This window comes from Nuphar pumila, chromosome 11 (assembly GCF_984573655.1).
Source record: "Nuphar pumila chromosome 11, dmNupPumi1.hap1.1, whole genome shotgun sequence".
NCBI classification, from domain to species: Eukaryota; Viridiplantae; Streptophyta; class Magnoliopsida; order Nymphaeales; family Nymphaeaceae; genus Nuphar; species Nuphar pumila.
In genome coordinates, this window is record NC_143259.1 from 48,171,641 (window position 1) to 48,315,819 (window position 144,179).

The following is a 144,179-nucleotide window of genomic DNA, read 5'->3' on the forward strand; positions in this document are numbered from 1 at the left end:
GGGGCAGGCAACAGTAGTAGAGACAGTAAAGAAAGTCTACTGAGAGGTGCCAGTAGAACCATGCAGGACAACCGTGTCCTAGAGAGATAGGCGTGTGCTTACATTGTGGCCAGAAGGGCCACTATATCAGGTTTTGTCCGTGGAGGTTGGCTACTCCCAAGCCTTTGCAACAGTGATCGATGTCGTAACATATTTAACTTTAGTAGACTCCCCTACACTAGCAATCCTAGTTGTCCCATCACTAAAAGAGGGCCGTAGGCCGTGTGTATGCAACTACAACATATGAGGCAGGCATGAGTCATTAAGTTATTGAAGGTACTTTGGACATTGCTGACTTTTCTATTCGTGTTTTATTTGATTCTGGTGTGACACATTCTTTTATGTCAAAGGTGTTCGCTCAGTTGTTGGACACTCCAGCATTCGAGATGGATAGCTGTGTGACACTAACCATACCTTTAGAAGCAAAGACGTAATGTGTGTTGCATCTCTCCAGAATTGCAGTTTCAATAGAAGGTCAAATGTTTCCAGTGAACCTTATCCTTCTTGAGATGAAGGGCTTTGATGTCATTCTTAGGATGGATTGGCTTTGCAAGCACTTTACTAGTTTAAAGTGCCATGGGCACAGAGTTCTATTGGAGAGACGTGATCAGCCTATAGTGGAGTTTTGTGTTGTTTGACCTTCCAGTGACAGGAGGGTCATCTCTTTATTGAAAGGTTTGAGGTTCATGCATTCTGGAGGTTAAATGTTCCTCACTAGTGTGGTTGCTTTGAACCATGAGAAAGAATCAATCTACAATGTGGAGGTTATTCGTGAGTTTACAAACATGTTTCCCAAAGACTTGCTTGGTTTATCGCCACCGAGCAACATAGAGTTTTTTATCGACTTGGTGCCTGGTACAACTCTTGTATCCAAAGCAACAAATCATATGGTACCAGCAGAGCTAGAAGAGCTAAAGAAGCAATTTAAAGAGTTGTTGGAGCAAGGTTTTATTCGATCAAGTGTTTTGTCGTAGGGAGCTCCTATCATGTTCATCAAAAGATGGATAAATCTTTGCGATTATACATCGACTGTAGGATGCTTAATAAAGTAATGATTAAAAACACATACTTGTTGTCGATGATCGAGGATCTATTTGACCAACTCAAGACCGCCAAGGTGTTCTCGAAGATAGACTTGAGGACTCAATATCATCAATTGAGGATCAGAGCGAAGGATATGCTGAAGACAACATCATACTCAATTTGGGCATTACGAGTTCTTAGTGATATCATTCAGGTTAACAAATGATCTGGCAATTTTTATGGATTTGATAAATCATGTTTTTCGTCAATACTTGGATCAGTTCATGATCGTATTTATTGATGATATTTTGATATATTTTGATTATATAGATCAACACCAAGTTTATCTTCATATTGTGTAGGAGACGTTGTTATAGATTAGGCTTTATGCTAAGTTCTCAAAGTGTAAGTTTTGGCTCGATAGAGTGATATTTTGGGCCACGTTATTTTTGACAATAGTATCGAAGTGGATTCAGCAAAGGTGAAAGTAGTGATGGCTTGGGAACCATCAAAAAGTGTCACAAAAGTTCATAGATTCTTGGGTTTAGCAGGCTATTATAAGTGATTCATTCAGAACTTCTCCAAAATAGCAGCCCTAATGATGAAGCTATTGAGGAAGGGAGCCAAGTATGTGTGGATTTTACAGTGTGACGAGAGTTTCAGGATCCTCAAGGAGAAGCTGACTTCAACCCCAATATTAGCCTTACCTAGTGGTTCAGGAGGCTTTATTGTATATAGCGATGCTTCAGGTATTGGTTTGAGATACGTGTTAATGCAACATGGTAGGTTAATCGCTTATGCCTCAAGACAATTGAGGACCTATGAGCGTAATTATCCAACACATGACTTAGAGCTAGTTGTAGTTATTTTTGCATTGAATCTATAGAGACATTATCTGTATGATGAGACTTTTGAGGTTTTCTCTGACTATAAGAGTCTCAAATTCATCTTTTCGCAAAAGAGCTAAATTTGAGGCATAGGAGGTGGCTTGAGTTTTTGAAGTATTACGATTTCTCTATATTGTACCATATAGGAAAAGCCAATGTTGTTATTGATGTATTAAGCAAAAAGTTCAATTTCTTACTTGATTAGCCAAGATTGAGATCTTTTGCAGAGTTTTATGGATTGACAGCTTTGCGCGAGAGTTCAGACCAGATTTTGTGCTTGAATCCGATCGCTAAGCTAGAGATTTTGGACAAGATTGCTCTTGCCCAGAAAGCGAATCCTAATTATGAGAAGTTCATAGTAGAGACCGATAAGGTTGATCCTCGTTATTCATGCAGCAATGAAGGTGTTGTTCTCTTTTTGCAGAGATTGTGGGTTCCTAATGATCCTACCTTAAGATAAGAAATTTTGGCAAAAGTGCATTGATCGAAGTACTCTATTCATCCTGAGTGTACCAAGATGTTTACGAATCTTTAAAGGATTTTTTGGTGAAATGGTATAAGAAGGATGTAGCCAACTTTGTGATGAGATGTCTCACCTGCCAACAGGTGAAAATAGAGCATAAAAGACCTGGAGGTCTTTTGCAGCCTTTGGATATTCTATAGTGGAAGTGAGATGACATCACCATAGATTTTATCATTGGTATGCAGAGAACCCACAGAAATAACGATTCGATATGGGTGATTATGGACAGGTTGACGAAGTTAGCTCATTTCTTGTCGATCAATAAGAGCAAATCTTTGAAGAGTTTGGTTGATTTGTATATTAATGAGATAGTTAATCTTTATGGCATTTCTCGATCTATAGTATTGGCTCATGATCCTCGCTTCACTTTGCAATTTTGAAAACAGTTGCAGAGTGCGCTTGGTACGAAGCTGAAGTTTAGTATAACTTTTCATCCTCAAACAGATGATCAGTTAGGGAAGACTATTCAGACTTGAAGGATATGCTTCATGCATGTGTTTTGAAGTGGTCAAAAAAGTAGGACAAGCATGTTAAGCTAGCATAATTTGCATATAACAATATCTACTATGTCAGTATTCAGATGACTCCGTATGAGGCTTTGTACAAGAGGCATTGTTGATCACCGAATTGTCAGAGTGAAGTTGATGAGTGATCCCTAAATTTGCCAGAGATTATTCAGCATTACTTGGATTAGGTACAAATGATTCATCAAAAGTTGTTGACAGATCAGAGCAAGCAGAAAAGTTATGTTGACAAGAAGCATAGAGATCTGGTTTTTGAGGTGAGAGATCACATCTTTGTGAGGATCTCCCTCACTCGCAATGTTTTTCATTTTGGGAGGAAGGAAAAGTTGAGCCCTAGGTAAGTTGGACCTTTTGAGGTTTTGAAGAGAATTGATGCTTCAGCTTATTGAGTGGTATTACCATCATATTTTTTGTCAGTTCATAATGTATTTCATGTCTCGATGCTAAAGAAATACATTAGTGATTCATCTCGCGTGATTTAGTTTGAGGATATTGAGGTGCGTGTGTAAAACCCAAGATTTTTCTTTGGTGATTAAAATGAATAAATGATGAATTATTGGTGAATTTGTAGTGTAAATTCTTGATTTTCTTGATTTTAATTAATTATGAATTCTCATCTCAAGTTATAAAAAATATTGCAAGAATAATTATAAAAGTTAAAGTATGTGGAGTAAATGAGAAAGTGTAATTTTAGATTTGGATCCAAATCCTAACTTTTGAATCCAATATTGATCTGAGGTGACATTTGGATTGGATCCAGTTTAAAATACTAATTGGATATCATGGTAATGGATAGGACCCCCATTTGGATCCCATAGTCCATATGGATTAAAATCCTATCTAGTTTTAATTTAGATAAATAAATAAATAAATAAAAGAGATAATTAAGATTTTAATAAGAAAATTAAATTAAATAATTAATTAAAAAATAAAGATGGTGGGATGTCCCACACCTCGTGAATAGATGAAATTAGTTGGATTTGTTAGTGGTTAGATGTAGAATAGTCAAACTAAAGAATCCTAACCAAATAGAATTCTGAGAAAAATCAAATAACAATTGAGGAAGACTCTAGAAGATAGAGTTTTTTCTCAGCTAGGACTCCTCCCCTTTCCACACAATTTTGGAGGGAAGAGTCTTTAACCTCTTAGGACTAGGGCTGGGTGAGAGGGTTATTTATACCCCCTCCCACACACTCCTAATTTTTTTATAAAAAAAAAAAGAAGAAAGAAAATTTTCTCTTTCCTTCTCTCTTTCCTTTTTCTTTTTGTTCTTCTTCTTCCTTATTCCCTAAAAACGTCTAGAAGGTATGGAGTTGTGGTGAGCAGCCATTAAACCTAGAAAACCTTTGGTGGTGGTGGTGTAAAGATTGGTCTACTTGATTTTCTTTTAGTTTAGTGGATCTATCAATTTTCGGGTAAGATTTACGTAGTAGATGCTTTGTACATACACCAAGCATGCATATATATATATATATATATATATATATATATATATATATATATATATATATATATATATATATATATATATAATATACTATTTTAGAGGTGTATTCGCATTTTTAGATCGGTTATACACATCTTTTATGAAGAAATTGTTATTTAGATTTACAAAGTATGAATCATGGTTTTTTTATCAAAATGATTTTAAAAAGCATGTCTAAATAAGGTTCTTTATTGATTCGGGTTAGATTAAGTCATAATGTATTTTATTTTTGGTGATATTCATAAGTTAACCCTTATTAAATCTGGTTAAATCTAAAATACTAAGATTTCAAAGGTTTTATGGTCTCAAGAAGATTTTTAGTAAAAATGTTTTCTGAAAAACCTTAGTTTGAGATGATTGATATATTATTCTTGACCAGTTTCTGAAATAATTCAGTATCTCCTAGAATATCAGTTCTAAAAATATAAATATAAATACTAGGTTAATCTACATATCTTGGGATTGATTTTAGTATCTTGTTTTACCTGATTTGGATTGGTATTAAGGAAGAAACATTCATCCTAACAGAGCTCTCATTTCAAGCTCTGGTTACCGGACTGTTTCGACCTATCACTTTTGAAAGGTATGAAAGATCAACAAAAATCACTCTGAATATTTTATAAAACTTTTGGGTGAAGTCTAACATACAGTAAAAGACTGTGTAAAAAGATTTTTGTCAAAAAAAAATTCAATAAATTTCAAGAAAATCATTAATATGATAACAATTCTATAGTTTACAGATTTTGGATTAAAATTCTATCAGAAAAGGATTCAGTAAAAGATTTTTAATTATTATTTTTACTTATTATTTTTAAGATCGGTTTATTGTGTATTCTTGATAAGTAAAGGAAGATACACTAAATATATAATTATTTTATATACAATATGCAATTTTTGATAGATTTTGTAAAAATGGGTTATCAGGGATCCGAATTTTCCTAACGACTTATATTGGTTATTAGATAGTAACATGCTTGGATCTTATTCTTTTACTGTTTTTCTGTTATATTATGTATATTATCAGTGTTAAGACACATTATTGAATCATAAACGAAGAGCCAAACACTGAGAAAGAACTGAATTCGAATTTGTGCAAGTTGTAGTTGAAAGATATTGTCAAAACTTGATTGTTATGCAAATTAACTGTGTTGATTGATTCCAAAGAAAATTATTTTCATTTATATGATTGTGTTCAGCATGTTTAGCTTGTTAAATAACTGAAATCATACTTGATTAAATGAAAATTGAATGGTTTTATTTAAGAGAATCAAAACCCTAATTTCTCAGTAAGTGATTCAGGGTTTTAGGCTCTTTCTTGAAATTTGATTCTTATAAATGCATATGTTATTAAGATGTGATTTTTCTAAGTTATGTACAACATGAACTGAATTAAATTGTGTATTTACCTTGAGTAAGCACGGCTACAACTAAACATAATTAAAAGCATATAAGCCTTTCGATTCAGGCTTATGGGAGCTTGAATTGAGAAAATCGACTTGTGTATTTTTTGTTATGGATTAGTTCTAATAAACTTGTTGATTCAATCTGTTATAATGGATATTTTAATCAAATCTAATATCATTTGAAGTACTAAAAAATTAATACATTAATCAGAGTTATATCAATTTGCTCGATAAGGGTTTATAAGAGCTTTTATCGAGAAAGTCGGGTTTCGTGGCTCTAATTATGTTTTGATATTTTTTTTATTTCACAAATTCAGTTTTGAATTATATTAGATCTGATATAAATATTTATGATAGAGATATAGGTGAGTGATCATAATCGGTAAGTTATGGTTTTGGTATAAGGATACCTTGTTTCGAAGAAATAGGCTCCTACATGAATTTTATTTAATACTCATGATCTAATCCATTCATGATAAGATCTGTATTTATTTTCATGATAAAATCGAGAACGATCATGATCTTATTTGCAAAGCTTGTAAAATATGAATATGGACATGTTAATTATATTGTGATTTGGCAAAACATGTTTTGGTTATGTGGTGCGAGCTACTCTAGTCACGAGACTTAAATAACTTGACAGTGGTTTAGAATTGTGGTTCATTGAATGATTTATATTTGTGATAATGATGCATGCTAATTTATATTTATTGAAATTATATGATACTGTATGAATAAATTGTTGAATACCATGTTGACATGATTCATTGTTTATGAGAATACATGTAATGCTTTGAGATGCAGTATTTGTGAAATGCATGTAGGGTGATAAAAATCCCACAGGGGTGCATGAGCATTTGGGTGCTCAATAAAATACTAATTTAAGGTTCCAAAGATAGAACAATGAGATGACAATACACTAGCGTAAATGGTAGATGCATTTACTTGTAGCTTAATTAATAAGATAACCCTCAAAAGGATTTCAAGTATGTTGTTACCGAAGAATGCTGAACCAGAATGGTCCTTGATCTACCTTAGAGGGGGTAGGCAGTATGAAACTCTCTAGGCCTTTTCTTTCTTGTTATGCTGCGAGGGGCAATGCCTTGATGGCCCCCCAGCCTAGAAAATTTATGGGGCCCAGGTTTGCTTCTTTTGTCCTATGTGGGCACATGCTTGGGCCTTCTGCAGAAGTATGTAGTCATGATCACTGTATAACACGAAGCCATTCTCCCAGACAGATTCTCTCGAAGTACGTCGTTATATCTCACGGTCTGACTCCGCTCCTGATGAGACAACTTAGACAGATACTCAAAAAATTAAAATACATAACATAATAAACTCCTAAGTAGTCTAGTTTGTTTCGTAGAGGGCCTACGCATACTCGATAGGCTTTTTGGTAATCAAGTGAAACTTAAATTACATCCTCACTTTACTTTTTTGTACTTTTATTTATGTCCATATGGTTAAATGTCTTGATTTAAATTATATTACAATTGTGCATGCCTGAAATTGTAATATCATGCTTGTGCATATTTTGAGAATTATGAATGCATGAACTTTACTATTTAAACCCTCCAACATTCTCTCTCTTTAGTTTTTGCCCTAACTTTTCCCAATTCTCTCTCAAGCTCACTTCTCCTTTACCGTTCTTCTCTCTTCCTCTTCTCCATAGAAGCCGGTAGTGGTGCGCAACCACCATCGTGGAAGCCACTCTTTCCCCCATTTTCGATTTAGCTATTTGGATGGCGATCCCTGCTGAAGAGAGCAACGAATGGAGGACCGACCAAGGTAGGTTGACCCCTCCCTTCTTGTTCTTCTTCACCCTCTTCCTTTCTTTTATGTTTTTATGTCTGATTGCTATTTTCTTTCTATTTGGGCATCCTCAAGGAGGAAGACGAACTGCGGAGGACGCATGCTAGGGGCCATAGATTCATTGCATTATGGTTTGTTCTTGTCAATTTTTGTAAACCAAGGTAGGTACCCAACCCCCTTTAGTGTTAGTGGCATGTGATAGACACACATTTGAGTGGGTTTGATTAGAATTTGTTGTTGTTGTGAATCCATGTTGTTTGGCATTTTTTTAGCCATTAATAAATTTTATATATATATATATATATATAATGTGTGATTTTATTTCTTCGGAATTCCTAGGTTCATGTATGCATGTATGGAAAATTATGTCTGGAATTAGGTTGAATTCCTTTGATTTTGGTATGTTTTGGAATGAGATTTCAAAACATATATTCATATTGATTTAAGCATGCAAGACAGAAATTGAAAATCAATATAGCATGTGCATATGTTGCATTTTCTTACGTTTTCCAAAAATTCCATTTTTTGTTTAAAAACAAGTTTTTTCTGTACTTTTAAGTGTTCCACCTCGTTTTCATAATCAGGTGTTGGAAATGAAGTTTCTCCATGTAACTTTATATGTATTATCTACCTTCCTCTCCCTTTACACACATGTGCATGCTTCCATGATTCCATCTCTGTACAATTCTATAGTTCAAGACTGTAGTTCTATGATATCGTTTTTATTTTCAATTATTTGGGTGTTTGTAGAGATTTCGATACATACCTTCTTATGGTTATTGCGGAAGTGGAAATGAGGATCTTTGATGCTTGCTTTGCTCAACGAGTTCGTGCTCTCACTTGGAGAGAACGATTATCCACAGACCAAATGCCCACTGATTCACTATCACCCCTTTCTTCTTCTTTCTTACACTGTGCACATTCAATCACTGTGTACATTCACAGCCAATGTGCACAGCCATTCTCTATCTCCTGTTTTCCTCTCTTTCTTTCTTCTGTGCATTCAAAAATGAGAGAGAGCCCAAAAAAAGAAGGGGGAGTCGGTTTCTAAAACCGTCCCCTCCTTAAGTGGTGGGCCGGGTTCGGATTTCGCCCATCATGGGCGGACCCGGTACCCAACCCAACATTCTCCCACTCGTACATAATGGGAAGAGATATAAGAAGAAAGAACACCAAAGGTGTTCATATGGTGAATAACATCAGGTATTCATACTGGCAAATGGACCGTGCGACCCGTGAGCTTAAAGAGTGGAGACATATTATGTACCGGTTAGTGTAACATAATAGTCTAAACCTGCAAACAATAAGATAACACAAGGTATACCTGCACAAGCCAAGTAAGAAGCTCACTGTGTCCTAGATCAAATACATTTTTCATATTCTAGCATACTGAATCCCTCTGCACATATTATAGTGCTAAGCTATGCTAGACAAGGCCTTTCATTATGCCACATGTTTCATCATAAACTCATAAACATCCCCAGGATGCGGAAAAATAAGCTAGCTTTTAACATGTGCATAATCTGAAAATGTCAAATGATCTTCCTTTCCAACTCTTATTCTTTGAATCAAGATAAGTTGTTTTCCCAGACATGTTCTTTTAGACCGAATCATACATGGCCTTAAGCAACATGCTAAAGTAGCAATACTCATCTTTCTCCTTAAAATAAGGTTAAAAGTCAATAAGGACATCAAAATATATATATATATATATCTATATATATATTAAGGACTCACACAATGAAGAAGTAGGGATCATTCTTCATTTCCTTTTATGGTCGACTTATAGTCATGGTGTGACATACATGGTATGACTCATGTATTACGGCAAGACTTTCTCACTCCAGTGAGTGTATGCATACACCATAAATTCTTTGCCGTACAGATTTTTATTAGTTCAGTTCCTCCCCGAGAAACTAACTTGAGTTCTTCAGGATGCACATTCCCATGCAATGTCTATCCAAGTCCTCAGATCTTGTCAACCACGTTACCCTTGATATTTAGATATTAAGGTCGGTCTCTCCATATAGTTAAATATACACAAGACCTCATCCTAACCCGGTTAGGGCGATGCATCCCATATACGTATATATGGCGGATATCATAACTCATTGTACTCCCACTCTTTTGAGTTATAATCACATGATATCCCCAAAATCCGACATGCTTCTTAATTCAGCAATCCTGGATTTTGTTACATCTCATCTCAGCCCGCCCACAAGCAGCGTCTGAGGCGATAAATCCATGTGAGAAGATTTATCTCAAACCTGGTAGCATACTCATATAGATGTGCAACATGCTATACAATGATCATAGAAAGAAAAATATGAATAACATTAGCATATCAAATCTTACAAATACCCATAGATTTTACATGTTTAACATAAGAATCCCTATTGATTGGCTTAGTAAAGGGATCTGCCAACATATCTTGGGTATTAACATATGCCAAGGCAACCTTGCCTTTAGATACAATATCGCGCATATACTTGCATCTCGTATCAATATGTTTGGTTCTATTGTGAAACTTGGGATCCTTAGCAAACGCAATTGCCGCTTGATTATCACAAAATAAAGTCACTGGCAGTTTTGCTTCAGAAGAGAGTCCCAAATGTTTGATGAATCTCCTTAACCAAACACATTCCTGCACTGCGAACGATCCTGCAACAAATTCAGCTTCCATTGTGGACAAGGCTACACATGTATGCTTCTTGCTACACCAAGATATAGCTCCATTGTTCATCAAGAACACATAGCCAGACGTAGACTTACGCTCATCAGGGTCCCCACCCCAATCTGCGTCAGTATAGCCTACCACACGCATGTTACCACCATGGTAACAAAGAACTGAATCCGATGTGCCTTTAAGATATCTCATAATCCTCTTGACAGCCTTCCAATGGTCTTGTCCTGGATTAACTTGATATCTACTCACCAACCCTACTGCATAGCATATGTCAGGTCGGGTGCACATCATAAGGTACATAAGGCTGCCTACTGCACTGGAGTAAGGGACTTTGGACATAGCTTCTATTTCTTTAGATTCCTTTGGACACATCTTAAGACTTAAATCATTCCCTTTTGCAACAGGAGTATCTATGGGTTTACTATCTTGCATATGAAATTGTTCTAAGACCTTCTTTATATATGACTCTTGTGAAAGAGAAAGAAGTCTTTTTGAACGGTCTCTTTTTATCTCTATGCCCAGCATAAAGCATGCTTCACCCATGTCTTTCATTTCAAAATGAATGGACAACCATTCTTTAATGGTTTTTAGAAACTCCAAATGATTACTAGCCAATAAAATATCATCCACATATAGAGTTAGAATCACAAATTTTGGACCTTGACGCTTAAGATAAACACAGTGGTCCTCATCGATCATAGCAAAGTTATTGCTCATGATAGTTTCATGAAACCTTAAATACCACTGTCTGGATGACTGCTTTAATCCATAAATGGATCGTTTGAGCTTGCACACTTTGCGCTCAAAACCAGCAGTAACAAACCCCTCGGGTTGTTCCATATATATTTCTTCATCCAGTTTTCCATTAAGGAATGCAGTTTTAACGTCCATCTGATGTAATTCTAAATCCATATGTGACACTATGGCTAACAAAAGGCGAATAGAGGTCAATTTGACCACAGGTGAGAATGTTTCATCATAGTCTATCCCTGCCATCTGTGTGTATCCTTTAGCAACCAAACGAGCTTTATATCGCTCGATAGATCCATCAGCATTTCTTTTAGTATTGAGAACCCATTTGCTCCCAATAGGTTGTTTTTCCTTTTGGAAGATTAACAAGATCCCAGACCTCGTTGGATGCCATGGATTTCATTTCCTCTTCCATTGCCTTGTGTCATTCATTCCTTTTAGGACAAGATAGAGCATCTCTAACACTCTTAGGTATATTATCATCTTGGGGCAAAACCACAAAGGCTTCCCCTTTGATTTGGAATCTCCGACGAGGAATTCTCTTCCTCAGACTCTTTCGAGTTGTCAGATCTTCATCAAAATCAATATCCACTTGAGTGTTACTCCCACTATCCAATAGTGGTATAGACACATCCTCTTGTGTCTCTAAAACATGATGATCAATCTCTTTAGATTGATCTTCATCATCCAATTCATAAAACTGGAAGTGACGCTCTATCTCTCCCCTTTTAGGAAATTCACTTTCAATAAATGTGGCATCTCTAGAATCTATTTCAGAAATACTCCCATCAGTATTCTCTCCTAAGAATACATATCCTTTTGAATGTTCACAGTATCTTATAAAGATACACTTCTTTCCCCTAGGACCCAATTTTCCATATTGATGGGAAAGATTATGGACATATGCAGCAGACCCCCAGGGTCTGAGATAAGCCAATTCTGGCTTTCTGCCTTTCCACAATTCATAGGAAGTTGAAGAAATAGATTTAGATGGTACACGATTTAATACATGAGCGGCAGTTAATAAGCAATCACCCCAAAAGGAAATAGGTAAATTTGCCTGCGCCATCATGGACCTGACCATCTCTAAGAGGGTTCTATTCCTCCTTTCTGCAACACCATTTTATTGCGGAGTTCGAGGAGTAGTTAATTGTCTATCTATCCCTTTATCATCACACAATCCCTTGAATTGTTCAGATAAATATTCACGTCCACGATCTGTTCTCAAAGCCTTGATCCTACGATCAAGTTGATTCTCTACCATGTTCATAAAAGATCTAAAGCAATCCAATGCTTCAGATTTATGCGTAATTGAATACACATGGCTGAATCGTGTATAATCATCAATAAAAGTGATGAAATATGAAGCTCCATGCCTCGTTGCCACATTCATTGGCCCGCATATATCTGAATGAATTAATTGAAGAGGATAGGTTGCTCTAATTGCCTTTCCAAAAGGTAATCGAGTTGCTTTTCCAGCAAGACAATGCTCACATATAGGCATTTCAATATTCGCATGGGATCCCAAAAGACCCTCTCGTGCGAGCCTATCCATTCTCTTTTGCCCTATATGTCCAAGCCGAGCATGTCATACAGAAACATCCACATCCATATTATTAGCAGTTGAAACAAGTGAAAAACATTCATCATTAACATTCAAATTAATAAGTTCTGTGTCCAACACATAAAAACCATTCATCAAGAAACCAGAAGCAACTGAAGTTTGTCCACAAATGATGTCAACATTGACATCCCCAAACACAAGTTTATAGTTTAACATAGACAAAGCAGAAACTGAAATTAAATTTCGTCGAATCTCTGGAACATGCAGAACATCATATAATAATAGAGATCGTCTTCCTCGCAAATCCAATTTGCAAGTCCCGATTCCTTTGACTTCTGCTCTAGTGTTATTCCCCAGGAACAACCACTTCGAACCAGATGGCATCTTCCTATATTCGACAAAGTTTGTGCGGTCTTTGGTCACATGGTCAGTGGCTCCTGAGTCTACAATCCACATAGGATTAGATTCAATAATTAGTGCACAACTACAAACATTTGTACAAAAAACAGGAGTCATAAGAGAATGTACCTTCTCCTGCTCATGACATTCACGAGTATAGTGACCCAAATTGCCACACTTAAAGCATTTTGCATTTGCCTTATTTTTTCTTACTTCCACGCTTCCCATAGCGTTGATAAGGCTTCTTTTCTTGCTCTTTGTCTTGTCCCTTCTTATTACCCTTCTTGAACCTTCTTGGTCCATAGAATTTCTTCTTAAAAGATTTTTGCTTTTTCGAACTTTCTGCCACATATGCCCTCATGCCAGATTATTGAGTCGCTTCAAGGCGATCATTTTCCAGTTCTACATGACGGGCGATATCATCGAAAGTCTTAATACTTTCGTTATGAGTCATATTAATTTTTATATGTTTCCAACTGTGTGGCAGAGAACGAATCACAGCCTGGACCTGTTGTTCATCTGTAAGGGTATGCCCTGCACTATTGAGCTCTCTAATCATGTTTGCCATCTCCCTGAGATGTTGGCTCATGGTGTGCTGAGGGAACTTTCTGTATGAATCGAACCTGATGGTCAGCCTCCTTAGTTTTGTGGCTGATGTTCCCCCAAACTTATCTTTAAGGGCCATCCACATCTGTTGAGCAGTCTTATAATGCTCAAATTGGCACATGATGTCATCCTGCATAGAACATAGCATGGTGACACGCGCAACAGTATTCATGCGCTTCCATTTCTCATAGGTTTCCATATCCTTACGAGATTGTGCCCCAGTACCAATTTCAGGTCGTTCCACAGTATGGTTGAGAGCCTCCAAGGCCTCAGCCTCCTCCAGTGTAAACTGAATCTTTCTATGCCATATATCATAATTATCACCATTCAGTTTTTCAATACGTGCCAAGTCCATTATTGATTTACTTGGTGCAGCCATGTCCTTTTAGATAAGAATAAAACAATGTGCAAAAAATGTTATTCAAGCATGTTATGATCTAATCATTAGCACATCTATATCAGTTATAATCACACGATTAGATAACATATAATTTTTTATAGGGTGTGGAATCGAAAGATCACTACGTTCACAATCATCTCCCACTTTCCCTAAGATAATTATATTCATCTAAACTGTATTATGACTGTTTGAATAAGATATTAATTCATAGAATAAGTACTTCCAAAGTACTTAAAAATTCATCGTATAATCAATATGATTATATCATATTCATTCACATACATGAATAAAATATATAATAAATAATAAAAAAATGTATTCATGAATGCCCGACTCATTCGTGGCTCCAACCATTAGCTAAAATGCCTCGACCCACAAGGACCCTGGCCCTACCAGGGTTTAGCCAAAAAATTTCTCAGCCTGTGCCGCAGTTCTATGAACTCGGCCCACGGCCTGTGCTGCAGGGCCAAGAGCTAAGCCTGCAGCCTATGCCACAGGGCTGGGTCAGGCTGAGCTAAGCCTGCAGCCTATGCTGCAGGGCTGGGTCAGGTTGAGCTAAGCCTGCAGCCTATGCTGCAGGAACGGGTCAGGCTGAGCTAAGCCTGCAGCCTATGCTGCAGGAACGGGTTCTGGCCGGGCTTTGCCCGCGGCCTATGTCGTAGGGCTGGGTCTCGGCCTGCGGCCTGTACCGCAGGACCGGTTAGGCCGGGCTAAGCCGGCGGCCTATGCCGCAGGGCCAGGAGCAAACAATCCTGCGGCGGCCTGTGCCACAGGGCCGGGTCAGGCCGGACTGAGCCTGCGGCATATGCCGCAGGCTGGGAGCAAAAAAAAATCCGGCCATTGCTGCCACAGGTCCTGGGTAGGTCTGTGGCTTGTGCTGCAGGGCCAAGGCATGAGTTTTAGCAGCCCTTCTGGCTGCAGGTCAGACCCATCATGTTGGGTTGGCTCATGCCCAGCCCATGCCTCTTTTGTTCCGGCCATGAATCAACAAAAAAAATATTCGCAAGCAAAAAAATGAGCATCTAAAACCCGTTGCTCTGATACCAATGTAGAGATTTCGATACATACCTTCTTATGGTTATTGCGGAAGTGGAAATGAGGATCTTTGATGCTTGCTTTGCTCAACGAGTTCGTGCTCTCACTTGGAGAGAACGATTATCCACAGACCAAATGCCCACTGATTCACTATCACCCCTTTCTTCTTCTTTCTTACACTGTGCACATTCAATCACTGTGTACATTCACAGCCAATGTGCACAGCCATTCTCTATCTTCTGTTTTCCTCTCTTTTTTTCTTCTGTGCATTCAAAAATGAGAGAGAGCCCAAAAAAAGAAGGGGGAGTCGGTTTCTAAAACCGTCCCCTCCTTAAGTGGTGGGCCGGGTTCGGATCTCGCCCATCATGGGCGGACCCGGTACCCAACCCAACAGTGTTCTAATTGTGATTGCAGCTACTTTGCTGTACTCTGTATGTTTTTATGCCTGGCTATTCTACATGGCATTACTGGATTAAAAAAGAAAGAAAATCATTGTAAACAATGACTATCGGCTCGTGATTTTTCAAATGGAAAAGGCAGTTTGTTTGTTCTGTTTGGGCAATTTTATTCATAACCCACTTCTTTTATAAGGGTACAAGAACTGATTTTTTAGCTTGTTATCTAAGAAAGTGTTATCGCTTCATTGTTGAAACGTGGATCAACAATTGTACTAGGGAATTTTGTAGCTTGAATAACAGCAGAGGTTTCTATCTCAAGACATATTTCTTTGTGTTTTTTATATTTGATTTAGCTAAGGGAAAAAGGCAAAAAAAAAAACTGTGCTTCATACCCGTTCGTCTTTGCCGTCATCCTGGGTTCATACCCGTGACTGTTTTTCATTTTTACCTCCATTCTCGGTTCATTCTTCGTTTCATGTCTTTCGTCCCACCCTTACAAGATTTAAATAGTTATTTTTTAGAGTCTTTATCTGGGACTCGTTTTTAAGGTTAGAAATATATATATATATATAAGACTTAAATATTATTTAATAATATAATAAAGATATATTAATAATTTCATTAATGGGTCGGCAACAGGACGGGGACAAGAGTAGGTCCATCTCCGTCCTCATCCTTGCACGAGTTTTGATTTTTACCTCTATCTCTAGTCTATTCTCAGTTTCTTGTCCTCCATTCCTGCCTCAAACGGGACAGTTTCAGACGGATCTCCGTTCCCCCCTGTCCACTGCCATCCTTAGGTGTGAGTTGTGCCCCCTTTCTGGCTCATTCCTCTTTAGCATTTTCGTCTCATTTGGAAGAAGTAAGATTTTTCTTAGAATTTGGGTATTTACGAAATGCGTTGGATATACGGATATAGAAAATTTTTTATCACCGTCTTCCCACCTTCTTGGGTCTAAAAACCTTTCATAGGCACAGCTGGTGAATCTACCAAATTTTCCCACTCTTTCCCCCACTTCCGAATAGTACTTTATGTTTGGAAGTGGTAAAAAATTTCACGGAAAATTTGGATCTTCCTATCACATGGGAGAAAATTTTCTCCACCTATTTAGATGTAGAATACTTTCATGTGCAAGTCATACAAACGAATGTAGATTTTTGTATGAACATTTTACTTGTTTGGAAGAAACAAAGAAGGTTCTGCTTTTCGTATTTTGCATAGAATTTTTTTGCTTTTTTCCCACTTTCAAATGGACTTACCGAGTAATCTCTTGATTAGAAGTCCTCTTTTACGAGATTTACAGCAAGGAAAATAATCTTACATATTTGATTTGTATTAAGGAAAGGAAAATGCTCCCATAAAACTGGGTGAAGTTTTGTAACAAAAGCTGTTTTGTTCTCGAGCAAAGTTGGGGGATGGGTTGTTTTGCACCACCTCTTTTCTCATCCTCTGCTCCTCTTGTTTGAGTGGTGCTCTCAGGTAAACAATGTCTTTTGGAGGTCGTCTCCGAGAGCTCATGAAGAAGTACGGTAAGGTAGCGATAGGCGTCCATCTCTCGGTCTCAGCAGCCTCCATCACAGGCCTTTATGTTGCCATCAAGAACAATGTCGACGTTGAGTCCATGTTTGAAAGGGCTGGGCTCCCTGGCATCGCCCGTCAGGATTCCCATCACCAGGACGACAAGGAAAGGGTCCACAGTGATGAGTTCATCATTGAGGATCCACCCGCCTCCATGTCAAATAAAGAGAAGAATCGAACAGCTGAATTGGCTGCATCGACTGGCGGGGCACTCGCAACAAGGCCCTGTTCCCAGTTCGAGCGCCGATCACCCTTGCTCTTACTCCCCCAATTTCAAGATTTCTAGCTAGGAGGAACTTCCTTAAGAACCATGTATGAGTAAGTCATGCTACCTATGAGGGAGAAACCTTCATTATTGTGTACATAATCTCTTTCTTCATAGTTCCAAATGAATTTAGTTGAAATTATATGCAAAATTTGAATTCTTTAGGACTTTTTTGGGTACATTAGTCTTTGTTGTCTTTTAGTTATAAGATGTCTATGGCTTTCAATCCATGTTTGCATTTTGAGGTAACACTTGGATGTCATGTAACTCTACCCAGTTCAATGTACCTGTTTATCACATTTAAATAAATTGTGGCACTCGAAACACTCTCATGTTTAGAACTTTAGATACATCCACTTATCTAGAAAAGTGGGATAAGTTGAAACGTATCATTGTGGTGACCATCAATCAATTTCATGCTGTAGTGTGGTCATTTGTTGATTTCTCTTAATCCTTTCTTTGAACTGAAGAAGAATTGAAATCCCATCTCAATTAGGACTGCAAACCCTATCTCAGACCAAATAACTGCAAAACGCCCATTTAGATGAAAAGGTTGAATTTAAGAATTCAGCCTTATCAATGTAGTGAAGTTGCTGGAGATGCAGATAATCAATGGAACCAACTCTTGTCTATCTGATAGCTTGATTCATGAAATTCTGATTGCAGACACATCCAATCACGCTTCTTGGACGAAGATAAGTACATTCATGTTAGTAAATTCCAATATTCTTATTAGCACTTGAGCTTCTGCTAACAGTGAGAGGTATAGTCTAGTCTGTAACTAGATCACTTTCTAAAACTCCAAAACCTGCTCCTGACTATTTTCCCTGTAATTTCCAAATTTAACTCTACGATGTTGTTCATATTTTTCTGGCTCTAGGTGTCATCGTGATTCTGGCGTTGATTAGTTGGTTGGGTCTATTCGCAAATACCAATCGACCAGAATGGGAGTTGAATCCGCCTATTGCCAGATCAAGGGCTTTAAAATAGGGACTTATATAATAGAAGTCTGTGCTAGGACTACCTTATTCTATGAAAACTTTGAAAACTCAAGAATCAAAGCCTAATTATACCTCCTCTCTTTAAGAAGCAAAGAAATTAATAGGATATATTAACCTCAATTTCAAATTTTGCCAGAGGGGCTCAATGTTGGTAGTGCTAACCTATTGTAAATTCAAGTGATAAAATAACTTGCACTATTTAGCAGATAGGAGGCCTACTTGGAGAAATTGACCATACAACAAGAACAATTTTCCTTTTTCAACATCTCATGTGATATCACATGGTGGGCAATGTGATGTTGTATCACATGCAAAGTGAGTAAAATCGGCCCCAAAATGTGGTTCAAACTCTCAAATCTCATTGCCCCTTTTCTCACGCATCTAAAAAGTGGGGGCGAATGAGCATGGTTCTCTAAATGGTGAGAATGATTCTCATTAGTGGCTCTAATACCCGCAGGCTGTATTTGGCAATATGTAATATATATTTAAAGACGTGTCATTAGGCCATCCTGTGACGTGCCCTGTGGCAAATACTGCTTTTAAACTTTTTGGCCAAGTTTTAATAATATTTTCAATAAGAAAATATTGTTATATATTAAACTAGAAGATGTTTTGTAATCAATAATAATTGGAAAAATGCAAAGGTTGGATAATCAAGGTCTACTGGCAATCTCAACTCTCCAACTTGTTTTGTGAGTGAGCAAAGGTTGGATAATCTGCAACCAAACAGGTTACTTTTTCTAGATAGGAACACCCATCATAAATCCTTCTATAAGGCCTCAGCCCTAAGCATGGGTGGGCTCTATGTGTTTGACATTATGGGTTAAGGGTCCAACCCACAATGTGACCCGGTTTGACAGCCATTAGTGGGTCACATTAGTGGCCACATAATGGGGTTAGTGGGTGGGAATTACGTGAAGGTGGAGAGACCACATTCACGTAACTGCCTTATTCTCCCACGTAACTGCCTTATTCTCCCATTATATAAAAGGGTTAGGAAGCTACGAAGATGATGAGTTATTCATAATAATTATCCTGCCAAAACAATTCCACATTCTGATATCGTGGAAGGGTCCTGCTCACCGTCGACCTAAGGTCTGGGCTCATTGTGGGCGTCGACCGGCTGAGGAGAACGTCGAATTTTCTACACACAGTTGCAATCCATGACGAATTCAGGTACGCTTCCTGCATTTTGTTTCGCAGGATTCGCCAACATTGGGTCCTTTGTTTATTCTTGGATCTGACCCAGACCCATAATGGTTTTGGGTTTGGGTCTAATCCGGAAAGATCTGGGTCCCTCTTGGATCAGGTTGGGTCCAGGTCCATTTAGGACCGGGTTTGACCCAGGTCCATTATGAGTCAGGTCCGATCCGGGACCGTTTCAGACCGGGTCTAATTCGGGTCTGTTTCGGATCAGGTCTGGCCCGTATCAAGTATGGGTCGGGTCAGACCTGAATCCCATTTGAACCGGGTCTGATCCATGTTAAGCAGGATCTAAACACTATTTGGACTAAACCGGATCAGGAACCTGATCCGGTCCTTTTCGGGACCGGTTCAGAGCCGTTTTGACCAATTTTGTCCAGTTTTTCATCGGTTCTGAGATGCTAAGACCCTGTTATCATGGATCTATGAAGATACAGAGATTTTGGCATACGGTTATAGGGTTTTATGAACTTTTGTTCATATTTATTATCAGTTCATAAGGTTTAAAACTGGTTCGGACCCTCTGATGACCGGTTCGGGGCGGTTTCAGACCGGTTCATGGTGTTTTCAGACCGGTTCCTACTTGAGGACTCTGGGTTTTACCCATATGAGCATGCTTTTGTTATTTTTCATGCTTTATAATGTGTATAATGCATGACTTATGCATGTTAATTCATGTATTTTGTGTTGGTTAAGTTGTGCATGATAGTTTTGAGCATGAATTGTAACTAAATTCATGACAATTAGTTTATGTATATTAGTTAAAGCATGAACTTATATTATGTCATAGTCGTGATAATTAAGGATTCTTTTGGACTATATTAAGATTCGTTATTATGATTGTATGTGAATTTATGAAACATCGATTCTACCCAAAGGTAGGTCGTTGTGTTCCAAATTTACACAGAGTGTGATAGTAGATGTGTATTTCAGCCCATGAAGCATGTTCGTACCCAAAGGTACAATGCTAAATTGCCTCTGGTTACATAATCTGCTAGTCTCACCAACTGAAGTCAATTCCTTGAGATATGAAGAGACTGAGCAACTATGAGTATTGTCATTTTCACCAAAGTGGAACGATAATGGCTCAACTAAGCTTGTCTCAAAAAATGTGAAAATAAAGTGTCTCAATTTTACCTTTTCATCACGAGTCTTGTCTGAGCAATAATAGTATTGTCTTTCCGTTTTTGTTCCTTGTTTTATCAGGTTCTTTCTTTATCGACGGTTCTAGTAATATCCCCATTTTAGACGAGTCATATTTTTTTGATTGGAAAGAAATCGTATTATTTACTTTGGGCTATATGGATTTAGATCTGGCCCTTATAATTGATGAACCTTCTACTCTTATAGAGCAGAGTACAGTCGATCAGAAGACTACCTCTGAGAAGTGGGAGCGCTCGAACAGACTTAGCCTATTGCTTTTGCAATCTCGGGTGACTAAGAATATTCGAGGTGCAATTCCTCACTATGGGACAGTGAAGGAATTTTTGGGAGTCATTGAGGCTTAGTTTGTCACTTCTAATAAGGCAAGGGCCAATACGCTCATGTCCAAATTAATGTCTATGAAATATGTTGGTGACAGTCACATCTGAAATGAGGAATATTGTGACTCAACTGAATGACATGAAGTTTGCCATCTCTGACTCCCTCTTAGTCCATCTGATTCTAACCTCGTTACCTACTGAGTATGGACCATTTAAAATCTTCTACAACACACATAATGATGAGTGATCTTTTAATGACTTCTTGGTCAAGTGTGTTGAGAAAGAGGAGAGATTGAAGGGTGAGAGGGTGTCAAGTGCACATATGGCCTCTCATAAGGATAAATCAGAGGTCTTTCAGGTTTTTAAGGACTTCAAGAAAGAAGTAGAGAAACAAATCGGTGAAGTTATTAAGGTTGTCAGGTCTGATAGAGATGGCGAATATTATGGTCGTTTCATTGATATGAAATAAAAGGAAAGTCCATTAGCATGGTTTCTAAAAGAGGAAGGCATTGTACATCAGTTTACCATGCCTGGTAGTGCTTACCAGAATGGTGTAGCTGAAAGAAGAAATCGTACGCTTAAAGAAATGGTTTGAGCGATGTTGAATCACTCAAACCTTCCTTTGACCTTGTGGGGTGAAACTTTTAAGACAACAATGCATATTCTGAATAAGGTTCCTACGAAGGTTGTTCAAAAGACTCCTTATGAGTTATGGACAGGTAGAAAACTTTTTTTATCATATATACGCATATGGGGATGTCCAATAGACGCTAAATTGTATAACCCACATATAAAAGCTTTTGATCCTAGAACAACTAGTGGTTTTTTCATTGGTTATCTAGAAAGATCGAAAGGCTTTAGGTTTTATTGTACATCTTATACACCACAGATAGTGGAAACAGATAAAGTAAGATTTCTTGAAAATGGTTCTGTTGGGATAGATGCATCTTAAAATATTGATTTTGAGGAAATGCAGGATTCAGGTTTCACACCTGCTAAGGATAAAGACCCAATTTTCTCTATCATTGTTTTTTTGAGTAATGTAAGAGAAAGTCCAGTCCATGAATATCAATATCAACTAGATCTGGTTGTTGATGAGGATATACAACAACAACATGATACAAAGGCTCATTTTGAATCACATGTAGCACCTGTATGGAGGTCCACCAGAATCAGGAAATTTGTTATCCATCCGGACTATGTGGTGTATTTACAAGAGTCAAATGATTTCATAGACATTAATGAAGATTCCTTCACATTTGCAGAAGCCATTGAAAGTGAAAGATTAACACATTGGATTAATGCCATGAAAGAAGAACTTGACTCTATGGCAAAGAACCAAGTGTGGGATCTTGTACCTCGACCTAATGGAGTTAGACCTGTTGGTTGTAAATGGGTTTATAAAACCAAAACAGACTCCAAAGGTCATGTGGAGAGGTATAAGGCTAGGCTTGTTGCAAAAGGTTTCACACAGATAGAGGGCATTGATTAATAAGACTTTTTCTTCTTTCTCAACTAAGGAATCATTGAGGATAATCATGGCCCTCGTAGCTCATTTTGATTTTGAGTTGTATCAGATGGATGTAAAAACTGCCTTCCTGAATGGGGATCTGGATGAAGAGGTATACACGCAACAACCTCTTTGTTTCAGTATAGATGACTCAAATAACTTAGTTTGCAAATTGAATAAGTCAATTTATAGACTTAAACAGGCCTCCCGTCAGTGATATAAGAAGTTCAATCAGGTAATAATGAACCTTAGATCACTGAAAACATTTTTTGTCAGTGTATTTACATTAAGACTAGTGGGAGTAAGTTCATAATTTTGGTTTTATATGTTGACGATATTCTTCTTGCAACTAATTATTTGATTTTATTACATGAAACAAAAGATTTTCTTTCCTCTCATTTCGATATAAAAGACATGGGTGAGGCCACTTATGTCCTTGGAATCGAAATCCGTCGTAATAGAACTAAGGGTGTTCTTGGCCTCTTTCAAAAATCCTATATCCTTAAGGTTCTTAAAAGATATGGGATTGAGAATTATTCTTCTTGTTCGGCACCTATAGTGAAAGAGGATAAATTGAGCTTAAAGGACTGTCCTCAAGATGATATTGTGAAGACTCAGATGGATGTTGTCCCATATGCTTCTGCAGTTAGGAGTTTGCAGTACGTGCAGACCTGCACTCGACCTGATATAGCATTTGCTGTAGAAATGTTTGGTAGATATCAGTCAAATTCAGGCATTGCGCACTGGAAAGCAACGAAGAAGGTTATGTGTTATTTACAAGGAATGAAAGACTATATGTTGACCTACAGGAAAGCTGACCATCTAGAGGTCGTTGGATACTCTGATGCAGACTTAGGAGGGTGTATTGACAGTAGAAAATTCACTACTGGATACATTTTCCTTCTAGCAGGTGGTGATGTCTCATGGAGAAGTGGAAAGCAGTCTACTATTGTTGCTTATACCATGGAGGCAGAATTTATTGCTCTATACGAGACTTCGTCACAGGCCATTTGGATAAGAAACTTCATTATGAGTCTTAGTATAGTGGACTCTATTGAGAGACCACTAAAGATCTTTTGTGATAATGAAGCAACCATGTCCTTTTCAAATAACAACAAGAGCTCAACATCGTGTCGACACATAGAGTTAAAATATTTTGTTGTTAAAGAAAGGACTGAGAATCATCTGGTATGTATTGATATAATTGGGACGAAGGAAATGATTGTGGATCCCCTTACTAAAGGGCTAGCACCGGGATTGTATTCCTAACATATAAAGGGGATGAGTCTTTTTTATTCCTTCTGATGTATGACAATACATTATGTGATCACATTTGTGTTTTGTTTTTTATTTTCTAAGGTTTTGTGTTATTGTTGATTTTGCATAAAGCATCTCTCATATGGGTTAGAGAGAATAGGAGAATAAAAATATTAAAGGACCAATAGAATAGGTGAGAGACCAACCTATTCATAAAGGTAATTTTCTACATGCCTAAGCACTGAAGGTGAATTGTAGTGTAGTACATGTGAATATAATATTTCATAAAGAAGTTCATATCCATGACTCATATGATTCATCCTTGTGATAAAGGATGGCATGTGAACTCACATGAAGAATTAAATCGAGATAACGGTATACACCTCGATTTAGTACACTTTTGGTGTCAATGGGTCAAGTGGGAGAATGTTGGACATTATGGGTTAAGGGTCCAACCCATAGTGTGACCCGGTTTGACAGCCATTAGTGGGTCACATTAGTGGCCACATAATGGGGTTAGTGGGTGGGAGTTACGTGAATGTGGAGAGACCACATTCACGTAACTGCCTTATTCTCTCATTATATAAAGGAGTTAGGAGCCTACAAAGATGATGAATTATTCATAGCAATTATCCTGCCAAAACAATTCCATAATCTGATGTTGTGGAAGGTTCTTGCTCACCGTCGACCTAAGGCCTGGGCTCATTGTGGGCATCGACCAATTGAGGAGAACGCTGAATTCCCTACACGCAGTTGTGATCCATGGTGAATTCTGGTACGCTTCCTGCATTTTGTTTCACAGGATTCGCCAACACTATGCACCAATGAGTTAAAGGTTGCTCCAAGTTTTCAGCGAATCATAGGGCGGACTTGGTCCAAGCCAGGTTGGGCGGCAAAAAGCACATCAACCATGAACTTGACTCGTAGTGTTTGCACCTATCCGTCAATCTTTTTGACACACTTGTGCGCTCCTAACATGGCTTCTACTGACAATGCCTTAAAAGCTCTTTTTTCATAAACGGATCTTCAGTTGATATTCTTGGTAGCCTCCATCATCGACTGCACATTGGTTGGCCTCCAATTGGTAAAACCCTTGAGGTTCTCCCTACCCATCGGGAGTACACTCAACTTTGACCTTTGGTAAAGAACATCACATATGGGTTTGGGTTTTGAACTTGTGACATCCTGCTAACTTGGTGATATTCACAAGTCACCCTTACCCGATTAGCAGAGCCCTTGTGAGGCCTTGTTAGCCCCATATTTGCTAGCAAACCATCATAGTTTCAAGTGCGATCTAGGCTGATTTTTTGTATCTGTATATCTCATTACTATATTTTGACATAGTTAATGTTTGGAACCACCACTACTTAATGCAAATTGTAATGCTTCAAAATTTTAAATCAAAAATACATAATTTTTTTAATTAAATTAAATACAAGATCTCATCTATGGCATTGCTTTAACTACATTAAGCTTTAAGGAGTCAGTTTCCCCAAGCAACAATGTTTAATAACTTCTTAGAATTGAATTGGATGTTCAATTCATAAAACCCTTTATCAGATAATTTTTAAAACACAACAAAAATAATTATTTTGAAATTGATTAAACATTTTAGGTGAGTTACATGTACGGATAACATCTTTACCAAGCCATAAACAAAACTAAATCATTCAATAAATAAATTATTTATGAGTCTAATTTAAATGAAATAAATAAGTATTTAAATAAAAAAGTGTTCAAAGAATCAATAGTTGGTTTTTATAGCACGACAATAGCATATTGCAACTGTTCCAACTCAATTATTTTTTATTTGTATGTTATAAAATATAAGGGTCAAACTTTAACGAGTTTCAATAAGAAAATACATCAACAATGCATGCATACACAACACTAAATGTACATGTACATGAAATCAATAATCATATATTACGCAATTTAACAATCATGATGCATTCAACTGAATAACCACAACAATTACATTTAAAGAAACATGATATCAGAACATGTCTATGAACACCCCAAATTTTCCAAAAAATCCAAAAATTTCCTTTTTGCCCCTAACCTCCATCTTCTTAATAAATTGGGTTAATCTCTGATAAAATTCTATTTATTTCTCGAATTCACTGGAATCCAGATCCAATTTTCATATTTGACCCAATCTCAGATCCAAATCGGATATCCAGATCCAATTCTAATCCCGGATCTCTAATTCTTCAAAAAATAAAAAAAATCAACTCGTTGTATTTTCTCAGATATTTTATCTGAATTCATCCCAATTCGAGGTCCAAACTCAAATATTTACCAAAAACCTCAAATCCAGATCCATTTCTGAAACCCAACTTCCAAAATTAGCCATACTTTTCTCAAAAACCTCATTTCAAAAAATCTTGAATATTTTAAAATAATAATTTTACAAAAACCTTTCAAAATCTTGTTTGGACTCCATTTTTTAAAAAACCTCGCATTTCTCCCATACTTTTAAAGGTTTCCTGTCAAAAACCTAAAAATGAATTCCAGAAAGTAGTTTTACACACCCTTTTGATTTTTTTTTAAAAAGACCACCTTCTTGAAAATTACAAAAAATTAAAGTATTTTTTTTGAAAAATCCTAACGGCTCGCCGTTATAAAAACACAGTCGAGGCTCCCTGATTTTTCATCGCGTTTCACCCCTCCACCCTTCTACGATCCAATTTTCTTCTTCATCTTCCCTTCTATTCTTCTTCTCCCTTTCCTCTCCTTCATTACTTCTTTTTTTTCTTCTTCTTATTTTCATGGCCTTCTTCCTTATCGGCTGAAGAAAGTCCATCCTGCTGCAAGGACTTCAAGCGACCGGTAAGAGCTTTTCCATTTTCCCTCGGTAATTCTAATTTCCTTATTTTCCTTTAGTTTTTCTGGTTAATTGCCCCCCATTAGAGCATCCACATAGCATCGATCTTGCATATAGCAAGTATCGATCTATGTAAATATGCAATATCAAAAGGAACGAATGTGTTCCAACATTTTTTTAAATTTTATTTTTATTTTTCTTGGTTCACATCCGATTGCTTGTTTGCTTTGAATCTTCAGTCTCGGTAATATTGGATTGCATGTTATTTATCTCATTTGGTATCCTCCCCTCTATTATCTCTGATCCTTTTCTTTTAGTTCCTCTTGTTCATCGCCCCCATTAAAAGCACTTCTTGTGGTGCCGCCTTGCTCATAGCAATGTCAGTCCACCTGCGTGCAAAATTGACAAAACGATTGCATTCCAACAATTTTTTTATTTTTTTTCTTCATTTCCTGCTTACCCGTTGATTATTGCATTACGACTTCGATGTGCGGCTAGTTCCTGCATATTTGTTTCCCTGGAAATACTGTTCGGATCGTTATTTAAACATTGTGCATCTATTTTCATGGAACATTGTTTTCATTTCATCATTACATCGATGGTCCTCTTTTTTTCTTTTCCTTTCCCTGTTCATCATTCATGTAGTACATCACTATGCTCTATCCTCTTGGTTGATTTATTGCATCAATTATGTTTTAAATATGATGGCATTTAGAGTTTGCCTTTTTGTTCATACTTGTTTCAATATATATCACATATGTATTACTCCTTTGGCCATTCATTCGTAACAGCACAATGTATCTTCCCTGCAATCGGCTTGTAGTTAGTCATCTACTATACCATACCCTAAATTCAACTCGCTACATCTATCCATCCTCATCCCACAATCCGCCATCCTTAATCCACTATCCATTGCTATCGATCATCCATCTTCTACCCCCTCCATTTGCATATTCTTCCATTTTCCTCTTCTTCATATTTCCTTTGATGGCTTGCCCGATCGATTGAGAGAGTTTCACTTCCAAAGCATCAGCAACGAATAAGATCTATCCTCAACCTCCAGAAGAAGCATCAACATTCGATTGAATAAATTATTATTCTCCAACGGCTGGATCAGTTAAATATGGCAACGTCTTGCCATGAATATGCTTGTCAAAAATCTGCAAACAATCTGGAGTTAATGATGGGCCTTCTCAATTGCCATGTTCGAGAATATTCATACGTGAAGCATCACCAGACGGCAATGAAAATGTATAAACTTGTTAGGGAAGAAAGATTTTTTGCTTTGGGCAATTTGCAGCATCCAGTTACAGGTTTTTTGTGGCGATGGAGGACAAAAACTGTTGCCGCTGGCTGAGGCTTTGCTTAAAAGGCATACTGCTTCACATAATTTGCATGAACCTGAAGCACTTCTTGTATATATATATCAATTTTGGAAGATCAGGGGAAATACAGAGCAACTTTGGAGGTCTTCTCTGGAAGGCTGTTTGCTGGAGGATAATACGGATGGTGATTTCCATTGCCAAGAACATGGAAATAATGAACTGTGCTACTCAATTGATTTGACAAATTGACTCACGCCTTTCAAGTTCCCTATCTTTTGTCCAAAGTTTACAGTCTTTCAATGCAAATGATATAAGATGCCCTTACTTGGCAAACCTTGAAATACCAAGATGAAGGCAGCTATAATAAAAGACTGATGATGGAAAGTTAATGGAGAATATCTTGGAGTACTTTTTACAGGTTTTGTCATCCTCTTTGCATCTGATTTTGTCATGAATCTGAGTTGCATCCCTTTTCTTTTTTTTTATCTGCTTTAAATATGACCCATCCATTTTATCTTGATCAATCAGACTTACAAGAACAACAAAAACTACGCCTTCATCCCAAAACAATTGGGGTCGGCAATATGAACCAAAAAAGAAAATCATTCTAGGTCTTCCACATGAATCCTTCTCCTCCAATCATTTCTATCAAATGCCATGTCCTCGGTGAGGTTCAAAGCATTCATATCCTTTCTTATCATCTCCATCCAAGTCTTCTTAGGCCTACCCCAACCTCTTTTAACTAACATATTTTCTCATTTCTCCATCCTTCTAACTTGAGCATCATTAGGCCTTCGCCGAATATGTCCAAACCACCGTAAATGATTCTCTCTCATCTTCTTTTCAATGGGTGCAACGCCTACCTTCTTACGTATCTCCTCGTTTTGAATCTTATCTTTTATTGTATTTCCACACATCCATCTAAGCATACACATCTCAACTACACTCATTTTTTTAATATGATGTCTCTTGGCAGCCCAACATTCCGTACCATATAGTAAAGTGGGCCTAATAGTCATCATATAAAACTTTCCTTTCAACCGCAACGGCATTCTACGATCGCACAACACTCCAGTTGCACTTTTTCATTTCATCCACCCAACCTTTATCCTATGATTTACATCTCCATCAATTTCTCCATACTTTTGAATGATAGATCCCAAACATTTGAAACAATCATCCACCAATATTGCTTGCTCACCAAGCTTCACTACACTCCCATCACTACTTCGTTGCTTACTAAACTGACATTCCATATATTCTGTCTTACTCTTACTCAACTTAAAATCTTTTGCTTCCAATGTCTGTCTCCATAATTCTAACTTAGCATTAACCCCAGCTCTAGACTCATCAATCAAAACAATATCATCAACAAACAACATACACCACGACACATTTTCTTGAATTGATCTCGTAAGCTCATCCATCACTATAGCAAATAGGAAAGGACTTAAAGCAGATCCTTGATGTAACCCAACCGTTATAGAAAAATTGGTTGTCACCCTCCATAAGTGCGGACATTGGTTACTACTCCTTCATACATATCTTTAATTATACTAATGTACTTGAGAGAAACACCTTTCTTCATCATTGTCCACCAGAGAACGTCCCTAGGTACTCTATTGTATGCCTTCTCCAAATCAATAAAAATCATATGCAAATCTTTGTTCATCTCTCTATATCTCTCAATAAGTTGTCTAAGAAGATATATAGCTTTCATACTTGATCTTCCAGGCATAAAACCAAATTGATTCTCTGATATCATGACAACCTTCCTTAACCTAGACTCAATCACCCTCTTTCAAAGTTTCATAGTATGACTCATGAGTTTTATACCACGATAGTTTGTGCAATCTTGTATATCACCCTTATTCTTATATAGAGGCACCAAAGTACTCTTCCTCTACTCATTAGTCATCTTATTTGTCCACCAAATCTTGTTAAAAAGATTTGTCAAGCATTCTAAATCTTTCTCTCCCAAGCATTTCCAAGCCTCGATAGGTATACCATCTGGGCCAACTGCCCTTTTTTATTTCATTTTCTTCAAAGCCTCTGCAATTTCTTTCTTTTGAATCTTGTGCATGAATTCATGTTTCATCTCATGAAAAGGAATGAAAAAGTCTTCACGATCCTGAGCATGACTTTCATTAAATAGCTTATCAAAATAATCTTTCTATCTCTCCTTAATCTCCTCATCTTTGACTAAAACCCTTTGTGTTTCATCTTTGATACATCTAATCATACTCATATCCCTCGATTTTCTATCTCTCATCTTTGCAAGTCTATAAATATCCTTCTCACCCTCTTTGATATCCAACTTGTCATAAACCTCCTTATATACCTTATCCCTTGCGTTTTGAACTACTTTTTTAGCTTCTTTCTTTGCTATCATATACTTCTCCAAATTCTCATTATCACGACTCTTACTTAGATTTCTATAACACTCTCTTTTAACCTTAATAGCTAATTTGACATCCTCGTTCCACCATGATGTATCCTTACCTAGCGGTGCACCGCCTTTAGACTCACTCAATACCTCCTTAGTCACATTTTTCATGCCACCCGCTATCTTATTCCACATTGATTCTGAATCATCCTCGAGATACCAATCAACTTCCTTAACTACCTGCTCTACAAGCATTCCTTGTTTAGCTCCTTTCAGTTCCCACCACTTAATTCTAGGATCTATCCTATGTCTATCTCTTTTGGGGCATTGTCTAATTCTAAGATCTAAAATCAAGACTTTATGTTGTGTAGATACACTTTCTCCCGGTATAACCTTACAATCGATGCAACAACCCCTATCTCTCTTTCTAAGTAGGAAAAAATCTATCTGACTCGTATTAACCCCACTTTTAAATGTTACTAGGTGAGACTCCCTCTTCCTAAACCAAGTGTTTGCTAAGATCATATCATAGGACAAACAAAAATCTAAAATCCTTTCTCCACTTTCATTTCTTTCTTCTATACCATAGCCTCCATGGATACTCTCAAATCCATCCCTACTAATGCCTACATGTCCATTAAGGTCACCGCCGATGAAAAGCTTTTCTCCATAAGATATCCCTTGTACTACTCCATCTAAATCTTCCCAAAATTGATGCTTAATGGAATCATCTAAACCTACTTGAGGTGCATAAACACTAATAATATTAATAATATCCGTACCTAATACTAATTTAATAAGTAAAATTCTATCACCCTTCCTACGAACCTCAACTACATTATCTATAAACTCATGACTAATAACAATCCTTACTCCATTCATATTCCTATTTATTCCTGTATACCAAATCTTATATCCCTAAGGTTCTATCACTTTTGCTTTCTCACCTACCCATTTGGTCTCTTGTAGACATAAAATATCAATCTTTCTCCTATACATAACATCTACTAACTCTACCAACTTACCAGTTAAAGACCCTATGTTCCAAGTGGATAACCTAATTTTATGGTCTTGGACTAACTTCTTTACCCCCACCCGTCCAACAAAGTGAGGGGACCCTTGCCTATTTGACACCACACTCGGGCGCCGGTGTGACGCGTCACTTTTGGGCGATGACCTAGCAACCCTTGCCCATTTATCACTGCCTCCGGGCCTATAGAGTACAACACGTCGCTTAGTAGGGAACACCCCAATGAAATTCTCATATTGGTTCATATTTATAGGGTATGACTAAGTTTTTATGTTGGCTGTCACTGGCCTACTGCAACCCTCCTCCTTTATCCGGGCTTGGGACCGGCAGTGTATAACTAAACAGTTATACACAGGCGGAGTTAAATCAATCAGACTTAATAATTTTGTTTTAGATGTTTATGACAATGCTTAATCTGATGATTTGAGATGCTTCAGCTAGGTGAAGTTTGGAAGCTTGAATTCTCTGTTGAACCTGATCTAACATAGTGCTACTAGACTTTGCAGAATGGGACTGCAACGGGAAAGTGACAAATGCCCCTATATTCTCATTAAAATGCTTACGGATATCAATGACCCTATATTTGTTGGTTGTTTCCTGTTACAGGCTATTTGAATTCCAAGCTTGAGTGTCTAGAAATGCACAATCTTAACTGTGGTTAATTTTGTTCCATGATTGTCATGACTGCCAAAACAAGGTTTCTGATTAGTTATGTTGTCATTTGGTCTCTCTGGTAATAATGAGGACTTCACTGTTGTAGAGTCCATGTCTTTTTCTTTTGTCCCCTCGGCACCAATGTTATTAATTGGCAGCATCTGTTTATGCCTTTGAATAGGCAAACCTTTAGATTCTCTTAGCCTTTCCTTTAATGCATACTTTTCATCACCCACCTCCACAACATCCCTTCACAACCAATTGCATGTTATACCCACTGATCATACTTCACACCTGTCACCTCTTGCACCCATTCAGTACATGCATTATCCATCCTCCACACATCATTCTCATTCATTGTCACTGCTTCACACCTGCAAAATGCATTGTTCATTCCCCCACACAGCAGTATCCTCGCTGCATCTTTTTTTATATATAAATACGCACAGGAGTGCTACCCACTGTTGTAGCCTGCTTGTTGCCCCCAACTTCATTGCACCATTATATCCCATCCCTGTTCACCACCCGCACATAACCCATGTGCTTCATTACACCTTCACAAATCTATACCCCAGTATTGATATTTACACCATCTCAAATCTTCCTCATCTTATCCCCCATTGCCTATTACCTGTCATCGCTACCAACATTACAAAACCTAGCTACTTTCAGTTCTCCTACTTTCATCTGCCCCTGTAAACACCAACTCCATTAACATTATACCCTCCACTACAACCTTTAGTATCCACCTCCATCTATTGTGACCTCCCAGCTTCCTTAATCCACTTCCAACATAACCCATTGTTGCATCGCAGTACACACTACATTCCACCATACTTAGCACCTTTCGCTCTCCAGCCACTTGTATGCTGTTACATAGCACACTCCACTTGCACTCACAGCTTTCATAGCAATTTCCAGCCACATTTCCTACTTACTTGTCACCTATGTACCAGTATGCCACATTCCATTTGTATGCTCACTATTTGCTGCCTCTAGGCCACACCACCACTCCCCTACACTTACCTACTGTAAGTTACACCATACTTATGCACTTTCACAGTGCATCCCTTTCATGTCTCCACTGCATAGCACTTGCATGTTTGCTATATTTTCACCACTTCATGTTTCATCATAGAATATCTGCACTTTCATGACATCTATTGTAGCTATGTTGCATGATCACCTAGCTTTACCTCTGTATCATCAGCTACATCCAGTTTGTCGCAGCAACCCTCTTAGCCATTCACCTTCACACACCGCACCTACTGTCAACAATGCACACCTTCATTACCCAACACTTCTACCTTACCCCCTCGCATTTCCTATACTTCATGCTACCCTGAGGCATATATCATCTCCCATGGGTTGTAGCATTGTGTGTGCAAAATCCTAGTTTAGTAAAGCATATACATTCATTTTCTATTTAAGCATATAAATTCATTTATCATAGGCATTACATTTGAATCATTCCATAATCATCTCTTCAGGTAGCATGAGCAACATAAAGGGGCACAATCATATGCATCTTCTTCAAAACACAATATTTTCCATTCTTCTTCCATGTGTTATATTTTGCTTTATGCTAATTATGTTTTACAGGAAATATACAGAAATTGTTGAATTCCTTTTTAAATTTAGGATTCTATCATTTTAATTTCAATTTCAATTTCAATTTCAATTTTAATTTCAATGATGTAATAGTTAGATATCAATAAGAATTCTTACTTTCCAGTCTTAGAATAGAATGTACAAGCATGCATTTTGATAAAATTATGTGTTTCATATCATTTTCTCTTTTTCTTTCGAAAATTCATGAATGAAAACACGAATGGCACGTGCACCATTCTAATAAGTGGTAATTAATCATAAGCAAATGACCCACATTGATGGCCATAGTCAAAATGTGGACAATGCTTAGGATTTTCATCTTTTATAGAATAACATTGGATCCACACAGGATCTCTTTCAAAAATCATCATATTTTTTCTAAATATTTTATTCCTTTATCAGAGATTAACTTGAAATTAACTTAAAATATATATTAATGGCCATAGTCAGGATATATTGAAAGTTAATTTCATTTCAAACTGTATAAAGCTACCAAAATATGTTTTATTCTTCATCTGAATTTAAATATAAATTATTATATAATACATTTTATGACCGTAGTCAGAAATGTATTATATTTTCAATCTTATTCCAATTCACTTAAAGAATGAAATATGCTTTTCAATATCCAATTTTCAAAATTCTTTAATTCATTCATCATTTAAGATAAGATTACATCATATTCTTCAAATTATTTTCAAATTTTCTTCAAAAATCAAGTAAATTTGATATAATTCTTCAAATATTTTCTTCATTTCTCAAATCAATCTTCAATTCTTATTCATCTTCCTATTCTCAATTCTATTTTATTTCAAAATTCAATATTCTAAATTTAAAGTTCAATTTAACTTTGAAATTTCAAATTCAACTCTGAATTCAAAATTCAACTTTCCATTTCAAATCAAATTTCAAAGTTCAATTCAACTTTGAAATTCCAAATTCATTTTCAGGACTCGATTTCAAAGTCAATTCAATATTTAGATCAAATTTTAAAGTTCAATTCAACTTTGAAATCCCATATTCATCACCTGATTTCAAAAATTCAAGTTTAAAATCAAGTGTATTCTCTATTCTTCACTTCAAATTCCCAAATCCCCAAGTTCTTTTAAAAACTTCTGAGTTTTAATCTTCAAATCACTTTTGAGATTAAGATTAGTGCTAAATTCAAGTCCATTTTTCAAATTCAATCAAGATTTCTCAAATCCAATTCCAATCCAAATTTAATCTGGATTTCTTAAATCCAATTCCAAGTTCTATCTAGATCCAAAGTTTATTCTCAAATCCCATCTAGATTTCCAAGGCCCAGACCCATCTTCGGATCTCATCTGGATTTTCAAAATCCAGATCCATCTTCGGATCTCATCTTAGATTCCGGATCCAATTCCATCTTGGATTCCAGATTTTAAAATCCAAATTTCATCTAGGATGTTAGATTTCAAATCCAATTCCATCTAGGATTCCAGATTTTCAAATCCAATTCTATTTTGGATTCAGATTTTTCAAATGCAATTCCATTTTTCTAATTGATTTTCAATTCCAAACTTAATTCCATTTTTTCTAATTCATCTAGATCTTAGGATTTCAATTTTAATTCCTATTTTCAACACTATTTTTTTTAAACCTATTTTTTGAGTCTGAAATCAATTCAATTCCTATTTCAAGTTCTGAAATTAAGAATTTCTTTTTCAGAATCGATCTATTCAAATTCAAAGACCATTTTTTGACTTAAAGACTTCGTTTTTTTCAAAAAAATCTATCTCAAGTTCTAAAATCCTCTTTTTCTCTTCATCTCTTCAAATCCAAGAGCTATTTTCAAATCTTTGACTATTCCTAAACTTAGAATTTCAAATCTTTCAGGTCTATTTCAAGTCTTAAGTTAGATTCGAAATCTAACATTTCTAAGTCAATCTTCAACTTTCAAAAATCATTTTTTCACCATATTCTCAAAATTATTTCAAAATCACTTGGAAAACCCCAAAATTTCTAAATTATTCTTCTCAAAAGCATACATTTTTTGCATTTGCATTGCACAAGCATGATTCTTTGTGCATTCTTAGACTTAGAATAAATTCTTAGACAATATTTAGGCAAAGCAAAAGGTATAAGTTCGATTATTGGTTCGATTACCTCTGGTAAAGGCGCTAGAAACAGTCAAACCTCGTACCGACGAGCGAATCTCGTCTCTCCATTTTTCCACAAATTTTCAAAAATGGATGTGAGTAATTTTAAAATACATTTTTCAAAATTAAGGTCAAGTGAGACATTTGCAAAAGAGTTCCCCTCTCTCTTTCTTTTTCGCTTCTCTCTTATTTTCTATCTCTTTATTCTCCTTCAAAAGGGGATAGAGGCTAGAAAGGCAAAGAGAAGGAAACTAGGGGAAAATTTTTGCAATGATCACAATGTCACAATTGAATATCAACATCATCAAATTTAGGCTCACAACACAAATGTAATTACATAATTGTAAAGTAAACATATTCGATTATTTCATTGTTTCTCTTGTTTACACCCATGCGGGTTCGCTTCAACTGAGATCACTCATGTGTTTGTTATACTATGTACTTTAATAACTTAAATGTCTAACTAAAATCGGCAATCTAAAGTGGGATGTTCACAATCTAGAGAAAACCCCTAGAGGTTCAATGCAAACAGAATCGATTCTACAACTCTATAGAAACAGAGACATACCACCTAGGATAAATTGGTAGTCTCGCCCATAACTATATGGATTGGGAACCAAGTGAGACCTTTCGCTCATAAAACAACAGTAATGTCTACAAAAGTGTATTGCATGCCCTCTCTAAAGCAGGCATGGGATCTCCGATCATGCGAGTATGGCAACCAACACTCAGAACTGCTAAGTGTGATTCATAATCCAGCGATTTTGGCAGCCAACACCCATAAATTGCTAAGTGTGGGGTTCTCTTATTAAAGCCATAGATCAATACAACTAGCCAAACAACACACTCAGTATCTCCTCGATTCCTCTTTCAAAACCAATGCTTCGTATGCAATTTACAAGCAGCATGTGCATACACAATATTTTCATAATCTTATGTACAATCACACATGACATACTTTATTGACATTTTATGCACAACCATTTCATGTTGCACTTAATCATTAGCATATGCATATCATCACATTATATGCAAGTGTCACACCTTAAAAGTAACATGGCCACATGTTGTATATCATAATACTATATGCATGTACAACTCCATATGCACTATATGCATACATACTCCATGTCATAGCACTATATGCATTAATTACAACATATGCTAAACACCATAACATAAAAGCATGCATCATCATCACATTGCATATCATAAATATTATTGGAAACACACACTGATCTCTCTCAAACATTGTGTCTATTTGTGTAACACCCTAAAAACAACTTTCATGATTTTTAACTCATAGTCTGCAATGAATCTGTGCACCAAATTTTTATTGAGACTTTCTCAATATATAATCTAACACATAAATTTTTAGCCATAATCATAGAACAAATTTAGATAAAAAAAATTGACAAGATAATATAGTCGAAATACAATGTCTGTTAGGACAGCAATCCTCTTTCGACTTTCGGAGACCATAACTTCTCATCTGAAACTCGAACAAAGCTAAAAAAAAATTTGAGATGAGTTTGAAACATCCCTTTAAAATTTGAGAATTTTTTGCTAAGCCATTTGTGCATACGATAAAGTTCTTGAAAAATGTTTCTGTCTATAAAAAATAAGGCAATGAGTCTTTTTATGAAAAATCATGTATAATTCATATTTTCATAAAATAAACCATATAAACATGATTTTTACTATTCAATTCATCATAATACTATCAATAACAACTTATGCAAGCATCAACATGAATTTATAATATAAACAAATTAATCTAATGAATAAAATCGAATTCAGAATACACAAGAAACCGTTTATTTCAAAAACAAGCTCTTGTACATCAAAATAAATATCAAATAAATAGAAATAAATTATGAATCGAATATGAATCATGCACATGCATATTAGATCTAACATAATGAACAAAACATATGTTGATCATGAATAAATCAAGTGCATATCATAAATAAAATTACATAACTCATATTTTTCCGAAAAAGGCTCACATAAACCATAATCAACATGAACAATATAATTTTATTTATGATATTTAATTTTAACCATGTATAAAATCATGAATCACACATGAATATGGTTCAAATCATTCAATACATGCATATCAACACGAGTCATAACAACAAATAATAGTTAAACCTGATTTTCCATAAACAAATCTGAAATCCCCAAAATCAACTTTTCATATTTAAGGTTTTGTTTTATTAAACTTCATAAATATCAATTTCAATATGATTTAAATATGATGATCACATCAAATACACATCTTATATAATTTAGAAATATAAATCATGCTTTTTACGAACTACGATCAATAAACAGGGTTTTTCAAAAATCATTTTTGAAAAAAACACCTTTCAGGGTCTCGTAGACCTCAAAAAATGGTGGATATTGATCCAAGCTTGTGGCTAGGACTGATATCACATCTAAAACTTTATTTCAGCATGTGGATGCGCCCTTGGTGCTATGTAAACATGCACAAGTTGAAGGTTACCTACCTGAAATCGTGTAAAATAAAAAATTGTCGGACGTTTGATATAGATGTGAAACTTCACCACCTTCTTGTTGCAACTATAATAGTTGCCACACACACACACATGTTTATGATTCTTCCCTAGGGTCGTGGGTTAAGGAGGAAGAAAGAGAGAAATAGGAAAAAAATATGAGAGGAGAAAGAGAAGAATTATAGTAGAGATAAGAAAGATTCCTACTTGGTTCTAATTTTTCATGTTTGAATAGGGAGAGAGAGTCCTACTTTGTTCTAATTTTTTATGTTTTATCCCATTTAGAAATCTCTATTTTATTAAGACTTCTGCCTCCCTAGATTATCAAGTTTGACTTTGATTCTTAACTAATTAATTGAGAGAGGTAGAGAGGTGGGGACGTCCCACCCTTTAGACTCTTCTTATTTAACTAAATTAATTATATTGTCACATGAGAAAAATGGGTTTAATTTGGGCACACCTAGGGGGCATCTCACCTAGGGTCTAATCCAAATGTGATTGGATCCTAATGTGATTAATTATACCCAATTCCGCTAATTAAATTAAGAATTTAAATTCAACATTTTATTTTAAACCCATATTAGATCCATATACTAGGGTTTAGATTCATATTTAATATATCTAAAATTCATTATTAAAAATTATCTGATATTCAAATACAATTTAATCAAAAATTATACACATATATTCAACATAAAAATACCTTTTTATTCATTTAATATTAGGAAAAAATCACAAGTGTTATAGCTTACCCCCTTAAAAGAATTTCGTAATCAAAATTTGGTACAAGAACTACTCGATAATTAGGGTATTTCTCATTCATACTAGCCTCGAGATCCCATATACTCTCCTCAATATCGTGAATATTGGATTTGAGTTGAATCTACTGCCAAAATCCTTCACTAATTTTTGGTCTTTTCTCACCTTTTTCTATGTCTCTGTCCCAGACATAAGTTACTTATATATAATTATAACATAGAAGGTTATAAATGAATGGGTTACACAACGCTTCTACTACGTACTTCGATAAAATAATTTACCTTCAAAGATCATTACTTATCTCTTTAAAAAAAATAATTTGTATATAAGTTCTAAGACCCTACAGTTAAACCTATCATGTGATGTCCCTAACATTGTTTCTAGGTTCTCAATTGCATAAATTAGTTTTCAAGAAACACTGTCACCACAATTGTATCCTACAAATAGAACCTACTTATCAATCTATGTTGAGTTGTTGGATGGGTCATAAACCAAAATTTTTATCCCTGCTCTAATACCAAATATGTAATGCCCTAAAATTTTAATCCAAAAAATATATACAATCAATTAATAAAACTTGTTTGTTTCAAAATCACAGCAAAAATATTATTTCGAAACCGGTTAAACATTTTGAGTGAGTTATAGGTAGGTAAAACATCACCACCAAACCATAATAAATACAATCCATTTATTTCATGAAGCAATTGTTTATAAGTCTAAATTAAGTGAATTAAATAAATATAAAAATCCAAAAGTTTCTCAAGGATCAATAGTTGATTCACATGGCACTCCTGCAACATCCCGCAACTACTCCAGCTTAACTATCTATATCTGATGATTTTAGAATATAGGGTTACTTTCACAGTTTCAGTAAGAAAATACATCAATCAGGCATATATATATATATATATATATATATATATATATATATATATATATATATATATATATATATATATATATATATATATATATATAACACAAAAGATACATGCACTTGCAATTGATAATCATAAGCATTCAATAAAATAGTCAAATTCAATGAACATGATATCCAAATATGTAACGATTAAATATCACATAAGAACATGTTTTACACTATTTCATGTTTATACTTTATATAATAATTTGCCATCCTTGTTTTACTATGATAACTTGTGTGCCTTGTTTTATAATAAATTGCATGCCTTGTTTTTACACTGATGATTGTTTTATGTTTATGCTTTATAGTTGTCATCAGTAAGTTGAGTAACCAATAAGGAAAGTAAGGAACCAAAATTTAAACACAACAATGCCTTTGTAGTTTGTACAGATAATGACTTGAAAGTTTGAAACTATAATGAGCTATTGCTTATTGGCTGATTTCATGATATAGATTTATAAACATTCTTTTTTTTTAATATTAGATCTTTTGTTCTATCATGTTGCACCTGGTAATTGTAGATACCATGGCTACTGTTTCTTTTTAAGACTGAGGATTAACAAAATAGTTATAGAAAAAGTAACATGTTCTGTCTAAAAGAAAGTCCCTTAGGTAATGTTCAACATCATTTTTTTTATCATTTTCTTATTAGTGATTAAAATAATTGCCAAAAAAAATTACAAGTATTACATCCTCTCCCCTTTGAAAAGAATTTCATCCTCGAAATTCGATACAAACACTACTCAAACAAGTGAGGGTATTTTTCCCACATAATGGCTTCTGATTCCCAAGTATATTCCTCTATACCGTGATGTTGCCAACATACTTTTACCAGAGGAATGCTCTTTGATCTCAATACCTGCTCTTTCTGATCCATGATCTCAACTGGGTGTTCCTCCATGGCCAGGTCCTATTGTACCTCCATATCCTCGTACTGGATCATGTGTGATAGGTCTGGTACACACTTTCTCAGCAGAGACACATAGAACACATCATGAGTCTTCACATATTTGGGTTGTAACTCCACTCGATAAGTTATTGCACCTATTTTCTCCAAAACCTTGAATTGACCAACATATTTGGGACTGAGTTTCTCTTTCTTGCTAAATCTAAATACACTCTTGGTAGAAAAAACCCACACAAAAATGAAATCATCTACCTCGAATGTGAACTCTCAACGATGTCGGTCAATATAACTCTCCTACCTATTCTAAGTTGTCAGTAGTTTGTCACGAATCTTGCGCACCTACTCAGTGCAATGCTCTATCACCAAGGGTGTGTTCAAAGTCCATGCAACAAACTCATCTCATTAGACTGGTGATCTGCACGGTCATCCATATAGGGCCTCATAGAGTGTCATGCCAATACTCGCATGGTAACTATTATTGTAGGCAAACTCTGTCAACACAATATGCATGTCTCAATCACCCTTTCAGTCTAACATACACTCTCTAAGCATATTCTCTAGAGTCTGAATCATCCTCTCGGACTGACCATCTCATATTCTCTAGAGTCGGAATCATCCTCTCAGACTGACCATCTGTCTGAGGATGAAAGGCCATATTAAACTTTAACTAAGTCCCCAAATCTTTCTACAACTGACCCTAGAACTTCGATGTAAATCGTGAATCTTGATCGAAGATGATCGATATAGGTATTTCATATAGTCGCACGATCTCCTTGATGTACAAATTCGCTAGAATTTTCAACGATTAACTAAATCTGATTGGCAAAAAGTGTGTTGATTTAGTGAGTCTATCGACAATCACCCAAATAGCATCATTACCTCTGCGAGTCTTGGGTAAGCCAACTACAAAATCTATCATGATTCCTTCTCATTTTCACTGTGGAATCTCATTATGTTGCAATAACCCGCTAAGCCTATGATGTTCTATCTTAACCTGCTGGCAAGTTAAGCATCTCGAAACATTATCTGCCACATCTCACTTCATTCTGCTTCACCAATTACTGTAAAATTTCAAAGGGGATAGGGTAGTAATGAGAATAAACAAAAGAAATAAAGATAGAAATAGGAAAATTCTCAAAATATTATCTCATCTGCAAGTCTTTAAACATCTTAGTACTACCAGGGTGTATGTTAAACTTTCTTTTATGTGCTTTGCTAAGCAATTCTTCCTTAATTTGAGGGTCGCTAGGCATCCATAACCTCGGACCGTACTAGATACTTTCATCTTCTTGCAGGTGTAAAGCTAACTCATTCTTCTGAGCTACCATTTGAGTAAACTTGAGATCATCTTTTTGGTTTTCTATGATCTATTCCATGATCTCGGTCATCATAGCCATACTGGCTAATCTGATTTTACTATCTTCATATCCGAAAGGTTTTCACTTGATGAGATCCTCTCTCAAACTCTACAAGCTCGCCAAAACTCCTTATGTCTTTCAGCTAAGATCGTTCGTTATGACATTCACTTTTCTTAGGTGGTAAGTGATCGTGAACTCATAATATTTTATGAATTTGAGTCATCTTCTTTGTCTCATGTTCAGTTTTTTCTGTACAAACATGCACTTGAAGCTCTTATGGTTTGTAAAAACCTTGAATTGTTCACCATAAGTTTTTTCAAAAAGTCAACAATTGTTTTAGAGGCTTTAAAAAAAACATTAGAAAGCAAGAAGAGGAGCCCCAAGGAGGGGGGGCCATCCCACCTTCTTTCTTTTTTCGCTTTTGCATGTCAAGGCAAGCCATGGTTTGGGGTTTGGTAAACCCACATAATCATAAAGAGGGTCCCCAAGAGGGACGTCCTACTCTTTTCTTTCCTTCTCCTCTTTAGGCAAAACTAACCCCCTCTTTTGGTGTTTTCTTCCTCCTCTTCCTTCACCATAGGCTGATCCAGCAGCCATTGAGGTTGCACCTTGGAGGAGAACACTTGAAGCTTAGAAGTGTTTTACTCGGATTTGAAGTCAAAAACTAGAGTTCTCAACCGTTCACCATACGAGGTAGGTGTATCAATTGTGTAGACGTAGATTGATCCAAACGCATGAGTTATGCGTAGGATTGATTTTCAAATCTGAGCCAATGTGGATCAGACCTTGGAACATCATTAAAAAGATGGTTTTTACTTTTGAAAATTCAATTTTGGTGAATCATTGCTACCTTGGGGTTTTGAGAAAAAACGGTTTGCAAAAAAAAAAACTAGATTTTTAAGCCTTTAATAAAAAACGGGTTTAAAAAGACTTAGGTTCTATATTTTTTGGGGTAGATCTTGATTTATTCTAGCATGTCTCACGTATGATTATTAGATTAGTATGATGCAAGCATGTGTTCTAAATTCTGAAATTTATTTATGCCTAGATCTATAATAAATCGCGTAAAACCATTTTGTAGAAGAAATTAGGCAAAATCAGTTTGAGGTTTGACGTTTAATGATCAAAATGGATTCAAATGAGCATGTTAGTTAATGTAGTTCATGTTAGTAATGATAATCGACATGTTAATATATTTAAAAATTCATGATGTATTTGCTTTGATGTCCTTATTTTACCTTACACTATGTATTACATATAATATATATTATATTATATATGTATACCATATACTACAACTTAATTAGGTTATTATTATTTTCTTTACTTTCTTTCTACTTAGGATTCTAGGTGGCCTCATAGTTTAGAAAATAGAATTTTCAGCCAAGAGGGATGGCCCACCTAGGGGGCGTCCCATGGCTGCCTTCCATATTAAAATAATTTAATATATTATATCAAATTTCCTGATTATCCTAATTATCCTAATTGAATTTTAGATCTAATTTATACCTAATTTTGGATCCAAGTCTACGGACTATATCCAAATTCACTTGTAACTAATTTCAAATCCAAATTCATACTAAACTTCATTTAAATTACAAATTACATGAATTTAATCTCGAGTTAAATTCGAATCTCAATATAACTCTAGTTAGAATTTTAATTCAAGTGAGATTAACTTTTTGAATTAATAACCCAATTAATTCTAATCTCAATGAATAAAAATTCTTAAATTCAACATAAAAATCATTTTTATTTATTAAAATAATTAAAAAAATAGGGGTATTAAAGAAAACATTCAACAAGCTAGCTGTTTCAGCAGAGAAAGGCTTATCAAATATAAGGAATGGAGAGTATGGATGGATGGCAGGAAATGAAAGTAGCAGGAAGGGTGATCGTAGAAACAGGCAGAATGGACGTGGTCAAAGTGATCCGAGTGCACAGCTACACCGTCCCCACGTCCCTCGTAGAAAAGCTGTATAGTTTTGAGAGCATGCAGGTCAGATTTCAGTTGTGTAAATTTTATTTTTTGAGTAGATTGCTTGTTCGATTGGCAAGGGGGACTAAACCAATTTTGAAAGGATAGCACCAATTATGCTTGTGATTTGTACACAGATAGAGTTGTTTTTTCCTTATTTCATGGAATTAATTCACTGATAGGGGTCTGACTAACCCCAGCTTGACTGTTAAAAAAAACTCATCCTCCAGATTGGGTCCCTCTCGGCGGCCCTTTAATCTCCCTCCTGCATCCAGAAAAGATGAAAACATGGAATTTAGTTCTTGACCCTTTTCTGCACACAAGAACACCACGTATAAACCCCACATGAGGATAAGGCCTCGACCATTCTCTTCTCTCTCTCTCTCTCTCTCTCTCTCTCTCTCACCATGTTTTCTCTCCACACCCCACAGCCTTTCTCTCTCCTCCCCACAAAACCATGCTCTTCCTCCTCCCCATCTCGCCTTCTGCCTTCCTCCCTCCGCCACCACCACTACCACCACCACCGCCACCGCCACCATACAAATCGCACCATCATCCGCCCGTCGGCCACCTCTTCTTCCTCCCCCACTGACGAGCTATACCAACCTCTCTACCACCCTCCCGCTGCTCCCCTTCCCTCCCAATTCGCCTCTCTCGAGTCCACCGAAGACCGCCTCCGCACGCTCCGCGACCGCCTCGGCCTCTGGTTCGACTACGCCCCGCTCATCACCGCCCTCAGCCGCGACGGCCTCTCCCCTTCCTCCATCGAGGAGTCCACCGGCATCACAGGCGTCGAGCAGAACCGCCTGGTGGTTGCCTCTCAGGTGCGACTCTCCCTCCTCTCCTCTGGCCTCCCCGCCGACGCCGTCGCCTCCTTCGACTCCGCCATCGGCGGCCCCGACATCCTCTACGAGCTACGCCTCCTCTCCAACCGCCAGAGGGTCGACGCCGCCCGCTACGTCATCGACGGCAACCTCGACGCCAGGGCCGCCCGCGAGCTCGCCCGCGCCATCAAGGACTTCCCCCGCCGCCGATCCGACCGCGGATGGGACGCCTTCTCCCCGTCCTCCGCCGGAGATTGCCTCGCCTTCATGTACCTCCGGCAGAGCAGAGAGAACCAGGGGAGTCCCGCCGCCGTGAAGGCGCTGGAGCTCGCCGCAGAGGCCGGGGAGACCGCCAAAGCGAAGGAGAGGATCAGGGAGGAAATGAAGGGAGACGCCGGCGGCGAAGGGGAGCCGGAGAAGGAGCAGGTCCGGGTGCCGGTGGTGAGATTGAAGGTCGGAGAGGCCGCAGAAGCAACGTCGGTGGTGGTGCTGCCGGTCTGCAAGGCCACGCCGGAGGAGGTGGCCGCGGCTCCGGAGTGCAGAGCGGAGGAAGTTTTCGGCATCGTTACGGCATCGGCGGGGTGGCGGAGATGGGTGGTTCTGCCGGGTTGGGAGCCGGTGGCGGCGGACACGGCCGGGAATGGTGGGGTGGTGGTGGTGGAGTTGAAAGATGAGAGGGTGCTGCCGTGGAAGGCGAAGAGGGCGATCAAAGAGGAAGGGGTCTTGGTGGTGGCAGATAGGAGGAAGAAGGGGGTGGAGGAGGGCGGAAATCTGTACCTGGTGGAGGGAGAGGGCGGTGGGTTGGTGGTCGAGAGGGGTTCCAGGTTGGTGGAGAAGGGGGTGGTAAGTGCTATGGGGAGCGTGGTCTTGGTGGTTAGGCCACCCAAGTTGGAGACACAGGATATGTATTTGGAGGATGATTGGGATTGAGATTTTAGTTTGTCTCCTATTTTGGTAGAGCATGGAATTGCCTCATCTTGTTGCAGGTTCAATTTGAAGCATTATCCCAAGAACATCTTTATTTTTTTTTTTTAGAGAAAACAAAAAAAAAGACATTCTGATATGGCAGAACATCTTTAGTTATTGGGGGTTCCTCTTTTGGGAGTTCAAATTGAAGTCTGTGTGTGGGACATCCATGATAGATGTAATAAATGAGTGATTACAATTTTGGTCTATCATTGTTATTGTTGTTTTCAAAATAATAGATTGTTGTAAGATTTATTTATCTCTATGTATATATTGGATACTAATGAAGGTAAGGAACTAATGAGTTAGAAATAATAGGTGCAAGTTGTATCAACCTACATAGATGTGTTCAGCATGGTTTATTTGCTAAGGATCAAGACATGGATTGTGGTTTTATGATGTAAAAATGTGATATTTTGAGTTATTAAATTTTGATACATTGTGTGATGTTGATTTTGAACCCCTTTAAAAACCTAATAACTTGTCATAATTGCATTATTCAAAACAAGTTTCCTACTAAACAAACCATGTAGATCAATGTACAAAAATTGTAAATTTTTGAAGAAAAAGTGATATATATATATATATAGCCCTCTCGGGGGCTTGCTTAAGAATAAGAAAGAGGAATCTCATGGAAATACCATGGAATAAGGTTTGATCCTATTCATGGATTAACGAAAATGTGCAAAAGCTCTATTGGCCTCTGCCATTCTATGAGTCTCTTCCTTTTTGCGTATAGCATCGCCACTCCCCTTGGCAGCATCGATTAATTCGAAACTTAATTTGAAAGTCATATTTCGACCCGGACGTTTTCGGGATGCCCCTAATAACCAACGAATGGCAAGTGCTTTTCCTTGTGTAGATCCTATTTCAATGGGAACTTGATGAGTCGATCCGCCTACACGTCTTGCTTTTACTGTTATATTGGGAGTTACTCCACGTATTGCTTGACGTAAAACAAATAGTGGATTTGTTTCTTGAATATATATATATATATATATATATATATATATATATATATATATATATATATATATATATTCAAGAAACAAGTTTACAATTACCGTGGGCCAGACGTGCCAAGCAGATTGCTGAGAAGTGTTACATTGTAGAATTGGCTCTCCCGATTTCAGTCATTAGATAAACCCGTATCTAGAACAGAGGGTGTTCAAGCTTAGCTCATTTCTTGTGGAGAGCCGATCCCATCTTTGAGCTGATGAATAACTCGAGTTAAATGCGCAGAGCATGAACAAACTCATTTACCAAAAAAAAATATTTTTTAAAAGTTGAAAACAATAGAATTTAGACCATAAACCTAGTAAACCAAGCTCAAACCAACTCATTTACAAAATAAATCATTGTTTCAAACTTTTAAGCAACAAGATTTACAGTATAGTTACCGAAAGCTACATGTGGAAGCTCGCTTGGGAAGTGAGAAACTCCTCATTTCCTCGAAAGGAGGAAAAGATTTGGGAGGCTTGCTTCCAAAATATGAGAAACTGGATTCCCATTAATGGGAAGCCCACTTCCTCATTTCTTAAATCCTCTCTTCCCTTAACGTTTCTCTCACACTTTTTGTCACTTTTCACTCGTTTCCCTTAAACTTTCTACATTTGTTCATATTAAAAAAATAAATATTATTATAATAACATGGTTGCCTGTTGATTTTATATTATTTTTATACTTGTGTTTATGTCATTTATTATTTTTCTTTGGCCGGTGCTTCATATTGTTTTCTATATGTTTTCTTTTCATTTTTCATGCACTTGCATAATCGCTTCTCTACCTTATCATGCTTCATGCTTCATACTACTTTTTAGCACTCACTTTCCCACTTTCACTTCACGCATCGCTTCTCATATCCATTTGGTTTCTTTCCTTTTTTTGATAGGCAAGTCGGAGTTAGGCAGACCCAACCAGTTATACAAAACATTATTGGGTATTGAACTTGCAACATCCCAACACAAAATGATGTGCACTAACAGCTCCTACCAAAGAAGCGGAGCCCCCGTTGGTAACTATGATTTAAAATCTAAACTTATTGCTTGCAGGCCAAACACTTCAGCTGTCTTCATTCTATAGTAAAAAATATGTGCAAAATATATTTATTAATAATAAATGAGCCTATACGAGTCGAGGTGAGACGAACATCGGTTATTCGTGCCATAAGTTCAAACGAGCTTTTTACAAACCGAACATCTCATTTTCCCTGTATGTCTGCTGGGTCCAAATTCCATGATGCATGGTGCAGTCAAGTGGTAGCATGGAATGCCATGTAAGTGTCCCCTTGCATAGGATTGAAGAGGATGGTATAATAAAGCTCCTTGAAACACTGAATCAGACACTGGCAGCTAACTGGGGCCATAGAGATAAGGAAGTTGAACAAGCCGATTAGGACTTAGGAGGTTAAGATCATGGCTTGGTTAGTGGATATTCACTGAGTTTCTTGACAAGCAACTATTCAACAAAGAAAGTTAGACACGGATGGGCGAGATTCATTTGGATTTAGACAGAACCAAATCCAATCTAATCACAAATAGCAATATTTGATCTGAACCCACTCATATTGAGATTGAGCGACTCAACCATGTCTCGGCACTGCTTAACTTGGGTCAGTTCAAGCGACATGACTTCTATCATCATACATTTTAATAAAATGCTAGGACTTCAACGATCATCATCGTGCTTACTGTCGCTTATTCTATCACCTGCAACCTGGATAAGGAGACACCAGAACCAAACTAATATACATTAATATTTCGAATATGATGATTGTGCCCAAGTTAAAACCATTGGGAAGCATTGTTAAATCTGAGGAAAACTGGAGATTGTATTTCATTGATTAACTCTAGTTCCACTTAGGGTCACGTCTGTGTGCCAAGAGCTCTCTTACGATTTCCGCAGAACATGAGTTTGACCACTCCCCATGGGGAAGTATTACCGCAGAAAAGGAGGGTGGGCTGTTGAAAACGAACTAGCTCCTAATTCCACTCGTGCTTGCATCACCATGGTGGGACCCAAAAAAAATGGCATGGGGTTGCATGCATTTCCGCAGAAATGCAAAGGTTTTCCATGGCAGGCAAACGTGCCCCTTTACTGGATAGATTTGTTACTTCCAAGTACACATTCAAGGTTTCTGTGACAACGCCCTTAAAACATACTTGAAATAAACTGGAAAACTGATTATTTACATGTATAACAAGGGTACTATTCAAATAGATTATACCTGCATATTCAGTGCAGGCTACCTAACTTCTTAAACCCATCATCAAACGTTACAGAAGCCAGGCGCAAACATTTCTAGCCTTGAAAAACGCGAGTTCCACATTTTTCACTTAATTTCAACTTCTGTTGCTTGCTTCACATGTAGGACACCAGGAAAAACATCCAATGATGGCTGTGAGAAAGGGGAAATATCACCACAATATTCCATCAGTGCTTGATGCTTTTACTCTCTAAACAGCACCATGGGTAAGACGGAAAACTGCATAAAACCCCAATTAACAAATAGGGCATTGAGATGAATGATTTTAGTCCCCATTTTGATGGATTTGAGAGCGCAGGATTCTAGTCCAAGAAAATGTATTTAAGATCTCACAACTCTCAGCTGTTTGATTGTTGGAAAGCCGGCTGCATAGCTTCGAATGGATGAGCCTGTACCTCATGCATACATCAAGACCAATGCAAGATACAATGCACATACATACATAGAGGCTTCTTGATGTGTTGCAACAACTCACTACATGGAAGTCAAGTTGCACTTTTTATAACTGCTTGCATCTGTTAGCCCACAGCTAGACCCTTTTGTAACACTATCTTGGCATCCTTGAGTTGTAAAATCAAGCGTTAATGGTAAAGGCATATCAAGTAGCATCATATATTAGTGGGTAAAGAAGCGTCATATTATTGAATAAATCTCCAAAAGTAGTGTCTTGTAATCTGCCATAGCTACATAAAAACCTAACTGATGCTTATCCAAGAGAAGTCACAAACCATCATCCATGAGAAGTTGCTTAATCTTTTTACGATAGTCAAGTCGCATAACATCATTTTGGTTAAGAGTAAGGTTTTAAACTGTCCTGGATGTGAGAAGAAACTGGGTTACACCATTTCCCTTTAAAACAAAAAGACCCCAGATTTAACAATGATAAAACTTTTGCAGCATTGGAGAAATTCACACTGTTTCAAAGAAATGCTGCTCTGTGACCCCAAGTAATAGAAAGTAGAAACTAATAATTAAAAGCACCTTTCACCCCCTCCAGGCTCTCTCCCAGTGACAGTCTGCAAAAATAAGGCAGAGACATCAACTTAATATCACACATCATGTAGAGCTCGATGGATTCTTAATGAACAAGATGTATGCACCTAAATCATGATTATCAGATTCAAGCAACCAACCCAGCATACATGATTAGAATCTACCTACCTAGATGACCAATGAGGCTAACACACAATCATAAACAAAATTACATGCATATTAATCTGCAATATTTTCAATGATGCAGCACAAAATTAAATTTTAGCCTCATACAAACACATGCGTGCATGACAATCACCAACACTGGTCTTGGCAGTATCTCAGTGAAACAGTATTAGGAAAATCGTGGCAGAAAGAGAGTTTTGGAAAACAAAAATATCATGAAAAAGACTTTTTACTGATATGTCCTAGGACAATATTAAAAGAAAAATCTAAGCCCATCAATTAAACAAAAAAAGGAATCAATAGAAAATCTTTCTTTAAATTGGAAAAGTAGAAAATAAAATGTTGTATACAACATTTCCCTGATTGTGATACTTCTAGAATATTATATAATATGAAAGAAAAACAAATTATTTGTATACAATCACAAAAATAAGAAATATTTGTGTTGGATGCATTTATTTACCTGAGACGGTGGCAACTTTCTCAGGTAAGTTGAGACAGTTCAATACCAAAGCCTCACCTTCTTTGGTTCATGCAAACTTGACTTAGGCTGCTTGATTCACTGAGAAAGTGAGTCACAAATCTGACATTGAGGCTCACTTTCTTATGACTCTGTCTGTTCTGGACTCAAAACAAGACCCACTTTGTAAGTCCAATCCAATGTTTGGTCAAGCTTGACCCAAGCCACATCTGACCTGCTGTGTCCCTACTCAGCATACATATTACACACACACAAAAGAAGAATGTTGGAGCTCAATGGACAATTGCTTCCTAGTGAGCTCCATTCTTATATATATATATATATATATATATATATATATATATATATATACACCAATGGCTTAGCAAACTTTAATTCCTTTACTTTTTTGTAGTTTTCTGTGGAACTGACCCCATGGATGTGATCGACATCCTCTTTTTAGTAGGAAACTGCTTTTGAATCGCCTAAATCTGACCTGTGTACAGGTTTTTCTGGCGATGAAAAAATCAACAGCTATAAAAGCACTGATTTTTTCAGACTCAAAAAATATGTTTTTTCATCGAAAAAACATGGCCAAGGATTCCCACTAAATTGACCATGCTGAACACATATACAGGGTTAGATCGAGTCAAGACAACTTGGATCATGAGATTCCAACTAGATTGTAGGTACAATCGAATATATATATATGAGTAATGTGCTCCTCCTGCCCACCTTCTCGTTCTGGCCGGTTCTGCCCCCTCAAAAACAGTCATTTTTGGGTTTTTTTCTCACATCTAACACCATAGATGTGATCTATAGAATTTGTTTAGTGGGAACCAGCTTTTGGATCACTGGAATCTGACCTGTATACAGGTTTTTCCGGTGATCCAAAATCAATGGCTATGAAGGTACCAGCTTTTCCTGAATCATAAAATCATGTTTTTCCGTCGAAAAATCATGATCCAAGAGTCTATTCCCACTAAATCAAGCATGCTAAACACATCTAACGGTTCAGATCTATCATAAAACACTTCAAAACTATGGGGCAGAACGAAAAATGGGGCCTAATATGTTCAGTTCTCATATATATATATATATATATATATATATATATATATATATATATATATATATATAGGGAAAGTATTTGGTACCCTCATGGGTACAGAACCCCCTGGTTGAAACTCATAGTGGGGAAGTGTTTTGACCAAATCTAATCCCATGGATGTGTTCAACATGGTCAAAGTAGCTATTGGAACATATTTTTTGGATGTAAAAATACAACTTTATGAGGGTTGAAAATTTGGTATACTTTAGACCGTTGATTTTTCAATCCCTGCAAAATCTTAGATGTTGGAATCACATGATCCAAGCACCGATTTTTACTAAGCCAAACATGTAGATCACATCTGGAGGGTCGGATGTGCAAAAAACCAAGGTTGTTAAATGCGATGAGGCGAAGCGAGGCTTTGAGCATGTTATGAAGCGAGGCGTAAGCCTCGGGGCGTTGAAGCGTAAGCTTCATGATCAAAATAATAAAATATATAATATTAATAAAAATAATACAAAATTTAAATAAGAACTACTAGCTTTTAGTTATTTTAGTACAAAATCATAAGAAAATTAACCTTTGAAGGAAATTGACCGTTTAAACCTTTGCAAGAACAATTTTGCTGAAACTTAAAAGCTAAAGGCTTCTTGTCCTCATCAGAGTCTGACTCCGTTTTAATAGAAATACCAACAGGATTTAAAGACTTCATTGTTGCCCTCAAAGCCAACGGTTTATCATCTTCAGAATCTTCAGATGATGCCTTTGAACTTATCTTTTCCTTTTCCAGATCCTTTAAATCATCAGGCTTAGGTTTAGCAACCACCTTTGGAACTACTGGTCTTCTGAAATTCAATGGTTTGTCATCATCTGAATCAAAACCGTCGACTTGTTGCTTATTAAGGTTTGATTTGATGAATGGTTTGAATCTGACCGAGCAGATACTTGAGTTGAAGCCTGTGAGCCTGCAGTAAGTGTCTTATTTATCACTATCTTCGTAGATGATGCACCTTTATCCATTTGCAAACTTGGGTTTTGGGGTTTAGGAGCCCTTATATCAGGGGCAGGCTTTTTCTGAGGCGGATTACTCATCGATGGATCTGATTGTTTTGTTTTGGATAGTGTGTTGGTTCTCTTGAATACCAGAGGAACATCATCATCGTCATCACTGCTTACAATTAACCTACGCTTAACAGGTCCATGAACAGCCATTGTTTCACGTCTCTATTTTCACGCTGATAGTGGTACCATCTGCATTTATAACATATAGGAAACATATAAAAAAAGAGGAACTACCTTCTCACAAACCTTCTCAAAGTCGAAAGAAAAATAGGAAGCGTGGGTTTCACATGAGTGAAAGCATTTCAAACCTGAAACGCCTCACTTCAACGCCTCAGTACCTTGAGTGTGTGCCTCGCCTCTGAGGCATACGCTTCAGGTACTGAGGCATACGCCTCTCACAACACTGCAAAAAACATCAGAAAAGCAAAAATATTACAATTGTTTACTAAGGGGTTCCTTACCCACAAGCGTAGCAAACATTACACAATGGTTCATATCTAATTTTAAAATTTAAAATGTCATAAATGATTGTCCACTCATTAAACATCATTAATGAATTGCCTCATTCATGGTATTCATTTATAACAATAATTTTTTGACTTTCGAAATTAAATTTGGGCTGTTGGGTTGAATCTAATCTAATGGTCTGGATCAGAGTTACCGAAAGCTTCTTAGATAGGTGGGAAGCTCGCTTCCCGGAAACTTGCTTCGAAAGCGCAATACTCCTCGCTTCTGAAACTTGATGATAACCTCGATTCCCCCACGCTTCTCCTATGCTTCCAAATGCTTCATTTATTCTTATTATATGTTCTCTTACTCAACTTTTCATGCTTTTTATGTGTTTTCTCTAACTATTCTCACTCACTTCCATATGCTTTCGCTAAATTGGTAGTTATCATTTTTAGATTTTGTTAGAAATTTAATTCTTACACTAAAAAATCATGAAATTTAGTATTAGTCACTTTTATTTTAGTTTTTATTTGTGTTTTATTTTGATTCTCATTCAATTCTTATATATATATATATATATATATATATATATATAATTCCTCGTTTCCCGCTTCCTATATATTTTAAAATGCATCGCTTCTCGCTTTCGCTTCCCGTATCGTTTCCCGCTTCCACTTCCTAGTCAGGCAACATTGGTTATACCTCGTATTATACTGACACTGCTTTGTTTATTAAAAAATTTGATGCAGATATCGTCATCTTACTTCTCTATGTTGATGACATGATCACAACTGGAGGAGATAAACATGAAGTAAATTATATTAAGCATGTTCTTAAACAAATTTTTGAAATGACTAACTTTGGATTTCTTAGATTTTTCGTAGAGATTAAAGTAGCTTATTCTCCCCCGTGGTTATTTGCTGAATCAATCTAAATTTACTATTGAGATAATTGACAGGTCTGGAGTCACTGATGAGAAAATGGTGGACATTGTTGAAGTAGTCAACTCTAAGATGATGAAACACCCTTAGATGAACTCACTTCATATCGTCAAATGATTGGTGCCTTGACTTATTTAACTGTTACCAAACCTGACATTTCTCATGTAGTACACGTAGCGAATCAATTTCAGTACTCTCCTACCTTTGTGCATATGAGTGTGACGAGAATTGTTCAATATTTAAAAAAAAATTGTTTCTAAAGGACTTCTATTGTCTTCTTCCTCCACTCTTGATTTAATTGCATATTCTAATTCTGACTGAGATAGAGATCCCCATGACAGTTGTTAAGATTAGTCGACCTTCTGAAGTTTCAAGCTTTATTTTTCTTAAAGTTGGTTCTTTGATATTTTATATATAATAAGGGTCCCGTATGTAATTTTTGTCTTTTAGGCTGACCTCTATTTAAACTAGAGGTGATTAGCCCTAAAGCAAATAATGAGTTTCTCTCTCTCTCTCTCTCTCTCTCTCTCTCTCTCTCTCTCTCTCTCTCTCTCTCTCTCTCTCTCTCGGTTCCTGTGTACTCCATTAAAGTTTCCACATGGTATCAAAGCAGTAGGTCTTGGGAGCGTAAGCACGTGTTTTGTCTGCACCAAAGCTCGAGTAAAAAAAAAGGTGTGTGTATTTTGTCTCTTTACGAGTTACATAGATCTAATAACAGATCTGATGTCTGACAAATGTCATTACATAGATCTGTAATCAGATCTAAAGGCCACGGTAATCTTTTGTCAACAGGATCGAGTAGCGACAGTTATGGGTGATGTGCAAAAGCCAAAAAAATTCTTTTCTGATTATGGGTCTGAGTTGAGTGAAGAAAACCTATGTTGCTCAATCGTAGATCTAGATGTTCAAGGATCTAGATATCGAAAAAGTTTTTTTTTATCTGGGGTCGCTGTGAATCCTATGTCATGGGGAGCATATTTTTTTTCAACTGATCTGAGGCTGCCGTGATTTCTATTTCATGGGGAATATTTTATCTGAGATGTGCTCATAACAGATCATAGATTAAATGATCCTTTGTTTTTTTTTGTCATGGACATGGATGGCATGTTTGAAGTGGTTCTGGTTATTTCAGATCTGTTTTCAGATCTGCTATCGTGATTCATCATTGTTTCTGTTGTGTGTTGTGTTGAGACATGCTATAAGGGCATTTTGGGTTTACGTGTTATTATATATTGTGTGAGGGCCATTTTTGTAATTTGGTGCTCTTGTTTAATCTCTATTTAAGTAGAGATTAAACCCTAAGAAAAGATATATCGACTCTCTCTCTCTCTCTCTCTCTCTCTCTCTCTCTCTCTCTCTCTCTCTCTCTCTCTCCCTTCCTGCATACTCAATCATGGTTCCAACATGGTATCAGAGCCTTGCATATCTCTGGGCAACTGAAGATCATCATCATTGGTGGTGTCTGGAGAACATCAAAGTTACAGCCACCGTCAACGCTGTGGACCTAATACAGATCTGGCTTGTCGCAAATCTGAAAGTTGTTGATTTTGTGGATGTGATTCAGATCTAACATCTAATATGAATCTTGTGGTTGAAGTTGAAGTCGTGGAACTAGTCTCAGATCTGAGTGCAGTAGTCGTGAGTTGTGTGGTCGTGAAAAAGGTCTTGTCGCTGATCTGAAAAGTGTAGAAGTGAATCAGATCTGGTCGCAGATCTGACTTTGCAGTGGCATGACTCACATATGTCATTGATCTGAATGGGGTGTGGGTCTGATTGATTGGTAAGGCAGTTGTGGGCATAAGATCCACACATATTTGTGTAAAGAGATGGATCGTCGTGATTTGGCAAGCTGGAGCAGTTGGTGGTGATTTTGAGCTTGTCGCATGGTGTGGACCAAATCAGTCTTCTTTGCAGGTATGTTAAAGATGTTGTAATCAGATCTAATCTGGTGTGGTCGTGAGTTACTCCTGTTAATATCGTTGTGGTGCTGGCGATCAACGGTCTCTGAGTTGTCGTGGGTTGTTGTTCATGTGGGTTGACGTGGTGATGTTAAGTCAGATCATATTCAGATCTGATATTTGTTTTTGGTGTAATTGAAGTCGTCTACTGCAGACCAACTCCTAGGTTTCCAACTTGATATGCTTGCTCAAATATTTATTTGCTGGAGTATAAGCATCTCAATAGTTTTGATGAGATCATCCAGAAAGGGGTTTAGTTGTTTGCATCTTCTGATCATATCTATGGTGGTAGTGTGGATGTCGAACAAGTCTGCAAGTTCCGTCATGAACCAGTCGCATCACGGTCGTGGCATTGTCTATGGTAGCAACTGCTAAGTAGATCAATTCGGATTCGTATTATTCAGTTATGAATTGGGTCGTGATATTCAGTCTAGTGTTGTGGATCTGATCTGAGTTTATATCAGATTGACTGTTGTGGTGGAGAGTTGAGTCTACCATTGTCAGTTAGAAGTGTCGTAGTTTCAGGTATGAACCAAACACAGCTTTATCATGTTGGATGTGTGGTATTGATATACATTCTATAGCAATCCTTTGTTGAGGTGGAAGGTTTTGGTCAAGTTCCTTTAAAATTATACTTGAAGTGTGGATCTAAACAGGCGGCAATCGTGTATCTCAGATTTCATTGGTAAAATCCAATCGAGATATAGTCGGTTTCATAGTTGGTTGTTGGTGTGCTCGTGTGACTGTACCTGTTCATTTTTAACCCATTACTTTTTCTTATGGCTCAAGTGGTTAAATCAGATGCAGATTACTCCAATGATTATGTAACTCTTAGCCGGGCTGAATATAACAAACTTCTTGCTTTATGCTCATCCTCTTCGAAGTCTTCTGTTGCTAAGGATGCGTGCTTGGCGGGTGATGGCCTATCTGGTCAAGGTGGTAGGTGGATCATTGATTTTGGAGCATCCAGACACTTGTGCGGAAATTCGAGTAACTTTTTAAGTTTAAATCCTGTGAGTGATCAAAAAGGGGTAGTTCTTGCTGATGGGAGCTCTTCCCCAGTTGTAGGGCAGGGAAACATATCTATTTCCCCTACCCTTCAATTGTCGCATGTTCTTCATGCTCCTTCGTTTCCACAGAATTTATTATCCGTCAGTCGAATGACAAAAGAGTTGAATTGTAAGATGATTTTTTATCCTATGGGGTGCACAATTCAGGACTTGCTGACGGAGAAAAGGATTGGTAGCGGCTATGAGGAAGGTGGCCTGTATTATTTATATCAACCAGAGGTTTCGGCCTATTCTGTTGTTTCATCATCCTCAAGTCCTCTATTGTGGCATCATCGTCTGGGTCACCTTCCAGTGACAAAACTTCGTCGTGTCATTCCTCATATACCTCCTTCAGTTTCCTTTCAGTGTGAAACATGTCAATTGGGAAAACATTGTCGAAGTTCTTTTCCCTCCAGTCAGAGTTCGTCCAGTCAAGGATTATTTGGTCTTCTTCATGTCGATGTGTGGGGTCCGAGTAGGATTCCAAGTAGAACTCAGTGTCGTTATTATCTAGTTATTGTTGATGACTTCTCAAGGTTATCGTGGGTGTTCCTGTTAAAAGATCGGTCTCAAGGTCCTGTCATTCTTAAATCTTTAATTGTTGAGATAAAAACTCAATTTGACGTGTGTGTTAAAATTGTTCGCACTGATAATGCTCTTGAGTTCAAATCTAAAGACTTGCTTCAATTCTATTCTACTAATGGGATTCAACCTCAATTTACATGTCCCCATACCTCTCAGCAAAATGGTGTGGCTGAGAGGAAACATAGACAAATCCTCAATGTTGCTCGGTATCTAATGATTCAATCCAATATGCCTGCCTCATACTGGGGCGATGCGGTTTTGACTTTCGGCTTTCTTATAAATCGCATGCCTTCAAGTTCTGTAGAAGACCAGATCCCAATTCAAATTCTTCATCCGGAGGCTCCTCTCTTTCCTATCCCCCCTAAAGTTTTTGGATGTGTGTGTTTTGTGCATAAGCTCGGTCCCGATCGAGATAAACTTGCTGCACAGTCTATTAAATGTGTTTTCCTTGGGTATCCTAAAAACCAAAAAGGATATCGTTGTTATGACCCTATATCTCATAAAGAGTATGTCAGTGCAGATGTTACCTTCTTTGAGTCTATTCCATACTTTTCGAGTACTACTCCAAGATTACAGGAGAGCCTTGGTGATTCCCTTCCTCTGCCAATTCCTCCTTTTCCGTTAGAGTCGCTTCCTCCTCAGTCCTTAGCTCCATCGTATGGGATGTCTCGCTATCGAAACCCTCCCATAGTATACTCTCATAGGGTACCACCTACCTCCATGCCTCTGTTATCTCCTTTTCCTGAGGTAAGTATTTCTGAGCATACTACAGTTTCTGCTCCTGATGATGATCTTCCCATTGCTCTGCGCAAGGGAAAGAGACAATGCACTCTCCACCCCAACTCGCAATTTGTTTCAGAAGTTAACCTTGGGGCATCTATGAAGAATTTTATTTCAGCTCTGTCTGCCACCTCTATTTCACTTCATCACAGACAAGCTCTACTCGACTCCAAATGGATGCAGGCTATGCGTGATGAGATGGATGCCCTATAGTCTCGAGGCACGTGGGACTTGGTTGATCCTCCCACTGATGCAGATATTGTAGGCTGCAAATAGGTATATAGCATTAAATATAACTCGGATGGGTCAATTGAACGGTACAAAGCCCGATTGGTTGCAAAAGGCTATACTCAGACTTATGGGGTTGACTTTTTTGAAATTTTTTCCCCAGTTGCTCATCTTGGCACTATTCGTCTCATTCTTTCTACTGTTGTGCACCATGGATGGCCCCTGTTTCAGTTGGATGTCAAGAATGTCTTTTTGTATGGGGATTTGCATGAAACTGTCTACATGCAACAACCACCAGGCTTCGAGGTTCAGGGGGAGTATCAGAAGGTGTGCAAGTTGAAGAAGGCTATTTATGGCCTGAAGCAGAGCCCTCGGGCATGGTTTCACAAATTATTTGAGGTAATGTCGAATTTTGGATTTGTCAGGTCAGCTTCAGATCACTCCTTGTTTATCAAGAAAACCAATGCTGAAATTGTTGTTATGGTGGTATATGTCGATGACATCATATTAACATGGAGCAGTGCCCAAGATATTTCTGCAACAAAGGATCATCTTCAGAAACACTTTGTTACGAAAGATCTTGGTCACCTTCGATATTTTCTAGGTATCGAGGTTGCAAGAAACAAAGAGGGCTTAGTTTTGTCGCAAAGAAAGTATGTGTTGGATTTATTAAAAGAGACTGGAATGCTAGGAGCTAAGCCAGCTAACATTCCAATGGATCCCAAAACTCACATGTTCGATGAGAAGTCTGACTATGTGGATAGTATCAGCTTTAGATCCTTGGTGGGTAAGTTGTTATATGTGATTGTTACTAGACCTGACATTTCATTAGCCGTGAGTAAAATCAGTCAGTTCATAGACAAACCTACCAAAGTTCACTGGGATGCAGCTATGATGGTACTCCGGTACTTAAAGTCATATCCTGGTAAAGGTCTGTTGTTTAAACGAAATCCCTCCTTGGACGTTGTTGCTTACATTGACGCAGATTATGCGGGGTCTGTTGAAGATAGGAAGTCAACATCTGGATTTTGTGTGTTTGTGGGAGGAAATCTTGTTTCCTGGAGGAGTAAGAAACAAACCGTTGTAGCCAGGTCAAGTGTTGAATCTGAATACTGAGTGATGGCCCAAACCGCAACTGAGATTATGTGGGTAAAATCAGTTTTGATCGAGCTTCAGGTAAAAGTATCCCTACCTATGTTGATGATGTGTGACAATAGGGCTGCTACATATATTGCCAACAACCCAGTGTTTCATGAAAGGACTAAACATATTGAAGTTGACTGTCACTATGTTCGCGACTTGGTTCAAATTGGGTATATTTGCACCGATCATGTATCTGTAAAAGTATCTCCACCAAGATACTAGGATCAAGACCTTAATATTCTTGATAATAAACCCACCACGAATACACAATAAGAACACTTAAGAACACCTGTGCACAAAGGCACAACTCACAAATAACTCACAAATGCACAAAGGCATAAAAACAATGGAATCGATTTATTGAGAACTTGGGCTTTGACTCAAAGCCATAAGAGAATACAAGGGGAGAGCCCCTATTTATAACCACACAAAAAGGAGCCTTGGAGGGGCTCCACTCATAGACGTTGGAGCCCCTCCAACGGTCACAAATGTGACCGTTGGAGGGGCCCAACGTCTATTTGAGTGGGCCCCCCAAGGTTCCTTTAAGTACAAAAAATAAAAAAGGAAAATAAAGAAAAAGAAAAGCTAAAAAGAAATTACAAACACATTCAAAAGGTGAATGTGCGTAAAATGGAGGAAAAGACGAAACTACCCCTACGACTAAATAAGAAGAAATATATATTTTATATATATAATAAGTAGATACATATACATATATATAAATATATGTATATGTATTACCTTATATATATAAAATATATATATTACATTAGGTAATAAGGTACATAATTTAACAACCCCCCTCAAACTTAGGACAGGATGACCGAGAGTTTGCTAAGAAGAAAGTTGAAACGCGGAGCACACAAGGCTTTGGTGAAGAAATCCGCCAATTGATATTCGGACGTGACATATGGAAGGTCAATGATTCCTTTGAGGTACGCCTCTCGAACATAATGACAATTCATCTCTATGTGTTTGGTCCGCTCATGAAAAGTGTGTTTTTTAGCGATATAAATCGCACTTTTGTTGTCACAGCAAAGCTTGGTAGGTCCTTCAATAGTGATTCCCATGTCTTCCAGCAATTGGTGAATCCAAACAATTTTCATGGTAGTAGTTGCCATGGCACGATATTCGGCTTCAGTTGATGATAGAGACACCTTTTGCTGCTTCTTGCATCTCCATGAGATTAATGAGTCTCCTAAGAAAACACAAAAACCAGTGGTGGAGTGACGGTTATTTGGGTCACCTCCCCAATCAGAGTCAGTATAAGCAATTAACCTTAACTCAGAAGAAAAAGACAGAAAAACACCCTTATTAATGGTGTGCTTTAGGTATCTTACGACACGTAAGATAGCACCCATGTGAACAGAAGTTGGTGCATGCTGAAACTGACTTGCCGTATGCACCGCATGAGAGATATCTGGTCTGGTGATACTTAAATACATCAACGTTCCTACAAGTTGCCTGTAGGGAGTAGGATCAGAGAGAGGAACACCATCATCAATCTTCATTTTAGCTCCTACTATAGCAGGAGTTTCACAAATTTTATCATCTGTAATACCTGACCTGTCAATAATCTCAGATGCAAGCTTAGTTTGAGACAAAAAATATCCTCTATGAAAGTAAGCTACCTCAATACCCAAAAAGTAAGTTAAGAAGCCTAAGTCAGACATTTCAAACTTATCCTTTAAAATGGATTTTATGCTTTTAATCCCTTTAGAATCGCTCCCAGTTATAAGCATGTCATCCACATAAAGTAGTAGAATAACAATCCCTGCATTAGATTTTCTAACAAAGCAGTATCAGTAAAGCAGGATGAGAAATTATTTTCTAACATAACGGAGTTAAACCTATCATACCAAGCCTTGGGAGCTTGTTTCAAACCATAGAGTACTTTCCGAAGACGAAGCACTTTTCCTTTAGGATACTCCATTGCAGGAGGAGCATCCATATATACTTCTTCCTTTAGATCTCCGTTTAAAAAAGCATTCTTAACATCCATCTGATAGATGTTCCATTTATTGATTGAAGCAACGGTTATAAGACATCGGACGGTGACCATCCGAGCAACGGGGGCAAAAGTCTCCTCATAATCAATCCCATATTTTTGACCATATCCTTTTGCAACTAAGCGGGCCTTATATCTCTCAAGAGACCCATCACTCTTAGTTTTGACTTTAAAAACCCATCTACACCCAATTGCTTTCTTGTCTTTAGGAAGGTCTTGAAACTCCCAGGTCTTTGCTTTCTTTAGGGCTTCAAGTTCATTATTCATAGCGACTATCCATTCCGGGCATTTTCGTGCTTCCTCGAAATCCCTAGGTTCTATGTATGAGTGAATGACGCTTAGACAGGCTCTATATTTTGGTGAAAAAGACCCATATGAGATGAACCTAGAAGGCGGTCTTCTTGATCTTTCGGTCCTACGAAGATTTCCTTCACTTGAAGGGGTAGACTCACTATCATATCTTTCGAGAGCACTTCTAAAAGTATTTCTATCTCTATGAGAGTAGGTTATAGGATCTCTATGTTCTTCATTGATATGTTGATCAGAATGAGTTTCATTATTATTCAAGTCATTTTGATTTGTTTCATCATCACTAGTATCATCATCTTCAGTTAATAAATCAAACAAAAAAGAATAGTCTATATTCTCGTCATTGGTTTCAAGTTTTTCGAAACCACTAACATTTTCCAAAAAACTTACATTTCTGGAAACATATAGTTTATCACTCTTAACATCATAACAGCGAAAACCTTTATGAGTTTCAGAATAACCAAGAAAGGCACAAGGAATGGCCTTAGGAGAGAGTTTGTCATTTTTATCAGTAAGGACAAAACATTTACATTCAAAAACCCTTAACCTGCTATAATCAGGTTCTTTTTCGTATAATTTTTCAAATGGGGAAATTTTGTTCAAGTTTTTAGATGGGAGTCTGTTTATGAGATAGACAGAAGTAAGGGCGGCCTCTGCCCAAAGTTTCTTTGGAATATTTTGTGAAATGAGAAAAGTTCGTGTTGTTTCAATAATATGCCTATGTTTTCGTTCCGCCAACCCATTTTGTTAGGGAGTTTTAGGACAAGACTTTTGATGAAGAATTCCATAATTTTCAAGATAACTTTTGAATTCATTGGAAAGATATTCGCCACCCGAATCGGTTCTAAGAATTTTTAACTTTCCATTGAATTGATTTAAAACCATCATATGAAATGTTTTAAAAGTTGAGAAAACTTCATGTTTATGTTTAAGAAAATATATCCAACTAAACCTAGTGAAATCGTCCACATAGATAACATAGTATGAGAAACCTCCCTTAGAGATCACCGGAGCCGGACCCCATACATCGGAGTGAACAATTTCTAAAGGTCTTGTTGTAAACATAGATCTTTGAGGAAAAGGGAGACTTTTCATTTTTCCAAGAATACATTCATTACAAACAAAATTTTCATTACAAAGATGCTTAATAAAGGGCAAATAAGAGATTTTAACAATGTTGGGATGACCCAATCTCTTATGTCATACATGAATATCTTTGTTTTGAACAACAGTACAAAATTGATCCTTGGGAATTTTAAGAAAATCGACATAGTAGAGGTCGCCTCTCCTAGAGCCTTCCCCAATCAACTTCCCGGACTGGCGATCATGTATCCAACATTTATTAGAAGAAAACCTTATATCGCAACCATGGTCCGAGAGTTGAGAGACGGAAAGTAAATTTAAGTTTAATTTGGGTATAAGACGAATTTTTGGGATAAAGAAGTCTTGTTTTTCAAAATTGCCCATTCCTTTAATTTCAAGAGGTGTTCCATCCGCCGTTGAGACAAAAGATGGAAGAAAATTTTTAGAATAATCAGTGAGAAAACAAGGACTTGGAGTCATATGAAATGAGGCACCGGAATCAAGGAGCCAAGATGACTTACCGAGAGAGGATGAGGATGACATAGCGGCTCCAGAAATGCCTCCTTTGAGAATAGGTTGAAGAGCATCCACAATTTGTTGAAGCGAAAGAGACTCATTCGATGATGAAGGTCGTTCTTCTGATTGGGATGCTAAAGCCGCGGCAAGAAATTTCTTCCATTTAGGACAAAGGGGTTTGATATGCCCCGGTTCTTTACAAAAATGGCAAGTTAATTTGCTATAGTCTCTCTTCCCATATCGATCATTTCCTCCTTGCCCTTGATTCTTAAAATGTGGAGGTTTGTAGGTTTTCAAGTTATTTCCGGGTCTTGACAAGGCATTAACCCCTTCATAATCACTTTAGAAGGGGTAGCAAGAATACTCGGATTATTTTTACTAATCCCCATACGTGTTTCCTCACCACTTAACTTGGTGATGACATCTTCAATAGAAGGGGATGTGAAAGCGGATAAGAGAGAGGACCGAATTTGCTCAAATTTGGGTCTAAGACCATTTAAAAAATTAAAAAATCGATCTTCCTCTAGTTGCTTGTGTCTTAATTCAATAGCTTCTCCGCTCCATTTTGGTTCGAGCATAGCAAGCTCGTCCCAAATAGATGATAATTCGGCAAAATATTCCCGAATAGACAAATCATTTTGTTGAAGAGTCAAAGCTTTCTTTTGGAGATAATATTTGTGCGATAGGTCCCTTGAAGTATACATTTTTTCAAGGTACAACCACGCATCGGAGGCCCTTTTAAACTTAATGATGTTGGCATTGATCTTGGTTTCCACGGATGAAAAAATCCAAGATAAAATTTTGAAGTTCTTCATTTTCCACTCATCAAGCTTTTTTGAATATTCTTCAAGGGCCTTTTGTCTATCTTCACCTTCAAGGATCTTAATATCCCCTTTCTCTATGATAGAAAGTTTGGGTTCGGGTTCCGATATGGAACCTTGAACGTATCCCCAAAGGCCTTTCCCTTTGATATGTGCTTCCATATTGCCGGCCCAAACATGATAGTTCGAACCACTAAGTTTAAACCCAAGAGAGAAGTGGGAGTCTTTTTCACCCATTAGAGAGGTAAGATGATAGAAAATAATGTGTACCTTAAGAGTTTTTCCAACTTTTCTTGACAAAAGTTGCTTCTAAAATATCGCCCGAAGAAGATGATATACCTCAAAACTTCACTTACTTGAGGGCACGATTACCGAGGTACTTCACAAGTGGCGGGATGCTCTATCCTCCTTCTTCAACGAGGCTCTGATACCATGTAAAAGTATCTCCACCAAGATACTAGGATCAAGACCTTAATATTCTTGATAATAAACCCACCACGAATACACAATAAGAACACTTAAGAACACTTGTGCACAAAGGCACAACTCACAAATAACTCACAAATGCACAAAGGCATAAAAACAATGGAATCGATTTATTGAGAACTTGGGCTTTGACTCAAAGCCATAAGAGAATACAAGGGGAGAGCCCCTATTTATAACCACACAAAAAGGAGCCTTGGAGGGGCTCCACTCATAGACGTTGGAGCCCCTCCAACGGTCACAAATGTGACCGTTGGAGGGGCCCAACGTCTATTTGAGTGGGCCCCCCAAGGTTCCTTTAAGTACAAAAAATAAAAAAGGAAAATAAAGAAAAAGAAAAGCTAAAAAGAAATTACAAACACATTCAAAAGGTGAATGTGCGTAAAATGGAGGAAAAGACGAAACTACCCCTACGACTAAATAAGAAGAAATATATATTTTATATATATAATAAGTAGATACATATACATATATATAAATATACGTATATGTATTACCTTATATATATAAAATATATATATTACATTAGGTAATAAGGTACATAATTTAACAGTATCTTTCGAAGATCAAGAAGCTGATGTCTTTACCAAGGCTCTGGCAAGGCCGAGTTTCTCTCACTGTTGTGACAAGCTGAGCATGATTGATATCTATGCTCCAGCTTGAGGGGGAGTGTTGAGACATGCTATAAGGGCATTTTGGGTTTACGTGTTATTATATATTGTGTGAGGGCCATTTTTGTAATTTGGTGCTCTTGTTTAATCTCTATTTAAGTAGAGATTAAACCCTAAGAAAAGATATATCGACTCTCTCTCTCTCTCTCTCTCTCTCTCTCTCTCTCTCTCTCTCTCTCTCTCTCTCTCCCCCTTCCTGCGTACTCAATCGTGGTTCCAACATGTTGAACAACCTCGTGTGGTCGTGAAATATTTAGATTCGAACTCTGAGTGGTTTAGATTCTTTAAAGAGTGAATCTGATCGTTGTTTTTTTGTGAATTTGGGATAAGTTTTCTTTGGTCATTTATTGCAGCAGTATTATCGGCAATTTCTCCTGAGTTAGTGTTATTCATTATGGGTGAAGCTTCGAAATTCGATTCCAAGAATGAGACTATTGGAGAATATAAGGCAGTTGCAAATCCCTTCTCGTACGGTTCTTCTGTGAAATTGAATGAAACAAACTATGCCAGGTGGTCCAGAACTTTTATGATGTCGGTATCTGGACATCGTAGAAAACATATTTTGTTGAAAACCGAACCGAATGATAAAGTGGGAAAATATATCACTTGGGATGAAGATAATGACATTGTTATGTCATGGATCATGAATAGTGTCGAACCTCATATTGCAAATGGTCTAATTTACTATAATACAGCTAAACATATGTGGGACAATCTTCGAGATACGTACTCTCAAGAGACTAATGTGAGTCGTATCCTGCAAGTCGAACAAGAGATATATAATTTGTAACAGGGAGATCAAACCTTGGCCCAGTACTATGCCTCTGTCAAAGCAGCGTTCGAAGCAAAAGGATCATAAAAAACAGACTATGGTTGCTCGGTTCCTCACAGGCTTTATCTTCAGAATACTCTGTTGCTAAAGTCCAAATATTGACCGGATTTGTCTTGCTGATGCATACAATCGCTTGAGTAGACTTGTTATTTCTCTTCCATAATCTCATCCTATATCTCAAACATCTACTCTAGCTGTCCCATCTGGCTATGGATGTGGAAATACTCAAAATATTAGAGGACGAGGTCGTGAAAGAGGTATGGGAGGTAGAGGTAAATTTCAATATACTTTCTATGGAAAATCAAGACATTTAGAAGATCGTTGCCGGGATAAACATAGATGGCCAGCCTTTTCTGCATCAAAGCCTAATGTTCCAAAAGCTAATGTTACAACACTAGAGGTAGCAAATGCAAATGAATCTTCTTCTGCCAGTGACTGTATCACTCTTAGTCGAGCAGAATATGATAAACTGATAGCTCGTCGGCCTTCAAGCTTCTCTTCTCCCGTAGCTGGTGTTGCCTACTCAACAGGAGATCATCTTCATCTAAATGATAGTAAGTGGATTATTGACTCTGGTGCATTCAGACATTTTTGTGGAAATTCTCATTTCTTTTCAGATCTAAAGGATATTACTGCTCATCGGGGAGTCTCATTAGCAGATGGGAGTTCCTCTCCAGTTGTTGGTCAGGGAAATATTTTTATATCTTCTTCCTTGCAGTTGAAAAATGTCCTTCATGCTCCCTCATTTCCTCAAAGTTTACTCTCAGTGAGTTGTCTTACAAAAGAGCTAAACTATAGAGTGATATTTGATCCTGTGGGTTGTCATTTTCAGAATTTGCTGACGGGGAAGAAGATTGGTGGAAGCTATGAAGAAAATGGAGTCTACTGCCTACATCATCCAGTGAGAAACATTTATGCTGCAGTAGATTACTCCTCCAGTCCTGTTCAGTGGCATCATTGTCTTTGTCATCCTTTATTGTCAAAGTTTTGTTATGTCTTTCCTCAAATTCCGTCTACTACGTCATTTCAGTGTGAAGCATGTCAGTTGGGCAAGCATCATCGGAGTTTGTTTCCTTCTAATCAGAGTCAGTCCAGTCATAAGGTCTTTGAACTTCTTCATGCAGATGTATGGGGTCCCAGTAAGATTCCTACTAGGATTTAGTGTCGATATTATCTTGTTATTGTTGATGATTTTTCTAAGTTGTCTTGGGTGTTCTTAATAAAAGAAAGATCTGAAGTTCCTAGTATTATCAAATCATTAGTTCTTGAAATAAAAACTCAGTTTGAATCTGTTGTCAAGATTGTTCGCACTGATAATGCTCTTGAGTTTAAAATCAAAGGTGCCTATTCTTCTCAACAAAATGGGGTGGCTGAGCGAAAACACAGGCACCTCCTTGATGTAGCACGTACCCTTATGATTCAATCCAATGTTCTTGCTTTATATTGGGGTGATGCGGTTATCACAACTTGTTATTTGATCAACCGCATGCATTTATTATCTGTGGGAGATCAAATTCCTTTGCATATCCTAAATCCTAATGCTTCGCTTTTCTCTTTCTCGCCCAAGGTATTTGGGTGTGTTTGCTTTGTTCAAACTTGGACCTGACTGTGATAAATTAGCTACTCAAGCAACTAAGTGCATGTTTATAGGTTATCCAAATAATCAAAAGGGGTATCGATGTTATGATCCGATTTCTCGACGAGAGTATATCAATGCGGATGTATCTTTCTTGGAGTCCATTCCATATTATTCTAGTACTGGTGCTCAGATGCAAGTTGATCAAGATGACTCATTTCCCCTTCCTGGTCCTCCTTTTCCCTTGGAATCTATGCCCCAATTACAGAATCCAACTCTACCTTCTTCACGGTTTCATAATCCCCCATTGGTATATGTGCATAGAGCTCCACCTTCTCTCGTGCCTTCATCTTATTCTTCTCCTGAGGTAAGTGCTCTTGATAACAGTGAGCTTCATGTTGATGATAACAGGCCAATCGCTCTATGGAAGAGGACACGACAATGTACCTTATATCCTATATCTCATTTTGTATCCGATGCCAGAATTGGTAGTCAAATGAAAGCATTTATTTCAGTCTTATCTGCTGAAACTATTCCTCTGAGCTATCAACAGGCAGAGCTCGATAGCAGGTGGAAGCAGGCAATGCAAGATGAAATGGATGCCTTATTGTCTTAACAGACATGGGACCTACTTGATCCCCCATTGGATGCAGACATTGTTGGATGCAAATGGGTATATACCATTAAGTACAAATCAGATGGTTCAATTGAAAGATACAAGGCCAGATTAGTAGCAAAAGGGCATACTCAGACATATGGTGTTGATTTCTTTGAAACTTTTTCTCCTGTCACATGAATGGGTACCATTCATCTTGTTCTTTCCGTAGTTGTTCACCATGGATGGAGTCTGTATCAACTAGATGTGAAAATGCATTTCTATATAGGGATTTGTCTAAGATAGTATAGATGCAACAACCTCCTGGGTTCGAGGTTGAGGGGGAGTGTCAGAAGGTGTGCAGATTAAGAAAGGCGATATATGGTCTGAAACAAAGTCCTCGTGCATGGTTTCAAAAGTTGTTTGAAGTGATGTCAAAGTTTGACTTTAATAGGTCAGTGTCAGACCACACATTATTTATTAAGAAAACTAACTCAGGTCTAGTTGTTATGGTGGTATATGTGGATGACATCATCCTTACAAGAGATGATATGAAAGATATTGCAGCTAAGAAGGCTCATATTCAAAAACATTTTGTTACAAGAGACCTTGGTCCACTTAGATATTTTCTGGGTATAGAAGTTGCCAGGAGTAGTGAAGGTGTAGTTTTATCTCAACGAAAGTATGTTCTTGACTTATTAAAAGAGACAGGAATGTTGGGAGTTAAACCAGCAAATATTCCCATGAATCATAAAGTTCAGTTGTTCGAAGAGGGGTCAAAACCTGTTGATAGCAAAAGTTATCGCTCACTGGTAGGGAATGTTAGTTTGGATCATGGATCCGACCCGATCCACCTCAAGATACAGCGGTGGCATGTTTGTAATTAGTTCTTATTACCTGTGTAAAGTTATGCCCTGTATTGTACCACTTTAAATATTAAGTAAAAGGGAAAACCCTATTGCCGCCGACTACTCTTCTCTCTCTTCTCTTTCTTTACCTCATCTCTAACACCTGCAGGCTGATATTTCTGATATTTCTGACATGGTATCAGAGCACAGGCGCGAAAATCGATCATCTGGAAGGCCTATAAGGACCAGTGCGTGAAAGGACGTAGGCTTTCTCTATCCCTTTTCCTTAAATCTATTTCTGATCTTCTGATCTTTTCTCTGTTTTTTTTTCTCAAATCAGATTTCTCCAGTTTTTTTTTTAATCTGATTTCACGCATCATCCCAGTTTCACGTATCCCTATTTCTCTGTTTCTTTTCCTTAATCAGATTTCTCCAGTTTCTCTTTTTCCTAATCTGATTTCACGCATCCCAGTTTTGCGCATCCTTATTTCTATTTCGATTCTTTTTCTTTTCCAATTCTTTTTCTGGCTCACACGTTACACAGCATTGCTATTTCACTGTGCACACAGCATTGCTATTTCTCTGTGCACACAGCATTGCTATTCCTGGTTCACACGTTACACAGCATTGCAAAAAAAAAAATTTGAATAACGTGTGTGTGAGAAGATTATTTTTGGGGTTACACGTCACTCTATTTCTGTGCAATGTGTTGCTGATATCATTTTCAGCACACAGTATTGTTGTTCTTCTTCTCTTAATATACTGTTAAATACAGTTTGTTCTCTCATTCTTCATAAAATCTATGGATTCCAAATTGAACCCTAGTTTTCTTACTCACCTCATGACCCACAAGTTATCACTTGATAACTATTTGCTTTGGAAACGCCAAATTGTGCCTTTTATTCGCAGTCATGGTCTTTATGGGCATCTAGATGGGCGATCACCCGCCCCACCTACACATATCATGCAGGAAATAACAGGTGAAGATGGGAAGGTGAGTCAACTTCGAAGCACCAATCCAGCTTATGACATATGGGTACAACGGGATCAGACATTAGTTGCTTACATAACCTCCACACTTTCTGATCGTGTTTTACAAACTATCTCTGATGACCAATCCGCTGCCGAGTTATGGAATGGACTAGCTCATTCTTTTTCTCAGGTTTCTGAATCTCGGGCTTTGCAACTCAAGTGAAAATTCCAATCCATGCGAAAAGAAAACAAATCCATTACAGAGTTCATGGGGGATGTCAGAGTGATTACAGATCAGTTAGCTGCCATTGGAAGTCCTGTGTCAGATAAGGATATGGTACAACAGGTATTAGGTAGTCTTGGACCTGAATATCGCATGTTTTGCACGGCACTTCAGGTTGTCTCAGTCCTTCCATGTTTTGATGATCTTCAATCTAAGCTTTTGCAATATGAGGTCAGTTTAAATCAGGAACACGCGTCAGAGGATGCTCATCCTGTGATGATGACACATACGCCTATTCAAACAGGAGTTTCATTTACTCCCCCTCGCCCCAATGGAACACCTATGAACAAAGGAGGATTACTGCCTACACCAGGTGGAGGAGGTATTGGTTCAAGCAGTGTACCACGAGGAGGATGTGTTCCTACTTGTTTTCTATGCAACAAACGGGGACATGTTAAAGCAAACTGCTGGTACAATCCTCAGAACCGGAACAAATCAGGGAGGCCAGATAGTAGGCCAGGGCAGAAGGCAACTCATCAGTTTGCCCGTACTCCTCAGGGACAGGTTCTTCCACAGGACGTACAAAATATCCTTATGACTACTTTCAATCAGATGAATTTGCGCCAAAATGAGGAAGGTATATGGTATATTGATTCAGGGGCAGCAGCACACGTTACTTCTGATGCAGGTAAATTTTCTCACTTGACTCCTTATACTGGAAATGGCACTATAGTCATAGGAGATGGATCTCACCACCCCATCTCTCACACTAGAAATGTCTCCCTTTCTTTGCCTGAATCTCAATTACCCTTGTCAAATGTCTTACTCACACCTGCTATTCAAAAGAATATTCTATCTGTGTTTAAATTAGTTGATGAAACAAATTCTTCCGTTGAATTTACTCCTTCTGTTTATCTTAAGGATCTTCACACCAAGAAGACGCTCGCTAAAGGTGAACGGCGCGGGAACATGTACGTCTTTGAAGAATCTCATGTGCCTTTGAAGACGTCGTCTTCCGTAGCCGTGGCTTCTTCAGCTCCTTCCTTTCCAACATTTTTGAGTCGATCCACAGATCATAGTTCTTCATCTAGAGTCTTGAAACTTAATAAGCCAAACTTATGGAATCTTCGTTTGGGTCATTGTAGTTAAGTTTTTCTTGACAAATTGTTTGCTAAAGGTCTAATACCCGCAGTCAGTTTAGAGTCAAAATGTCCAAGTTGTCATTTATGCAAAAGTCATGTACTTCCTTTTCATAGTATCAATAAAAGAGCAACAAAGCCTTTTGAGATTATATGCTCAGATGTTTGGGGTCCTGCGCCCACTGCCTCTCTTTCTGGATCTCGATACTATGTACTCTTTCTTGATTCTTACACTCGTTTTAGTTGGATTTACTTCATGAAAAACAAACATGAAGTTTTCAAGTTGTTCAAACAGTTTCATGCACTAGTCCAAAACCAATTCAATACCAATGTTGTAAATTTCCAGTGTGATGGGGGGGAGAATACATATCCCATGATTTTAGTGAATATTTGAAGGAGCATGGCATTACACGTAACATTTCTTGCCCTCATACCCCTCAACAAAATGGAGTTGCTGAGAGAAAGCACAGGCATATTGTTGAAACAGCCTTGAGCATGATGCATACTGTGGGCATTTCTTTTTCCCTTTGGACCGAGGCTTTCCACACAGCTGTTTACGTTATCAACAGGTTGCCCATGACCATCCTTGAAGATGATTCTCCGTATTTTGTTCTTTATAATTGTCATCCATCATATGAAGAACTACATCCTTTTGGTTGTGTATGTTATGTTCATATTGATCATTCATTGAGGAATAAGTTTCAAGACAGAGTTGTACAGTGTAAGCTTCTTGGGTATGCAGATGACTATAAGGGATACAGGTGTTATGATCCTCATACAGGCAAAATTCGGGTATCCAGAAATGTTGTTTTTGATGATGAAAATTTTGGGTTCATCTTCCACAGATACACAGGACAGTTATGATCCTTGGCTCAGTGACTCACTTTTATATGACTCGCTGCCTCATGAGGATTCATCTTTATTGACAGACAATGAACCCTATACTTTTGATGTGGAACCACATATGGAAGACATCCCTCCTACAACAACATCCTCACGTTTTTCTGGTCTTGTTTATTCTCGTAGAACTCACCCAGTCAATACTGAGACTCCTCTATGACATTCCACTCGGGTTAGACATCCTATAGATCGCTGGGTAAGTTATAACAATTTCTCTTTGGATTTTCAAACATTTCTAACCAGAGTGTCCAAAGAAACAGAACCTTCCTCCTTTCATGATGCTGTAAATTCTCGTGCCTGGGTAGAGGCGATGAATGAGGAAATGGAAGCATTGCATGAATGCAACACATGGGAAATTGTGCCAAGGCCAGATAACAAGAATGTTGTAGGATCCAAATGGGTGTACAAGATCAAGCACAAACCAGATGGCAGTGTTGAGCGCTATAAGGCTCGTCTGGTTGTACGAGGCTTCACACAGCAATATGGGCAGGACTACGATGAAACGTTCAGCCCAGTAGTAAAACTGGGCACAGTCAGGATTGTCATTACGTTGGCATTACAACATGGATGGTCACTCAGTCAACTTGATGTTAAAAATGCTTTTCTGCATGATGAACTAAAGGAAGAAGTTTACATGGAGCAGCCACCTGGATATAGCATGCATGATTCATCAAATTGGGTATGTAAACTTCGACGCTCTCTTTATGGATTAAAACAAGCTTATCGATCTTGGTTTGAAAGTTTTTCCACAGAGATCCAGCGTCATGGGTTCAATAAAAGTGTTCTAGACCATTCATTGTTCATCTTCAAAAGTGGTTCAGCTATTGTTTGGGTGCTTATATATGTTGATGATATCATTATTACCGGGAGTGATGAGGATCACATATCTTGGTTTAAGTCTATGCTGATGGCTAAATTCAAGATGAAAGACTTGGGTTCCTTGAGATATTTTTTGGGTGTGGAAGTTGATAGTCGACATGAGACTATTACATTGAGCCAACATACGTACACTATTGATATTCTACTCGCTACAGGGATGGAGAATTGTAAACCAATTAGCACACCTTGTCTTCTAAATCATAAGTTAAGTGCTAAAGAAGGCACTACTTATCATGATCCAACTTTGTATCGTCGAGTTGTAGGGATGTTACAATACTTAACATTCACTAGGCCTGACATAGCATACTCTGTCAATCAGGCCTCTCAGTTTATGCATGCTCCTACAGATGCACATATGGAAGCGGTAAAAAGAATCCTTCGGTATTTAAAGGGTACGATTGGAGATGGTTTGATGTATAACAAAGACACAACTTATACGTTAGGACATCGACTATTCACCTACACAGATGCGGACTGGGCTGGTGATCCTGATGAGCGCAGATCAGTTTCAGGATATTGCATCCTTATCGGCAATAATGTTGTAACATGGAGTAGCAAGAAGCAAAAGGCACTGGCGCGATCTAGTACTGAAGCCGAGTATCGTGCAATGTCAGCAGGAACAGCCGATGTTACGTGGGTGAGACATCTACTGCAAGAATTACAAGAACCAATCTCGTCCTCTATGCTTCTTTGTGATAATCAGAGTGCTATTAATATTGCCTTCAATCCCATTCTTCATTGTCGCACGAAGCATATCGAAATCGATCAACACTTTGTTAGACAAAAGGTAGAAGAAAAAGAAATTGAACCTGCATATGTTAGGTCAGATATGCAAGTTGCTGACATTTTTACCAAGGGATTATCCACTCATCAGTTTTGGGCACTCAAAGACAAGTTGAGCATGATCAAAGACCATACTCAACTTGAGGGAGGTTGTTAGTTTGGATCATGGATCCGACCCGATCCACCTCAAGATACAGCGGTGGCATGTTTGTAATTAGTTCTTATTACCTGTGTAAAGTTATGCCCTGTATTGTACCACTTTAAATATTAAGTAAAAGGGAAAACCCTATTGCCGCCGACTACTCCTCTCTCTTCTCTTTCTTTACCTCATCTCTAACACCTGCAGGCTGATATTTCTGATATTTCTGGCAGGGAAGCTACTATATGTGACTGTGACTAGACTGGATATTGCTTTAGCAATAAGCAAGGTTAGCCAATTCATGGACAAACCGACTGAGGTATACTGGAATGCTGCAATAATGATACTCAGGTACTTAAAATCTTTTCCTGGAAAAGGGTTATTATTCAAGAAAGGGGGGACCCTGGAAATAGTTGCTTACTTTGATGCTGACTATGTTGGATCTGTAGAGGATAGAAAATCTACCACAGGATTCTGTGTGTTTGTGGGAGATAACTTAATTTCATGGAGAAGTAAGAAGCAAAATGTGGTTGCTAGGTCGAGTGCTGAATCAGAATATAGGGCTATGGCCCAAACAACAGCTGAATTGATGTGGGTCCGAACTATACTAAATGATCTTCAAGTGAAGGTTTCACTTCCTATGGTAATGACGTGTGATAACAAGGCGGCTACATAAAAAAACAAATAATCCTGTATTTCATGAGAGGACAAAACATATTGAGGTTGACTGCCACTACGTAAGAGATATGGTTCAAGCTGGTCATATCGCTACTAAACATCTAAAGTCGGAAGACCAAATTGCAGATATTTTTACAAAGCCTCTTGCTAGACCCAGTTTCTCAAAATGTTGCGGCAAGCTGAATATGATTGATATCTATGCTCCAGCTTGAGGGGGAGTGTTAAGATTAGTCGACCTTCTGAAGTTTCAAGCTTTATTTTTCTTAAAGTTGGTTCTTTGATATTTTATATATAATGAACCGTATGTAATTTTTTTCTTTTAGGCTGACCTCTATTTAAACTAGAGGTGATTAGCCCTAAAGCAAATAATGAGTTTTTCTCTCTCTCTCTCTGTTCCTGTGTACTCCATTAAAGTTTCCACAACAGACACTCAACTACGGGTTTCTGTGTTTTTATAGGTTATTCGTTGGTATCCTAAAAGTGCAAAAAGCAAAAAAAAGTTTTGTTATCATGAACTGAGGCCGAGTATCGTGCTATGGCTACCACATCTAAACTTGTGTGGATGAGAAGACTAATGGAAGACATGGGAGTATATGTACAAACTTCATCAAAGTTATGTTGTGACAACAAAAGTGCCATATACATCACTGGCAACTACACGTTTCATGAGCGTGCTAAGCACATTGAGATGGATTGTCATTATGTTTTTGAAGAGTTTCTAAAGAAGTCTATTACCTTACCCTATGTAGAATCTGAATTCCAATTGGCAGACTTCTTCACCAAATCACTTTTTTCCCCAAGATTTCATTTTTTGCTTGACAAAGTTTCGGTAATTATAATGTAAGTTTGAGGGAAAGTGTTAAAGTGTGTATATATATATACTATGGTGTAATAGGTAATACCCATTAGGGGTATTTTTTTCATTTCAGTCAACTGTAATAGACTGTAACCATTAGGGCCACATTTGTCTTTTCAGTCAATTGTAATAGACTGTGCCCATTAGGGGCATATTTGTCTTTTATTTATTTTTTTATACTTTTTTCCCCTTTTCATAAAGGCTAGTTGGTAAATGACCAAACAAAGCTGTTGGGAGCATCCCAACAGCTCTATTGAGCCTCCTTGTATACAAAGGGGATCTCCCCTTCCTCTCAGTGGAATTATATTTTTTACCCCTTTGTCTCTTGCCCATTAGTAGCCTTATGTGTATGTTTTTGTGTTTGAACCATAAGTTGTCATACACACTTTAGTGTGTTTGTAATTTCATTACGAGCACGTCATGAACACACGATCACTTGATGGTCACTTCCAGAAGTCCAAGAGCACTAAGGCTTTGATACCATGTAATGAAGTATGCGGAAAACAAATACAAAGTTCACAAGCACTAACACAAGTCCAATAAAAGACAGTTCACAAGCACTAACACAAGTCCAATAAAAGACAATTTGAGAGCACTAATGCACTACACAAGCATAAAATGCAAATACAAGACTTCAAAGAGTCAAAAGAACACAAGATAAAAAATATAGTCTTTATTGAATACAAAATACTTAAGAGAAGCATTGAATACAAGAGAGGGGATCAGCCCCTATTTATACACATTTAGAGAGCATTGGGATCTATTGGGGAGCTCCCGATAGAGTCGGTCATAAATATGACTGTGGGGTATCTCCCAATGACTCTATGGTCTTTTGACCATAGAGCCCATGCTCAATACAAAAAATAATAAAAAAACAGGAAAACTCTTCCTAAAGAACAGTACCTATTACATGCAGTAAAAAGACCAAAATGCCCCTGAGGGGCAATACAAATTACAGGACTATATATATGAAACCTATTTTAACAGTCAGATCCACCACTTGAGTTTGAACAGTCTCCATTAAAGAATTCAGGAGACAGCTAAGAAGTAATTGATCTTGATGAGCCCATTGTGCATAGGCTGGGTTGATCTCAGGTTCTTTGTCAGCAGCAGAGGATAAAACTCATTTGGACATGGACAGGTTCCATCAATGAAGCCAATTAGATCATAACTTCTAAGCTACGGAATCATTTGTGATTCCCATAATAAAAAAGTTATCTTCAGATAACTTGATAGTTATGAAATATTGTAGATTGGTTGGTGTAGGTAAGTTGGGAGGAACAGAAATCACACCTGGTGTGGAGATCAGAGGGTTTCCTCCTTGAGTGGGGTGGCATCTTTCTCCCTCTCTATGATGAGCACAACTTGCGACAGCAGGCCTAGAATGACGGGACAATGAAGTACCAAGATCCAAGAGTTCCAAGAGATCAGAAATTGAGAGAAGAAGGCTCAATAAGAGTATGGCTCTGATTTCATGTGAAGGTATCAAGCCAGAGTATACTCACTCGCACCAGACACAAAACGAGGCAAAGAATTAACGTGGTTCGGCTTTGCAGCCTACGTCCACAAAGAACTCACAACACTGCTATTTCTCTCTCATTCAGCAATAGGAAAGCTGCCAAGTATATAAGCTTGATCAAATTTACATAAGGAAGATAAACTTAGCTACTTGCAATACATAATCTTATGATTTCAGGAAAGTGGGTTTGAGGAGATAATCCTTATCCTTCTGCAGGTTGTTCCTTCCACTAGACACCACCTTAGATTGGCTCTTATCCTCTCTGAATCCAATCTTTTGAAACTGCAGAACTTCCTTAATAAGCACAAAAGTTGAATATTGTGTGCTCTTCCATAATAATACTCTTCTTTCTTGTCTTCACTAATCACAATAAATTATGAAGAAATTTCTACTTTTTTTTCCATAGCTTATGGAATAAGTGATTAGGACTCTACTAAAGCCTTGTTTATGTAAAAAGTTGTCACCAAAAGTGAAAAAGGATCCAAAATAAATTACCTGCAAAATTTCAAAAAAATGTGAAAAAATAGGTGTATCTTACGATACAGCATGTATCATATGATACAGTGCAATACGGTTCGATACACTGCTTTTTCTGTTTCAAGGGGGTCTATCGTATGGCATGGGCTACTGATACTAGGATACACCGTATCATATGTACGATGCGATACAATAATGATAGCATTGCTTATATATTCTTCTAAAGCCTAAATCTGGTGGAGCCCTACTTACCCAATGCCAACTCCACACTAGGCCAGGCGTGACTTCAGCCCATCACTTCAGCTGGCAGTAACCATGAGAATAGGGCACAACAGTGGGTACTCATTAGATCTCTTACCATGTTTGTTGATGAGCTCCCACTTCTCTAATCACATGCAGCAAGAAGTAGAAGAAATGGAAGAAGGAAAGAAAAGAAGAATGAGTAAGTAGAATGAAGGGGAATAAGGTTCAGGTATGTTATCAACCACCTTTCCCATATTAATTCCATTAATTTGTGTAGGTAAGTAATTTACATTCCAATAATGCCTCTGCATACAAAAAGTATGGACAAAACATATAAGGCCTCAGTCAATACATGGTTCTTATAAAAATGGACAGAAAAAGACCTTGCTGTGTAACGTGGCCATTTAGAAATAAATTAAACTAATAGATAGCATAACATGGCATATAAAAGGTTTAAATAATGAACATAATTCTGTGAAAGAAGATTAAACATTATTACGTGATACCTCTATGTGATATTTCTTGGTCTTTATCCGGTTGTCGTTAAGTTTAAACCATGTTTACTAGGGCTATGGGTTGCTAGCATGGTCACAAGTGTTGATGATATTTTGAATTTCTTGAGAAAGAATTGTGATAAATTGTGATATTTTCAAAATATCACCAAAATGAAATTTATCAAGATCTTATCACTATTTTTTCAAAAAACAATGCATAAGAGCATTTTTTACATTGCAAAGCGAAATAGTAATTTTGTCAAACTGACTTATGCCCTTTTAAAGAGGATTTTAAAATGGTGTGAGGTATGGAGGGGATACCCACTTATGGTCATTGGGTGGGCCTCCCCTTTCCGCACCCACTGATATGGGAACTAAATTAACATTGAACCACCTCATGCAATAACCACTATTTTGCAGAACAAGCGGCAAAAGTCATTATGGGCATGTCTACAAAGTGAGAATCTGAATTACATGAGAAAGTTTCACCCTTGAGAATACATGAGAAAGTGAATCATACTTAGGGCACTACTTTCACATGTTTGCTTAGCTGACCTATGAAGCTAAATGATAGGCATGGGATTCACATTTTTTAGCATGCAAAACAATAAAAGAATCATTTTCTCTATCCAACAATATGTGCATATTGTTTCTAGTACAACAAACCTGCATATAGAGGGAATATACAACTAGCTCTATGTAGAACAATTGTGGCAGCATCCAGATCATTAACCACATTGGATATGGGTTTGGGGCATATCATTAACAACATCATTGTTGTTCAATAATTCATTATTATATTTTGAAACTTTAGGAAATAATTCTAGAAAAGAATAATCATCATTTTCTTTCATAGGCACATTTAGATCAAAGAAACTTTCTTGCTCTATAAAGGTAGCATTCTTTGAAATATAAAGTTTATCATTTTTAAAATCATAACATCTAAATCCTTTTTGGTTTTTATCATAACAAAGAAAAACACAAGGAATAGCTCTTGGAGAAAGTTTGTCATTTTTATTTGTAAAGACAAAGCATTTGCACCCAAACATCCTTAATCTAAAATAATCAGGAGTTTTTTGTTATAAAGTTTTTCATAGGGAGAAATGTTTTGAATTTTGGTTGAAGGAAGTTGATTTATGAGATAAACAACAATAAGCACAACTTCAACCCAAAAATGTTTTGAAACATGTTTAGAAATAAGTAAAGTTCTAGTGGTCTCAACTAAATGCCTATGTTTTCTTTCAAAAAAATCATCTTGTCGAGGCGTATTTGTACATGATCTTTGGTGTAAAATGCCATGATTTTCTAAATAAATTTTAAAGTCATTTGACATAAATTTTCCCCGTGAATCAAAATGAAAAATAAAAATATTGGTGAAAAATAGAAGGTTTCTAACAAGATTAATGAAAGTTTCAAAAACTTCATATTTGTGCTTAAGAAAGTAAATTCAAGCGAAACGAAAGTCCACAAAAATTCCATAATAAGTGTATCCTCCTTTAGAAGCAACAAGAGCACGACCCCATACATCCAAGTGAATTAATTCAAGTGATTTGGAAGCAAAAAAGGTTCTCTCTTAATAAGGAATTGCTTTCATTTTCTCAAGAATGTAGTCAGAACATTGAATTTTTTCATTATAAAATTTTTTCAAGTTTGGATAACTTAGAAATGCTAGGTTGACCTAGTTTTTTATGCTACAAAAAAATAACCAACTTTTGTATATTGAGACAAAAAGTATCTTTGGGAATGATCAATCGGTCCATGTAATAGAGTTCTCCTTCTCTATGCCCTTCTTAAATCTGCTACTCGGACTGGAGATCCTATACCAATCATTGGTCAGATGTGAAGGAAATACTATAACCATGATCGGTAATTTGAGAAACTGAAAGAAGATTCAAATAAAGTTTTGGAACAAATCTGACTTTTGGAATAAAAAAGCTTGAATTTTTAAAATTTTCAATTCCTTTGATATCAAGAGAGGATCTATCCGTGGTAAAAACATTAGATCTACTTGAATTACTACTATATTCAGATAACACAGAATTATTAGGGTTATATGAAAATAAACAATAGAATCTAAGAGCCAAGAGATCTTATCGGGAGGTGAGGAAGAGGAGACCACGACATCGGTAATGGAGTATGAGCTTTTGAGGAGCGGTTGAAGAACTTCCACTAGTTGAGACAAAGGCATGCTTCCAACAGATTTTGGATCTCTATTGATAGTATATTTGTCTTCCTGAGAAGCTTCTAGAGTAGCTACTCTTTTCTCATCATTTCTCTTGAATTCAGGGCAATAAGGCCTCGGTTCTCCACAGTTATAACAGATGTCCCATCATTGCACCCTTGCCTCCTAAAGTTATTTCTATTGAAATGAGGAGGCTTGTAAAGGTGAGTGTAGAAACCAGGTCTAGAAGCTGCCAACACATTATCTTTGATCTCCTTCGATTCGGTCATAGATTTTAGCCTTGTTTCTTCTATGCAAACTTGGGCTAAAATCTCATGCAACCGTGAAAGCTCCTCTTGCTTACAGTGGATAATGTTTGCCCGAACTTGCTCAAACTCGGGTCTTAAGCCTCTCATGAATTGAAAGAATTGCTCCCTTATATGGAGGATTGTTCGGTATATCAAAAATACAATCAATAAAGGATTGTTTTTATCATACTCGTCTTCATTGGAAATGATTGCTTATCCTTGAAAATCAACATGAAGTACAATCAAGACGATCATCTACAACCTCCAAGCCACCAGAAAAAATTGTGTCTTGTGATTTATTTTCATTAAGTACAAGGCATGTATCGTATTAATTTATTTATATGTAGAACCCTCAATCTATGCTCAAGCCAATGGACTTTCCGAGTGGGAAGAAGCCATGAGGGTAGAGTTAGATGCCTTAGACAAAGCCAACAATTGGACACTTCAAGACATTCCACAGAATAAGAAACCTAAAGGTTGTAAGTGGGTATACAAGGTAAAAACCAAGATTGATGGAACTCTAGAGAGGTGTAAAGCCAGATTAGTTGCTAACGGATATTCTCAAGAATATGGTATAGATCAAGGTTGTAAGTATCGTATTGTTACCCGTCAAAATAAGATATATATAATAAAAAAAGTATTTTTTAATAAAAATTTACAAAAATTTTTAAAAAATCATGAAAAATAAAAAAAAAATAGCAAAAAATATAACACATGAAATAATGACGAATTGCACAAAATACAACCATAAATTTTTAAAAAAAAATCATGAAAAATAAAAAAAAATAGCAAAAAATATAACACATGAAACAATGATGAATTACACAAAATACAACCATAAAATCACACATAAAGCATTTATGTCTCTATGAGTTGTATAAGACATTATCAAATGTTAACTATCTCACAAGAACAATGCAAAATATTAAATATCTTGCAATTAAGAACATGTCACAAGACTCATACTTTCATATTACATAAAAAAAATAACCAAGTGTATGAACACTTAAGTGTTAAATAACAAAATTTTTTTAAATATAACATCAATCATCATCTTCTTCTTCTCCTTTTTCGACATTCACATTGTCTCCAATATATGTGGGCTCTTCATTATCTACCTTTTGTGCTCCTTCCACGTTGATCCAGTGAATGTCATCTTCACTCAAAATGCATGCATCTTCTTCAACCCATACATCCAATACATCGAAATTTTTCTACTTGATGGGATCAAATTGGTCTTTGTGCCTCTTTGATGATGACTTTTCTATTTGCTTAAAAAGATGACATGAAAAAAATAAAATTAGTTGGGTTTTGTATGATATAAAAAAAACTTTAAATAAATATATGAAGATAACAAATAAACGTTATAATTTTATATACCTCTGCCTCAGCCGTAAGTTGTAGTGAATGTAGACAAGGTCATTGAGACTTTCGTACTCCAATCTATTTCTTTTTTTTTATAGATTTGCTCAAAGACACTTCAATTTCTCTGACATCCACTTGCATTACACGTTTGACTAAGAATGTGAATGACAAAAGCTCTCAAATTTGAAACATCACTTCCAAATCTGGTCCATTACATGTCTGAAAAAAACAAAAAAATGAAAAATCAATAAGATAATAACATATACAATCATACAAAACATCATAAATAAATAACAATATGAAATTAAAATTGAAATAGACAAAATAAATTACTTGGGTACAGCGTGACACAGTTTCATACTGCTACAGGCCTCCCCATATCATATAATGCATTATCATAAATTTCATTTCTTTATGAATTTTATCTTGAATGCCATAATCAGGGTTTAACCTTTCGATGCAATCCAAAAAGTCTCGTGTTGACTTCCATGTCCATTTTAAATGTAGGGGAGTATCTAAATGCAGGATTTAAATAATATGATGCAGGATGAAGAGGTTGATAAAGTTTCTGAGTTCACCTATGATCAATGATGTTCCATATAGGCATGTACAATTTTTTTTTTTCATTTAAATTATCTCTAATGGCCTCTTTTGCCTTATCCATGGCTTCATAGAGATAACTCATAAGTGATTTGTCTTCACAACCAATTAAAGCACCTTCACCAAAGATATAGTTATTCTCAACTTCACGCATGAATCCCAGAATTCACTTCTAAATACAATATCTACAATTTCTCTTGGCTTTTTTTTTGTGCATGGGGATATGCATTCCACTTATTTGATGAAAACATTTTTTTAATACAGTTCTATTCTTTACTAGACTTTGCACTATCGAAAAATTCATAGCAAATCTAGTAATTGTACCACAAATTTTCAGGTCCTTGGCTTGTCACATGAGTCTGAATTTCATATTTCCGGATCAACTCAGCACCACTAATGCACTTTTTCATCAGGCTCAAAATCCATGCATGATTGTAAATAAATTTAGTAATTTCTTGGCAGCATTCACTTGTGTGTTTTATCTCATCCATGCTACCGATGTCCTCAAGCATGAGGTCTATGCAATGGGCAGCACACGGGGTATAAAAGAATGACAGAATTTTCTGTTAATTCTTTACCTGCTGCCATATAATTTGTTGCATGATACTTCAACTGTGAGATACCACCTAAAAAAATATTATGGCAATAGTTGCACTCAATTTTTAATCAGTTTCTAGTCATTACTTGAGTGCCCCATTGCCATGTCGAATCATCTGATGCCATCTTCCCCAAAAAAAACTCAATAAGAAGCAAAAAATAGGGATTTTTTACCTTAACCCACTTCCTTGAGTGGAAAAATGGTGGAATTGCACTCTTACTTGAGCAAACAGCAAAACTTTTTCCTTGCACACGGATCAACTCCCAAATCACTCCATGACACCTAGGGTGTGTGGATACCCCTCTAATGGCCTCTACACAAATGAGGAAGTCAGTCCTCAAGAGGTCACTAAAATCTAAAAAATAAAAATTATGATTCGACCCTTTTTAAAGTGCGTTGAAGGTGTATCATACGATACAACACAATACACGGTTGTATCGTACGATACAACCGATACAGATATGATACACACTCATATCATGATACGAGTGTGTATTATATCATGCTTGCCCATAGTAACGATATGTATCGTACCGCATCGTACGATATGATACGATGCTTACAACATTGATTCTAAGGAAACATTCGCTCCCGTAGCTAGGATGACTACAATTAGGACATTATTAGCTATAGGCTCTACTAAAAGTTGGCTATATACCAGATGGATGTCAAAAATATTTTTCTTAATGAAAATTTAATTGAAGAAGTAAACATGGAGGCACCTCCTGGTGTGAACATTCCTAAGGAAAAAGCTATTTGTTTGAATAAAGCAATTTATGGTCTAAAACAAACACCGAAAGCATGATATGATAGATTTAGTAAAATTATGTTTGATATTGGCTTTAAATCTTATTTGATTTACAACTTTATTTCTTAAGAAAACTAATGCAGGTATTGTTGTCCTCCTCTTATATGTGGACAACATGATCATCACTAGAGGTGACAGACAGGGAGTTAAAAATATTTAAAAATTACTAAAAAAATTGAAATTGTTGATTTGGGTTTGTTAAGATAATTTCTAGGTATTGAATTTCTTATTCTCCCAACTTGAGGGGGAGTGTTAAGAAGTGAGGTCTTTTTTCTGTCCATTATTATAAGAACCATGTATTGACCGGGTCTTATATCTTTTGTCTATACTGTCCATATACAGGGGTAGTATTGGAATGTAAATTACTTATCTACACACATTAACGGAATTAATATGGGAAAGAGAGTCGACACACATAGCTAAGCCCTATTTTCCTTCTTCATTCTACATCTCATCTTCTTCCCTTCTCTTCTCCTCTTCTTTTCTTCTTTCCTTCTATTTCTTCTTCTACTTCTTGCTGCAGGTGCTAAGAGGTTTGGAAGCTCATCAACAAACAGGCCAATCACATAATATCAAAACCAAATACAATACTTCAATCACTCACAAGTGACAAAATAGTAGGATCATGTCAACATGTTCCTCTTCATCATCCACTTCCTCAAGTTTCCTCCACAATTTGTGCAGCTAAAATAATTTATGTGATCATTTTCCCTTCCTCACATTTCCCATGCACTCAGTGCAGCTGAATTTCCCAACGATTCTACCAAATAGGCATGTTAAGTATACTCTTGAAGTAATTTAAGAAAAACAATCCTTTTCTCAATAGCCTTTGCCTTACACTTCACAAATTTCAGAAACCCATAGACCTTTTTATGTCTTCCATCAGTCTCTCCTGACTGCCAGGAAAGAAAAGAAACAATTTAAACATCCAGAATTGATATCATTCACAATATGCATGACCCAGGATGGTATCAGATTGGTAGTAGGCTGTAGACAGTCTAACAGCTTTAGAAGGTATACTTTAAGTAGTTTAAAATTCACTCAAAGGAAAATAAGGAAGATCATAGCAGAGAAAAGGGGGAGAGAGTGCCAAAGAAATATCTTACAGGGTTATACAATTACATCAATATGGAAATATACCAACTTTATACTGCTTTGTTTATAATTTACTTTTATTCTGATTTACTTATTAAAAAACAATTGACTTGTATTTACTCCAATGATGTAGAGTGAAGTTGGCCACTATGGCCTAGTCATGTCATAATGGTTTCAGAGAAGAGCGCTACACAATTGAAATAGGTTTATGATTGCATGAAATGCACACGTCTCTCTACTCAAAGATTTAGATATTAAATTTGCAGCTAAAAGTTGATAATTTAGAGCACCACACTTAGTACCAATGTTATATGATACATACTGTTACTATTTAAAATATTGATACGATACACACTTGTATCGTGATACAAGTGTGTATTGTAACTGTATCATACGATACATGCACGTATCGCACGAAACAATGTGTATCGTACGATACAGGATCAACACTCTAAAAAATGACCAAATCGTAATTTTTCAGTTTTGGTTTTAAAGACCCCTTGAAGGCCGACTCCCTCGTTTGTAGAAGTCATTAGACAAGTATTCATGTACCCTAGGACTCGTGAGAGTGATTTGAGGGCCGTTCCGTGCACAAAGGAGAGGGATTTTACGGTTTGCTAAAGTAAAAGTGCATTTCCACCATTTTTTCACTCAAGAAAATGGGTTAAGGTAAAAAATATTTATTATGAATAAAATTACAAAGTACCCTCCAAAAATTGTTAGACTTAGGAGGCGTCGCCCCCTACAATCCGCCAAAATTAGAGATTTATATCAAGGTAGAAATCAAGCTCCACACTCCTCCAACAAAGATGGCATCAGATGATCCGGCATGGCAATGAGGCACTTAAGTAATGAGTGGAAACAAATTGAAAATTGAGTGCAACTATTGCCATAATATTTTTGTTTATATAATATGAAAGTATGAGTCTTGTGGCATGTTCTTAATTGCAAAATATTTAATAATTTGCATTGTTCTTGTGAGATATGCATGCAAAATTATCTATGATTCTATGTCACAGGGATTCGCCAAGACAGGTGTCACACCCGCGTCGACGCGACGCGATGCAGGTGCGTGTGCGGCACCCAGTGCAGTCAACGCACCCAGAGTCATTTTGGTCCATTTTTTGGATTAAAAAAAATCTGCTTTGGAAAAAAAAAAGAGACCCTTGCTTTAAATTCATTTAAAATACATTGAACAACATTATTTTCAAGTGAATAAATTCTCATTAAACTCTCTCTCTCTCTCATTTAATAGTAATAAAACTTCCTCTCATCCACCAAAAAACATAAAACGAGTTTCTCAACAAGGCAGCTTTGGAAAGTGTTGATAATAGAAAACGGTTTCCTAAAATCTATCTTGGAAATTAAAAGCTTTCATTGAGAATAGGAAAGGTCTCCTAAAGTCCAACGTGTAAATTAAACCCATATTTTGAAGTTTTAAATGATTTTATTTAGAAGTTTCAATTTTGGACCCCCCTTCTATATATATATATATATTCCGCACCCACGCACCCAAGGTTTTTGAAAGTGCCGCACCCCCGCCCCCGCCCCCGCACCCATGTGACATAGCTATGATTCTATATTAGTTGATGTTTGATGATGTCTCATGCAACTCATAGAGACATAAATGCTTCATATGTGATTTTATGGTTGTATTTTGTGCAATTCATCATTGTTTCATGTGATATGATTTTTTTAGAATTTTTGTTGTTTTTCTGATTTTTCTTAATTTTTTGAAAATTTTTTATTACAATTTACAATATTTTACGATACGGTCGTAATTTGAGCCCGACTGATACGGGTAACGATACGATACTTACAACCTTGCTTAGTACAATATTGGAGCTGCTAAAGGATGAAAGCATCTTTGCTATTGCAGAACGGTTCTTGGGGTTCCACTCCAATTATTAGGTCGAGTAAAACTTGAATTTCTCAATAGTATGAAAATTTTAAGCCATTGAACCACTCTGATGAGCATCATCCCCCATTAGGCATGCATGGATATGCGACAAAAAAGGACATCTTAATAAGTGGCAGAAATGGCCACCACTCAAATGAAAACATGTAAAAATGGAACAAAACATATCAATGCTTCAATCTCATAATGTCGCATATTGTTATAAGGTAAGATCTTAATGGTTGTAAGCAGTCAAGGATCATAAGTTGTTAAGGTAATCAAATAGAAAAAGCACAAGTAGATGCCTCTTAAGGGCTTAAATTCGCACAAAAATATGCACAACCATGGACCACTTATGAGAATACAAGAAACACAAGCACAATAGCCACCTAGGGGCTAGAACACAATATAAAAATTATAAATCTTATAAATGGTACAGTGCTTGAGACAAGCATAATACAATAAGGTGAATAATCCCCTTTATATAGCCAAGAGGAGGCCCAAGGAGCCGTTGAGAGAATCCCAACAACTATAAATATAGTCATTCGGGAGCTCCCAATGGCTCTTAGGGCCAAAGATCTAAATGCCCTTAGCTAAAAATAAAAAGGCAGAAAAGAAAAATATAGGACTAAAGTGCCCCTAATGGGCACATTCTATTACATAAAAGTGAAATGACAAAAATACTCCTAATAGGTATTACCATTACAAGATAATATATATATATACATATTTATATGTATATATGTGTACGTACATACATAATATATAGGTATATATAGCTAAGTATATACACTTATATGTACAACTTTAACACTCTCCCTCAAACTTATGGTGTAATCACCGAAAGTTTGTCAAGTAAGAAATGGAACCAGAGAGAAGGAAGCAATTGTTAAAATATGATGTATATATATAGATTATGACACATACACATATATATTAACATATATATGTCTATGTGTCTATCTACATATATAAATATATATATTTATTTTGTAATACCCAATAGGGGTAAATCTGTCTTTTCACTTGTACACGCATATCCTAGATATGCTTATTTTTATTTTTCCTTTTCATTCTTTTTCCTTTTTTTCCTTTTTCTTTTTTCCTTTTTTTATTGATTGAGAGGGGTCCACATAGAGTCATTGGACCCCTCCAACGGTCATAAATATGACCGTTGGAGGGGCTCCAACGACTCTATGGGAGCCCCTCCTTGGGTCCCTTAGTGTGTATAAATAAAGGGCTTGGCCCCATGTATTCTTCAAGCTTCTTATGAAGCCTTTTATGAGTGAAATATATTTTTTTACCTTTTTGTGTGTTTGACCACTTTTTGTGGTTTATTTTGCCCATTAGTGGCCTCTTGTGTACGTGCGTGCTTCTGTGCTTACTCTTGGAGATTTCGCCTCTCTCGTTTGGCACTTCATTACATGGTATCAGAGCCTTGGTTGAGAAGGCTTCATCGGATCCTCTCTTGACAAGTAATATCTCTCCTCTCTCATGTCTTCAAAATTCTTTTTCTATAAATGGCCAACAAAGATGCAAAAATCGATCTCTCATTCAAATTGGATGGGACCAATTACCGCATGTGAGCAGCCGCTATGAAAAATAATCTCAAAGGTAAAAAAATTTTGGGGTTATATATGTGGAACCATTCCGGAACCACAATTGAAGTTAACTAAATTTGAAGGAAATGAGGAAAGAACATTGAACGAAGAAGAAAAAGAGAAGGTTATTCTTGACTACTCTTCTAAAATGGAAGATTGGGAAAGTGAGCATGCTAAAATTCTAGCATGGTTCATGAATAATGTTGAATTGAAGATTTGTGCAAATCTTGCAAAATTCAAGAAGGCTAATGAAGCTTGGTTCTTTATGAAAGGCATGTACACTCAAAGAGACCTTGCTAGGCATTTTTTTCTACAAGAAAAGGTAAGAGCTACCAAGCAAGGTGATATGAGTATTAGGGACTACTATAGTGTCATATCCTCTTTATGGGATGAGCTTGTTCTTCTCGAACCTCAATGGGAAGGTAGTGCTATTGCCATGAGACAAGAGCAAATGGAAAAAGAGAGGATCTTTCAATTTATTCATGGGCTTCGTCCCGAATTTGAGCAACTTAGAGGATCCCTTCTTCATAGGGCCTCTACCCCTCTAAGTGACATTTTGGCCGACTTATGTCAAGAAGAAACTCGTTTGGCCTTGAAAAGAGATGTTGATGAAGTACATGTCGTGTTTAGACCCGGCAACAATGTAAGATCATATAAACCACCACATTTTTGGAAGAATAATGGTGGTGGAGGAAGAAAAGTCATTTGTCATAATTGTAATGAACCGAGCCATATTCGTCTGGATTGCCCCAAATTCAAAAAGAATGTGGCTTCCGTGGGTGAAACTCCTCCAAACACCAATGAAGATTCAAAGAAGGATGGAGACATAAAGGAGTCAATCGCTCATCTAACCGAAACTCTTCAACAATTTATAAAGATGAACTCCTCTACATCATCCTCTTCACCTTCCACTTCCGGTGCCGCCATCTCCTCTTTTCCAAGTATGACTTCTTGGATTCTTGACTCGGGTGCCTCCTTTCATATGACTCCAAATGCATCACTTTTGTCAAAACCAAGTCTCAATAAATTCAAATTATATGTATCCATTGCCGATGGAACATCCTTGAATGTTGAAGGCATTGGCAATCTTGAGAAAACTTATGACTAAAACAAAGAATTTTTTGTTCCCAAAATCTGAATTATTCCAAAACTTAATCTAAATCTTTTTTCTGTTTCTCAAATTACCGATTTTGAGTGTAATGTCTCTTTTTTACCAACCCATTGCTATGTGCAGGATCTCAGGTCCGGGAAGCGGATTGGGCAAGGCCATAGAAGAGGGGACCTTTATTATATGGATTTTTTGTCTTTGTCATCCAAATCATTTTGTAATCATGTTCAATCTAAAGATATTGAGACTTGGCATAAGAGGCTTGGACACCCTAGTATTTCCAAGTTGTACCTCTTTCCGTTTTTGAAAAAAAATTGTAATACAAATACATTTACATGCAATGATTGTATTCTTGGGAAGATTCATTTTCTTCCATATTCAAATAGTAATTTTATGTCAAAAAGACTTTTTGAACTTGTGCATTCCGATGTATGGGCACCGACACCCGTTATGTCCAAAGGGGGCTATTCTTACTATGTTTCTTTTATTGATGACTTTACTAGATATACATGGGTTTACATTACAACAACAACAACTATGCCTTCATCCCAAAACAATTGGGGTCAGCGATATGAACCAAAAAAGAAATTCATTTTGGGTCTTCCACATGAATCCTTTTCCTCCAATCATTTCTATCCAACGCCATGTCCTCGGTGAGGTTCAAAGCATTCATATCCTTTCCTATCATCTCCATCCAAGTCTTCCTAGGCCTACCCCGACCTCTTTTAACTAATATATTTTCCCATTTCTCCAACCTTCTAACTGGAGCATCATTAGGCCTTCGCCGAATATGTCCAAACCACCGTAAACGATTCTCTCGCATCTTATTTTCAATGGGTGCAACACCTACCTTTTTACGTATCTCTTCGTTCCGAATCTTATCTTTTATTGTATTTCCACACATCCATCTAAGCATCCGCATCTCAGCTACACTCATTTTTTGAATATGATGTCTCTTGGCAGCCCAACATTCCGTACCATATAGTAAAGCGGGTCTAATAGTCGTCCTATAAAACTTTCCCTTCAACCGCAATGGCATTCTACGATCGCACAGCACTCCAGTAGCACTTTTCCATTTCATCCACCCAACCTTTATCCTATGATTTACATCTCCATCAATTTCTCCATACTTTTGAATGATGGATCCCAAATATTTGAAATAATCATTCACCGGTATATCTTGCTCACCAAGCTTCACTACACTCCCATCACTACTTCGTTGCTTACTAAACCGACATTCCATATATTCAGTCTTACTCTTACTCAACTTAAAACCTCTAGCTTCCAATGTCTGTCTCCATAATTCTAACTTAGCATTAACCCCAGCTCTAGACTCATCAATCAAAACAATATCATCAGCAAACAACATACACCACGGTACATTTTCTTGAATTGATCTCGTAAGCTCATCCATCACTATCGCAAATAGGAAAGGGCTTAAAGCAGATCCTTGATGTAACCCAACCGTTATCGGGAAATTGGTTGTTATCGGGAAAGGGCTTAAAGCAGATACATGGGTTTACATTATTAAAAATAAATTTGATGTCTTCACTAATTTTAAAGAATTTCACGTTCTTATTCAAAATCAAATTCAAAACAATATAGCCATATTTAGATCTGACTCTGGAGGTGAGTACATGTCTAAAGATTTTCAAAATTATTTTAAAACAAATGGAATTTTGCACCAACGATATTGTCCTAAAACTCCGCAATAAAATGGTCGTGCGGAAAGAAAATATAGACATTTAATCGAAACCACAAGAACTCTTCTTGTGTCTAAAAATGTTCCTAAAAACTTTTGGGTCGAAGCTTTTTTTACCGCAACATATCTTATAAATCGTATGCCCTTTTTTTCTTTAAAAAATGTTTCACTTTTTGAAAAATTATTTAAAATTACTCCAGATTTTAATAGACTATGAATCTTTGGATGCAAATGCTTTGTACTTATTCAAGGACAAGATAAATTGTCACCCAAAGCTCTTGAATGTATGTTCATTGGCTATGGTGAGAATCAAAAAGGCTATAGATGCTATGATGTTCGAAACAATAAACTGTATGTGTCAAGAAATGTAAACTTTCTTAAAGAACAAAATGGTTTTGATATCCACACATCTAGAGAAGACATCGATTATTCTTTTCTATTTGACTTAGCTCCTAGAATTGAGTCCCCTGATGCAATTATTTGTGATACTACTTGTGATGGCATCTTACATTATAATGATATACCACAACATGATAATGTTTCTCAAAATGAATTTAAAAAATGTTTCACCTTTTGAAAAATTATTTAAAATTACTCCAGATTTTAATAGACTATGAATCTTTGGATGCAAATGCTTTGTACTTATTCAAAGACAAGATAAATTGTCACCCAAAGCTCTTGAATATATGTTCATTGGCTATGGTGAGAATCAAAAAGGTTATAGATGCTATGATGTTCGAAACAATAAACTGTATGTGTCAAGAAATATAAACTTTCTTAAAGAACAAAATGGTTTTGATATCCACACATCTAGAGAAGACATCGATTATTCTTTTCTATTTGACTTAGCACCTAGAATTGAGTCCCCTGATGCAATTATTTGTGATACTACTTGTGATGGTATCTTACATTATAATGATATACCAAACATGATAATGTTTCTCAAAATGAAAACCTTAATGATATAAATGTATATACCCGGCGGTTAGGAAATGAACATCAACCTGCTATTGGCAGATACTCTCAAGACTTCTCTTTAGAAGAATCTATTGATAACAATCCACCTAGGAGATCTTCTCGTACTAGTAGGCCACCACAAAAATTTGTGTCTTATGAATCCTTTTCTCCGAATTATAGGACTTGTCTCATGTTAATACATTTGTATCATGAGTCTACCTCTTTCAAAGAAACTAAAGATCATCCACATTGGATTGAAGCTATGAAAATCGAATTAGAGGCTCTTAACAAAGCCCAAACTTGGAGCATTATTCGTCAACCATTAGAAAAAAAGGCAATTGGGTGTAGATGGGTATATAAAGTCAAAACCAAATGTGATGGGTCTCTAGAAAGATACAAAGCTCGCTTGGTTGCTAAAGGCTACGCCCAAGAATATGGGATTGATTATGAAGAAACATTTGCTCTTGTAGCCAGAATGACTAGTGTACAAATATTAATTGCTTTAGCCTCCATCAAGCAATGGCCGATATGTCAACTTGATGTTAAAAATGTTTTTCTAAATGGAACTCTATGTGAAGAAGTTCTTATGGACCCTCCTCCGCCAGGTCTTGAAATTGGGAAAGAAAATATTCTAAAGTTGAATAAAGCTCTCTATGGTCTTAAACAAGCACCAAAAGCTTGGTATGATCTTTTTAGCAAAGTAGTTCTTGATAATGGTTTTTCCTCATGTTACACAGATACTGTTTTGTTTATTAAATCTTCTAACGAATACATAACAATTTTGTTGTTATATGTTGATGACATGATTATCACAGGTAATGATAAGAAAGGTATTGACCTTATTAAAAATATTCTTAAGGAAAATTTTGATATGTCTGACCTGGGCTTTATAAGGTATTTCTTAGGAATTGAATTTGCATACTCCCCCAAGGGGTATGTCCTATCTCAGATGAAGCTTGCCTCCGACATTATTGCCCGGTCTGGGCTTACAGATGATAAAAGGGTGGAGACTCCAGAAGTGATCAACGCCAAGATGAGAGCCAGTGATGGCACTCCATTAGCAGACCCCACGCCTTGCCGTCAGTTGATTGGATCACTAACATATTTATCTATCACCAGGCCTGACATTCCACATGCAGTTCATAGTGCAAGCCAATTTCAAACGGCTCCTTCTACTATTCACATGGCAGCAGTAATGAGGATTATCAGATACTTGAAAAATACCATAACTAAAGGATTATTCTTACCCTCTTATTCACCTCTTACTTTACTTGTGTATACTGACTCCGATTGGGGGGTAACCCCGATGATCGTATTTCTACCACAGGTTATTGTGTTTCTTGGTGAGTCACTTATCTCATGGAGGTGTAAGAAGCAACATAAAGTTTCTCTCTCGTCTACCGAAGCAGAATATCGTGCGATGGCCACTACCACAACTGAGATTGTGTGGTTAAGAACTCCTTCAAAGCTTGTTGCGACAACAAGAGTTCTATCTATATTGCTAGCAATCACACCTTTCATGAATGAACAAAGCACATTGAGATGGACTGTCGTTATGTTCGTGATGAGTTCTTACGAGGCACCATTCAACTCTCATATGTTCCTAGCGAATATCAGTTGGCGGACTTCACCAAAGCTTTGCCATCGCCTCGCTTCTACTTTCTCCTTAGCAAACTCTCGGTGATTTCACCGTGTGTTTGAGGGGGGGTGTTAAAATATGATGTATATATATAGAGAGAGAGAGAGAGATTATGACACATACACATATATATGTCTATGTGTCTATCTATATATATATATCTATTTTGTAATACCCAATAGGGGTAAATCTGTCTTTTCACTTGTACATGCATATCCTAGATATGCTTCTTTTTATTTTTCCTTTTCATTCTTTTTCCTTTTTTTACTTTTTCTTTTTTCCCTTTTTTATTGATTGAGAGGGGTCCACATAGAGTCGTTGGACCCCTCCAACGGTCATAAATATGACCATTGGAGGGGCTCCAACGACTCTATGGGAGCCCCTCCTTGGGTCCCTTAGTGTGTATAAATAAAGGGCTTGGCCCCATGTATTCTTCAAGCTTCTTATGAAGCCTTTTATGAGTGAGATATATTTTTTTACCTTTTTGTGTGCTTGACCACTTTTTGTGGTTTATTTTGCCCATTAGTGGCCTCTTGTGTATGTGCGTGCTTCTGTGCTTACTCTTGGCGATTTCGCCTCTCTCGTTTGGCACTTCATTATGGCAATTTCGGCAAGAAATCGACCTGTTGAATTTCTGATGTTGCATAGGGCAAGGTAATAATCTTCTTAAGATATTATTCCCAAACATAGTGGAAATCCATCTCAATATGCTAGGTTTTTTTATGAAATGTATGATTATCGGTTATGTAGATGATACTTTTATTGTTATAGCATAACTTTGAGGGTGATTGCATATATACTCCCATGTCTTCCAATAATCTTCTCAATCATACGGTTTCAAATGTCGTGGTAGCCATGTCATGATACTCAACTTCTATTGATGGTAGACACTTTCTGTTACTACTTGTATTTTCAATATACCATTGAATCACCTATAAACACACAAAAACCAATAGTTGAGAGTTCATCATTAGGATCTCCTCCCAAATCAAAATCAGAATATGTAATTAATTCAAGTGAAGAGGAGGAATATTATAAGTGCATTAGAAACAAAATTTTGAAAATATCGAATAATTCACATAACAACACTCATGTGCATGATAGTAAGAGAATGCAAAAACTGGCTTGTTGTATGCATTGTGTAATAACCAAATATTTTATGCGATTTTTTATGCAATTAAGTAGAATTTATGCGTTTTGGGCCTAGGATCCATTACCAGGATCCATATAAGGTAGTGGGTGATTTGGGTTTGGACCCACATTGGAGCCAATCAGCTCCAAAAATGGATCCATTACCCGGCTCCATGTGGATCTGTCACTCACGGATGACCCAGATCCATGTAGATCCGCCACGCATTGCCGACCCAGATCCACTATAATAGCGGACCCGACATCGCAGTTCCGACCCGAGCTTTATTTTATAAAACACCCGAAAACAAGAATCGTGCCCCGATTCTTGCAAAATCGAAAGGGGAGGGGGAGGTTACAGAGGGCGTAACTGACTCCACCTTTCGCTGAGGGAGAGCCTTCGCTCGATAAAAGGGAAGGGAGAGGGTCTCGCCCTCTTTCTCTCACGCTCTCTTTCTCTTGTTCCACCTCTCTCGGCTCCCTCACAGTGGAGCAATCGATGCCGGCGACCTCGCCAACCGCGACAACCACATCTCCTCGCCGGACCGACATCGCAACTGTGGAAACAACAGGCCGACCATCAACAGCAGCCTCCCGATCGCACCCTTCACGGCAGCAGAAGCAACCGGAGTCGGCCGACCATCGTCTTGCGATAGCTGTCTCCGATCGTCGGAAAAAGCACCGGAAAAGGTAGGATTTCTGCACTTTTCTTGTTTGGGGTTGATTGTATCTCGTGTGTGTTGTGGGTCGGTCAAGAAAGCACACCTATTGCATGCTCAGTCGTTCTTGATAGGGTTATTGGTTTAATTCTAATAGTGGACATTAGCTGTATGTAAGAGATTATTTCATTTCATCAATGACCTGAATATTGGCAGATTTTGAGTTGTTATCAGATCTCATCTTATTTTGGTTGTGACTGATTATTGAATCTGGCTGAAGAAGTAACATGTTATCTGTTTTCTTTAAAAATTAGTTCGATTAGATACTGCACTCTTATGCATAAAATGTTATATTTCTTTTAAATTCCACCGAGGTGTGTTTCTGAACTGATTCTGTGTTTAACTGCATTCTATATTGAACAGTGTTAGCAAAAAGATAGTTTACCACAAATTTCAGGATAGCTTAATTGCTATTTTTGAAAAGATATTTAGCTGGAAACAAATCGGTTAGAACAAAATCTTAAGTTATATGATACTTTTGTTAACAGAGCAACTGGGTCATATTTATCAAATAGATAACTATGATGGGTACTCATGTTTAGTATATGGGGAGCAATGGGTATAACATATGACAAGAAAATTTTGGGAATTAGTTGGATGTTTAGCTAGGAGGATAGCGGGTTCGGGATTGGTAAAGCGACTATCGTCCCTAGCATATGCAGAAACTCATCTTTCTGTCGGATGTATATGAAAAATGTTATCTTAGCCTTTCAATATACTGATTGTGCAATCATGAAGGTGATCACGGTTCAGTTATTAACATTTTTATTTGAGCATGTATGCTTGATGTGGATATGAAATTTTACATGTACACCCCCACACTCAAAAGAGATATGCATTGGTTAATACCTGTATATGATGTAGGTGACACACGTAGTGAAGATGCATATGATTGAGATATGACATGCTTATGGTTGTGTTAGGGTTGCATGAGTGCACATGTATTTGGCACATGTTAGCATGCTTTATAGTTTGTAACATGTGAGGTATTTGATGTCTATTAATAGGTCATGGCAAATTTGTTTTGATATAGGCGCACACATGATATGAATGGGTGCAGCCTTGAAGTTTCAATTGCTGAATCTGGGTTATGTTCATGTGTATGGATGTTAACACATGAAAAGGTTTCCTGTGCCTATATTGATGGGACTTGTTTATTTATCGTGCATTTATGGATTTGTTTTGAGTACATGTGCATACACAAAATCGATGTGTGTTTAGCATGTAAAATCAGGTATAAATGTCCTTATGGATGATGGATGAATGCATGTGTGTTAAGTGATTACATGAAAGCACTTACACATGGATGGTGAACACATGTATATGACTGTGGAAGCTTATGCACATTGTTAACATGGTATGAATGAATGTGCATTTGGAATCATGTTGGTATTATTGCATACATTGCAAGTTGTTATGATTTTTGCATACGATGCAGCGATGGTCTAGATGAATCATCACAGGCCTGGAGAGCCTTGAGCTTGGGTTTGCTTTTTCTTTAATTGTTTAAATGCATCGCAAAAATCATACTTTATATTATTGTTCTATATTGCACTGTTCGACGTGTTTCCACGGGCTGGAGTCTCGTGATGGTTCTCGCAGAGGTTGATGCGAGCTTTTGCCTTGTTTTTGCATGTGGAACTGTAAAACTCATTAATTGGCTCATAATAAAAAGATAATGAATAAGAACAGTGTAATATACGTTCTGGGATATCTCATCTGGAGTATGAGAATCTTAGAAATCCGGTCTTGGGGAGACTGTGAGGATACAAAAACTCTGTGTGCTGTAATTTTGTCCCCTGAACCCGATATTGAGGTTCTTTCTCCTGGCCACGGTTTTAGGGAGAGTCCGCTACTTTACCCGGGAGTGGTGTGTTGGTTACAGCTGTGAGTTTGTTTTGGTACCAAGAAAGTGGCACTTGTGGGCGTGGGGTGTCCCTTGTGTCCCCGACATTAGATGTGGAGGTCTAATGTTCCGATGGATGGTGTTGTTTCCTGATATCGGTCGAGGCTTAAGTTGGAACCCAGTAATAAAATACAAATTGTGTGTTAAGCTACCCTGGGAACCTACTTGACCTCGGGGTTTGTACCCGTTTGGTGTATCCGCGGGCAATGGTAATTAAAAAGAAGAACTTAAATTGTATGCATTTAATAGGGCATGCATATGGAAAGGGAAACTTAAGGAAAGATAATAAGAGGATTCATGCATTACACATAAGTCATGCATTTTCCTGTTATGCATTAGAACATGCATATATTATCTGTTTTTCTTAATTGTTATATCTTTGGTGGATGCGTGATGTTTAACTTTCAATGTATGTTAAATGTCTTGTTGTACTAAAATTGTGCATCATGGTATGGTTTAATGTTTCTTTATGCATAATGGATGTACCTTGTGGTGTGAATACGTACCTGAATTATGAATTGTCATAATTGCATTTCTTTGAATAATTGTGTGGATTCATATTGTGGTGGTGGGATATATATAAATACTGCTATTAATGTTACCTGTCAGTTAACTTCTGATAAATTGTTGATTGTCATAGTATATACCTTTGTTTATTTTTGGTATATACTGAACATCATACTTGACCCACATATCACATACTGGATTCATGATGTACCACATTAAAAGTTACGGATTTCCTACTTAGACAGTTGTAGTCTAATTCCTATAAATTTCAGGTGAAGAATTGGAGTTAGAAGCGGCTGCGGGATGAGGCTTCGATCGAGATTTTGGATTTACTGTTCCAAGAATAGTGTGAGGACTCTGATCTTAATTTTCATTGATTTTGAAATGAAAAGAATGTTTTGGTCTTGCTCCACCTATAATGTTCTGGAATGCTTAGCCCTATGGTATGATTGGTTTCCGCTGTATTAAAAAAAAAATCCTCAAAAATCTGGATTAAGATTTCGGGGTGTTACATATGAGAAATGTCAGGTCGGGTAATTGTCATATAGGTGAGGGACCTATTCATCTATCGATAGGGAGTAGGGTCTTTCAAGGGTGTTTCATTATCTATCTACATCTTTGCATTAATTACTTCAAGAGCGTCCACCAAGTGGCAAACTTAAATTGAGTTAGTAACTAACCACGTGCAGAATATGCTACCTCAATTCCCAAAAAGAATTAAAGAAATCCTAGATCAGTCATTTCAAAACTTTGTTTAAGGATCCTTTTAATATAACAAACTCCCTGTTTATCTCTTCCAGTAATGATCATGCCATCAACATAGAGGAGCTGAATAACTATACCTACATCAGATTTCTTAACAAACATAGCAATGTCAATATAACAAGATTTATATCCAAGCTTAATCATAACAAAACTGAATTTATCGTACCAGGATTTAGGAGCTGGTTTCAAACCATACAAGGATTTCCTTAGGTGAAGAGCCTTTGCAAACAAAATCTCATATTCTGGTGGTAGATCCATATAGACTTTTTCCTTTCATTCACCATTTAAAAATGTGTTTTTGACGTCCATTTGGTAGATAGGCCAAATCTTAATAACAGTTACAACTATGAGAGTTCTAACTGAAGTCATCCCAGACACAGGTGTAAAGGTCTCATCGTAGTCTATGTCGTATTCTTGGGAGTAACCCAACTAACCTGGCCTTATATCTTTCTAAAGTACCATCACTTTTGGTTTTTACTTTGTATACCTATCTACAACTTAAGGTTTTTTTTCCTTTAGGTAGGTCTTCTATGTCTTAGGTTTTAGACTTTTTTAAAGCTTCTAGTTCATCATTCATGACACCTATCCATTAAGGATGACTTTTGGCCTGTTTGTATGTGACAGGTTCAAAATAAGAAAACGGTTTTGCTAAGCACACTCTGAATTGAGAGAATGATTCATAAGAAACAAATCTATCTAGTTGTCTATATACTCTATCAGATCTTCTAAGAGTGTTAGGTTTACGTGTTTCTAGGTTGGAATATCTTTCTAAAGCATAGGCTGCCTATCATTTCTTCTTCTACTGTATTGGATAACTGGAGGTTCACTTCTAACTATATTATCATTTTCAGGATGATCAGGAATGCAAGATTGAGGTTCTTTATCAAGATTGTCAAAACTCAAAGAATTATCATAATACTAATAAAAATGAATAATCATCATATTTCTTAGGCACATTTTGATCAAGGAAGCTTTTTTTCTATAAATGTCACAATTCTAGATATATAAAGCTTGTCATTTTTAAATCAAAGCATCTAAAACCTTTTTGGTTTTCATAGTATCCAAGGAAAACACATGGTATTGTTCTTGGTGATAACTTATCATTTTTGTTTGTAAGGACAAAGCATTTACATCCGAAGTTTCTCAAACTAAAATAATCAGGGAAAATTTTGTAAAGCTTTTCAAAAGGTGAGATATTTTGTAATTTAATAGAAGGAATTTTGTATATAAGATAAACATCGATAAGCGATGCTTCGGCCCAGAATTCTTTTGAAACATATTTTGAAAATCCATTATGTTTCCTTTCTGACAATCCATTTTGTTGATGAGTATTGACACAAGATATTTGATGAAGAATTTCATTGATTTCTAAATACTTTTTGAAATCATTTGAAATAAATTCTCCTGAAATTGAGCGAAAAATAGATATATTGGTTTTAAATAAGTTTTTGACTAGGTTGTGAAAGGTTTTGATAGTTTCAAAAACTTCATATTTGTGCCTAAGAAAGTATATCCAAGTATAACAAGAATAATCATTCACAAAGATCACATAATAAACATAACCACCTTTTAAAGCAATGGGTGTTAGACTCCATGCATCCAAGTGTACTAATTCAAATGGTTTAGTAGTGAAAAAGGTCTTCTCTTTAAAAGGAATAGCTTTCATCCTATGTCACAGGGATTCGGCTAGCAGGGTGCCGCACCCGCGTCGACGCGACTCGACGCGGGTGCGGGTGCGGTCAACCCGATCCTGGATGCGTTGACCACACCCAGGATCATTTAGGTCCATTTTTTTGGGGATTTTTTTTTTAAAAAAAAAATTGCCCTATGAAATGGGCTGCGACATTTTTTTTTAAAAAAATCTGCTGACAGCAGTTGTCAGCTCCTGACTTTTCAATGATGGTGGTAGCCTTGCTTGTGCTATCGTGCAGCTGTATATAAAAAAAAAAATCTGTTGACAGCAGCTGTCAGCTACTGACAGCTGTTGTCAGCTCCTGACTTTTCAATGATGGTGGTAGCCTTGCTTGTGCTATCGTGCAGCTGTATATAAAAAAAAAATCTGCTAACAGCAGCTGTCAGCTCCTGACTTTTCAATGATGGCGGTAGCCTTGCTTGTGCTATCGTGCAGCTGTATATAAAATGAAATTTGAAAAAACCCGCCCCCGACCCCTTTTATATATATATATAAGGAAGCTAAAAAAGTAGTTCGAAACGCAAGGGCTAAGGTATATAAGGAGGTTTATGACAAGTTGGATACCAAAGAAGGCGAGAAAGATATTTATAGGCTTGCAAAGATGAGAGATAGGAAATCGAGGGATTTGGGTATGGTTAGATGTATCAAAGATGAAACGCAAAGGGTTTTAGTCAAAGATGAGGAGATTAAGGAGAGATGGAAAGATTATTTTGATAAGCTATTTAATGATAGTCATGCTCAAGATCTTGGAGACTTCTCCATTCCTTTTCATGAGATAAATCGTGACTTCATGCGCAAGATTCAAAAGAAAGAAATTGCAGAGGCTTTGAAGAAAATGAAATCAAGAAGGGCAGTTGGCCCAGATGGTATACCTATCGAGGCTTGAAAATGCTTGGGAGAGAAAGGTTTAGAATGGTTGACAAATCTTTTTAACTTGATTTGGTGAACAAATAAGATGCCTAATGAGTGGAGGAAGAGTACTTTGGTGCCTTTATATAAGAATAAGGGTGATATACAAGATTGCACAAACTATCGTGGTATAAAACTCATGAGTCATACTATGAAACTTTGGGAGAGGGTGATTGAGTCTAGGTTGAGGAAGGTTGTCATGATATCGGAGAATCAATTTGGTTTTATGCCTGGAAGATCAACTATGGAAGCTATACATCTTCTTAGACAACTTATTGAAAGATATAGAGAGAGGAACAAAGATTTGCATATGGCTTTTATTGATTTAGAGAAGGCATACGATAGAGTACCTAGAGACGTTCTCTGGTGGACAATGATGAAGAAAGGTGTTTCTCTCAAGTACATTAGTATAATTAAAGATATGTACGAAGGAGTAGTAACCAATGTCCGCACTTGTGGAGGGGTGACAACCAATTTTCCGATAACGGTTGGGTTACATCCAGGATCTGCTTTAAGCCCTTTTCTATTTGCGATAGTGATGGATGAGCTTACGAGATCAATTCAAGAAAATGTACCGTGGTGTATGTTGTTTGCTGATGATATTGTTTTGATTGATGAGTCTAGAGCTGGGGTTAATGCTAAGTTAGAATTATGGAGACAGACATTGGAAGCTAGAGGTTTTAAGTTGAGTAAGAGTAAGACTGAATATATGGAATGTCGGTTTAGTAAGCAACGAAGTAGTGATGGGAGTGTAGTGAAGCTTGGTGAGCAAGAAATACCGGTGAATGATTATTTCAAATATTTGGGATCCATCATTCAAAAGTATGGAGAAATTGATGGAGATGTAAATCATAGGATAAAGGTTGGGTGGATGAAATGGAAAAGTGCAACTGGAGTGTTGTGCGGTCGTAGAATGCCATTGCGGTTGAAGGGAAAGTTTTATAGGACGACTATTAGGCCCGCTTTACTATATGGTACGGAATGTTGGGCTGCCAAGAGACATCATATTCAAAAAATGAGTGTAGCTGAGATGCGGATGCTTAGATGGATGTGTGGAAATACAATAAAAGATAAGATTCGGAACGAGGAGATACGTAAGAAGGTAGGTGTTGCACCCATTGAAAATAAGATGCGAGAGAATCGTTTACGGTGGTTTGGACATATTCGGCGAAGGCCTAATGATGCTCCAGTTAGAAGGTTGGAGAAATGGGAAAATATATTAGTTAAAAGAGGTCGGGGTAGGCCTAGGAAGACTTGGATGGAGATGATAGGAAAGGATATGAATGCTTTGAACCTCACCGAGGACATGGCATTGGATAGAAATGATTGGAGGAAAAGGATTCATGTGGAAGACCCAAAATGAATTTCTTTTTTTGGTTCATATCGCTGACCCCAATTGTTTTGGGATGAAGGCATAGTTGTTGTTGTTGTTTGTATATATATATATATATATATATATATATATATATATATATATATATATATATATATATGTTTTACATTTTTGCCCCTGTCGCACCCCCACACCCGGGTTTTTTGGAAGTGCCGAATCCCCGCACCCGCACCCATGTGACATAGCTTTCATCTAACCAAGTATGCAATCAGTGATCACCGAGGTGGTATACCATGTGGTAAGCAGGGTCTTGTGCCAAGTTGAAGGCCTAGGTTTGAATCCCTCTGTCACATGGAGCTTAAGAGATATCTGGTAGGGTCTGCCTAACCCCAGCTTGCCTTTCAAAAAAGAAAAAAAGTATGCAATCAGTGCAATAAAAACTTTCATTAAAATTTGTTTTAAATGAGGTACATTGGACAATTTAGATATGCTAGAATGTTTGAGCCTTTGATGCCACAAAAATATATCCAAATTTGTATATTTTAGCAAAAAGAGTCTTTAGAGATAATCAATTGATCCATGTAGTAAAGATCTTCTTCTCTATGGCCTTCACCAATCTGTTTCTCAGACTGAAGATCTTACACCAAACATCGGTCCGATGAGAAGGAGATACTATAACCATAGTCAGCTATTTGATAAACAAAAAAAAAGGTTCAAATTCAGTTTTGGGATAAATCTGATTTTCGGAATAGAAAACTTCGAATGGTCCAATAGCCTTTTGAGAGTTCCATGGTACTCTCTAACACTTTTATCACCTTGTTGATAATTATAGATTCGATCACACAAATCCCATTTATGTGCAACATCCTTTTTCATATAGGTTTCCTTGATGAAGACCCATGCTTCATTGACTCTTTCGAATTCAAGAATATTCTCACATGGCTCTTCACACATGCTTCTCATAAAAAGTGATAGAACTTTGGCATGACCAACTTCCCGCTCTTTGAAGGCTTTCTTATATTGTAAAAGAGCCTTCTCTCTCACTACCCTTGAGGGTTTCTTCTTTGGTCTCTGGTAAGGAACCATCAACGTATTGCCAAAAATCTTTTTTAACCAATATTCTTTTTATCACAGTGGCCCACATATTGTAGTTGGTTCCATCGAACTTGATGAGAACAATCGTTATAGTTTATTTATCTGTCATTGAAAAGAAAAAGAAAGAAGAAGAAGAAGAAGAAAGAAAAAAAGATAGGTGAAGAATAATGTTGATGGCAAGCTTTCTGAAGCAAGAGAGTCCCCGATCACTTGATCCACCTCCATGCAATCTTGATCACCGCACTCCTCCAATTCAAGAGCACCAAAGCTCTGATAGCATATAATGAAATAGAAAAAGCACAAGTAGATGCCTCTTAAGGGCTTACAATCACACAAGAATATGCACTACCAAAGACCACTCATGTGTCAACACAAGAAACACAAGCACAATAGCCACTTAGGGGCCATAATACAATATAAAAAATATAAATCTTATAAATCGTAGAGTGTTTGAGACAAGCATAATACAATAAGGGGAGTAATCCCCTTTATATAGCCAAGAGGAGAACCAACGAGCCGTTGGGAGCATCCCAAGGGCTATAAATAAAGTTGTTGGGGAGCTCCCAATGGCTCTTAGGGCCAAAGACGTAAATGTCCTTAGCTAAAAAAAGACGGAAAAGAAAAAATATAAAAAGATTAAGGTGCCCCTAATGGGCATATCTTATTACATAAAAGTGAAATGACAAAAATACCCTTAATGTGTATTACCTATTACAATGATATAATATATATATACATACATACATAATATATAGGTATATAGCTAAGTATATACACTTATATGTACAACTTTAACAGTTAACTATCTTGAGTACTCAATTTAACAATCCCATTACCAAGAGTACTATTCAATTCACTTTGCTCATTCATCATAATAACTAACACTGCAAGTGAAGCCTCCTTTCCCTCTACTTTAGCATAATCAGTATGCTTTTGACAGCATAAACATACTAATTGAGTGTCCAGTCTTTTTGTCTAGACTACAAAAGATTGACATCACAAGGACATACTGATCATTTCTATCACCATTCACAACGCAATCGTGCCATCTCTTTGAAAGTCCTAATGGTTCATGTGCAAATAAACAATTCTTTCTAAACTCCAATCATACAAATGACTAAGGGAGGCAGTACCAATCAGAATTCTTGACATGCTATGAGCATGAAAATAAAAAAAGGATAATTTTAATGGGTTTCTTACTTGTGCAAACAGTATTTATACTCCTGGCTCCGAGCATAATCTATCTCTCCTTCTTCCAGCTGATCCAATAAACAGAGAAAACAAATGAGAACATGAATAAACTCTTTATGGAAGAAAATGTGAATTTGATATTTTCAAGTTAAGTGTTCTCACGGGGTCTCCTTCATAGATGATCGAATAACAAACTGGAGAAAGACAGCGCAAAGCACAATTCTCTTTCATTATCATTGAAGATTTGCATTGTAGTCCCCAAAGGCCACTTCTCAGTCACAAAGCACACATCACAAAGTAAATAAATGATAAAATAATAAACCAAGCAAAGACCATTTATACAATTTAAGGTCTCCTATTCAGGCAAATAATTCTATCATGCGTGCAGTCTACCTCCAATTGGCATCTTTAATAGAGAGAAAATATTCAAATTAACCAGCAGTCCCTTGGCTGCCAGTGCCCATAGGGCTTGTTCAGGATTGGACAAAATGAACAAACAAAACGGACAGAACACTTGTTCTGTAACAACTGTACCAAGTCCAACGTTTGTTTCAACTGTACAAGAGGTTGTGCTCCTTGTGTCCAACGTTTGTTTTATGTTGTGTGCGGGCAGACAGCATGAACACACATTGATAATGGGTTGGATAACATCGTTTTAGATCGTAAGACTCGATCCTCCGGACCATATGAGTGTTTTAACATGTTTATTAGGGATTTTAGCCCTAAACTATAAGAAAGCCCTAAAATTAAATAAATCATAAACAAACCAAAAAACCCTAAACTATAAGAAAAATAAGCCATAAAATTAAATAAAAAAGCCCTAATTCAAACCCTAACCAAAGAAAATAAAAAAATCCATAATCAAATTAACTATAAAAATTTTTAATTAAAAAAGGGGGAAGACAATGTTTTGTAGCCCTTTTAAGATTTTCCTTTATATCTCTATCAAGCTATAATCATCCAAGAAAACACTCAACTGACCGAGCATAACAATATCATCTGCACAACTATACATTGAGTAGTACATAAATCTTATCCTGAAATATAAAAGCTAAGCACTCATACCTTTTCCAGATTTTGGGTTGTCTTAAGAACCACATAAGCAAAAGAATAAAAAAAAACAGATTTGAACAAGGGAAGAAACAAGCCCCATGTAATGTTGAAAGAGAATAACACATATTCATCAAACAAAAGTGCATTTTATTCATGACCATCATCACTGAATAACATGAAAAGGGAAGAGAAATAAATATTGCAAGAGAATAACACATATACATTAAACAAAATTGCATTTTATTCATGACCATCATCACAAAATAACATGAAAAGGGAAGAGAAATCGAGAATGGTGGGATCTTCCTCACCATAGCGATGACTCCACTTTTACCACGTGAAGGGAAGGAGGATGGATTTAGGGATGGTGGTCGGATTATGCAGCCCGAGAACTCGCTCATAATGCTCCCATTCAGGTGAGAAGCAACGAAACTAGTGGAGAAAGATAATAGTTTGGAAGAAGAGAAGGATAGGGGCTTTGTGCTCATCCTTGGTTTGCATGTTCGTCGGTGGTGGGAGAAGAGACGGGGCTCAGCAGACAAGCAGGAGGAGACATAGACCTCCATGGAGAGAGAGGGTTGGGAGGGGGAGGAGCAGAGATGGAAAGAGGCGAAATGAGAGGGCGTCTGGGGTACCCCGACTACCGCTCTATTTTTTTTATATACATCATTCTCCCCATCCCTGTTCTTCTCGTAATAGGGGGTCGAACGAAAATAATGGTGGAATAAGGTCACGGTTGACGCGTTCCGCGCGTCCGCCGCATCCATGGTTGTTTCATTACCTTGTTGAAAAACCTAACCAAGTCAAGTTGCAACTACTGGTGCCCTATATCTCCTCAATACTTCTCAAATTCAAGGGTAAAAATGTAAAAGATTTTCAAGGGTGTGTGTGTGTATATAGGGTAATACATCCGTGCTAAACGGGCACAATGCTAAATGAAAATTGCTATTGGATTTTCGGTTTTTTTTTTAAATTCTGACCATACAAATGTGATTTATATGCTTGTTTTTATAGGAATCAGTTCTTAGAGCATTTGATTCTGACACATGGATAGGTGTTTATAAGGTTTTAAAAATAAACAACTTACAATTTTCATAAATTTTTGGGGCTCCAAATACCATTTTTTCCATCCAAAAAATCATGATCCAAGTGTTGATTTCTAGTAAATCAATCATGTGAACACATCTGTAAGGTCAGAATTTAAAAAAAAAACACCGCAAAAACAATAAAATGATTCATTTAGCACTGTGTCATATTTAGCATGGATATATATACATATATATATATATACAGTAATGCTATGGTCCTCCGGAAACACCTACTAGAAATCATAGTTGTATGTTGCATCTTCTCAAGCAGACCCTATAAATGTACTTAACATAATTTATTTGATAGGAATCATGTTTTGGATAATGCTTTTTGGACATAAAAAAAAATAATTTAAGTGATGAAATTTTGGTACATTGTGAGACGTTGATTTTTGAAGATCATAAAAAACCTGCATGCATGTCATAATCACATGATCCAAAACTTGTTTTCCACTAAATAATGATTGTAGATTATATCTGTAGGGTCTGATCAACAAAAAATGCTCATTTTTTTAAAATTTGAAGCTTTTATTAGGTGGGAGTAGGTGCTCTGGGAGCACCCTATCATTACTAATATATATATGTATATATATATAGGGAGAGAGAGAGAGAGAGACTAGAATATGAGAACTAAAATATGAGTACTAGAATATGAGAACTAGAAATATGAGCATTTCCAACATTTTTTTAGCAAATCTAACCATGTGGATGTGCTTAATGTTGAATTTGCTAGGAATCAACCATTGGATCGTGTAATTTCGATGTTGAATATTTATGAAGATTATGAGCCATTGACTTTAAAGACTTAAAAAAATCTTGTTTATCGCCGACCCCAATTGTTTTGGGATGAAGGAGTTGTTGTTGTTGTTGTTGTTGTTGTTGTATGCATCAAAATCGGACGATTCAAGAGCGGGTTCTTATAAAACTAAGCATGCAGATCACATCTGTACAGTTAAATTCAAGAGAAAAGAACAAAAAATCCATAAAAATAGTGGTTCACACATTAGTTCTCATTATTCTAGTGATTCTATATATATATATATATATATGAAGAGAGAGAGAGGATAAAGAAGCTGATCTTTTAATCACTAAGTTGTTTTTGTTTACTTAAAAGTAGCCTACATCTTCTTTTTAGGTGGTTGAACCATTAAATGCATTAAAGGTACACATAGGAAAATAATTTTAAGGGTCAATGAAAGGACTTTCAAGAGATATCATTGATGCATTAAAGTTAAAAACAACAGATGAAATAACAATTTTAGGTTTAATAGTAAATACTTTATGAAGCTTTAACAAGTGCTTTCATAGGTCATGAGATCTAGCATACTAGGTCACTAGTGACCCTTCTAACAAATATCATGACCCTACTTCAAATTAAGCAGCTAGCCACCTTAGATAAGGCACCCTGACCAAATGGTTTAGAAATTGGTACTAGAGAGAGAGAGAGAGAATTCAGACCTTTCAATATCTGCATAGCATTCATACTTTTTTGTCCGGATCTCCTCATCCTAAATTAGCATCATTAGCATCCATCAGCCAATTGATGAGGCTAAAGTTGGAAGGAACTAAACCGTGAACAAACAAAAACCAAAGTGATCAATACAAAGGAGAAAGTTTACTAGAGAAAGGAATGATACCGATATGGGTCGCCGAGATGATGATCCAGCAAAAGCGCTGCTGCTAAAGAGAGGGAAGATGAAGAAGAACAAGGCCGAGATAAAGCAAAGCAAACGTTTGTCCATCAATGAACACCTGAAACAATTTGATTATGCAAGCTTCAGGAAATGATTTGAAATGAAGAGGTTTGCAAGTGAAAATTTGGGGACAAGTTTGTTTTCAACTATATTGACATTCATTTCAAATAATCAATGGGAACCCAAATCCAACAATTCTCAATCAGTTATAGTCAAACATAAAAGACCCTACCAAAGCAAGTCCATGGCATCCCTACCTTGGGGCTTGGGAATGAAGTAATTTTTCAGGTTTTAAACATAGAAGACACATCATGAGAAAAGAGTTAGAGGAAACTTGAGTTTTTGGATCTTTGATTGAAGTATCAAATGTATGTTTGAAATGCTAAATCTCACATTCCAAAAAAACAATGATTGGAGATCCTTTTTTAGCTTGAAAAACAAGAATATTTAGGCCAAGGGGGAGGTCCACTCTGTAATACATGCATCTTCAGTCCAACATGGACTAAAGATCCAAGCATATGCAAAGATACGAGTGAGAAGCAATGCAATTTTGAAAAAAAAATGATTTTTAGAATATTGTTAAATGTCATGATATAAAAAATTCTTGTTTTTTATGCTCTTTATATTTGCATATATTTTGAATTTTATATATGTGAATGTTTTCTTGAGAATTGAGATTATACACTAAAAAATCTAATTTATTGCAGAACTTTTCCTTGCCAAGAAAATCCCAATCCTAAAATTTGTTAGATTGCATCTAGGACATTTGTGGGGATGGATGCAAATAATTCAAAGACACCCAAAAAGGAGAACAAACATTCACTGCATGGTTAAAATGTATACAAAATATCTTTTCTAATTTTCCCTGGTAAAATTCTGTCACCATGGTTGCTAGAACCTCCTACCTAGCTTGGGAAGCTTTGTTGGAAGCTGCTTTGTAAACTCAAAGCTACGTTTCTTAAACTCGCTTATCTTCATGGGAAGTACGCGGCCAAGGACATCAGATTTTCAACTTTCACTAAAAGAAATCACATTTATAATAACACCACCACAGTTGACCTATTTTAATTACATTGAAAAAAAAATCTTAATTAGCAATGATTTTCTATAGTTTCTTAAAATACAAGTATTTTCATTAGCAAATTATTCATTTGACAAAAAACAATGAAGGCAAATATGTAAAAACTTTCTTCTCATCAAAATCATGAAAATACAAAGAATCCCCCTTGTCACATATCATATGCATAAGAACATGTATATGTCCTAATCTTCCTTATTTTCAAGACTAGATAATCACTTACGATTCTTTGGCAAGTGTAAAACATATATAACACCATACACACGTGTGCACACACACATACAAAGGATACATGACTGAAAACTAAAACAGAACGACCAGAATGCATGAATCTGAAAACTAAAACGGACCAACGTCCAGAAGGTCATGCATAGAAACATACATACACAGCCCATACAGCATAAAGTATGTCATCTTGCCCCAAAAATCAAGCTGTCGAGCAAGATATCACCGAAAAAATCAATGAATAAAACCAACCATCATTAAATAATTTCATCTTTGGGCCAAAAAGGGTGGAGTAGCACACAAAGAACGTGTACCTAAAAAGGGAAAGGGTTGTTTGTGTAATTGGCATAAATATATGTGGTTAAATCACCATAGGAACCATGTTCTAACTCTTAACGTAATAACTGCAACACAGTTAAGCTTGATGACATCGGAGAATGAAAGCCCCTTGATCTACCCAAAAGAAGTGGTCACAAACAAGAGAGAGAGAGAGAGAGAGACTTACGGCTGCCGCGCCGAGAGGATGAAAACGGAGGAGAAGAGAAGAAGCCTTCCAACGACCGGCAACCCACGAAGAGAGAGAGAGAGGGGGGGGGGGCTGCTCTTCAATGTCTGTCAACGGGTCGGATACCCGACCTGTTATGGTGCACACCAACCGACCCAGATAATTTGTCTCATATTCTAGTGACTCTACTATGTATTATGTATTTTTAGTTAAAATGGCACGTAAAAACCCGGATAGAGCTGGTTTGGGTTCTCTGTTAAAAATCATAGCTCAAACCCGACTCAAACAACATTTGGGTCGGATTCAGTTTGGTATTTTAATGCCTATACCTGGAATTTCAGTTTGGGTAGGGATGTCAATGGGTGGGATGTAAACCGATATCCAACTCTAATATGAATCCGATAAGTCAGATTTGGTAGCCACGTATCTAATTAATAATTGGGTCTGAATTCGGTAGAGATTTTATCTGAGTCTGAATCCGAATCTGGTTAAGATCCAAACCGGAAAAAATCTGAATCTGATTATGTATAAATATGAAATTTTAAGCTAGTCCGATTCAGATTGGGTTTTGTCCGTCCAACTCTGAATTAGATTATGTCAGATCCGATTAGGTTGGACTATTAATGGCTAAATCTTACCCGAATCCGATCTTTTTATATCCCTAGTAACGTATAAATATGACCCCACTTTTATTACTTTGGAATACGGTTTATGACGTGGCATTTTTGAATTAGTTTTAAACTATCTTATTTATTAATACTATATATATTTTTTTATTTACGTGAAAAAACCACCTTCTTACTTACAGCCACCAACCAGCTGCGCTGGTTTTGCCGGACATACTTACGGTCACTGTCATGACAGTGTAAAACTCCGTGAGCTTACCCTTTGCTCCTAACTAGTCACCACGTTTGAGCTAGCCTAAAGAATAACACCCATGATATTTGAGCCTAAACCACCTGCCAAGTGACCTAGGTCCCATCTCACTATGCCAAACTCGTTTGGGGATATCTATCAATACTACTTATAAAGGGAGAAAGAGGGGCAGCAATGTACCAAAAATATCCCATAACCTACCGTAGTAAGAATTTGGAAATGGCATTCCATTTGAGAGGGTTGCAGGTCATTTCCTAAATCGTTTCCATCTTTTTTTATTTTAAAAGAGATTACCCTCTTCACCAACTTATAAGGGTATTTTTGTAACTTTCTCTCCCCCGCTTCAGCGTCTTTGCTTACTTTTTGCAGCTTCGTCCAGTGGCCATAGTCACCAAGTGAGATGTCAAGCTCTTAAATGTCTTCCTTTTGATCAGGACCACCACCACCCTCTTGATTTTGCCCTTCCCCTTGGAGATAGCTATCTTCTACATGATGTTGCCGCTTGAGGCCTCCATGTAAAACCCATCAACTTTGATGATAGGTTGTTGTCTCTGTTCGTGGTTTTCTTAAATGACTCTAAGGCTTTTAGAGTTATAACCAATCCACAACTACAAGAGATCTTATACTCATTATCCAAACAAAACCAACTTTATTAATTGAATTCAAATAGTCTAAAAGTATGTGCAAAACAATATAAATAAAGCAAAAAGTATGAAGCCACGTTGTGTTAAGAAAGAGTCTGTCAAGTAGTCATATAGCTCTTGTACCTCCTCACAAAAGCAAGTCCCCTCACTGAACCAAAAGTAGGAGTGTGAGAATCAAAGATCATGTGTACAGGTTCCTCTAATGAATCAAATAAGTAAAAAGAATATAAAAATAATTTTAAAAATTAACATACATAACTAAATTCTAATCAAGTTTCACGGTATCAACTATAAGCATGAACCAACATATTTGTTTATATATCAAATTTGTATGTTATTTGGTCAAAAGATGGTATGCAATGTTGCTCTCTTTTCACAAAATATGTGTAAACATATGACCCATTTTTATAAAACAAAAAATGAAGCTGAATATACCTATGATATTATAATTCTTTTTTTTTAACTTGGCCAATCGAACCTAGTCGGCTGGGCATGACAGGCCCATCACCTACCCAACCGAACTTGGTTCGACTGGGCCTGACAGGTCATGTTGTCGCTTAGCTAAACCTGGTTAAGTTGGGTCAGCAACACCCTGTCAGCATTGTGAGCGAAATATTTTTTTTCTTTTTAAACCTTTATATTTGTTTTTTTATAGGCAATGACCTGCCCAGCAGGCCTGGCAAACTTGGCTAGCCTGGCTTGATCTTGTTGGGCTTGGGAGGACCTGGCAGAACTCGGTTCTGCTGGGCTGCCTGCTAGCCCATCCAATGACCCAAAAATATTTCTTTTTTTTATATAAACAACCAGCACATATGTGTTGGGCCTGCCAGAGGCTGTCAAGCCTGCACCTGCCCAACCGACTACTCGGTTGGGCCTAGCAGGTGATGGTCCCGCCCAATCGAGCCCAGCTCGGTTGGGCTGCCAGTCAACCCAGCAACGTTACACAAAAAAAACATAAAAACTTCAAATGTGCAGGAACAAATTATGTTTTAATTCGGGTATGCATGTATAACAAGTTTATATGGACAATATTCGTACATGTTCAGATGTTATGTTTATATATGCATATGAATACCCATTTACAGTCATGCACAAACAGATCCACCATCAATAAACATACTCATACTTATTTTACATTCAAGATTTCACATGGATCTAAAAGAGTAACTGAACATGCAGTCTTAATACACTATTTTAATATAAATCCAAAAACACGTTTTTTGTTTTAACATGGAAGTAGACTTACACAGAAATTGTTTTAAAGCAATAGCACACAAGATCGATGGCTTATCAATATATATATATATATATATATATATATATATATATATATATATATATATATACTTATACGTATTTTTTTATATTCTAAAATAAATTTTGAAAAGGTGAAAATACATTAATTTCAACTATGAATCTTAGAGTAAATATTCAGATTTACTCTTTTCTCATGATTTTTTACTAAAATCTTACATGGAATTCAAATTCATGCTCTTTTTCTTATTCAAAATAAGAGAAATACTCATATCTTATTCATACATCGAGAAAAACTAGGAAAATGATGGGTGTTTGAAGAAGAAGTCTTTTTCTTCTTTTTCCTCCTTCCTTCTTCTTCTCTCTTTTTTCTCTTTTTCCTTCTCTTTCTATTTCTTCTTTTTTCTCTCTTTTTTCTTCTCTTTCTCTCTCTCTCTTTTTGACTATTAAATAGACTAAAAGGGGGGTGACGCCCCCCCTCTCCAGCCCCTTCTAAATGGGCTGAAGAAAGAGAGAGATCTCCTTTTGAGACTCTCACTCTCAACTTTTCAAAAAATTTAAAATTTCTTCTTTGTTGACTTTTTAAAGTTTCTATTTTTTTAAGTCTTTCTCAAACCTTCTTTAGCCTAATACACCTATATAAGGACTCTCCTAAAGGGTCCCAACTAATAACCAAAAAGTAAAATTCAGAATTAATTAATTATTTATTAATAATTAAATATCTATAAACTTTCAGAGGTGTCTTATCCCTCTGAGAGTCTTTTTAACTCTAAATAACCTCAATTTAAATATAAAAAGTGAATTTAAAGTTGTATTTTCATTGGGCATGGGTTTTTTATCTAGATCTGAATCCAATATCCCAATCCATATTCAAACCCCAATTGGGTCCTAAGCTGGATTAAATCCATATTAGTATGGGTCTTGAATAGAGTCCAGATCCATATTAATTTGGATCAAATACATTGGATCAAGTCCGATCCAAATTTTGACCTCGCTCGTTGAGGTGGTCTTTTTTAAAAAAATATATATTTTTTGGGCCAACCGTAGCCCGAATTCAGAAAAGTAAAATATCATTATGCTCAAAATTTTAATACGCATCCAACGATATATAATTTGAATTTTGCCTCTTAAATTCATCTGAAAATAACCCAAATTTTGCTAGAATATAAAGGTTAAAAATAAAACTTTTTCTCACATTTTAATTGGCTTGTTTAAGCCTTGCCGATGAGACCTGGGCCAAACTCAGACTCAAAAGCATCCTCTTAAAATCATGAATCTACTGATTTTTTTCTCTGTACTTAGCCAAATTTTTAAAAAAACTCAAAATGACTAAGTGTGAAAATATGTGATATTACATCCCTAACCCCTTAAAAGAATTTCGTTCACAAAATTATAACATACCGAATAAGTGTAGGTAGTGTTGGCGCATATCTGTCTCAAGCTTCCAGGTGCATTCGTCCAGTCCGTGATGCTGTCAGCGCACCTTCACGAATAGGATCATCCTACTATGAAGCGTCCTCTCCTGGTGATCCACAATTTCAACTGGCCTCTCCTCTGTCGTTAAGTCAAGCTGCATCTTGATCGCCTCATAGTAAATCACATGTGAGGGGTCAGGTATATACTTCCTCAACATTGAGACATGAAAAATGTTATAGATCTGCAAAAACTAAGGTGGAAGTGTCACATGGTATGCGGTCTCCCCAGCCCGCTCAAGGATCTCAAAGGGTCCCACATACCGAGGACTCAACTTTTCTTTCTTACTGAACCAGAAGATGCTCTTCATAGGAGAGATCCGCACAAACACATGATCACATATGTCAAAACTAAGCTCACTACACCGCTGATCGGCATAGCTCTTCTGTATGCTCTGTGCTAGAACTATCCTATGGCGGATCAAACGCACCTGGTCCACATAATGTTGGATGATCTCTGGAGACTCTACTGCTCTCACTCTATCCTCATCCACCACAACAAAGCAGTGGATTAGCGACGACCACATTCCGTAGCTATTCCGTCGCTAACCAGCTTAGCGACGAATTAGCGACGACTAGGCGACGGTATGCTTATGTTGCGAATTTTTCGACGCTAATTGGCGACGGAATAAATTCGTCGCGAGGTTCGTCGCTAATTGCGACGGACTAATGAGCGCTGTATTCCGTCGCCAATCCGCCGATACTAAACAACGACCTCGGCTTGGTGACGGATTTACGTTCGTCGCTAGATTTATATACATACCTATGGATGTTTCCGTCGCTAATCCATCGCAAATACGAAAAAAAATAAAATAAAATTATTTGAAAATTAAATACCGAGAACAGTACAATTTATATTTCTTGTACAATTTATATTTCCTGTAAATAAAAAAGAAACTACACTAAAAAATCCTATATAAAAGGAATTTACAACAATTAATCGTTCCACCTTAAAATTAATAAGTTTAATTATTTACAATTCAACAATTACAATTAGGAAACATAAAAAAATAGAACTTTTTCAACACAGTTCTCTAATCATCGCCAAGATTTTGTGTGTCTTCTTGTTCATTGCCTTTATCTGTCCCTTCAGCTCCGCTACACATATTATCGCTAGCAGCCTACATAAGAAAAAATCAGTCAGTATTGATAAACAAAATATAATGAAATAAATTACACACTATATGTGATTCTATCATGTGCTCATGTGTGTTCTAAGGCAATAAAAAAACTCTATATGTGATTCTATCATGCTCATATGTGCTCTAAGGCAGGCAAAAAGTTATATGTGTGATTCTATCATGCTCATATGTGTGCTAAGGCAGTCCAAAAATTGAATATGTGATTATAGCATGCTCATATGTGTTCTAAGACAGCTAGAAAAATTCTATATGTGATTCTACCATGCTCAGATGTGTTTTAAGGCAGGCAAAAAACTATATATGTAATTCGATCATGCTTGTATGTGTGCTAAGGTAGTCAAAAAATTGAATATGTGATTATAGCATGCTCATATGTGCTCTAAGACAAGCAAAGCAAAAAAAATTATATGTGATTCTATCATAAATGATATATGTTCTAAGGCAGATGTATGATCAAACGTTCCATAACATCGAAAAATGTTGGCGGAAATATCTTTTCTAGCAGACAAACAGTGGTGATGACAGAGTCCTCGAGATTATTTACATTTGATACTATGACCTCCGATGCGCACAATGTTCTGAAAAATCCGCTCAACTCAGACAATACCCCCCATATAGGTTTGTCTAACATATCATGGAATGCTAGGGGTATCAATCGTTGCATAAAGATATGACAATCATGGCTCTTCAACCCATATAACTGTCCATTGTCAATCTTCACAGCCCGAGCAATGTTAGAGACATATCCATCTGGAAATCTCAGTTGTCTCAACCATTGACATACATGTTTTATTTGATCAGGTCCGAGCACGTACTTTACCTTTGGTTTCAGTACTTTGCCATTATACTCTTTGAGTTCCAATTCTGGTCTTTTACATATTAATTTTAAATCTATATGGGTCTTCGGATTATCCTTCATTTTTTCTTTAACATTCATTACTGTATTTAACACATTATCAAACACATTTTTCTCCATATGCATCACATCCAAATTATGTCGTATCAATAGGGTCGGCCAATACGGTAGTTCCCAACAAATAGATTTTTTCGTCCAATTGTGATCCTTCCCAAATCCACGGAAGGGTGTAGGACTGCGGGCATCTGTTAATACATCTGGAAAGTATCGCAATCTTTTTAGAATCTCTATGCCGGACAATCTTGAGGATGGACCTTTCGTTTCAGTTGTGCTTGCTTTAAATGCATTCTTTTGACGTCGGAACGGATGATCGCTGGGTAGAAATCGACGATGGCACTCAAACCAGCAAGGCTTCCTTCCATGCCTCAATCTAAAAGCTTTGGAATCCTCCATGCAGTACGGACAAGCCAACCTCCCATGTGTGCTCCAACCAGATAACATACCATATGCAGGGAAGTCACTGATTGTCCATAGAATAGCGGCCTTCATGTTGAAATTTTGTTTTTTGTGGGCATCATACGTGGTAACACCGTCATCCCACAGTACTTTTAATTCATCAATCAATGGCCTTAGATATACATCAAGATTTTGGCCAAGTGAGGTCGGACCAGGGATCAACAGAGACAAGAAAAGATTTGGACGTTTCATACACAAGCTTGGTGGAAGGTTGTATGGAGTTACAAATACTGGCCAGCATGAGTATGGAGTTGATCTACCCCCAAATGGATTAAATCTATCTGTATATAGACCGAGTCTAACATTTCGCACTTCCATTGCGAAGTTCTGATGAGTACGATCAAAGTGCTTCCAAGCTTCAGCGTCAACAGGATACGTGATCTTGTTTTCATCGTGTCGAACTTTATTTGCATGCCATCTCATGTGTTTAGCTGTCCTTGAAGACATATACAATCGCTGCAATCTAGGAGTGATAGGAAAGTAGCGGAGCGACTTGTATGAAACTTCCTTTGATCTCGTGCTACCATTGCCTCTTGTCTTTGGCTTGAACCGAGGATGCCCACATGACGGGCATGATATGTCATTTTCTTGCTCCTCAAAACACAACATGCAGTGATTTGAACAAGCATCAATCTTTTTGTAACCCATACCTAGAGCGTTGACCATAACTTTCGCACGATAGAAATTTTGTGCCAATTTTTCATCTTTGGGCAACATACTCTTCACAATCATGCACAAACGGTCAAAACATGATTGACTCAAATTATACTCGGACTTCAAATTCATTAGTTGAAGAACTGCAGACAAGATAGTGTGACTCTCACAACCGTTCCAAAGTGGCTCATCAGCATCTCTAAGTAAATCATAAAATCTACTAGCTGCATTGTTTGGTGATTCTTCATCTACGGTAGTTCTTACATCACTAGAACTCATAGCAGAACCCAGTTCTGTTCCTATGACATCAAATATCAAATCTGTATATGGATTATCATGCACCACATTTACCCGTGCATCAAAATTGTTTCTAAATTCTTCTCCATGAAACGTCTAGTTCAGATAATCACTCACAAAACCCTTCCTGTATAGGTGATGTCTAACGCTATGAGGTTCTATAAATCGATTATTCTTACAAATCTTGCAGGGACACCTAATCTGACCTGTGAGATCCACTGTACTAACACTTGCCGTTGCAAATTCAATAAAACTGTCAACACCATCCATATATTCATGCGATAACTCATTGTCCACTATCCGACGATATATCCATTCACGGTTTGCAGTCATTTTCTTATGATGTTACGAATAATAGCCTAACGAATTAAAAGAGAACAATCAGAATGCTACGATGAAGAACATATCAAATTTATCATGCAATATATGATGTCATACAATAACAAGAATTTTGATGCATGCATTGATAACTTAATATTTTAATGTGCAAACTATTAATGACACGATACAATCATTTGAAACATGCTTTCATTATACAATTTCACATGGAAGTCATAATCAAATTGAAAGTAACTACATGCAAGCATGTATACAATTACATCAAACATTGCAATGCATCGTAATCATTCATATCAAACAAATGGCAAACATGTACCTGCAACAAACACACTTCAATATCTCACTAACTACTACCATGCCTAGCATGGACTCCGTACTCCAAAAATAAGAACACTTCAATATTCATACATTAAAATCATGCTCAGCATGATCTCTGAACTCCAACAAAGCAACCCTAAATATCAACAACTAAATGAGTGTGTGAACAATAAAGTGTTACATCTAATAAATTAAATAACATGTGATACACTTGCATCACTTACTCACCACGGGTATTTACCTGATTTGCATTGTTTTTGACACTTACTTACCATAGGTGTCTGAGCACGAGCTGGTTCCGTTGAAAAATCTGCACAAAAAAACACTGTTTTAAAATGAAGTCACCACGAGAAAAAAAAGTTGTTCTGGCAAGGGGTCGACTCCTCTGCTGTTCCGACAGGGGGTCGACCCCCTTACGGAACATAGGGGGTTAACCCCCTTACGGAACGTAGGGAGTTAACTGACCTCCTGTTCGGGCAGGGGGTCGACCCCAGCCTTTCCGCCAGTGAGTCGACCCCTTGCCGGAACAGCAGGGGGTCGCCCTCTGCTTGTTCCGGCAAGGAGTTAATCCCCTGTTGTTCCGGCAGGGGGTTAACCCCCTGCCGGAAAATGTAGGGGGTTAACCCCCTGCCGGAAAACGTAGGGGGTTAACCCCCTGCCGGAACAGCAGGGGGTCGACCCCCTGCCGAAAACGGAGGGGATTAACCCCTGCCAAAAAATGCGGGGGTTAACCCCCTGCGTTTTCTGGCAGGGGGTTAACCCCCGCATTTTCGGGCAAGGGGTTAACCCCCTGCCTTTCTGGCAGGGGGTCGACCCCCTGCCAAAAAATGCGCGGGGGGGGGGGGGGGGGGGCGTCCTTTACCTTTCTCCAGGCAGCAGGGCCTGCAGACGGTGGGATTGGCGAACGACTGAAGTGGGACCGACGGGAGCGGCGGGAGCAGCGAAAGAAGAAAAGGAAAAGCTGTCTGGGATTAGGGTTATTCAAAACTTAGCGACGGCTTAGCGACAGATTAAATCCGTCGCTAAGCCCACGTAAATCAAATTTATGAAACCAACGACAGAATATACGTCGTCGCCAAGTCCGTCGCTACTTAGCGACAGACTAGAGTTTGTTGCAAGAGTCATCGGTAAATCGTGCGGCCGTAACGACAAAATAGTATGTCGCAAAATCCGTCGCTAAATAGCGACGAACTATATTCCGTCGCTGGTTTCGTATGCTTCATGAATTATAGCGACGGATGTTTTTCGCTAGTTAATCCGTCGCTAACTAGTGACAGAATATTTCCGTCGCTACCGTCCGTCGCTAACAACGTGTTTTCTTGTAGTGATCTCAGCATACAAGAGATCTACATGATCTGCCATATAGAGCTTTATACGGAGCTATACCAATATTGGCATGAAAGCTATTGTTGTACGAGAACTCTGCAAGCTTCACTTGCTTGTCTCAATCACCTGGCCAATCAAAAGTGCACACTCTCAACATATCCTCGAGTGTCTGTATCGTACACTCTGTTTATCCGTCTATCTGTGGATTGAACGTTATGCAGTACTTCAACGTAGTGCGAAGGGCCTTCTGAAGCTGGTGTTAGAATCAAGATGTGAAACGAGGATCTCAATCTAACACTATCGAACGTGGCACCCCGTGAAGTCTAACGACCTCATCTACATAGAGATCTGCTAAACTCTCTAAGCTTTGACTAATCCTGATAGGAAGAAAGTGTGTGCTCTTCGTCAGTCTGTCCACTATCACCCAGATGGCATCGTGCTGTCGTTAGGTCTTTGGCAACCCTAAGATGAAATTCATTGATATATCATCCCACTTTCACCCTGGGATATCTAGTGGCTGCAGAAGTCCATCAAGTCTCTGGTGCTTGATCTTCACCTACTGATAGGTAAGACACAAACTCAACGACATCCTGCTTCATCCCATTCGACCAATAGTTCCTTTGAAGATCTTTGAATATCTTAGTGGAACCAGAGTGAACAAAATATCTAGACCTGTGGGCCTCACTCATCAGCTTCTCCCACAATGCCTTCGGGACAAACTATCTGTCTCCGAACATGATGGTCTTGTACTCCTCTTGATGAAACTGTGCATCTGGCTTCTGAGAACTCATGTATAACCTCTCAAAATTTGGATAAGCTAACTAAATCTCCTCGATCCGATCTATAATTTTTTGTCACGCTCGCATCCCAATATAAAGAATGTGTCATGAATCATCCGTAAATGGTTGCCATTTGACAAACTCCTTAATCAGATCCCAACTGCATCCAATCAGACTAACTGCCATGACTGAAGCATTCCTGCTAAGTGCATTTGCCACCACATTCGCCTTACAATGGTGATAGGGGATGGAGAAGTCGTAGTCCTTCAGGAACTCCAACCATCTATGCAGCCTCAAATTTAAATCACGGTGAGTGAATATGTACTTGAGGCTCTTGTGATCATACAGGACCTTAAACTGCTCACCATACAAGTAGTGGTACCAGATCTTCAGTGCAAAGACCACTGCCACTAACTCTAGGTCATGCGTGGGGTAATTTTTCTCGTACACCTTTAGTTGCCGAGAAGCATACGTGATGACCTTTCCATATTGCATCAAAACACAACCCAGTCTGGTCCCTGAAGCATCGTTGTATACTACAAATCCATCCATCCTAGAAGGTAACATCAAAACCAGAGCCATGGTCAACCTCCTCTTCAGCTCCTGAAAGCTCTCCTCGCATCAAGGTGACCAATAAATCTTTACCCCATTTTGCAATAGCCGAGTCATCAGGGCAGCTATACGTGAAAAGTTCTGTATAAATCAACAATAATAATCCTCCAATCCCAAGAAACTCTTGATGTCTGTCACAGTCTTTGGCTACTCACATGACAATATGGTCTCCACTTTGGCTGGATTGACCTCAATGCCCTTTGCAGAGATCACATGGTCGAGAAACATCACCCTATCGAGCCAAAACTCGCACTTTGAGAACTTAGCATAAAGTTGATGTTCTCTCAATGTCTACAATACGATCCACATATGCTCTCAGTGCTCCTCCACGCTTTTCGAGTATATGAGAATATCATCGATGAATACAATGACAAAAGAATCTAGCCACAAACTAAAAACCTAATTCATGAGGTCCATTAACATTATAAAGACATTGGTGAGTCCAAAAGACATCATCAGGAACTCGTAATGCTCATATCTGGACCTGAATGCGGTCTTCAGAATATCCTTCGTCTTGATCTTCAACTGATGGTACCCAAAATGAAGGTCGATTTTCGAGAATACCTTTGCCTTCCTCAGTTGATTGAACAGATCATCGATCCTAGGCAATGGGTATTTGTTCTTCATCGTTACCTGGTTCAACATACAATAATCAATACAGAGCTGCATCAAACCATCATTCTTCTTAACAAAGAGGATCAATGCACTCCAAGGAGATACACTCAGCCTAATAAAACCCTTGTCAAGAAGCTTCTGCAACTGCTTCTTTAGCTCCACTAGCTCTACAGATGCCATGCGACACGGTGCTTGAGAAATAGGTGTTGTACTAGGCACTAACTTGATCGAGAATTTGATCTCTTTATGCGGTGGTAATTCTAGCAAATCCTCTGCAAAGATATTCAGAAACTCTCAAAAAACATCCAACTACTCCAAGGGTGTCACCTGACTATCCTGCATGAACACGCTGGCCAAGAACATCATGCAACCCTGCTTATGATACTTGGAGATCTTTAATGCTAGGACTATCTTCACCTCGCTAGCTGGTTTAGTCGACTGAAATACCAAAGCAAACAAATCAGGGTGCTCCAAAAGGACTTTCTTTTCTCGACACTGGAGGGTAGCATTGTGTCTGGACAACCAGTCCATACCCAGAATGACATCATAAAAAATCATATATAGTATGATTAGGTCGATAGACAACTCATGCCCTTCAATCACTACACAAACTGCACGAAAGTATATCTCGCATGAAAAGGATGCACCCATAGGTGACATCACATCAAGAGCCTTTTCAAGGCTAGAAGGAACCAAATCAAGTACACTCACAAACAATGATGATATAAAACTGTGAGTAGAACTAGAATCAAACATCACACGCACATAGTGATTAATAACTAAGAAAATACCTTCGATCATATCGGTCTGATCACCTTGTGTGGCAACTGTAGCAGCGTAAACTCTACCATTCATCCTCCGCTGACCCTGTTGCTGTTGATGCCTCTGTTGCTGACCTCTTTGAGCCGTAAGCGTGTTCAGATAGTGAGTCGCAATGTGCCCAGGCTGCTGGCACTAGTAGTAAACTCCCCTGAATAATAGACAAGAGCCCTAAGGATGGCTCTTGTTGCACCTATAACACACATATGGGGCCTTTCCCTGTTGTTGTTGCCTCTGCTAGGATCGACCCTGCTGAGTCTGCTGCCTCTTACCCCCTACGTCTTGCCTCCCACAGGTGGTTTCTTCCTCGCTTTGCCCGTCGAGCCACCTCCATTGCTGCCTCCCTTATGCAACCCATACCTGGATCTCTCTCGTTCCTTGTTTAGAACAGTCACAAACTCTATAACATCGTTGAGGGTGGTAGGTCGGCTCATCATCACACGGACTCGAAGTCCGTCCTTCAGCATGCGAACATACTTGGTTGCCCTTGCCTTGTCATCAACAAAAAGGTTCGAGCAATAACGCTCCAAGCTCCTGAATTTGGTTGTGTAGTCTACCAAACTTATATTCCCCTGAGCCAACTCAAATAACCTCTGTTGCATCCTTTTCCATGCATAAGAGGGAAAGTATGTGTCCAAAAAACTCTCCCCTGAAAACCTCCCAGGGAATCACCTCCACTCTATCATACTTCACCCTCCTCAGGGTGTCCCACCACTTTTTGGCATCGTCCTTCAGACGGTACATGCCAAAAGCGGTCTTTTTGTTTTTGGGAACATGTAGGATATCAAACGCTCGTTCGGTCTCCTCAACCTAGCTCTCAACTGCCTCTGTGTCGACTTTCCCTATGAAAGTTGGCGAATCCAACTTTAGGAACTTCTCATACGTGACTACGTTGGGGTTCAGAGCAACCTCAGTCAGATGGACACAAGTAGGTGTCTGCACCTGCACGTGAGTCATTATTGTTGCCGTAAGAGTGTTGCGAGAATTAAGCATGAAGTTCCTCTACTCTTGTCAGTCCACAGAAGCACCAGAAGAAGAAGAAGCACGGGTGCAGTGATATATCTAAAATATGGAAAATTAGAAAAGTTATACTCTGATTGATCCTACCCTCTTAGGATTGATCTCAAATACAATTAGTATAATCACATCTTCTATTCTTAATATACACATAAAGGAATTCACATTCAACTATACTAGCACGTTATCACAATAATTTAAATAATCTTAAAAGTATCAAATAGCCTTACCAGTGATGGAGACTGCTCTAGAGCATGAGGAACGACTTGCTGACATTTTATGGACATGACTCAATTACCAAAAAATGACTTTTATTATATAAAAGATGGTAAAATATAAAATTGTGTAGTGTGCTCTGATACCAAACCTATAACGACCCTAACTCGTACCCATAAAAAAGTGATATTTTTTTTAAATAATTATGAAAACATTCTCAGATACCCGGGGCCTTTATAATTATAACCAATCCACAACCATAAGGGATCTTGTACCCATCATCCAAACCAAACCAACTTTATTAATTGAATTCAAGTAGTCTAAAAGCATGTGCAAGACAATATAAATAAAGCAAAAGTGTGGAGCCACGTTGTCCCAAGAAAGAGTCTGTCAAGTAGTCGTGTAGTCCTCGTATCTCCTCACAAAAGCAAGTCTCTTCACTGGGCCTCAGAGACTAAAAAACATAAAAGTAGGGGTGTCAGAATCAAAGATTATGTATACATGTCTCTCTAATGAATCAAATAAGTAAAAAGAATATAAGTAGAATTCATGCAATATTTTAAAGGGATGCAACTATGCTAAATTCATAATTCAATTAATTATTTAAGCAATAAGGAACAATTGCTAAGAAAGAGAAAACAAGTATTATCAATAAGAAATATTAATTAAGTATTAGAGACATTCATCATGCAATAATGAGCAATTATCATGCAATCACGAATACATCACAAGTAAGAGAATAAGTAAATATGCATGATCTAATGCATAACATAGATATGCATGATTTTAGTGCACATGCATGAATAAATTATTATCTTTTATTAGAGTTTTCTTTTATATGCATGTTTCTATTAAATGCCTATTAAATGCATACAAACTTTAGTTTTTCTTTTTATTACTGTTGCCCGTAGATACTAAAAAATGAGTAAAAATTTCTAAGGTCAAGTTAGGTCCGCAATTGTAGCTTAACACATAATTTATATTTTATTACTAGATTTCACAATCAGTCCTCGATCGATATCATGAATCAACACCATTCATTGAAATATTAGAAATCAACATCTAATGTCGGGTCACTATGAAAATTAACAACCATAATGTCACTTTCTTGGTATACTAAAACAATAGTTGTGTCTACACACCACCCTAGGCAAAGTGGCAGAATTTTCCTAAAATCATGGTTGGAAGGTGAACCTCAATATAGGGTTCAGGGGCACAACAATGCACACAGAGTCTTAATATCCTCATGATTCTCCAAAACCGTAATGTCCAAGATTCCTATACTAAAGTAGAGACATTGATAAAGCATAGATTACATTGTTTTCTTCTTTTATCTTGTTATTAATTCACCTTCTTTAATTTGCAATTCAACATGCAAAATTAATAAAACAGGTTCACGAATCAATATGTGAAACTCATTATGGGACCACAACCTCTGGCAACATAGAATAGTGTAACTAAAACAATAATATCAAGTGCAATTTTTGCTATGCATAAACAATGAGCAACACATGCTCAAGCCTCACACGGCCTATGATAATCCACTTTTGATCATCGATGCACCCATATGCAAAAATCATAAAAAACATGCAACTTATGCATTCATTTCACAAGTTTTTTCAATGCACATTCATACCTGCCAATTAAAGACGTGCATGAACCAAAACATTCATATGCATGTGTTTACAAAATCATGCAATTTACATGCTTTCATTCAAGCATAAACTCAACTAAACATGTGAACACTCATGCCGTTATGCACATGCCAAAAATACATAATTTTTCAGTTTTGCATATGCACATGAAAGTAAATTTGCAATAATGTTTGAATCAAGCATGTGAAAACCCCATTCATTTGCATGCATAAGGCTACGTCTAATACAAATGACCAATTCTGGAAATTAACATACATAACTGAATTCTAATCAAGCTTCAAGGTATCAACTATAAGCATGAACTAATAGATTTGATTATGTAGCAAAGATGTATATTATTTGGTCAAAAGATGATATGCATTGTTGCACTCTTTTCACATAATATACGTAAACACATGACCCATTTAGATGAAACAGAAAATGAATTTGAATATACTTATGATATTATAATTTTTTTTTTGAACTTGGCCAATCAAACCCAGTCGACTGGGCATGATAGGTCATGTTGTCGCCCAGCTGAACCTGGTTCAGCTGGGTCGACAACACCTTATCAACATTGTCAGCGAAATAATTTTTTTTCTTTTTAAACTTTTCTATTTGTTTTTTTTTATAGGCAATGACTTGCCCAACAGGTCTGGCAAACTTGGCTAGCCGGGCTTGGTTCTGCTGGGCTACCTGTTAGCCCATCCAATGACCCAAAAATATTTCCTTTTTTTTATAAACAACCAGCACATACATGTTGGGCCTGTTAGAGGCTGCGAGGCCTGCATCTGCCTAGCCGACTACTCAGATGGGTGAGGCAAGTGTTGGTCCCACCCATCTGAGCCTAGCTTGGTTGGGCTGCCAGTCAATCCAACAACGTTACAAAAAAATGAAAAACTTCAAACGTGCAGGAACAAATTATGTTTTGTATCGGGAATGCATGCATAATAGGTTTATATGGCCAATATTCATACATGTTTAGATGTCATGTTCATATATGCATATGAATACCCATTTACAGTCATGCATAAATATATTCACCATCAATAAACATACTCATACTGATTTTATATTCAAGATTTTACATGGATCTAAAAGAGTAACTAAACATGCAGTCTTAATACATTATTTTAATATAAATCCAAAAACACGTTTTATGTTTTAACATGGAAGTAAACTTACACAGAAATTGTTTTAAAGCAATAGCACACAAGATCAATGACTTATCAAATATATATATATATATATATATATATATATATATATATATATATACTTATACATATTTCTTTGTATTCTAAAATAAATTTTGAAAAGGTGAAAATACATTAATTTCAACCATGGATCTTAGAGTAAATATTTAGATTTACTCTTTTTCCATGAATTTTTTACTAAAATCTTGCATAGAATTCAAATTCATGCTCTTTTTCTCATTCGAAATAAGAGAAAGACCCATACTTTATTCATACATCGAGAAAAATGATGGGTATTTAGAGAAGAAGCCTTCTTCTTCTTTCTCCTTCTTTCTTCTTCCCTTTTTTCCTCTTTTTCTTTCTTTTTCCTTCTCTTTCCCTCTCTTCTTTTTTTTACCATTAAATAGTCTACAAAGAGTATGACGCCCCTTGTCTCCAGCCTCTTCTAGATGGGCTGTAGAGAGAGAGAAAGATCTCCTCTTTTGGGACTCACTCTCAACTTTCCAAAATTTTTGAAATTTCTTCTTTGTTGACTTTTCAAAGTTTCTATTTTTTAAGTCTTTCTCAAGCCTTCTTTATCCTAATACACCTATATAAGGACTCTCCTAAAGAGTCCCAATTAATAACAAAAAAGTGAAATTTGAAATTAATTAATTAATTAACTAATTATTCATTATTTTTTTAATAATTGAATATTTAGAAACTTTCAAAGGGTACCTTATCTCTCTAGGAGTCTTTTTAACTCTAAATAACCTCAATTTAAATATAAAAAGTGAATTTAAAGCTGTATTTTTGTTGGATATGGGTTTTGTATCTGAATCCAGATCCAAGATCCAAATCCATATCCATATCCAAACCCAAACTGGGTCCTGGGCTGGATCAAATCCAAATTAATATGAGTCTTAGATAGAGTCTAGATCTGTATTAATTTGGATTAAATACATTGGATCCAGTCCAATCCAAATTTGGACTTGGCCCATCGAGACAGTTCTTTTTTGAAAAAATACGATTTTCGAGCCAACTGTAGTCGAAATTCAGAAAAGTAAAATGTCATTATGCTCAGAATTTTAATACGCATCCAATGATATATAACTTGAATTTCTTCTCTAAAATTCATCCAAAAATAACCCAAATTTTGCTTGAATATAAATGTTGAAAAAAAACTTTTTCTCACATTTTAAGTGGTTCATTCAGGCCTTGTCGATGAGACCTGGGCCAAGCCCAGACTCAAAATCATCGGTCTAAAATTGTGAATCTACTGATTTCTCCTATATACTTAGCCAATTTTTCGGAAAATCTCAAAATGACCAAGTGTGAAAATACGCGATATTACATTTTCTATTTGACATCATTACGTTAATTTTTTGTTCTTTTGCCACTAGCTCTCAAAATGAGTTTGTTATGCTTCTTCAGGTCAAAAGGTGAATTTTGATAGGGCATATGCTCTTTCTGCTGGATATTTTGATGCGTATTATAAGCAAGTACAAGTATAATTATAGTATCTGTGGTATGGTGAAATTAGTATTAATATTTAACTTTGAAATTAGTTCTCTTCCATGCTTGATATGTTGAGAAAAATCCATGAATTCAATAGTGTTTTAGGTGAAGACTCTGATTTAGAAAAGCTTTAAAGCAGCAATATGAGAATTAGATGAGAGTGACCTACTCATTTCACCTTCAGCTCTGATTGTTGCCTATAAGATAGATATTCATCTTTTTTTATGCTAGCGGTGTGAAATCTGTGATTATATGTCAAACTATAAATCATATGTTAAACTTTGTGATGGGTGAAAAAGCAAATAATGTTCCTTGTTATATATACAATTTTTTTCCAATCCTAAATTTGTTAGATTGCATCAAGGAACTAATGGTCATTTGCCTTTTCACCCATCACAAAGTTTAACATATTGTTTGCATCACTTTAGAAATGCAAATTGTGAAGTTTGGGATTTGGATTAAAAGTATGAGAAGGGATGCTCTTCTGCTTTTCACAGAAAAAACATATGTCAAACCTTTTAAAAGGTTATTGAAGGGGAAAACATGCATAGCTCACTGATCACCATGGGCAAGTTCACATAAAGGATCACATAAATATTTTCCTTTAAGCAAACTAGGCTGGTCATATTTCAATTCTCTGTCTGGCTAGTGACTTTCTTGTTTTCTTTAGAGAATCTATATTTAGTAGAAAAGCATGATATGGTTGTTTCTTAGCCCATTATTTTGGTTGCTTACTAAATAGTAGTGTGTACTACCATTGAGGTTCTCTTAGCTCCAACAGTTGGTTATTTTCCTAAGTTGTAGATTTAATTAATCATTTGTGCTTATTGTCACCATGGTCACCTGCCATACCTTGCCAAATTTGTTCTCTTCTTGTCTGTCTATTGGAGAAATTTTTAATCAAGGCCCAAACAATTTATGGGTTTCACTTGATCCTGAACATTGAAGTGTATTTTATTAACAAAATCAATTCTCCTACGGCACTCTACTTCACACTCTTCCTATATAAGTGGCAGTTATATCGCATTCAACTTATGACACCTGCTTGCTCCCTATTGTCTGTCTCCCATTAAGAATGTTTATGTAATGAGCTGCATTGTCTTGCACAATAACATGGCAACACCTCTCATCTCAATCAACACAAGAAGGGCAAGTAGGCAATTTTTTTTATTTTCTCAACTGTTGTTCTGCCAGAATTAACATAGAGATTCATGTTTTTGGACTTCTTATCTACCTCAAGATGAAGGTACTTCCATGATACAACCATCTTTTTTTATGTCAAGTTGCATTGAAGTTGAATAATATAAAATGCTGACTGCCCTGGTAGGTGAAGATGGTCTCAAGGCTGAAGAATGCAAGCTGAACCTAGGTAATTGTTCATTTATTTGCTCTCCATTTCCTTTTATATTATGTATATCGATGGTGATTGGAATCCTCTTTAGGATGTGTACTTTCTTGTAAGGGATAATCTGGCTCATGATAGCCATGCAATGGAGTTCTCGTAGGCATGGGCTGTTGAAAAGGCAAATTGGTCCACTTCAAAACTACCCCTAGGCATGCTTCTACGAAGGCATATGGTGGATTTAACCTTTAGGCAACAAAAGTATTATGTCATCCAACCATTCAGTGTTATGACAGTAGGCCTTTTTGTATTTTTTTTCTTGTGTTACATGAGTAATTAGAGCATGTTAATGAAGGGACAATCTTTGTTGGGGCTTAAACAAAGTAGGTTCACAATCCAACCTGACAACCTACTCATATAGGTGATGGTCCAGTGTGTGATATGCATTGGACTTTCATAGTTTAGAACCCAAACTTCTTTCATATTCCAACTGCATTGTTTGGGTAGTGAGCTATGGAGAATAACTTTGATAGGAGGAAGCTAATTTGGTGAGAACACTCTATTTTTTTTTATGGTCCAGATCAACTGAGTTGTTGCTCGTAGGTTTGGGTTGGATTCACACAGGATCCATGTGTGCCTGACCTTGGTGGAGGACCAACAACCCACAGAAATTTTTATCAATGATTATATAGCTAGCTTCGTTTTTTATATCTAGAGGCGTACTACCTCCTATTCATTAGTTATAACTTGGTAATTTCATTATTTTTTTTTCCAATTAGGCAATCCATGTGAACAATTGGTGATTAACTGGCCTCTATGGTTAGCATGTTCAAAATGTTTGATAGTGTAGTGATGATATGAAAGCAGCTATTAATAACGTGCTTACCAGAGAATCTGAAGGCTTAGAAGGTAAATGGTTTGCTTTTATAAGTCAAGCTTTTCCATTTGAATATGTCATTATTGTTCCACGCTATTGAAAAGGAAGAATGTAATAATATAATTGATTTCATCATTGTGTTTGAACTATTATCGAGCTTTTTGTTAAATATGCTCTACGATTATCAACTTTGTGTAAATGACTTCTAAACCTATAACAAGGGGATGGGCACTAATAAAAAATTAAATATAAAATTACAATAAAAAGAAGTTTAATATTGAAATATAATGATGAGGCAAGAGAAAAGATAAAAATAAGCAAAAAAGGGATCTCATTTGAGTATCTTATATAAATAATACTCATCTTAGGATAAAAAGAGTAGCACATTAAAGTTTATTAATTTTAAAACGGCTTATAGGAAAAATTATAAAAGTAGAGCCTATCGAAGATATTGTCCATGTCCAGATTTTAAAATTAGATATAATCGATTGGATTGAACATAATCCAACAGTATAGGTTGTGTAATAAATGTAAGTCATAGAGGTGGTTGTATCTTTCCCTTTTCTATATGATAGCTTTCACTGGGAGTGCTTGATTATCTTAATTGTTAGACCTGAATAAACCAATTATGGTGGAAAATAAGGTTTCTTAAAAGATTGTTTAAGTCTCACTTTTATATGTTAAAATTTAAGAAAGTAGCTTGAAATCTATATATAATATAGGAAAATTTAGTAATAGTGCTCTCAGCCCCTTTGATCAGGAGTAACTTGATAACTCTCCCATATTGTTCTCTCCTAGTTGTAGAATGCCATTTTGACCTTAAATTTGCGGTCAAGGTTATACATCTAATTTTGACTAAATAGTTTTCTAAAAATATTTCCCTTTAAAAACAAGGTGCTTCAAGTTATTTTCAAGTCAAAACTAGGTTCAAGTGTATCATTGACCTTAAAAACTACATCTTCAAGAGTTTTGACCAAAATATGAATTGAACTAAAGAGTCAGCTTTCAAATGAGATAAAAATCAGGTCAATCTAACATTGGAGTAAAGAGTTATGACAGAAATAAGGTGAACTGAAATCTTGTTTTTAAATAGGTCTCACTTTGAGTGCATTTTGATATTGGTTTTGAACTTAAAATATGAATTAAAGTAGAGAATGTTAGCTTTTCAAGGCATCAAAAATTACCTCAAATAAACATCCAGTTAGGGATTTATGATCAAAATACATTAGCCTATTATAATAGATTCAAAATATGACACGATTTGAAATATAAAGAACCAAAATTCCTATATCCAATCCATAAAAAACCTCTAAAAAACTCATCTACGACCTTGGATCCTTATCTTATTAAAAATCCCTAGAAGCTTTCCTCGTTCTCTTAGAGATGAGTCATTCATATCCTAGAAAGCCTCTAGAAACCATTCAATGAACCTAGACTTCATTCAAAAAACCCAAAAACTCATCTTGATCTCAATAACCTTAGTCTCTAACTTGAGCCAATAGGAATTGGCCTTCTAGTCATCAACCAATAAGATTATGCAATGCTACATTTTCATCCAATCGAATTCAAGTTGTTATACAACAACTAAATCTGAACCTTTGGATCTCAAATCAATAAGATTAGAATCCATACCCGTCTCAAAATCTATAAATAGGAATCCACCTCTCTAGTCCAGTCATCTAGAACTAGAGTAGGGAAGCTCTGTCGCATTGAGAGCCCAACACAACCCAACTATCCTCTTGTCGTCGAACCTACATGCCAAATCTAAGTCTAGATCACCCATCCTAGGATCCATTCTGATGGATCTGATACTCCCTCCCTATGGAGGTATTGTCGAATTCATCGCTCGTTAGAGTAATCTTAGGAGGAATATGTAACCCATAGTGAATTCAGTTACTTCTTATTTTTAATTAATTTAATTTATTTATATTGTGTTTGTCTCTAATTTCATATATTTATCTTTTTTTCATGGTTTTCCGAGCATTGGTGGTGCCCCACACCATCAACCTCATATTTTTATACAATTCAAGTATCTGGTACGAGTCACCTTGCAAGCCACAACCCAGTTATCAAAGATTTTGAGTTTCTAGTGCAACAAATATTCTTGTTCAACGAAGGAGGAAAGACGTGCAGCTTGAAAAGCATATCTCTCTCTTTGTTTTCAAAATCTGGATATGATTTGAATCCAAATTCATTTTCTAATTTACCCAGTTTTCTCTTTTAAAAATTTGGAGATCCACATAATGGTGATCACGATATGGGATCACTCGTCTAGATATTGAAATCAGAGATCTCTGGGATTTGGGCGATGCAAGGTTAATTTTTGTTGTTTCATTTAGTGCTTTTGGATATTGGGTCCACCTAGGATCCAAGATTCATATTTGTTTTGTTTTTTTATTTTGACCCTATTGGCAAGGTTATATCTCTTTGTCTGTGAGTTGTATCGTGATGTACTAGGTGTCATTTGAAAACAGACATCTGAAGCTATATTTCTCATTTTTTATGTGGGTTAGGATTCTGCCTTTAAGGCCTATGAAAATGAATAGAAAAAATAGTGGGTTCCTTTGCTTTTTTTTTGCTGACCATGCTTTGCTTTTTTTATCATATCTCAACACCTTGATTTCAAAATCCAAAACAGAGGCAAATTTTTGGTATCTAGTCGTGGCTGCCAGACAACTTGTTTCCCAGAAGTTGTCTGGCAGCCATACATTATATCAGTGTGATTTCTTGAAAAAAATGACTTCTTGATATTTTTTAACTATTTTTTTATTTGTTTTATTTTCAGTTTTGATGGCCGAAAAGTAGGTTAGATCAGTCAAGACAAGCTCCCAGGTGCTTGTTTTTCTCCTATCATAGGCATGTTGTCAGTAGGGGTGGGCATCGGGTTGGGTCGGCTCGGCATACTAATGGACCAGGCCGATCTGGCCGACCCGATCCGTTTACTAATGGGTCGGGTTTTGGCCTGGTTCTTAACGGGCTCGGGTTTGAAGAGAAGCTCGTGGCCCAGCCCATTAGCCCAACGGGCTAATGTGAAGCGGGTCGGGTTTAGACTAACCTGACCCGGTCCAAACCCATTTGTAGGTTATTTTTTAATAAAATTAATATAATAATTCTTAGAATGCCAAAAGAACTGAATGAAATGAAAAAAAATATAAAATTACTAACTAGTAATAGTTACCCATTCTTAAAAAAAAAAAATGAATTAAATGTAAGAGTTAATTTATAAAAATATATATTATTAAAAATTTAATAAATAACTTAGGCCCATCGGGCCAGCCCGGTAGTCGGGCTGGGTCCGTCCAACTTATATAACCGGTCGGGTTTCAACCCAGTACCTAATGAGCCCAGGCCTAAAATTATGGCCCAAACTCGAACCATGATGGGCCGGATCGGCTTGGCCCATCGGGCTGGTTGCCCACCCCGAGTTGTTAGGGTTGTATATCAACACTTGCTTGTCATTTTTTAGCAAATAAATTGTCATTGGAAAAGATATTGGAGTCCTATTTTTCTATTCTTTTTAGAGTTTTTTCTGGATTCTTCTGATCCAAAATTAGTGTCAAAGTTTGTACATATCTTGGACTACAGTAATTTCTTAGTAACTCCTCGACTTTGGATTGAATTTTGCTTTTTGGGTATTGAAATCCTATGATTCCACCACCCCTGAGCCTTTTATCATTCTAATATTGTTATTTGGATTATATTGTGTTGTGTTTGGACCCAAAAAATTTCTTAGGTAAGGGTTTCTTTCAGATCCGGTTTTCGATCTTGCGATCCGCCTTTCTACGAGTTGGATCCCATGAAAGTTGTTTTCCATGAAAATAGTATTATTTTTTGCTTTTCAAAACTTTTTATTTTGAATATATATATATATATATATATATATTAATGTCTCCTTTTTGCTTTCTTAGATAAAAACACATGATTTTAGCTAAAAAATTTAACTAGAAACCCTTGTTGAAGCAAAATTTTTATAAAAATATCAAAATCTCCAACAAGAAATGCCACAATGATAAGTAAGCAAGGAAGCTTCTCAGTTGAAAATCGACACGGTGAGCACTCATAAGAGGATTTTCTCATATATTTCTCTCTTTGTATTCATGTATCTTCCAGAGTTTTATTTTCCTATTAATATGAGATACTCCATCCTTATAAGTCGTTACCTTGAAAAACAGCCCTCCTCAAGATGTGGCCCACCCAATGAGAGTGGTGTGTGGTTTTACCTCAAACTAACTTTTAACTTTGGTACTAATGGGGGCTCCGCTTGTGTGGTGGGAGCAGTTAGTGCATGTCACCTTGTTGGGACAGACATTGCAAGTTCGAATCCTTATGGTACAGTTGTATAACTGGTAGGGGTATGCCTAACCCCAGCTTTCTCTGTCGAAAAAAAAAAATTTGGAAAAACATTTGTTATACAAAATGTGTAGTAAAAGGATTGGTTTGGTAAAAAACCATAATTTTTACTAGTTTTTTTTTTACCAAATTATATTTTTACTGCACATTTGTTTTATGACAAATGTTTACCCTTGCCCAAGCGAGAGGAAACCCTCGGATGGAGCCCCACGACCACCCTGCCTTATGTGGCAAAGCTACGATCACACTCATGTGCTAACGGGGTTATCATCTGCTGGTGACTCACTGGACCTCAAGATTCCCAAAATCATCTCATCCAATAAGGGCTCGTGAATCCCCATAATTCATATCACCTGAAACATGCCCGGCCCCTCTTTTCTAAGGCTTAGCGGATGGACTTGGATAACCATATCTTTCCTACGATCCGTATCCACCTCAGAGAGGACGATCATAAATACTTTTGTCCTACTCGACTCGGGTGCAATCACATGACACAAAATTTGTGCATTAAAACACTTGATTGCTCTCCATCAGGCCTTGGGCCCCACAACTGACAGGCCCTGTCCCTCGATGGAGGGTGATAAGGTGCTTAATGCACAAATATTTGTGCAATCATATTGCACCTGATCTTTTCACGGCACTGCAAGCTTAATTTTGTCAGAATTGGACCGAACCAGGTAATCCTCCAGTGGCTCGATGAAGATCCGGCTAGGTCCAATGAGATTCTGACGACTGTGCTTGAGGCAGGCATTTTCAGGTTAATTACGTGGTTGTTGGTATGGATTTGGTAGGAGCGGGGTGGTTGGGTTTTGGTTGTGTTCCGTTAATTTGAGGGAGGTGGTCCAACTTCAGTCATTGGATATATACCAACCTGTGGAGTAAAATGGGTTTTGGGTCATCATATTTAGTGCCTCAAATGGGCTGCCCCATGAAGATGTGATAATATATGTCTCAAACTCCAACTGGACATAGACCTAACCTTGTGGATTTGTTCAGCATGGTTGATTTAGTGAGAACTGACGATTGCATGCATGTTGCTTAGCTAGCTAGAATGATAGTAGGATATGGACGGATAAGCCACCTGAGTGGTTACTGGTAACTGGATCCATATTAAAGGTGATATTCTGAAATAGCCCTATTTATATTTGTAACTTGATAGGGGTTTGCCTAACCCCAGCTTGCCAATAAAAAAGAAAAAGGCCTCGTGTTTTTTACTAAATCCAAGAAAAGATCCAGTTTGTTTGGGGGCAAATAAAAATGAACTACACCAATATTACAAACTTCAATGACGTTTTTTTTATTGGAAGAAACCCCCAAGGAAGAAAGACCTGGTAGTGCCGCTGACTCTGCCTGTCACTTACGAGGAGGGTTGAGAAACCAGCCCGGCAGCCTGATGGGCCAAGCCGACCCGTCAGCTCGACCTCGACCTCGACGGGTCTGAGTTATTTATTAACTTTTTAATAATATAAATTTTTTAAAATTTAACTATTACATAATAACTTGGATAACCATTATTATTTTACCTAATTAGTTGCATAAGAACTTGCTATTATCCAATTAACCCATAATTTCAGTCAAGCATTTATGCATGTTAAGATTGTGTCAGGCCAGACCCGACCCGCTTCATACTGGTTTGTTGGGCCAATGAGCCAGGCCATGGGCTTCTCTTCAAACCCGAGCCAATTAAGAACCGGGTCAAAACCTGGCCTGTTAGTAAACGGGCCGCCGGCCCTGTCAGCCTGGTCCATTAGCTGGCCGAGCGGGCCCAATGCCCTCGTCCCTCCACCCCATTGCGTCCTTAGATTTCATGAAGTTAGTCCAGCTTGACACCGAAAGAAACAAGACCTAGTTTGGGAAGAAGTGAAAAAATTTATTTTTAAAAATATTAAAATTGTAAATAGTGCGTATGGTGTCCATATGAGATAAGTGAAAGGACATTCTTTTCTTTTCAACTCAAAGTTAAAAGCTCGTTAATTAGTGGTGGCAAAGACTAGTTACCCATCACATTATATGTGAAGTTATTTTCCACCACCACCCTACTCTCCCATATTACCGTTTTCAAATGAGATGTGACATGGGGATTGAACAGAAGGATATGTTTGAGCGAAGCAGGTTATATGTCCCCCGCCCCCCCGAATAGAGCATCTCATGATCGGGGGTCCCAAAAAGCACCACGTATATAAGCATGTGTGTCTCGTATCCCCATGTTTGTCAGCATCACTTAGTGTTGGAGTTTGATGTGATTGCAAAGACTTAAGTACTCTTTCCTCCACTAGTGCAAAAAAAAAAATGACGATTCTAGAAAGGAGTGGTTGTAAAGACTTAAGTACCCTGAAGATGGTTATTTAAGATCTAGTCCCTGCACTGCAGGATTACCCGAGAAAGGAATCCCCCTTGGAGAAGGCCATGAACATCAACCCTCTCACTCTCTCTCCCTTCTCTTTCTGCTTCTGTGCACATCCAACAGACGATCCTACATTGCTCTATCAAACACCGACTGACCTGCACACTGACTGTAGCATCGTTCAACTTGAGTTGTGGAGCCTGATTTAGAGTTTTTGCCCTTACATTAGGGGGGTTTGGGGGCTCCTCCTAGCGTGAGTAGCATAGTTTTTGCCCTTACAGGAGGGGGGTTTGGGGGCTCTTCCCAGTGTGGGTAGCATCATTCAACTTGATGAGTTGTGGAGCCTGATTCAGAGTTTTTGCCCTTACAGGAGGGGGGTTTGGGGGCTCCTCTAGGCGTGGGTAGCATAGTTTTTGCCTTTACAGAAGGGGGGTTTGGGGGCTCCTCCCAGCGTGGGTAGCATCATTCAACTTGATGAGTTGTGGAGCCTGATTCATAGTTTTTTCCCTTACAAGAGGGGGGTTTGGGGGCTCCTCCCAGCGTGGGTAGCATCATTAAACTTGATGAGTTGTGGAGCCTGATTCAGAGTTTTTGCCCTTACAGGAGGCGGGTTTGGGAGCTCCTCCCAATGTGGGTAGCATAGTTTTTGCCCTTACAGGAGGGGGGTTTGGGGGCTCCTCCCAACGTGGGTAGCATCATTCAACTTGATGAGTTGTGGAGCCTGATTCAGAGTTTTTGCCATTACAAGAGGGCGGTCCGAGGGTTCCCCCTGGCGCGGGTCCCGTTGCGCGGTCAACGAGCGGGGGTCCAGGAGGGTGTAAACACCCCAAATTTTCCACACTCATTTCAGACAACCCTCCTCATGCAGTGTCAACCCTGTTAGGTCAGTGTAGGAGTTCAACCCCGAGTTTGTTTCAGAAAATTACCATTTTACCCCTAGGTTATCCCGGACCCCAGTCAGTTGGAGTCAACCAAACTCGTTGGTCAGTTCAGAATAGTTAGAGTGTCAGTCATTTCAAGCTCACCTGAGCTCACAATGAACATACAATTTTTATTTCTGACCATTCTTGCCAAAATGGGATAATTTCTTCAGAAATGAGCTTATTTCTCACTCAAATCCAAGCCAATTGTCTTCGAGTCAGTCATTCACAGTCAGTCATATTCCTCAGAGTCTAACTTGAGCTCACTAGGATTTCGAGTGCTCCAGTTTCAGTTCAAAACCATTTCCAAGTGTCCAGGAGCCCATTTTAGCACGTTTCAGCTCTTTTAGCTAAAATTGAGCTGAGTCTGGTCGATTGAGATAGTGTTTGAGCTTCGATTTTAGTTCATGTCAGTATTACTGATCTTTGTTTCAGCTCAAGCCCAGCTCAGATTCGTAATTCACTTCACTCCAATGAGTATTCTGTACCATTTCTCTAAAAATGATAGCTTTTCTTGAAAATTTAGTCAGAAAGGTCAGTTCAGTTCAGTTAGTGCCTTGTCAGTCTAGTCGAATTCTAAAACTCTAAAACCCAGTTCAATCCAGTTCATTTAGTTCAATCCAGCTCGCACCCCAATCCTCAATGTCACTCTAGCTCGGTAGAGTCTGAAAACCATTTCTTGAATCATTTGGCAAATTTTATCAATTTTAACACTTTTTGAACTATTACAAGTGCCAATCGAGGTCAAATATCCAAATTTCTTCGTTCATGGTTAGCATTTTGCATGGCATTTTATGTCATTTCTCATCATTTCATATCATTTCTCAGCATTTCATAACATTTTATTTCATTTTTGAGGTCCAGAACTCCCGTTTTATAAATTTCAATCCAGATTGAATTTTAAAAGTTTTCAGAAATCAATTTCAAACCCTGTGTTTCCAAAATTGACATTTTTACCCCTGGGAGTCTAAATTTAGAAATATTTTCTCGAGAAAAATAATCTGGTTTATTTCAAACTCAAATTTTTAAATTTTACACTGGATTTTGCTTCACAACGGAGTATTGAACTTCAAAATCCGAGTTCATTTCAAAAACTGCCAAAAATAGCTTGTTTTGTCCAAGAATTTTTCTAAAAAGACTATTCTACCCCTAAGATTCTCAAAACGAATTTCAAATTTGAAAAATAAGCCCACTCTGAGATGGCTTATTCATTTACATTTCCCTTTTATTAAAAAAAATGTGTTTCTTTTCAATTTTCTTTTTATTTATTTGTTTTTATTTTTTATTTTATTTTGCGAGGTGGGACCCACAAGGTGGTTGACCAAACCTCCAGCCCCCTCTCCCTTCCTTTCTTTCCTTTTTCTTTTTCCCTTTCTCTTTCCTTCTTCTTCTTCCTTTCTTTCCTTTTATTTTTCTTCTTCTTCCTTCTTTCCTTTCTTTTTCTTCCCTTTCTTTCCTTCCTCTTTTCCCTCCACTTTTCCTTTCCCTACATAGTCCAGCCCATTCACGTAAACAAAAAGGGGTTTCCTTTTCATTAAGCCTCTCAACCTAAGTCTAGGATTCATTAAAACCCTAAGTCTAAATTAAAAACAAAAAAGAAGGGAAGAGAGGCATTCACGTCTCTCTCTCTCTCTCTCTCTCTTTGGCAGCCATCAACTTCTCTTCAGCCATCTCCTTGGATGCCCAGCCACCTCCAGCAGCCAACTCCTTGGACACCCAACCACCTCCTTGGACGCCCAGCCCAACCACCTCCATCGGTGTCACCTTACTACTAGCCACCACAGCCGGTGCATCCAAGTCTTCCTCTCCAACCGGCGCCCAACCCATACAAAGGGGTGTCTAGCCTTTGCTCCAACCTTGGTAATTGGTTCGCTTAACCCCTTTCATTACAGTTGCATCTCCAAACGTTGCAAGAAGATCCCAAGGTAAGAAACTTTCAGTCACCTTATTATTTTGTATTTGCTTCATCAAAATCGTGGGATGTTGCTTTGTAGCACTTTGAGATAAAAACTTTAAGCTTGGCTTTCATATAGACTGTGTAAAATCAATTTAAAAAAAAACTGGGTCCAAGATGATGCAAAGACCTCCTTTACGATTTAAAAAGAAAAGAAAAGACATATACATATCCTATTAGTATAAGTGGCATAAATGAGGAGATTCATCCATCCGATGGATTGAATCTCTCATTTTGAGAGCCAAAAACAAGTGAAGATCATGCCCCCTTGCTTTCTTCTTAATTTTGTTATAGTTTTCATGAAGATTTTCTATTCTCAATCATCATGTTTAGATTTATAATACCTCTTTCATTTCATTTTCACATGCTTAGATTAGCTTTATTAAGACTCTATTGAGATTTATTTTAGGCGTTCAGCCCAACCATCATTTCATGTCTAATATCTCATCATTAAATTCTGAAATTTTTATTACCATTGGGCTTGTTTATCTATGTTTTCCTGCCAAAAATCTAGGTCAATTCGGGTTTTATAATCCCATCAAAAAAATAAAACAGTGAATCGGGTTTTGAACCCTCCCGAAATTTCAAGTCCAGTTTTAGCAGACAAAAACCTCCAGAATCACCCCTATGAAAAATCCGAATCTCCCTCTAAAAAATTACAGTAGATTCAAGGTAGAATCTACTAATTGTCTGAATTTTTTGAGATCTTTATAAGTAGATTTGACCTCTGTTAAAAATCAATTTTCTCAGACCCTTGGGAAAACCTTGATTTTTCTTTGTCAGGGTATAGACAGATATTAGTGTGCTGTGTCCGCTCAACCCGTAGCCCGAATGCGACAACTTTCAACATGAACGTTATTACTAACCTATTTCTCTATCATTTACCAAAATTTGAGAATTTTTGGGATTTTCCAAGTATTTTTTCCAAAATTATATTTTCTGTCAGACAGATTCCAATATCCAGAAATTCCAGAGATCTAGGTCTCTAATAATAATGTACTTATTTCCAAACTGTAACCCAAATACCAATACTGTAAAAAGATGAAATTTGCCTTTATTTGTCAGAGACATTTTCCCATAATTTTAGTAATTTTTGCATCTATTTGCTATTTTTTTCATATTTTCTCCCGAAACCTGTCTGTTTGCCCCAAATCCTAGAGTTGTCGGATTCTAATCCGACTTGCCGGAGCTGTCCAGCTTCGACCATAGGTCAAAACTAGAAGGTGTAAAAGGAACAAATCTTTGCCTAACTGTCTTTTCTCACACCATAAAATTTGGGAAATTTTTATGGAAGTTTGATATCCGAAATCCAATTTAGAATCAACATTTTAGGCAAAATCTTGATTTTTTAGGATTTTTAGCTATATTCCATATTAATAAAATACAAAAAATTAGATTTTCGAGCTCCATTCTGTTTTTAGGGTTAGTCTAGGTATTCATGCCAAATTTGGATCAATTCCAAGTCCATTTGCTATATATGTTAGCTTATTTTTAAATTCAATGGCGAAAATCGAGTCAAACTCAATATTTTATGATATTTTTGCCATTTTAGGATTTTTATCATGTAAATAAGCATGTAGAATCATATTAGGGTTAATTTTAATGTCATTTACATTTTATATTTTCTATTTTTACAAAATTTATTTCAGAAAACCCTGGTTTCAAGGCCATAGTCTTGTTATCAGAGGCATTTTGGTCATTTTGACCATAATTTTAAAATTCTAAACTTTAATTCTCCAAATTTTCAAGCATATCATCTTATTTCATCATATCATGTTTGATTTATTTCATTTGATTTTCAAAATTCCAAATTTTATAAAAATTCTTTCAGAAAACCTTAATTTCAAGGTCATCAAGTGCATTTTGGTGATTTTTACCCCAAATTCGATTTTCCAAGTTTATTTTTTAAATTTATTCATTATTTCCCATGTTTATATCAAAAGGGGTATGATTCTGGGTTTATATTTGAATAATATTCGATAATTTCCAATATTTTTGGATAAATTTAGAAAAACCTACATTTCTGTGCTAATATATTTTCTAGTTTTGCAGGAACATCGATGAAGAAGAATTATATTTTGTTCTTTTATTTCAATTCAATGTAATATCAAGTTGTAATAATTTGGAATAAGAGTTATTTTTCAGCTTAAAATAGGATTGCATTGCATATAGTTTGATTTCTGAAAAATTTGATATCTGATGTATGCTGCATATGTACATTTTCCAAAATCACTATGGTTGACACAAATGACACATGAACAAGCTCTTATGGAGTTTATAAACTTGGTGGAATTTGTATTTTTGGCCATAGTCAGAATACGAATGAAACCTAGATTTATGATCTTCATATTAGCCACATTCAGCCTACACTCTTAGGCTAACTTAAAA

The 144,179-nt window shown here is 37.1% G+C and overlaps 3 protein-coding genes and 1 pseudogene across 4 annotated transcripts; 3 read left to right on the forward strand and 1 right to left on the reverse strand.

Annotated features, from left to right (window-relative positions):
- The first annotated feature begins 1,117 nt into the window (after window positions 1-1,117).
- LOC149822344 (uncharacterized) lies at window positions 1,118-2,409 on the forward strand. The gene is made up of 2 exons (XM_089980266.1): window positions 1,118-1,276; window positions 2,155-2,409. Exons 1-2 carry the CDS (start codon window positions 1,118-1,120, stop codon window positions 2,407-2,409), a joined length of 414 nt encoding a protein of 137 aa, XP_089836392.1.
- A 13,874-nt stretch (window positions 2,410-16,283) lies between these two features.
- On the forward strand, window positions 16,284-17,618 carry LOC149822345 (uncharacterized; annotated as a pseudogene). Its single transcript, XR_016426205.1, has 2 exons — window positions 16,284-16,337; window positions 17,016-17,618. The product of XR_016426205.1 is annotated as an uncharacterized LOC149822345 (transcript).
- A 26,906-nt stretch (window positions 17,619-44,524) lies between these two features.
- LOC149822346 (rubisco accumulation factor 1.1, chloroplastic-like) lies at window positions 44,525-46,278 on the forward strand. The gene has a single exon (XM_089981160.1). The coding sequence runs from the start codon at window positions 44,641-44,643 to the stop codon at window positions 45,985-45,987; it is 1,347 nt and encodes a 448-aa protein (XP_089837286.1). The 5' UTR covers window positions 44,525-44,640; the 3' UTR covers window positions 45,988-46,278.
- Window positions 46,279-49,907: 3,629 nt separating this feature from the next.
- On the reverse strand, window positions 49,908-111,986 carry LOC149822347 (uncharacterized). The gene is made up of 6 exons (XM_089981161.1): window positions 111,926-111,986; window positions 110,061-110,175; window positions 109,882-109,931; window positions 106,445-106,550; window positions 106,292-106,350; window positions 49,908-50,304 (listed from the first exon to the last, which is right to left on the reverse strand). The coding sequence occupies exons 2-6, from the start codon at window positions 110,163-110,165 to the stop codon at window positions 50,253-50,255; spliced, it is 372 nt and encodes a 123-aa protein (XP_089837287.1). The 5' UTR covers window positions 110,166-110,175; window positions 111,926-111,986; the 3' UTR covers window positions 49,908-50,252.
- Between the last annotated feature and the right edge of the window lie 32,193 nt (window positions 111,987-144,179).

Coding starts and splice junctions, on each gene's coding strand:
- LOC149822344 (XM_089980266.1), top strand. CDS start 1,118: ATGATCGAGGATCTATTTGACCAACTCAAGACCGCCAAGGTGTTCTCG. Junction 1,277..2,154: donor TTCTTAGTGATATCATTCAG/GTTAACAAATGA, acceptor TTACTTGATTAG/CCAAGATTGAGATCTTTTGC.
- LOC149822346 (XM_089981160.1), top strand. CDS start 44,641: ATGTTTTCTCTCCACACCCCACAGCCTTTCTCTCTCCTCCCCACAAAA.
- LOC149822347 (XM_089981161.1), bottom strand. CDS start 110,165: ATGGACAAACGTTTGCTTTGCTTTATCTCGGCCTTGTTCTTCTTCATC. Junction 109,932..110,060: donor CATCTCGGCGACCCATATCG/GTATCATTCCTT, acceptor ATGCTAATTTAG/GATGAGGAGATCCGGACAAA. Junction 50,305..106,291: donor TATAAATACTGTTTGCACAA/GTAAGAAACCCA, acceptor TTATTTTTGCAG/ACTGTCACTGGGAGAGAGCC.